This window comes from Carassius carassius, chromosome 11 (genome assembly GCF_963082965.1).
Source record: "Carassius carassius chromosome 11, fCarCar2.1, whole genome shotgun sequence".
In the NCBI taxonomy this organism is placed as follows: domain Eukaryota; kingdom Metazoa; phylum Chordata; class Actinopteri; order Cypriniformes; family Cyprinidae; genus Carassius; species Carassius carassius.
Window position 1 is genome coordinate 27,709,601 of NC_081765.1, and position 110,385 is coordinate 27,819,985.

The window sequence follows — 110,385 nt, forward strand, 5'->3', positions numbered from 1 at the left end:
ATTTTGACAGAATTAGGCTTGGCACTGGATCTGACAATTTCCTTTTTACTGTCATTTACATAAGTAATATAGTGTTGGATCAGCGTTTCAGCAATGACTTGACCTGTTCATAGCATTAATTGTCCATTAACTAAATTTGTCTTCTCAGAAAATGAAAAATTAATTACTAAACTTTACATGTCCCAATAAAAAAAAAAAAAACTGCTTCAGCTATTTCTAAAATCATCAACAATCTACTAAAGTATACAGGCTCATTAAAAACTAGTTGCTGAGTTTTATTATTTATTTACACATACAAGCTTAAATCGTCTTCAGAACACAATTTAAGATATTCTGGATAAAAACTGGGAGGCTTGTGACTGTCCAATTGACTGCCAAGTAACTTACACTGTCAAGTTCCAGAAAAGTATGAAAGATATTATCAGAAAAGTCCATCTGCCATCAGTGGTTCAACCCTGATGTTATGAAGCAACGAGAATACTTTTTATATTTGTATTTTTATTCAACTATTTTTCTACTCTGTGTCTCTCCACATCACCATAGCGCAAATTTGGAGAATATCTTTTGAACGCAAACTGTAAGTTTTCTACATCTATTTACGTTTTGATTTGAACGAAAACAGTGCATCCGTGCAGTGTGGCTGACACAGAAGTGTGTGCGCTGCTTGTGTTCAGTGGTTGTTCTCCCAAATGCCGCTACGGTGATGCAGAGAGACACAGAGACAAATTGTTGAATAAAGTTATTTTTTTGTTTTCTTTGCATACAAAAATATTTTCATTGCTTCATAACGTTATGGTTGAACCAGTGACGGCAGATGGACTATTCTGACGATGTCTTCCATACTTTTCTGGACCTTGAAAATGTAAGTTACTTGGCAGTCAATGGGACAGTCACAAGCCTCCCGGTTGTCATCCAAAATATCTTAAATTGTGTTTCAAAGATGAACAAAGCTTTTACAGGTTTGGAACGACATAGGGGTAAGTGATTAATGACAACATTTTTATTTTGGGGTGGAGTATCCCAGAATTTTCTTAGATGTTATGCCTTGTGTGAGAACAGCTCAAGCCAACTGTCTAGAGGTGAACGGTCTTTTAGCCATACTGCAACAGCCACCACAACACATAACTAACACAGCTGGTGCTGTATTTCAATGGGAAAGTGCTTTATATAGTATGCCCTAAATAAAGATCTGTGAGAGGGCATGTGTCAGGTATCACAAAACACACTACAGAGCATGCATGCACATACAACACAGGTCTCACACACTAACGGAAGACACACCCCATAGGGACCTCTCAGTCAAAATATCCTGCCTCTCTCACACTCCTTTTACCAAATGAAGGGACAAATTTATGTGTAAAATTAGTTTGTTTGTCATTAATTTTAATAAAGAAACATTTGCTCTGTATATTTAATTGATATCGTCCTCTGAAAATATTCTCTGTTGCATATAAAACAATCCAGACCATGTTAATTTAATGCGCCCTAATATGATATATATATATTATGTCTGGCTTTGATTTCAATCATGCTGTATGTTTGGCCTCTGAAAAGTACAGGGGAATGTTTATACACCAGGGCTAGTTTATCTGTTTTAGGATAGCAGAAAACAAATTGCCATAGTCCAGGGAATCTATATGATGCACAGCTAACTTTAGGATGATGATCTGGTGTCCACTTCAGAACCTTAAAATTCAGCTGGTTATTCATCATGCTACACATTGAGGTTTGTGCTATGCTACAAACAAGACACAAACACATGATATATGTAACACATAAACTATCTTATAAAAATCTCCCTAGAAGAGCTTTAAGCACACTTATTATATTACTGTATACTCTATATATCCAATGCATTGTGTACATATTTTTCAACAATAAAATCAACATTGAAGAACTCAAATCCAAAAGAAACGAACATAGATGATATTATATCTTATTATATCACCACTTGGGATCAATGTTAAATGTTTAAATGTATAACATCAACATCAACAGATTAGGAATTCCCCTTAGGACTTTAAAAGGAGATTAACCTCCTGTTTGTGCTCCTAATTTAATTAGACTGACCTTTGACCTCAGGGAAACTGCTCTTTGCTAACAAACATATCCTACCTCTCTTCAGTCCTTAGAGACAACTGTCAATATACATTCCAGGGCAACCAACTTCTCCTGCTTCACTGGCTCTCACTTCCAGTTGTAGATTTAAAAAAAATAAAATAAATAAATAAACAAAATAATCCTTTTCCACTTAGGTAAGTTTGTTGCGGTATGTCCTTCTCATTAACATCTAGTCAGTGTCACCTGCCCATTTTGCCAAAGCTTTTACATGCCCCTTTTAAGATGATTTTAGCTTTATCAGAAAGCTTTTCTTTGAATACTCCAGCAGTCCCTCAATCTCTGTGGCGTTTAGTCCTGAGACACCCCTAGTGTCATTGTTCGGAGAAGACCGTTAAATGCTTTTGCAGCTGCTGCTGTCCCCTAAAAATACTGGCAGCATTGATGACAGACGTGAAGTCAGGATCTCCATTCACTTGCTCACAGAGGCTAAAGATAGGCTGGATGGCTTGTCCTGAGCAGATTGCTTGATTTACTTGAGACCTTGCAATAAAACTTAAGGAGAAGGACAGTAGCCTTCTGGCCTACTGAAAAAGTTCAGGATTTAGTTGAATATTCAGAACCTTTTGTTCGTCGCATCAGCATCTGCGTAGCCATCCAAAGGCTTTCAGAGAAGAGGATTCCTGGTAATGGATATAATTTTATGGAATCAGTCATCAGCCTTAGTAGAGGTGTAGCCCTACAAATTACTAAGACAAGAATGTTGATCACACATACTCTGGGCCATTCAAAATCAACGACAACAACATTTGATGCAAATGGCGTAATGTGTCTGCTGTCAACTGGTGTGAAATAGCTGATGGTGTTATTTTTCGAAATGCATCATGCATTTCATTGTCAGGGAAGGTACAGTGGAGTGTCCTTAAATAAACTGGGCAACTGTGAAATGCCTCTGTGGAAATGTCTAAAAACGAAGCGTTCAAAGAACAGAACCAGAGGGGAGCTGCGTGCACGTTTTATTCGGCTTATGAATGTGTGAGGGTGAACACAGAGAGCAGTGACCCCTCAGCTGTTTAGAGGCTCACGTCTCACAGGCTCAATGCTGCCTCCTCTGATTTCAGCAATTGGAAGTAATCTGATCTTACCCTGAACCCTGAAACCAGCATCCTGGCAATGAAACGGTTTATACAAGCCACTTCGTGAAAACCTGCAGGGATTAGCGGTTCTCCTTTTGAAACTTCTAAGTTCCACCATCTGCTAAAGAAGACATTAGCAAGTGTGTTGTTTCTTTATGAGTTGCAACCTGTTGCAATATGGACTGTGCAAAAGGAATAATTGTTAAACTAACATTTAGAGTCTGTTAATAGCTATGCTTTGCTGATAAAGACCCGGTGAAATCCAAAGAAGAGTTGTCTTCCGTGTTGACATATTTTCTGTTAAAACTGGAAGTTTTGGTAAATGCTTTCATTATGTTGGATATAAATGTGAAATATAAATTTGCTTCTTGATACTACTTTAGATAGAGCTGTATGAAGGATCATCAATATATATGTATATGTATACTATACAGTGTATCTGCTTTTTGTAGAAAAAGAATGGAATTAAAAAACAAAGACATTTCTGAATTTAATTTTGTCAACATTTAGAACACCAGCGTAAGCTCATAGATGTAAACTCCAATTTTAATATTTAGTTTAACCCCCTTTTTTGTAGCTTATGTTTGAGATATGTTTAACTTTTTATGGTTGCAATATAATAAAATAATAATTTTATTTATAGTGTTTTGATGATGGCAAGAGAAAGTGCATCTCTAAACAGCCCTCTCCTTCCCTCTGGTGGCAGGATAACTGCTACAGCTGTCAATACTACCTTATGTTATTTTAAATAGATGACTTATTCTCATGCCCCCCATCCACATAACCCCCCCCCCCCCACCACACACACACACACAAATAATCATTCATTTATTTTCTATTTAGGCCTAAATATTGAAATTTGAAACTTAAAGTACACCCAAAATGTCTCAGGAGCTGAAATTGTTACAATGTTCTTTTGTATCCAGGTAGAAGTACTATCATTTTAAAATGTGTCATCGTTGTTGTATAAGTGACTTCCTTCTGACTGGCTCAGACACGTTGTCTAGAACTATCCAAATGTATCTATAGCTATTTGTGTACAAAGGTGGTCACTGGTCCGACAAGTGATAACTCCTTTTCTTAGAAAACATGGTTTATCTACGGAAACCAAGCATATGATAGATAGAGGCACAGACATGGAGATATGTTATGAAGTCAAAAAGTGTTAAATGCCTCTATCACAATATTTTTCAAATGGTTTATTTCTGAGCTCCCCACAAAATGATATGCAGATACAATGAAACATGGAGCAGATTTAATATCACTACATTCCAGAAATGGATACTGTTAATTTTCTGTCATTATGCATAAAATGTGAAATTATTATTTATCATATATAAGAGTAAATAATTTAGTCTTAGCAAGCCATTTTATTGCAAACAATAAATCAATAAATAATTTTGTATGTGCTGGAAATGTTATTGGCTTCTGTGAGGGTTTCTTTTCTAAATGTACCAAAGAAACAACTTATTGTTTGGCCATGTATCTAATGACCCAATTTAATATGCAATGGGCAGGTTTTCATGGGTGTAAATGATCAGATTAAAGACTCTTTTGACATTTCATTGGATAGAATAAGCTGATAAACTACCAAACTTAAAGCACATGTAGTTTCCCCAGGCTCCAAATACTTTCTCAGATTGGCTCCTGAAACATGAACGGACATGAATGATGAATGTGTACAGCAGCACTTCTTTAGCAAAAAGAATCCCATTCACTGCACTCTGTCGTAGGTGAGCACGTTTGACTTGACATCGTTCAAAGCACCGTGTGAAAGAATGTTCTTGGCGCGTGCTGAAATGAAGATATTTTCAGGCAATTGAAAAAATGTGCTCATTTTATTTTTGAAGATCTATTGATGTGATTGTTTCTCTTACTGTCACTTCAATAGGTTCATGCATTTCAGACACTGGAGAGTACCTCTGTATCACTAAGTCAGAGTGACATAAATCTGGCATGACCTCTCAGTTTCCATTGGTGCAAAGCCATCCATTTACACTGTTTTCCTACATCTACTTCACTGGCAGGTCTATTTATTTATGACATCGCTGATCTACAGCAGAGCCAAGGTGTCATTTACAGTTTTTCTCAGTCACTTTGGTACATTTCTCAGATCAGAATTGAAATTCTCAAAACTACCTGTTCAATTCTCACATCATTGTGTCTCTTGTGCACATCATAAAAGCAGTATCTCATTTCTTTGAACAAGTTGCAAATGCTTTGGTACATCCATGCAAATGATTATGTACAATTCTCTGTTGTTTCCTACATTATCAGTTGCTAATGTCATGTTGCTCAAAATTTATTATATAGTTTTCTGTGCAATAGTCTTACCCCCCAAAAACATCAGGTCTTTAGTTCATCGTTTAAGTCATTAAATGCAAAATGGTTAATCTAGTTGTCATAAACTGCCAAGCACACTTTTTTGTACACATTATTATTAGACTTTTTGTCAATTTGGCATGAATTGTGCAAGTGAATCTTTACTAATGAAGAGAATGTAGATGATAAACCAATGATAAACCATTTCTCTGAAATAGCTCAAAGGTTCATCTCATGAATCTTCAGTTGGAAAGCTTATAGACAGAGGACAACACAAGAGTTACACATTCTGAAAATGGACTTATTTTCATCTTTGTGCCCATATTTATTTTTCCATTTCTATATCACAGTGACAGTGTTTTTTTTTTATTATAATTTTTTGGGACAGACCACTAGTAAAAGTGTAACTGGGAGTTCTATCTAGTCTCTTTCAATCAATATCCCACATGTGTAAATTTCTACTTTTGAAATGATTACATGGGCATACATAAGCATATGGCATACTGTTCAATACAGTAACTGTCATCCAAAATGTTGCCATAGTTTACATCATAACATCCCCCTAGAGTACACTGTTATATTGACAACATGACTAAGCGATTTGACTGTCTTATCCGTAATCTATGACACAAGGACTTGTCATTCTGATCGCACTGACATGTTCATTGACACAGATATTTATTTTTGAGAGATGAACTAAGGATTTTGAGCAAGAGACTGGCTTTTGCAGGTAATCTGTTGTGTTTTGCTATTTGTACGAGTTGTTTTGAGAAATGCACTTACTGTTTTGCAAATTGTGAGTTTGTTTCGAGAAATGTACCAAAGCGACTGAGAAAAACTGTAATATTACTATGTCTGCAAATCACAAGATCACAAAAATGAATCCTCTTACGTAACAGGCAGTTGATGCATACATATCAGACAATTGCATTGTCCTGGCAATACGAATAAATTCGCACAAGGTCTAGAATGCTGCCTGGATATTAAAGGGCTGTAGTGCCCTGTCTCTACTTGTTTTAGATTTTTTTTGCCAGGAAACATTTAGACTGGAAGGTGTCTGACTGAGCCAAGTCATTACGAAGCGTCTGCTTATTTATTCATTTGTTTAAACATGTTCACATTTAAGTCTCTTTTAGTCTGAATAAAGATGAATGTTTTAATGCACTGTAGGTAAAGTAGGCCAGATTGTTTGCAAATGAATTGATAACCTTGCAGTCAATTTGGCAACTACTGTGTGGTGACAAAGAATCAGTAACGATGCATTAGTTGTCAGAATTGGTCAGTCCTTCCTTTGGTCAGTCTTTTAATGGTCTTGCTTCTATTCTTTTTTTTTCAATATGCAACTTTCATTATCTTATTTTATCTATCTATCTGTGTGATAAAAACACCAAAATGAATTCCCTATAAATTGTTTGTTGCAGATTGTATATTTAATAGTTAATTTGTCCATTTGTTTCCACAGTCTTCGTGCCAATGCCTTCCACGCTTACAGATGGAAGATGATCTGAATGGAAGGGGTCAGGAATTCTGACAGCCTTGACCTGGACAGCACTAACGACCTGCCTCCAGGCACAGAAGTTAAGGTGTAGGGTGGTAGCTGAAGGTATGCCGGTCTACATGTGTGAACAAGGCAGTCAGCAGGAGCACCTGGAACCAAATGATGCAGATTCCATTGAGTGTTCATGACCTTTTGTCCTGATTTCTGTTGAACGTTTTGTTTTGTTCAAATCTCAAAAATTCTGTATTTCTTCTTTGAGATCTAGTTTTGTTTCTCACAAACATTCCCTGACTCCGTTTTGGTGATGTTGCTTACTCAGAAAATTACAGTTTTTTTCAGTTGCTTTGGTACATTTCTCGAATCATCCTTGAGATTTGCAAAACAGTAAGTGCATTTCTCAAAACAACTCGTACAAATAGCAAAACATAATGGATTACCTGCAAAAGCCAGTCTCTTGCTCAAAATCCTTAGTTCGTCTCTCAAAAATAAATATCTGTGTCAATGAACATGTCAGTGCCATCAGAATGACAAGTCCTTGTAGTTTATGGATAAGACAGTCAGATTGCTTAGTCATGTTGTCTGTAGAAGTATGTACTCTGGAGGGATGTTCTGATGTAAACCATGGCAACATTTTGGATGACAGTTACTGTATTGAACAGTGTGCCATATACTTATATATCCATATATATCCATTTCAAATGTACACATTTAACATTACTGTATGTAGGATATTTATTGAAAGATACTGGATAGAATTCCCAGTTACACTTTTACTAGAGGTCTGACCCAAAAAATAACAATAAAAAAACCTTTACAATGTCATTGTGATATAGAAAAGGAAAAAGAAATATGGGCACAAAGATGAAAATGAGTCCATTTTTCAGAATTTGTAACTCTTGTGTTGTCCTCTGTCTGTACAGTATAAGCTTTCCAACTGAAGATTCATGAGATGAACCTTTGAGCTATTTCAGAGAAATGGTTTATCATTGGTTTATCATCTACATTCTCTTCATTAGTAAATATTCACTTGCACAAGTCATGCCAAATTGACAAAAAGTCTAATAATAATGTGCAAAAATAAAAATAAAAAGTGTGCTTGGCAGTTTATGACAACTAGATTAACCATTTTGCATTTAATGACTTATACGATGAACTAAAGACTAGATGTTTTGACCGGTAAGACTATTTCACAGAAAACTATAAAATACATTTTGAGCGACATGACATTAGCAACTGATAATGTAGGAAACCGCAGATAGATGTGCGTAATCAATTGCATGAATGTACAAAAGCAATCGCAACTTGTTCAAAAGAATGAGAAACTGGTTTTATGATGTGTATAAATGACTAGATGATGTGGAGGTTGTACAAGTAGTTTTGAGAATTTCATTTCTGATTTGAGAAATGTACCAAAGTGACTGAGAAAAACTGTAATCAGACATTGTTTGTGGTTCATGACGTAGAGCAAATTTTGATTTGATTTGTTTAAATATCCCAATGTATATGAAATATCAAATATGCTGGCTGTAGTCGGAGCCGATAGCCTGATGGGGTAAAGGGCTGATGTATAACGCTGTTGATCTTAGGGCATCCTGAGTTCGAATCCTGGCTTTTGGACCTTTTCTGGTCCCATCCCCCCCCCCCTCTCTCTCTCTCCAACTTCGCTTTCTGTCTAGCTACTGTCATATCATAGTAAAGGCAAAAACAAATCTTTTTAAAAAAGGACTATATACAGTACATTGTTCTCTTGGCAGTTCATTTTTTATGTTTTTGAAAGAAGTCTCTTATGCTCAACATGGCTGCATTTCTGAATTATTTTTATAAAAATACAGTAATAGTGTGAAATTGTATTACAATTTAAATGAACTGTTTTCTATTTAAATATATTTTAAAATGTAATTTATTCCTGTGATGGCAAAGCTGAATTTTCAGCAGCCATTGCTACAGTCTTTAGTGTGACATGATCCTCTGGAAATCATTCTAAAGTGCTGATTTGTTGCTCAAAAAACATTTCTTCTTATTATTATCAATGTTGAAAACAGCTGAACTGCTTATTTGTGTGGTAAACATTTTCAGGATTCTATGATAAATAGAACTTTCAAAAGAACAGCATTTATTTCAATGTTTGTAACATTTAAATTTAAATTAATTCAGTTTTAATTTTGTAAAATTTCAAAGTCTTTTCTCACTGACCTCTGAATTTTTTTAAACATTAGCGTGTTCCAATAACACGTTGATTTTCTGCAAATACTATGTGAATACACACATTGCTAAACAGAAAAAAATTAAAAAATAATAATAAATTAAGTGAATTGCCCTATTGTTCTGCATCCAGTCCCAACACCACCAATCCAAATCCCTTGAGAACAGCAGCATACATGATCAGTCATCAGCTCAAATGCCATATTAGTGGAATCTGTGTTACTATTCTAAAAGTAAAAATATGAAATCCACTCTTGACAGAAAAAAAATCCATAACTAGACCAGACACATTCATCTCAAAACAGAAGAGTCTTTGATGATTGACGTTCCCAAATAAAATGAACTCAAAGGGTTTATGTTTGAAACATAACTGCAGATTATTTCTGCACAACAGCGGCACAATACAAATCAAGTGAAAAATGATTGGAGCTTAGCTGGAGGACATGGATGAGCACAATGAAGCACGTTTTTTGAGCAAAAATCGACGGACAAGATGAGGATGTTCAATCAACGGATGTAAATGAACAACAATTTTTTGTTTGTTCTTTGATGCACAATATTAGAACACATTTATGTCCTATTTGAATAAAGAAAAAATAGCTTTAAACATATGTGGGCCTGTGTGTCTTGCAGCTCAATTAAGTCAAGATGGTTTGAACATGAACATTTTTGTTTTTCTCATCTCTAGATACAAGATTCTTCAGTAATAAACATATGAAAGTAGTTTGTAGTTTGGTCTGATTTTGAATTTTTTTCTATTGAGTTTAAAGTTATAGTGCTCACATTTTGACAAACATAAAAAAGGATGAATAAATGTTAAATGTAAAAAAAAAAACACTTATAATTGAATTTAGAGAATGTTAATGTCAGGGGATTTAACAACTTAACTTGATTTCCTAAGACATGCTTTTATTAACTCCAGGTGTATAACCAAGAAGTTTAGAACTTGTTATTTTTTTCTGTTCATGGTAGAGTTGTGGGTGTTTGACATTTATGTCACTTTGAGAACTTAACCTATGGTAAACTAAAAAATTTTTGTAAGATTTTCCCATGCAATTTGTCATTAATGCCCAGGCTGGGAAATAACTACTTTTCTTCTCAACTAGTGAATTGTGAAAAATTTCTGTCTTGGCTATAGGATCATTATGTGTTGTGTCTGGTGAAGGCTAATCTAGTTGTGTATTTGTTTAATTCTGAAGTTACTAGCTCTGTTGATTAGATTACCAGCCTTTTTCAAACACAGGCCTTCATTCTTTAAAGCACTGTTTACCTTGTTGGTTGCCAAGAATCTGGTACATATTCAGATTTTTTTCTAGGTCTAAAGTCCTTCCTGAAATAAAATTAGTCTACTAATCCGTTCCTGAGATCGTAAGCATCTTTCTAGTTTATAGAATACACACTGTGTGATCCAGATGGTCTTGCCTTTATCAAAAGAAAAAATCCAAGACTGTGGAACTCAAAGGCTGCTCTTTTTCCAGCATCTTAAGGGCAACATGATATGATTTGAGAGCTACAGTGTAAGTCATAGGTTTCAGTTAATGATGACATACATTTTGGTCTATTTGCCACACAAATCTATGGCTAATGTATGGGCTTCTTTTATTTTAATTCTCTTGTCATCTCTGGAATTTGACAGCAACCACCCCTTTTCACTTCCATTATATAAAAGAACATGTTCCACAGAGGAAATCAGTTGATAAGTGTTATCACATGAAAATATGGAAGCCTGTTTCAATTCTGACTTTTTTCAAATTTCGAGATATAAACTTTCTTTCTTGCAATTCTAAGTTTACATCTCGTAATTCTGTTTTTCCTCAGAATTCATAATTTCATTTTTTTTACAGAATAAAAAATAAAGGCAATTGCAACATTTTATCTTACAGTTCTGGCTTTTCTTTTAAAAAATGCTAGTTTATGCATCACAATTTTAATGTTAGTTTAAGTTTTAGAAAAGTTGTTGCATTTTTGTATGCGGGCAGCGTACACCCTGTCAGCCGCGACACAGGATGTGCTGTATTCTTTCAAATAAAAACATTTGTGGTAAATATTTTTAGAAAACGTATCTTTGTGGCGTGGCTGATACAGAATTGCGTAAGCAGATATTCTCCAAAATGGCTCTACAGTAATGCGTTGAGACACAGAGGAGACAAATTGTTGAATAAAGCCATTATTTTTGTTTTATTTGCGTACAAAAAGTATTCTGATCACTTAATAATGTCGCGGTTAAAAACTGATGGCAGATGGACTATTCTGACAATGATTTTCATACTTTTCTGGATCTTGACAGTGTATTTTACTTTGCTTTAAATTGTGTTCCGTAAACGGACAAAGCTTTTACGTGTTTGGAACGACATGGGAGTAAGTGATCAATGACAAAATTTTCATTTTGGGGTGGAGTAACCCTTTACGAAAGAAAAGAAAGTTAGGTTCTGGTGAAGAAAAAAAGAGATGATTAAGGTGATTGAAAACTGAATATTTAGCATTTTTCCTTTTTATAAACTCATATATTTCTCTACCATGTTCTTAATGTATTCTTTGCTTTTATAGGAATGCAAAGCTCATCAGGGCTGCGAACATGTTTCAACAGCAGCACACGTGCTGCTGATCACATCTTTAGCTCCAGAGGCAGTGACTGAACTCAACTATCATCAGACTCATCAGCGATCCTCCCCATCTCCTCCCTCTCCTCCTTAGTGAGACGTTACCCATGGTGCAGAGTACTTGTAATGAGAACATGCTGGAGATGCTTTGATGAGGTGGTGTTACTGCTGTATGCATGCATGTGCCAGTGGGAGTGTGTTGTGTCTGTTCCTCTTCCTCTCTGGATGACCTGCTGTTCCCAGTAACGCTGACCTGACTGGGAATACAAAAGATGCACTCTTATTGAGTTCACACTAGTGTATAAATCTACTTGGGCGACAGGTTCTTTTACCTTGCAGTTGTTGTAAAGAATGTGCGGTTTGGGTTCAACTTGAAAGAAACTGGAAATATTTTGTGATAACTCTTAAGAGGGACTTTGTTTAATCTCATACTGTGTCTAGATGTTTGTTTACCCAAAGTGGTCAATCGGTAAAAATTCAAAGAATTATAATGTCTTGTGCTCATTTAATGCATCTTATCTGGATTCTGATTTTATGAGTCCATTCTATATGACAGCATACCAGACAGTGACAGACATATTTGAGAAGTGATTAATTTTTATGTGTGAGAAACACTCTGCTCACAATAGACTTCACCTTATCCTTTGCATTGCACAAGCACACCACGTAACCCCAAGTTTCACTGCACTCTATGTCATGCCTCTGTCAAGAGCGCCAGTGACAAGTTCATCTGGAAGACAAATTAGGGCTGGAAGCATAGAAGTAACTCTGTACACATTCAAAATTGTTCCTATTCAGAGCAGGATCAGATTTGTTTCTTTTTTTGTTGACCCCTTTTCTTAATGGCAGTTCAAAACTTTCTCACTACAAAAAAAGTAGTTTAAGATTTTTTCATTTTTTTCCATGTTAAAATACAATTTGCTTTCCAAGTTTATCATACAGAGATGGTTTTGTTGTTTATCAAAACATTGCTCTGTTTCAGCCAACCTGTGACATTAACTCAACCAGTGGTCTGAGTTTACATCAGGTCTATCCACTTGACCAATGGGAAATGTTTAGAAAACCTTTTTGAATTTGTTGCCATTATTTTTGCGAATCAGTTTGGTGATGCCGATCCACTTTTGCACCACTAGTGTCAGCAAACACAATTCACAATTCTATTCAGCAGATGAAAGTGAGAATTGTATGTAAAAATTTGTAATTTTGTTTGGTGCCGCAGTGGCACAGATATTGAACACTTAACATTTAATAACAGTGATGCCAGTGGTTTACTGTTAATAATCTTATATGGTATTTGTTAACATTAGTTAATACGCCATGAACTAACATGAACAAACAATAAAAATAAAATTTGTATTAACTAACATTTATAATGATTATTTAATATATATATTGCTCATTGTTAGTTCATAGAAGCTAATGCATTTATTAATGTTACCAATGGGACCTTATTATAAAGTGTTACTAATCTAGTTCACCCCAAAATTAAAATTTTGTACATTATTTACTTGCCTATTCTAATGGCAAAAAACATAAACAATTTTTGAAGAATCTATATTTTTTACTGTTTATCTCTTTTTTGAGTCTTGTTTTCTTGAGATCATGACTTAAATGGGGTCATTGGATGGCCATTTTCCAGAAGATCATATGTTCTTTAAAATTTCTCAATGGTAGTGTAAAACAACATCTTTTTGTACCCTGTCAAAAACAGCTCTTTTTAGAGCAAGACGTTTTTTTAGATTTTTCCTTTAAATGTTAATGAACTCTGCTGACCCCACCCCCCTCTCTTCCAAGCCGCTCTCTGAGGGACTGTTTACTTCAGCCACATTCATAATGAAACTTGTTAATTAGCACATTATTAGGAAAGGCCGATTTGCAAAGATTCATAAAAAAAACGTATACTCACTTTTTCTGTAGGTTAAACTGGATCATGAATGTTTCACATGAATATAGACGCATTTAGGTAGATCGGAGGACCCATTCCCTTCAAATATTTTTGTGTCTTCAGCGGCTCAGATGTCGGGAGTAAATTATGACTGCTATGTTCATTAATACATCCAACAACAAAACACCTCAATCACTTAGGAGACTTTCTTGTCTACATCTGCTCCAGTGGTGAAAAAAATGGGGGACTGATGACAGCTTATATAGGGCGGGACAAAGGAGAGGTAAGAGAAAGGGGTAATGATTTTAATAGATTGAAAAAACCCACTGGGTGAATTTTTAGCATTATAGGGCGGTTGTGTACACACTGCCAATACACATTTCAGTTCAAACAACTTGTAAAAGGCATGTCACATCCGATGACCCCTTTTAAGGTTTTATGAGAAGCAAGAAGACACAACATTATTTTAATCAATTTGGTCATCCATATTAGAAATAGGTTTTGTACTTCTAGGAACTAAAGCATTTTGATATCTCAAGAAAAATTGTTATCAAAATAATAATAATAATAATAATAATAAAGTGTCAAGTTCTTAAGAAAACAAGTTGTTGAGGTCACAAGAAAACAGGAAAATAATGCAAATAATGCAAACAAACTTATTGGTTGAACTAGGTTAGTGACATTTTACAATAAAGTCCAATTTGTTAACATAAGTGAATGCATTAGCTAATATTATACGTTGTGGGAAGTCGTGGCCTAATGGTTAGAGAGTTGGACTCCCAATCGAAAGGTTGTGAGTTCGAGTCCTGGGCTGGCAGGAATTGTGGGTGGGGGGAGTGCATGTACAGTTCTCTCTCCACCTTCAATACCACGACTTAGGTGCCCTTGAGCAAGGCATCGAACCCCCAACTGCTCCCCGGGCGCCGCAGCATAAATGGCTGCCCACTGCTCCGGGTGTGTGCTCACAGTGTGTGTGTGTTCACTGCTCTGTGTGTGTGCATTTCGGATGGGTTAAATGCAGAGCACAAATTCTGAGTATGGGTCACCATACTTGGCTGAATGTCACTTCACTTCACTTAACTAGCAATGAGCAATATTGTAAAGCATTTGTTAGTTTACAGTGCATAAACTATTTTTTTAACAAATACATATTTCAATAATGTAAACGTTTAAATTAACACTGACTAATATTAATAAATGCTAAACAAGAAAAAAAAAATAGAAATGCATGATCTCTTAGGGCTTCCGTACTTGACACGGAGAGCGTGTGTCGTCACAGGGGCTCCGAGTGCAGGTAGGTGGGTTGTCCAGTCAGCCCTGAAAGGCTTTAGGACCCAGAGGATTTCTCCCGTCCTCCCGCTGCGTCTGCTTCATCAGTGCGGCTCCCGGCCCACTCTCATCAGCTGTGGCACCGGCGCGAGGACTCTTCTCACTCTAAAGCGGGGAACTTTCAGCCACCTTCCAACCAGGATCCCATGTAGCTATCGGAGAGGATCAGTTTTACAAACTGAAATGGCAAGAAGGTATTACTGCGAAATGCAGTTTAGAGAAAAAGCTTTTTGGAGACTAAATGTTTAGGAAGGGGAAGAAACAAAAACATGTGTGGTTCATGGTTGCAGGTGGGTCGCGTTTCTTGAGCTGTTCCTCTGCTGCGTGTTGATCTCTCTATCACCGGCTGCATCGCAGAGGAGAGGTGAGTACAGACCCACACGCGATGCGAGCTGGACCACTGGCACTTTTTGGAAAGTCGAGAGATACAGACTTTATTATCTGCTACAGTAACTGATCAAATATAGCAGAATGAACAGCATATCGCGTGAAGGCCGATTTTGTATTTTTTTATGTTCAGTTAACCTGTTGGGCATTAATGAGGCTTTTGAGTTTATCTATCCATCTGTCATCTTTTGATAGGTAAAGTAAGGAATTGTTTTTTTTGCTTGCACACTCGGGCCAGAAGAAGCCCCCCCCCCCCCCACCCCAAATAAATAATATATTTAAATATATATTCTATTAAATTAAATTCTACTTAAAATATTATTTCATTAAACCCATACTATACATACTATCTATCTATCTATCTATCTAGTTTTGTTTTCCTGACGTTATCAAAATATTTTGACAGGTTCAGAGTGTTTTTTATTTAAATTAGGTCTGTTTATTTTTCCTCTTTGCTATGTTATTAGACAAAGACCTTAGGGCAAAATTTGCTTACATATTGCTTTCCTCCATCCGGTGTCTTTCTCAGTGATTTTGTGAGCATTAGCCTAGTGGTTTGTGGGATCTGCCTAAACCATACAGTGGATTTGGAAGTGATGGAGTGTCTTCCGATGTGTACCGTTCCGCCATGACTTATGTTGCAGACCATTTAATTAAGAAAAGGTCAGTACAGCTGTCATGTGTGGCAGGCCTGAAACCGAGGAACTAAGAAACTGAGAACCTCTTTATAAATATTTGATTGACAGGGATCACTGTTGCTGTCGTTACATTAAAGAAGGATAATAGACAGACTTGCATCAAGGTTTGTGGGTGTGCCATCTGCATTTTTGATTGAGGCAGTAAAATGCTTTTCATCTCAAATAATAGATACCTGCGTCCAAACTGCTTTCTTGCCTCATAGTGGACTTTTCTTTTGTTACACCATCATTATGTCGCTCTTTGACTGATCGTGGCCTGAAGCTGAACAGCAGGCCGGAGGAGAACAGCTGTAAAAGGACACCCAACTGGGATAATTAATCGCTGAGTGAAATTGTGCATTAAAAATCACAGCAAACAAGGGTTCCCACCTGCCTAAGCAATAGGAGGCAGGAACGTCCTGTTGAGAGCTCTGTGGTTGTATGTAACAATACGCTTTTACCCAAAACAAAGCTTTCTCCGTGCTGTGATACTTGGAGATCAAATAACCTCCATGAACTGTTCTCTGTGCAGTGCTTTAATTAGACCAACTTTTTAAAGTTACAAACCTGATTTATTATTTGAAAATGGAATAATTTTATACAATAGTTCTATAAACATTTAATATTTAGTAACTTATTTTAATCTGGCAATAGGTAAAGGAACTTTAGTTTGTATTGTTTTGTGTGTTTTTATTATTTATTTGGACTTTGGTAATTCCTCTTTGATTGTTGAGTCTTCGCAATTTGTTAATTTATTACATAAATATCTCATCTGTTGGATTGATGATCTCATAGCATTTACATCCCCTCCACATTAGCTACAGAAAATAGCATCATCTTTGTTTTGCATTTCCATTACGGAATAATTTATTGTTGGAAATGTGTTGATGAGGTCAAAAAGGGTGGATTAAACATGATATGGCATGATGACTTTACATAAAAGTTCTGATGTTAAATTTATGCTACCTAAACATGTTTTACTGAGTCCTTTGAACACCCCACATGCACTAACATATGTGTTTAATCATATTTTAAAATGAATGCAGTGCCATTTTCATGACACAGATAAAACTTAAAAAAAGAAATTCTGGATCATGTCCAAAATTGACTGCAAATGTTACACCTTTTGCAACCCTACACAGTACAACTTAAAAGTTCTTGAGTCTATTTCTTTTTTACACATATGATCTGTGGTATGTTTGATGAAAGGGTGTGATCCATGTGTGAAGTGTGGCCAGAATTCTTGAAGGTGAATGGCAGTGCTTTTTTAAAGAAAGTTTAACCAGAAATAAATTAGGTTACACTGTTATTTTAAGGTGTCCTTGTTACAGTGTAATTATACATTTAAGTATTATATATATATATATATATATATATATATATATTAGTATAATAATAATTAACTACATGCACTTACTATATGGTTAGAATTAGGGTTTGGCTTAGGGTTACTTGTATGCGATTATGCATAATTAATTTTTACTATAATAGTAAGTACATTTACCATGTAACAAGGATACCTTAAAATAAAGTGTTTCGTCATTATTTTCAGATTTGCATGCTTTTAATGGTGCTTATTTTTCTTTTCTGAAACTTGACAGTAAAAATCAACATAGACTTTTTTGTGTGGACTGCAACTACATTTTTCCTTTTGCATTACCATTCTTTTAGAAGGAACTAAAAGTGCAGAGGGATGTTCTTCATTCTGTCCTGGTTCAGCAATCTCCTATGGTTTCCGAAATCCAGTTTTTCCAGTCGATAAACGGAATCACTTAAAGCTGAGTCTTTTAACCCACTCAGACTCTAGTGGGGGCCCATTTCTCTGGTTGAGAAGTGTTGATGCAGAGATGTGAATTGGATTTTTCTTTAGCCCACCTCTTCTTTTCAATGGGAACAGTGGAGACGGCATTATCCTGTGAGCTGAATGGGCTGTATTTAACCCACTTTGTGAGAATGGGAGCCCTTGGGACCAAGAAATGGCCAAAATGTGTGTGTGTGTGTGTGTGTGTGAGAGAGAGAGAGAGAGAGAGAGAGAGAGAGAGAGAGAGAGAGAGAATGTGTATCGGTGCACTTTTCATGTACCTCATCAGTACAAAGAGTCTGGATTTGTCATTAAACTGGAGGCATTGTGATCTGGTAACAGATTTACAAAGTTGTCAAATAGACTAATAGCTCTTAACCCCCCCCCCCCCCCCCCCACTCTTAAAATTTCAATGAAAGCATTCCAAACTTGTCTATCTTTAGCCATTGCATGTGTTTTGGATATGTAAATATACATAGTCCATACTCCATGTTATGTTCTCACAACATTAATAATAAATTAATAGTTCATTGGTTTCATGGTAGATATTAGCAATTTATTTGAATTCAGGTTTTCTTTAATACACATTAAGGATCTAAAATTTTATGAAAGGAAAACTCTTAAGATCGGTGGTTCTTAAATGGTTTTCCTTCAGGACCAAATTTTATAACATCAAGCAGTGACCCAACACAAAATTGTTTATCATCCAAAAGAAAACAAAAAATGTTCAGATATTTGGAATGCACAGAGAATATACTTCCTCTCCCACATCATCCAGCAATTTTGTTGCTATTTTTCATAGTAATGTGTTTAGCTAGACAAATTGACCCATGCAGTGACCTACATTATATGCAATGAGGCATATCTCGAACCTCCACATGAAAAATATATACCAAAGATTGAAAGTTCATGTAGAAAGTTTGCCTGCTGTGCTGCCTGTGGCTTTTGTCTCACTAAATTTGAAACCTATGTGGGCTACATATGCAACACAGACTGGGACTTTATTGTTTGGCAGAGTCCAGCAAAGTTATCTAACATTGTGGTGTTCTAGGCACTACATTTTATGGTGATCTAGGGTTTAGGTAAAGTATAGGTCAAAATGACTCTTTGTTTGTTAATTAGACAAGCAGTTATCGACCAATGAACTCAAAAATTGCCAAACAATGTCTTATCAATAGTCTTGCAGATTTGCTTTAACTAGATGCATGTTTTGGAGATGTGATACTCTAGTATGCCAGCTAAAAGGGTGGGGACCACACTGATGAATAGGAACTGACTGCGACACATCTGTGTTTTACAGCACAGTGTTGTAATCTATTTACAGTAATCCTGCAAGAACAGAGGGTACTGCTAACATTCAGTGACAGGAATGAGAACATATGTTTCTTCTTAATGCTTGGCATTTTTTACATTACCACACAATAGTTTAGAGGGGTTGAAGGGTGTGTATTATAATAGCATGATTAATGTCCGAGATCTAGGGCAGATGAGATCAGGAGTTTAGTATTTGTAGCAGGTATGCAAGTTAGTGTTTTGTTTAATACATTTAATTTAGAACCCAATTTGTTTATTATGCAGATCATTCCTAGAAAATAATCACAACGTTAAAGGAATAGTCCTCCTAAAAATGAAAATTTGATAAGTGTTTACTCACCATCATGACATCCATGATGTAGATGAGTTTGTATCTTCGTTGGAACAGATTTGGAGATTTTTCGCATTACATCACTTGCTCACCAATGGATCCTCTGTAGTGAATAGGTGCCGTCAGAATGAGAGTTTGGACAGCTGATAATAACATCATAATTTCTTACGATGAAGAAACAAACTTAAATACATCTAGGATGGCCTGAGGGTGAGTGGTGAACTATTGGTGAACTATTACTTTTAGCAACTTGTTGGTCATGGGTTTTTTTTTTTTTTGCTGGGTCACCATTTAAGCTGGTTTCTTTAACTTTATTGGGCTACAAAGTTAAATTTGCTCTTTGTTTGTTTGGTACAATGAACTATCATCTGTTCCACAAGTGCATTTGTGTCCTCTCAATAAAAGCATGTGTGGCGCTGTGGCCATTCATGAGGTCAAATCTGAAAGGTCTTTCATTTTTGTCCAGTGCCATAAATGCAGCTCTGTCTAAATAATATCTTCCTGAGACAATTAGGTCTATTCTAAGTGGTGATTTAGTGAGCTTTAAACCACAATCAAATTCTAGAAAATATTTGCAGACAGTTACTACTGATCATGTAGCATGTCTTCTTTCTTTTCAGGGTGAGGCTGTAAGCGCTAGCAGCTGTTGTTTGTATTTTTTTTTTGTGTAGCATCTGTCCTTGGTCTCTGAACCTCTTGCTCTCACACTGAGCTTCAGCAATTTAGTGCCAAAAACCAATAGGAAAACCATAATTACAGCTCTTGGGTCATGAAAGGACGATTTGTAATGCTCTTTATAGACTGCACCCTACTATCGTCATGGCTAATAGACCACTGAGAGGCACCTGAGTGCTCCTGAAGTCCTTCCTGCCCAGGTTGAAACCCTTACTTTTTTCACTTCCTTCACCTGTAATTGTGGCAAAAGTTTACCTCTATAGCATTATTTGACAAATGACAGGCCAAAGGGTTCGGTACACATCTCAAATTCCACCGAAAATGAACCTGTGGTTTAAAGGTGTTAAAGGTAAATAGGAAAAGTTGGCTTTTGGTGAAATTGCATTAATATAAATTGCACATACTGTGTAATAGATGATGGATTGACTTCCTATTTGGGTTTTACAGAGAGTATCTTGCTTTTGCAGTTGTTGTGGAAGAATTTTGTGTTGATAAGGAAGGGTAGATTGGTGAGGAGGATGTTGACTGATATCTTTATTACTGTCGGTTGTCATTGGTGTAAAGTTGCACTACAGTGGATCTAAAGCTGGTTGGAAAGATTTTTGGCCTGTCGCTTGTAAGCCAGGAGGAATGATGCTTAAGAAATTGGTACTGTTATTCAGTACGGATTTAATTAATTCTTAGATTTTCTTTAAAATTGTTTCAAAAATATTCTTTTGAACTTTCTATGCATCAGAGTATCCTAAAAAAATGGTGTCCACAAAAATATTAATCAAAATTATTATTATTATTATTATTATTTTTTTTTTTATTGGTAATTAACGAAGCCTATGGCCAATTGAAAAGAATAAGCAGTCATATTTTTCTTATATCTTCTAAATGACAGCTGGCACACGAGTACTGTTTTGAATAATATAACAGTTGTTATATGAATTGAATAAACTTTTAAGGTGATCATTTTGATAGTGATTCAGTGAGAATTTCATTGCATGCCGACGTGATTGTGTAAGTGTTTTCACATGTAAGTGAACGACTGCTGACACCAGGACTGTGGGATTATAGATTTAAAACAATTCTACATTTTTTCAGCCTTTTGATCAAAGAGAACATTGTCGCAAAGGACATTTAAAATGTTGAATTCAAAAAGAAAAATGTAAAGAAATAATCACATGAATTAACTAATTGTTTGACTTTTTGAAAAAGATGATTAATGAGCCATTTTAAGGAATCTTCAATAATATCTCTGTCCTAATTACCTTATCAATTTAGAAATGTAATAAAACTGCATTCAAATAATTAAAAAATTATAATATTGGTTAATTTTAAATATAAAATAAAATAACATCATAAATATTCAATATATCGCACAACCCTACCTAACACTTTTTTTCTGGCTCTGACTTTTTTTTTTCAATATGAGTTATATGAAATATTATTGTGCAGATAGTTATCTTGGCAGTAGGGGCTGCCAACAGGAAAATGGTTTCCATGCCTACCAAGTGTAGATTTGTCAGGCAAAAAGCGTTGTTTGGCCCTTGTGTGAGAAGTATGATCCCCTTACATGGCACTTTTCCCTCCCACCAGCTTAAGAAGTGTTTACATGTCCCAAGTAACAGTCTGCTGAACGCAGGGCTGCATGAAATCCAATACAATGTCCCACGAAATCCATACCACTGCCTTTATTCTCATGAATGAAAGAAGGATTTGAATGACCACCACTGTACACCACACAAGACTATTAGGGCAAAGGCCAGTGAACTGATACCTTTAGTTGCTCCGAGCATTTCAACATCTATTGCTGCTCCATATATGCTTGTGAATTTTCTTGATTATGTTTTTTTTTGTTGTAGATTTTCTGTTTATAAAATAGGTTTTTAATAGGTCACTGTCAAGTCTTCCTTGATGTAGCTTTTGAAAGATGATGTGTGGAATTCCCTCCTTTCATTAATTCTTTCACCAACTGCAGTCCACGAACAGTTCTCTTGTTTCACCCCACATACATCTTTCTCCCCAATGGTGTGAAAGACATCTGTCCCCTGGGCAGGGGTGATTATCATCGAGAGTAGTGGGCTTGAGAACAAAACACAGATTTGCGGAGGTCCTTTACCCAATTCTGTCTCTCCTGAGAGTTCTGGGAGTGGGGGTTGAGGTCAGATATGGGAGACCGTATCATTCATGTTCTTTAGTTGTCAGAGGAAGAATGCAATGAGACTTAACACTCTCGAAAAAGGCCCTCTCGAGGCAGGTGCAAAACCCTTTTTTCTATAGCAACAACTTTTTCTATAGGAGCTCACATGAAATGGCATTAAAGGATCCTCTCAGTTCTCACTGTGGCTCTCTTCTTTAAGTTGACAGCTAGAGGCGTGTTAAGGCATGTACAAATATAATGAACCAATAATGTGCTGTGAGCATTTTCTCCCCTTCTCTGATTTCAGGAGTGGTGAGTCAGGGGTGTGTGGGATTTGCTTGGCTGTATGTTTAGTTTGAAAGGAAGTTGATTTATATGAAGACTTGAGGGATGTGTTAAACGGATAGTTCACCAAAAATAAAAATGAATAATAATAATAATAATATAAAATATATAATTGTAAAAAATGGTAGTGTATATATTGTTTGACCTCACACGCCTTGAAATATAGTACATGAGTCATTTGGATTGCTTTCATATTGTTATTTTATGAAAGTTTCTGTCCTCAGTGTAAATACAAAGAGAAGAGTATGGAAAATAGTCTTCATGTTTTCATTTGTGTTCTGCAGAAAAAAAAAAGTCAAATGTGTTTATAAATGTAAATGTTCATTTTGGAGGTGAACGATCCCTTTAAGCATGTCCATAGATGCCGAATCTGTTTATTGAGATGCATAAGGATGCATCTAATTTGCTAATCCAAACAGACGGCAGTGGCTGGAAGCAAGTAGTAGTTTTTACTTTGGAGTTTTTTGTTAATTGCATGGGCTTGGATCAGCACAAAAGCCAAAGCATCACTTTGCTCTGCATGCTTGGCGAACGCAACTGTCCTGTCTCTGAGCTGGAACTGAAACAGTGTAGGAAGTCCTCCTATTCTTCTCTGTAATATAGGCCAGATGGCACATTGCCATTCACAAAAAAGGATGGGAATTAAGCCAATTGTGGAGTAGTTAGAACATTAGAGTAGTGAAAGATTTGGTGGTCCATTCCTTTAGAAAGCTATGGAGTTATCCACACAAGCAGCCATCATTTTGGACGAGTCAACAATTGACTCACTTTTTAGTTTTTTAGTTTTTTTGGCTGAAATTTCCCAAGCTGCTTTGCTGTACAGTAACTTGAAGTTCATTGAAGTGCTTCAGGTTTATAATGCCTTTATGCACCAGTTACCCTGGCTACATTCCTGCATGCTTGAAAATTACAGTTTAGATAACAGGTTGCATGATATTTGACGTTTTCTATTACCCCAAATACAGTGCTTTTAAGCCAAAGCCTCCAAATTTGGAGTGTTAGATATTTTTTTTTCTACGTCCCTTGTAGTTATAACAATCTTTTGCACTGCTTTTCCCTGTGTTCTGGAATTTTATGCAACTAATGTCTGTTTTGTCCTTGAGTTTTCTTTTATCCCTTTTATGGACTATAATTTGGTGTAAAGTAAGACCCTATTCAAGTTTCTTTGGATTTGCTGATTTATTTGTGCTGACTGTAGAGATGAACAGCTTTAAGTTACTGATGAAAAGATAGGGTTGAGAACTGAATCATTTTTAGGATGTTCGGATTTGTTAACATTTCTTGAACATCTGATTTTATCCACTGATGTTGATACAGTTGTATAACATTTCTACAGTATTTTCTGATTCTAGTGTTTCATATCAAAAGTTATTGTTCGGGTGAGCTGTGAGTTTGAATGAAATATTTAAATTTAAACAAAAATACGCATCTGGCTGTTGTTATTTTTGCAGATTCTTTTGCACACTAGGGCTGTAGCTATCGAATATTTTAGTAATCGAGTATTCTACCAAAAATTCTATTGATCTATTGAATCGAGTAATTGGATAAAATGTGTTTTTGCTTAATTAAAGTTCAATATTAATTTTGCAAGAGAAAATAAGACTCCTGGGTCTTGTGACGGTCACGGAGGGACCGCACGTTCAACATGGACGTTAATACGCACACATACCCACAAACACACACCGAGACTGTTTGGTGATACAAGAGTTTATTGTAATTATTGTGAATGAAATACCTGTAAACTATGTGTATTGTTCCCGTGTAGCGTTTGTCCCATGATTTTTAGAGTCCTGGTAAGAAACAATGGCAGGAATTATTGGTTCCGCTAGGGTGGGAATCTACCATGTATTAATTGAGCGTGGGGGTTTCAGGGCCAACGTGGCTGAGTTGCTGCTGTTATTTCCTGTTTAATGTGAACGAATTAATAACATCAAAGTAGATTTATTAAGTAGAACATCATGCCAATATGTTTCTTTCAGACTCTGTATATTTAAGGGAACATGTGTAAAGTGTTTTCTGTGAGTTTGTCCCTCCACATGTGGTAATGGTGCTGGCCACCCGTATTAATGTGAATGTCTTTGTAATGGAAGGTAGTCTGTTTGTTTCTGCAGTGAAGAGTGTGGCCTGAGGGTTGCAGGTATTGTATTCACTCTCTGATCAATAATTACAATAAACTCTTGTATCACCAAACAGTCTCGGTGTGTGTTTGTGCGTATTAACGTCCATGTTTTTTAAATGCATAGAATGCAATGCATACATCAAAAATAAACATTTAATTATTACCCATTGTTTCTCTGGCTGTACTTGTACTGTGAACAATGACAAGAAAGTTGACAGATCAATTAAGTGCATTTAAGTGCCATTCAGTTGGGATTTTAAATAAAGCATTTTCTGAGATTCACATTAAACACATAAAACATTAATTTAATTTCTTTTAATTATTGAAAATTAACTTTTTGGTAAACAAAGGGGATTTACTATTAAAAATAAAACATGGAAGAAATGTTGTGTGATTAAACCCTTAAAAAAAAAATGTTAAATTTTTTTTTAGTGGTAGGCTATTTACATTCTGCTGAACAATAGTCTTTAACCGGACTTGTATTTTGACGGGTTGACGTACCTTTACAGTTCTGTGTATGTGATGTGACGCTAGTTTTACTCCAATCAAACGGTCAAATGCTCATGAAGTGGCTGTCAGAGCAGTTCTGGAGATGTTGTTCATGTGTTCACGTCCTTATTTAGTGAGACAGCAGACGCTGACATCACCGGAGCGTCACGCGCACTTCTGTGTGTTCAATGAATGAAGACGTGCTTCTGCTCCATTCATTAACACAGACATGCAGAACATGCAGGATTCATATTTAAATAGACTGTTCCGGCTTAATATTTACAGAAATTAGTCCATATCGTAATTTGATGTAAGTGCAATTAACTATTTTTGATTAGTTCATTCAAAATTTGGCAAATTCCGTGCCATTCCGCGTTTAACTGTAAATTCTGTTTTTATGACTGGATTCCGCGATTCCCTCCGCGTTTTCTGCATCGCGGAAATTATAGGGCCCTAGTTGTGGTATGCCAGCTCTATCTTGCAAAGGACACACGCCACGACGTTCTCTTTACGTTTGCCCGCCCCCTTAAATCAAAACACTGCTGACTACTTGCAGTTTGCGATTTCGGACGCAGGCACGCAGCGCTTTGTCTCCTTCCGCTTTGTGGGTGACGTAAACGCGTTGTGCCACATTAAAAGAAACATTGCGAAAGAATCTGGCATGAGATTTAAAATAAATTAAAAGAGGCTACGAGGCAGAGGAATTTGCCTCGATCATTTTTTGTAATCGAGTTACTCGAGTTACTATTTTTGAACATTCTATTCATCAAAGAATCCTGAAAAAAAAAATTATCACTATTTCCACAAAATATTAAGCAGCAAAACACGTTTCTTAAGCACCAAATGATTTCTGAAGGATCATGTGACACTGAAGACTAAAGTAATGAGGTCAGTATGAGTTTAGGCTTGTAAGAATAGAGAGCAGCTGGGTCAGGTCCATGTTAGTACTTGGTGCTGACTGATCTTAAGATCTTAAGGATGTCAATTTATTGCCTATGAGTGTCTCCTGTTTTTGAGGTGCATTTGCTATGTCTGCAAAACAGACAGAGTTATTGCATGCTCCCCTGAGGCAAGTGTCACCACAATTCTCAGAGAGATTTTTCCTCCGATTATCATTCCTTTGCCCTTTTGTATCTTGAGTCGGGTGGCTAGAAATCTTAGACTCTCTTTGGAATCGTCTCATGGAAAAAAATACGACCGGCGGTCTCTTTTCAGTCTGCCTGCTGCTAATTGCTTCGGATGTTGCTTGAGGCAACACGTCGCCCCCTTAGATAACTTCATTTCACAGGATTACCATGTCAATTTAAGAAGGTTAGGTTATGGTTACATATGGGCATCTAGAGATATGTTCGCTTCGGAGTTCTGTTTTATCAGTGACTTAGACTTATCTTAATCATTCTTACAAACAAGCAAAAAGGTCACAGTCGGTCCGCTAATCCTTAAGTATTGGCTTTCTTTAACACTCAGTCACAGAACAAATGGGATTAATTTTGAAGCCAGGACCATTTTGTTCCCCATGCCGTGGAATTTCATGCCAGCTTTGAGTCATACTTTCAAAGAATTTGTTTGAAGTTGTACGGTTTGCATAATGTCTGGGGTTTTCCATAAAGCATAGGTGGCATTATGTCAATGTGTGTTTTGACATGACTGGGAATCTGTTTTGTGTGTTTCTATTTCATAGCACTACTCTTTTAGTTCACTCTTGTTTTGTATCAGTGAGTGAAGCTGTTTTGATCCTAAGATCATAAAGTTATTTTCATTAAAGCATGTGTATACCAGGCCCACATAGTATTGTTTTAACAGCTCCCTATTACAAAACGCTATCTACATCTCTGCTGGTGATTCATGAGCCTGGCAATGAACAGACAGCAGAATCAGAATGCAATGTTCTGACCACAACCGAATGTTGGAGGGTTTTTATTTCACCAATATACATAATTTATACAAATACCTGCTTCAACATGTGAAGCTGCTTTGAAACAATCTCTATTGTATAAAGTGTTATATAAATAAAGATGACTTCACATGTTGCATGTACACACATTATTCAAAAGTTATTTCATGTTTTGAAATAAGTCTTTCATGCTCACCAAGGCTGCATTAATTTGACCAAAAATACAGTAAAAAGAGTAATACTGTGAAATATTATAGTTTTAAATAATTGTTTTCTGTTTTAATTTATTTAATTGTTAATGTAATTTCATCATGTGTTAGCGAAGCTGAATTTTCAGCCGTCATTACTCCAGTCTTCAGTGTTATATGATCCTTCAGAAATCAATCTATGCTGATTTATACAGTGTATATATATATATATATATATATATATATATATATATATATATATATATATATATATATATATATATATATACACACATGAATGTTGGTCCATAACATTATATTAGGTGGTCCTTCACATCAAGAGGTTTGAAATCTGGAATAGACAAATAATTTGTACTTTATTAACATGAAAGTGACATTGACATAGTATGTGATTATGGTAATCAAGCATCCAGTGACTGTCTGACCACTTGTAAAGGGATCACAGGAGACTGATGTTAATACCAAGTATAAACAGGGCCAAAGTCGGTTTTCAAAAGAAATCAGTATCTAAACTGTGGGAGCTTTTCTAAATTGTTAATAAATAGGCTTGACCTTATATGAGGTTAAAAGGCTTTAACATGTCGCCCTGATTATTATTGGTAGTAAAAATTACAGACAGTGATCATTTAAAGACTAAACTTCTTCATCTTCCAAAAAAAAAAAAAAATATTGTGAGCTATGCCTCTAACTTAAAGCTTGCCATTACATGGAAGTTCTCGCACAAGTGGCTTTGCGACCTTCAAAGTAAGTAAGTTAAGAGTCAGATATTGCGCACACTGAAGGTGTGAAGATTAAATGACTGAGAATCATGATTATGGATCCTGTGTTTGCTTCACATCTTGGGAACCATCCTAAATAAGAGCAACTGCTTAGTTGAAAAATTCACCACCTTTTTTATAGTGAAGACACCATATTTATATTGTGTGAAAATTATGTGCAGCTTATTTTTATTCCTGTTTTGATTATAAATCAAAATGGAGGATTTGACATTTGACAGTGTCCCAAATCTGTGGTAATGCTATTGACTAAAACTATTAACTTTTCCAGACCACATTATTTAGATCACTTGTAGATGGAATAAACGATTTGTTATTCACCCTATATCACAAGTTATGTTAACATCACCATATGGAAAAATATCGTTACAATGTTGTGTGTGATAAGTCAAATCAGTTTTACTCACTGATTGACAGGGGAATGCCAAGAATGCTGAATGTCTGGTTCATGTATCAGTGGATGCCTACTGAAAAGTGAAGTTGTGGGCCCCTATTTCATTAGGTTGCTTGGGCTGAACACATGGCTACAAAGATCTAGTAATATAAAAGGAGTGAATTTCATTGACAACTTCAATCTTTTCTGGGGCCATAGACAATTGTTTAAACCGGATGGCCTCCACCCAAACAAACTTGGTGCTAGAGTGTTTAAGGACAATATCTACTTTTCCCTCTGTCATCCTTCAGCAGTGTGTGTCAATCAATTCAGCTCACACACCGGGTCCGAGTAATCATGTGGTTGACATATCCCACAAGGACACTGATAACACCACACAGCCAAAACAAGCATGGCTTATGGACAGTATCCCGGCTGAGCCCTGACCACAGACCTCCTCACAGACTGACTGTGATGTATCAAAACAGCTACAAGATTCAGCACCCAGGGATTACTTTCTGGAAAACAGCCAGGGAAGCCAGGACAACATATCACAGCCACCGGAAACACCAGAGACACAGCCCATCTCACTAGACACATTATCACTTTCTCCAGCATCTCCACTTCTGTGCTTCTCACAGAAAATGGAGGAATTGGTGTATGCTGGGACTAAACTCTCTCACTCATTTGCTGCAAGCCCGCAGATATCACAAAAAAAAACGGCAGGCCCCAAAACAACCAAAGCCTGTTGTCCCTGCTCCTGCGAGAGCTTTTCGACCACTGCCACAACGCCAGGGCCCAAACTCTCTATCTGCTGAAGGTGAACCAAAAACAACTGATAGCAGCTCTCAGTGATATGTGTCGGGTCCCCGCTATAATAGCAGCAACATTCACAAATGCCTACAGAACAAGCAGGAACCCAGTGTGCCTGTAGCTTTCTCCATTTCAGTTTTATCACGTGATAGAAAGTCTAAGGCCATCTCAAGCCGAAAGGCAAACTCATCTAATCTGCGGCCTATTATGCATCAAACTAAAATTGATGTAAAGACACACAGCACAGCCATCAAGTTAGCATCTTTAAACATTCGCTCACTAAAAAATAAATCATTTCTAATCAATGACTTTATAACCACAAACAATCTGGATTTTATGTTTCTAAACGAAACATGCCTTGAAGACAGCTGCAATACAACAGTCCTTAATGAAGCAGCCCCTCCTAACTTCACTTACATGAGTGTCTGCAGGACTGTTAGAAGAGATGGAGGTGTAGCTGCTATATTTAAAGATGTCTATCAATGCAAGCAAGTGTCATTTGGTCAGTACTTGTCTTTTGAATATCTAGGGATTGTGCTGAAAGGTGCTCCAAGTATTCTGTTTATTATTATTTACAGGCCTCCAAAATACTCTCCAGCCTTTGTTGAAGAGGTCACAGAAATGTTATCAATGATTTCCTCAGAGTTTGACTGTTTTGTTATTGCAGGGGATTTTAATATTCACATAGATAATTCAGAAAACAAAACTACAAAAGAAATGATAACGGTTCTAAACACTTTTGACTTGACTCAGTGCATGGACCCACACACAAAGGTGGACACACTCTAGACTTAATCATCAGTAGGGGTCTAAACATTTCATCCATTGTTATTAAGGACATGGCACTATCTGATCACTTCTGTATTTTCTTTGATATTTTGATGTCTGCTACAACTGAATCTAGATCTGTCTCTGTCAGAAGGAGATGCATTAACGAGAACACAAGTGTACTATTTATGGAGGCTATGTCTTTAACACCAAGCATTTCTGCAGACTCTGTTGATACTCTCCTTGATTCATTCAACTCAAAAGTTAAGAATGTTATTGATGATATTGCTCCGATAATAATCAGTAAGAAAACAAACAGACAGAAATCAGTTTGGAGAAGATCAACAGCAGTTCAGACTATGAAAAGACAATGCAGAAAAGCAGAGCGGATGTGGCGGAAGACAAAACTTGAAATTCACTATAGCATCTACAAAGACAGCCTTCATGCTTTTAATTTGAAACTAGCCACAGCTAGACAGAATTTCTTCTCAAACCTTATAAACAGTAACTTAAATAACACTTGTACTCTTTTTGCCACTGTTGAGAGACTGACAAACCCCCCAAGTCAGATTCCCAGTGAAATGCTCTCAGACAGCAAATGCAATGAGTTTGCATCCTTCTTTTCTGAGAAGATCATCAATATCAGGAAGGCGATTAGCACATCCTCAAGTAATGCAGAGGTCAGACAGATTAGGCCACAATATAAAAAAGATACTATGTCGATTTTTGAAGCAATTGATAGCAAAATTCTGGAAGACATAGTGCAGCACCTAAAATCGTCAACCTGCTATCTTGACACACTTCCCACATCTTTTTTCAAAAATGTGTTTAACTGCTTAGAAGCAGATCTTTTAGAAGTGATGAATGCCTCACTTCTTTCTGGGACATTTCCAAACTCCTTAAAAAATGCAGTTGTTAAGCCCCTCCTGAAAAAGAGCAATCTTGATAACACCATTTTGAGCAATTTTAGACCAATATCTAATCTTCCTTTTATAGGTAAAATTATAGAAAAGTACTTAAACTCAAATGGATACCTGGACAATTTTCAATCTGGTTTTCGACCGCATCACAGCACAGAGACAGCACTCATTAAGATAATAAATGATATTCGCTTAAATTGTGACTCTGGCAAAATATCGGTGCTGGTATTGCTAGATCTCAGTGCTGCGTTTGACACTGTCGATCATAACATACTACTAGAGAGACTAGAAAACTGGGTCGGGCTTTCTGGGATGGTACTCAAATGGTTCAGGTCATACTTAGAAGGGAGAGGTTATTATGTGAGTCTAGGAGACCATAAGTCTAAGTGGACGTCCATGACATGCGGAGTCCCACAAGGCTCAATTCTTGCACCGCTCTTGTTTAGCCTGTATATGCTTCCCCTAAGTCAAATAATGAGAACGAACCAAATTGCCTATCACAGCTATGCTGATGATACCCAGATTTACCTAGCCTTATCTCCAAATGACTACAGCCCAATTGACTCCCTCTGCCAATGTATTGATGAAATTAATAGTTGGATGTGCCAGAACTTTCTTCAGTTAAACAAGGAAAAAACTGAAGTCATTGCATTTGGAAACAAAGATGAAGTGTTCATGGTGAATGCATACCTTAACTCTAGGGGTCAAACAACTAAAAATCAAGTCAGGAATCTTGGTGTGATTCTGGAGACAGCCCTTAGTTTCAATAGTCATGTCAAAGCAGTAACTAAATCAGCATACTATCATTTAAAAAACATTGCAAGAATTAGATCTTTTGTTTCCAGCCAAGACTTGGAGAAACTTGTTCATGCCTTCATCACCAGCAGGGTGGACTATTGTAATGGGTTCCTCACCGGCCTTCCCAAAAAGACCATTAGACAGCTGCAGCTCATCCAGAACGCTGCTGCCAGGATTCTGACTAGAACCAGAAAATCTGAGCATATCACACCAGTCCTCAGGTCCTTACACTGGCTTCCAGTTACATTTAGGATTGATTTTAAAGTACTTTTACTCGTATATAAGGCACTAAATGACCTAGGACCGAAATATATTGCAGATATGTTCACTGAATATAAACCTAACAGATCCCTCAGATCATTAGGATCGAGTCAGTTACAAATACCAAGGGTTCACACAAAACAAGGGGAGTCCTCCTTTAGTTACTATGCCGCCCGCAGTTGGAATCAGCTTCCAGAAGAGATCAGATGTGCTAAAACACTGGTCACATTTAAATCTAGACTTAAAACTCATCTGTTTAGCTGTGCATTTATTGAATGAGCACTGTGCAATGTTCGAACTGATTGCAATATATATTTTCACTGTTTTTTTATTTAATTTTATGTAAAATCATTTTCTAACTGTTTTAAATTCATTTTAAATAAGTACAGTTTTAATAATTTTAAAAGTTTTAAAATTGCTTGTTTTATTCTTGTTATTATTTCTCTTCATTACTATTTTACTTTCTTTTATGTAAAGCACTTTGAATTACCATTGTGTACGAAATGTGCTATATAAATAAACTTGCCTTGCCTAGAAATGACTACTTACAGGAATTTGAACAGACACTAACAGACTTTAGAGATCTTAAAATGAAGCATCACCGAGAAGCAACAGATTCCATGTTTTACATGTTCACTTACACTTTACAGTTTTGAGATTTTTGCTTATGACAGTTTTGTGCAAAAAAAATAAATAAATAAAAATGCTAAAGTGATGTCTCATAAGCCTAAACCAATATAGTAACTGGTAAAAAAAAACAAAAAAAAAACAAAAAAAAAACATTCATTAGAAAGAACCAGTTCATAAGTCATAAATTTGCAATCACAGACCATGTGCTTCTAGAGAAGACACTGGTTTTGTGTTCAGGTACATTCATGTTAAAGACTTAAGCCCAGTTCAATTGAATTTACCTTCGAAGCCAAAGCTTAAAACCGGTCCGGTTCTTATCAGTAGAATTCTGGGGCAACATTGCTGTGTGGCCTTACCTTGTCAGGTGCCAGGGATTAGGTGTATTAAGTACAGTCCTCTGAAAGTGACAATAGCAGGTTTGTTTGCATCTCTTTAGAGGATCAGCTGAGCTCCACTTATCTATAATCTGTTCCAAACCAAACACACATTTTTCATTCGCATATAACAAATATGCATTTCCTTTTACAGTTTCTTGAAGAATGAACATTGCTGTGGATAATGTTTGTTAAATAGGTGTTGTACTGTTAGATGTTTATGGTGCCTTCTAAAATACCATTTTATGGGAAAAATCAAAGATGGCTTTGAATGTATCTGTCCTGGAGAATGCATTCCCACAATGCCTTGCAATAGGTTCAATTTAAGCTGTCTTTGTAGATCGAGGTTTGCAAGTCAATATATTCATAGAGCAGAGGGGGGAAAAGCATGTGACAGCCTTTGCTCAGTCTTGAAATTTTGCATCATTTGTACCATCAACTGCATTTATGTTAAGCATTCTCTGATCATGGTGCTCACACACACAAAAGGCATTAATTATTGTTTGTGCTTGAAGGATGCATGTAAATTTATACTTCTAAATTAAAACTCTAGGGCTGGATCAAAATCTTTGTTTATTCAAATATTTGTTCGGTGGGTTGGCATTTGATTTAAAATTTTGAGATTCAAATAATCTTTCTTTTTTTTTTTTAACACCTGTCATCCCCCGCGAAACGGTCATTATTCGAGCTTGAATATAGCCGCTTTTTATACTATCGGGCCGAAAGGTTCCAAGGACTGTCAGGTACGGTTACAGTTGCATTTCCACATGAGTCTGGTACTGCGCAGCAAAATTACAAACCGTTCTCGGCCTGAAATTCTCAGCATGGTTAGACAACCGTGCTTAGCCTTGCTGTTAGAGTGCGTGTGCGTGAAGTCGCCACTCTGTAGCCTAGCTAAGCAGAAGCGCTCTATTTGATCAAACAGCCAAGTAAACCGCTATGCTACGTTCAATATAAAAAAGAAAAAAATGTCTGAGACAGTTTGGTCTGTGGAGGAAACATTTGTGTTAATTGATATTATACCCGTCATCACCTTCTTTTTATTTAATTTTTCATGTCAAGAGTTGTCTTTTTTTCTGTTATTGAACAAATATCAGATAAAAAAGGAGTTCCAAAAACAGAGATATCTGATCATCATCCATATTGCTGTTTATATTACACCTGCATTACCAAGGCAATGACTGACGCATTTGTATTGCATTCCAAAGAGCTCCGTTATAAGCATCACAGTGGAAAATGAAACCATATCCTTGCTGACTGGCCTGGATTGGCACGGAATGGAACGGTTAAGCAAAGAGAACCATTCGGCCCAATAGTGGAAAAGCAGCTTATGAATCGCCCATGAGTGAAAGTCATGAATGTCATGATTCAGTTCATCTGGAAAAGAAGACAAAAATGCCGAAGACCTCAGCTTGTGTGGGAGCACTTTTGTTCTGTAGTTTATTAAAAGTTTATAAATTCTGAAAGTGTCATGTGTCCATATTGCACCAAAATGTGACACTGCACTTTCTTGGGTCTGCAGAAACACACCCACCACACGTGAAGTCACTGGATGAATTGTTCTCAACATAATATAAATGCAAACAGACAGACAGACATGCAGAGATTCCTGCCTTTATTAGAGAGAAGAATATGTTCAGCCCCCTCCCTCCGAAGCTTTGAATATTTAGTGTTGATTCCTACCAAAGCTTCGAAGCTCAAAAAATGGTATTCGGACCAGCCATAGTTAATTGATCTTACTCCATTAGCAAATAGTTTACAATTTTATAAAGTATACATTTACGGGAATTTTTTTCCAATCTATACACTACAATTTGGAAAATACAGCTTGCCTGTGGGGTTAAGAAATGCATTAATTCAAGACATATTTGCTAAAGGATGCCTTGCAGTGTTAAATCAGTATCAAATACTTATAAAAATGCATATGCTGTGGCATATGACTTTTCATCATTATGAAAGCATAAGCTTGGGAGCCTTTAAGACGCTTTAAGTATGGTGGAATAGTTGTGAACTCCGTAACCTCACTGAAAATCCATGGCGTGAGTACCTGTTTCTAGGACATTATGTAAAGGATTAATGCAAGTCCTGACCCTCAGACTGAATTAAGTTTGACATTAATTCATGGTTATGTGAAACCTCTTGTCAAGAGAAGGCAAATAATTTGAATGAACAAAGAAAGCTGCTCGAGACATTTTAAGTCTCAGTTTGGGCACTGCAATTGGCGTAAAAAAACATTGTTCACGTATTTGTTTAGTTACCAGAGTCTTGTCAGGATCTTTTATTAGATGGCAAATGTTAGGGAATACACTTCACATCTTCCAGCCAGAACTCTGTAAAATGTGTCTGGGCTGCCAGGAGCTACAGTATGAAAATCTCAATGGATGTGAATTGTGAACTAGACATGGTCTCATAAAAATATTTGCAGGAGTCTCATTTTTCATGATATCTTATTCAGATTTAAAATAGAAACTCATGAGACATGTGACTTTCAACCCATTACTTTTCTAGATTGCTCCAGGACTGATTTCATGTATTTTTATATCAAATAAAAAAATATTTAAGTGTGTTAAAAAAAAATTCAAGGCACTTCAGTGTCTATAACTTTCAATATGTTTGAGCATTATCAAATCTGGTTGATAAAAAGTAAAGCCCAAAGGGTCTTCTTTCCAAAGACACCAACATTATGTTTGTAACACACTGAAGTAAGAAACTGTTACAATTTTAAATTAGGTAGAGCACTTTCAGCTGTGAGTCCCATAATGGGATAGATATATCTTTCATGTCTCTTCGTTGAGTATTCACTGAGTTACAGTTCATTTTAATAAAGCATTTATAAATGAAGATCACCACAGTCCAAGGCTGCAGACAGCACACCTTGTTTGTTATCTTTATAAATGCTCAAAGTTTTGTTATGTCTGTATACAAAAAAAGTAGACCCTTTACAGATTCGATTGATGTATTGCTCTTATCTGTATGATCAAAACTGAAAGTGTAATTTAAGTTATATTCGGGGTTATTAGGAGAAAATGCCTCATAACGTGTATACGCGTTAACCTGACAGTGAAGGGAAACGCGAGACTCCTAAACTGTTATCCTGTCAGGTTTAGCTCCTCTCAGCCCAACAGCGGTATCTGCCCACATTCCTGCCATGCATTCTGTTCGCCAGTCTGCCTTCTCTTAAAGCAATATTCCATTACACAGCGTCATCCAATACATCTGATCTTTGCTAAACAGAATTTTGGACAGTTACTGAGGAACTTTAGTCGAATTCTCAACCACATACCAGCAGCCAGAATGTATCAATGGTCATGTTTTACACTATATAGAAGCAACTTTCTCCATTGGCTTGTGTTGTATATCTCATCACCAAGACTATTATCTTGTGATGGAAATAAATCTAATTGGATTTGGAGCTAACAGCTTTTCATGTTTCTGTCGCAGGATAGAACTTCAAAGTGAGCAGTGCTCTGTTTTTTTGGGATGCTTTTCAGACTGGGTTTATATTTTTCCACAGTTTTCAGGTTAATAATAAGTTACCCTCCAAAGCAGAAACAAACTTGAGCAAATGCAATTTGTGTGGGAAACATGCTTAGGTAGAAATCAGCTTTGTATATTTCTAGATTACACAAATCTCAGTGTTTCTGCATTCTGTGACCTTAGATCACATTGTTAAACAGTTTTTATATCATTTTACATTGGCTGCATGTATAAAACCAAAATTCTTTGAAAATCCACTTGAGCATTTTAATATGCTGCATATTTGTAAGTCTAGACCTGCAAGAATTTTAGATGTTTTATTTGTGTTTCTGCTTCAGTAAACTAACAACGACATTGGAATAATTTCAGTGAGTCAGATCAAAACTGATTGAACAGTGTTCACCGTTTTTTAGATGGCAATTTTCATTTAACAAATTAGCTATTTAGCAGTTATTTAAAGTAGGTTACTGTTCTTTATTGTTTGATAAATGATTCATATAAACAATTTTTTGCATTGTGCATTTTGAATTTCTACTTAGCAATAGGGGCTATTCTTTGACTGGAAAAAAAATAAGCCATTTCAGATAAAATATAAAACATACTGAGAGATTAAAAATCTTCAAATCACTTACACGCTTATACATTTCACATTGACCTTGGTTTGCCCTTTGTACACTGGTGTGTCTGTCATTATGGGTACAAAACAACCTATTCAGAAATATTTTGTTGCTGTAAATGTCTAAATGACTGTCCTGCCTGAACTGCGGTGAGAGTGTTTAAGCATTTTCCTGTTTCTTTGTGCTCTAATTAAATTATGGCTTCTAAAGTCCCTGTTACAAATTGTCTCTTGTGTACCCTGCGGTTGTTTCTTTTGTTTTATTTATTCCTTTTTGAAAGATGCATTGTTTGAAAAGAAGGACAAAGAGGGAGAGGTAGAGGTAGAGGTAGAGGGAGAGGTAGAGGGAGAGGTAGAGGGAGAGGTAGAGAGAGAGAGAGAGAGAGAGAGAGAGAGAGAGAGAGAGAGAGAGAGAGAGAGAGAGAGAGAGCGAGCAAGCTACCCTTTACCTTTGATAAATCCCCTATTCTGTGGGGGGCCTGAGTTCTGTCCATTCTGGTGTTGAACAAGTACCTTTATATTCCTGCTGATTCATCTCTACACACCAGCATGCTACCCTTTACCTTTGATAAATCCCCTATTCTGTAGGGGACCTGAGTTCTGTCCATTCTGGTGTTGAACAAGTACCTTTATATTCCTGCTGATTCATCTCTGCTCCCCACCACTGATCTGAAATGCTGGTGTGTAAAGTGGCTGAAGCTCCAGCATAGGTCAGCATGAGAGGCCACTGCCCACCCCAAAGGGTCTCCTTAGTAAAGCGCACACATCGCCAGGAATGTGGCGTTGGACAATGAGTCCCTCTCTTACCTCAGCACCAGACTGACTCTCTAAAGCATGCTCCTAGTCAGGATGCGAAATCAGGTTGAATCCCTGTTTTAACCTGTCCTGTCCTTGTTCTTTTTGTCTTTAAATCTTGTATCTATTTCTAAAAACCTATCATTCTCTCTGTCTGTTCCAACCCCTTACAATTCCTTAGCAACTTCACAAAAAAACCTTAGAAACCACTTAGCAACAGCAACCACCCAGTGCACCTAGCAACACATTAGAAATCACTCAGAACACCTAGCAGCACCCAAGCAACAACCTGGTTTTCAAACTTTCTCTCAACCACTTGCAATTCCCTCGCAACTTTTTAAAACACAATAGAAACAACCTAGCAACACCCTATCAACTTTGAAAATAGCATTTTGAAAACCTTAGCAACTCCCAAGCAACTACTTTAGCAACAGTTTAACAGTGCCCAAGCAACCACCCACAACACCCTAGCAACCGTCTTGCAACTTGAACCACCTTAGCAGCACCCTAACAACCACTCAGAACACCTAGCAATAATCTAGCAACCACCTGGCTTTCAAATATTCTCTGAATCACTTGCGACTTCCTAGAAACTTCTTGAAACACCATAGAAACAACTTAGCAACACCCTATCAACTTCTTAATAAAAACGTTGAAAACTTTAGCAATTACCTAGTTACCACCTATTCGCTGATTGGCAACTACTAGGAAAACATTTTAGCAATAGTTGAACAATTCCCTAGCAACCACCCACAATATCCTAACAACTGTCTAGGATGTGTTAATGGTTAGAATAATGGGTGTTCTTCAAAACTCTGTTTTTCCCCCCACTCTTGCTCTGATAAGTAAATAAATTAACCCTTTGATCTGAGAAAAAGCTCTCAAATGCCTTCACCAGGCCATTGTGAGCTTATAGAGCGCTGAAGTTCAGGGTCATGTGACCACAGGACAGGGCAGTGAGTTTGGCTAATCCATCTTTTATTTTATTTTTTAAATATTTTTTTTTAAGGACATCCTGTCAGTTTTTTGTTCTTTTAGATATGCGCAGCTGGATCTACTGTTACAGTGGAAATGACCAAGCCATGATTCTGTCTTAGACCTTTCAATGGGAAGTTAAGAACTATTAAAGTGAAAGTGCATAGAAAGCTGTACTCAAAAATATAAACATGGTGGACCTTACATGCAAAGTATTTGAGAGTTCATCATAGTTTTATAAACAAGTGTAGGAGTTTCCCATGAGTGAGTGAAGTGAAAAATCAGACATGATGATGCTGTGACTCATTTCTTTAAGTCCTGAGTCACTGACTTGTGTCTGTCATTAACCTTAATAACATGCACTTTAGGGAGTTAATTTTGACAGGAAATGGTGGCTTTTTCATTGTAATCGCTGGTAAAATCCTTACAATTTCTATAATAAACAGACAGGAATCTACCACTCAGCAATAGATTTCTACCTCTGCCAGTCTGTATTTTTAGGCGAAAACATATGTTGCTTGTTGTTGTTTTCATTCAGACAAAAATTAAGCTGGATTAAATACATGTACTTGTTTTGTTATTAATCAAAGGGGGAAAAATAAATCTGCTAAACTGATGAGTCAAACTTTAACTCTGGCCAATAATGGCGGTGTCAGCTTTTGTAAAGTCATGTCTTAACACATCAGTAGCTTCTCTTTTATTTCCTCGTGCAAAAAACATTCTTCCTGTCTTATGAAAGAAATGGTAAAAACCTTAAAACCTGTGGAATTTTAAGTAGTAAAAAAATCAAGGACGCAAAATATATATATTTTTTTTAGCAGAACTGTTAAATGAGACAAATTATGAGGGTAGACGTACAACAAAAGGACAAGATCATGTCAAACGAGATGCTATTAAACCAAATTTAGATGCATTTAAATAAGGGTTTGTTGAGTGACACAAAGGAAATGGTTTGACATGGAAGAGAAGACAGACATAATGTCCTTACTTCATGCTGTTAACTTTTAAAGTGAGGCTCTGGATAAAAAAGGTTACATTCTGTACTCTTGTGCAGACATGTGGGTCCTGTGGGACCAGCACAGGTGATGGAGCAATATTGACAAAGTGCTTGCTGTTGGGCCGCCTCATTTCCACTAGATTAAAAGCGTCTTGTACTCACTGCTAAAAAAGGAACTGATAGTTTGAGGTAAAGGAAATACTGGTATTGAAGGGAAACATCCTACATTTTACCATTTGGCTCATAATCAAAGGCATTTGGAACTGTCCGGGAGGTCATCTGTCATCCTTTTTTTTAATGTACACTACCGTTCAAAACTTTGGGGTCAGTCAGAATGTTTTTGAAATAAATTAATATATTTATTCAGCAAGGATTCATTAAATTGATCAAAAGTGACAGTAAAGACATTTCTAATGTTACAAAAGATTTCAATTTCAAATAAATGAAGGTTTTGTTCATGAAATAACTGTTGTTGTTTTTTGTTTTAACGTTGATAATATGAAATGTGTTTACATCACTAAATATTTCATGTTAAAATGATTATAAAGGATCATTCGACACTGAAGTAGTAATGGCCTCTAAAATTCAGCTTTGCTATATTAAAATGCAAAAGTTAAATTTTAATAATATCTCGCGTATTTCTGTTTTTACTAATTTATGATCAAATAAATGCAGCTTTGTGTGAATGTAAGTTACTTTTTTTTTACATTAAAATGTATTATCAGACCCAAACTTGTTTTTATAATTATTTTCTAAATATATAAATGATAATGCTCTTGTGGTGGTTGTGGGACTATTGGGGTCTTTTTCTTAAAAAAATAATGAAAAAAAAACCTTGACCTAAACATTTCCATATCCAAGATTTTAAAATCTGGCCCTGCGAGCCACTCTAGTGTTTTGGTGGGAGGGCAGGGAGGACCCAGCTATTCTCCCTCTGGCAGACAGCATTTTCCACCTTTTCGTCACCCTGATGCTGTCCTTTGAAGAAGCTTAGTTCCCGAACCCCAGGGATGTCTGGAGAATGCTGGGGCAATCCTCGCCCTTCTCCTGAGATGCTTTTCGAAGATAAATACCCTTTAATTCTTAAAGCCTTTACTTATCTGGAAGTCAACACAAAGACAACAGATGATTTTTAGATAAACACATCCATTCCATGAAATTCCCAGAAGAACAACACATCCTGTCAGTATTATGAGGCATCCAATAAATGCAGCGGATGTAGTGTTTTCCGTCAAAGAAAAGAGTAGTGTTCAGAATTAGAATGGTTGTGTAGGTTTCCTTCTGCTGAAGCGTGTGTGCAGATGTTGTTGGGTGACTCGTGTCCCATTATGGCCTCTTCTCCAGATGTTAATCCTTTCCTTTCGCCTGTGATCCACCTTATGGAGGAGGTGAGCATGACAGAGGGTTGACAGTACCAGTATGCATGAGTCTGTGTGCTGGGACCTCCATTACAGTAGTGCTTCTTGACCGTTTTTACTTCAAGATCAAAACTGTACATTATCCAACAAGTAGCAACCGAATGCAATGTTTTATTTTAAAAATATTTGTAATGTTTTGTAATGCTACTTAAAATTCATTTATTAAAAATGTATAGTGAAAACAGTATAATATTGTGAAATATTGCAACAATGTTATTTTGCTTTTTTTAATGTCACATTATTCTTCAGAGATGATTCTAATATGCTGATTTGGTGCTGAAGAAACACTTTTTATTGCTATGAATGTTAAAAACTGTTTCATTTCATTGTTTTATTTTTTTGGAAAATATATATTTTTTTCCAAGGTTCTTTTTTTACATGGAAAGTTCAAAATCTCAGCATTTATTTGAAACATTTTTTTTTTGTAACAATTGCAGCAATTTTTGTAATACTTGTGCTGTCACTTTTGAGCAATTTGGTGCATCCTTGCTGAATAAAAGTATTAATTTCTTTAAAAGAATTCACTCACTCCTAATTTTGTTACTATTTAAATTAAGCCCATGTTTATTCTTGTTGCACACTACCTTTATTTTAATTTATTCAAATGTAATAACATTTTATTTAGCCAGTTTTTTCATGGCTTTCATAACATGGCATATCATGCAACTGTGTTTGCATTTTTCAAATTTTATTTATTTCATTTATTTACTGTTATTTTTTTTTGCAGTTAACATTTTTTCTTTTTCCTCACTGTCCATGATGTGATTATGGCAGCTGTTGCCACAATTATACAGTGAGAAAATGTTTTTCTGGTTCTTTTTCTTCCTTCTGATAAGAATCACACTGACTGTTTATGTCCTTTTCGTGGTTTTGTCATAGTTCTCGCTGCATGAATGACCCTGTTTCCCCAGCAGACTGCTGAAATATGTTTAGTTATATAACTTGTTTGTTCCAAAACCTTTTTTTATTTGTTTGTAATTCTCTTTTTTCCATTATGTAAGGGTATTGTTTTAGTTAGTGGCCATTACTCATAAGCTTTGTAGGAAGTTACTACATACTAGTGTCTGTCTACTTCTGTTAGCTTCACAAATTCTGTTTTGCAGTCTTTTACCTCAAAAATCCAGAACTTTTAAAAACCTTGCCCAACAAACATCTGTTGTCTAAAAGCATCCCCCCCCCCCCCCCCCCCCCCCCCCCCCCCCCGGTGGCTTTCAATAGAGCTTTAGGACAGCAGAGGGCTCTCTTTTCAGGAAACAGATTGATGGGCATTTTAAAGACTGAGAGTTGTGGGTTTCTGTGTGGAGGTCAGTAAAACCATTGTTGTAAATGAATCGGGGCAGGACAGAGGCCACTGCTTGGTCACAAGAATAGTTTGAGTTTCACCTCATAACTTTTCTTTTCTTTTATGATATTAATAAACTCATATATTGGACAGGCAGATTCAGACATTAGTCAGACAGTATTTGGCCATTTTGAGATTATGGACATTGTACACTGTAAGGAATTATTTTTCAAAGTTGCAAGTAAAGATTTACTGGAATACATTTGACAAAAAAAAAAAAAAAAGAGTAATTCAGTCTTTCTGCCTCAAAATTCCGTAATTCAATTCGAGTGGCCTTTTATTGTGTTCAATAATCATGCTGTCTAATAAGCATCTTGATATGCCACACCTGTGAGGTGGATGGATTATCTCAGCAAAGGAGAAGTGCTCACTTACACAGATTTAGACAGATTTGTGAACAATATTTGAGAGAAATAGGCCTTTTGTGTACATAGAAAAAGCCTTAGATCTTTGAGTTCAGCTCATTAAAAATGAGGGCAAAAACAGAAGTGTTGCGATTTAGAATTTTGTTCAGTATATAATAATATTAATGGTAATGCATCTGTGAACAATTTTGATATTTTTAGAGGTAGGGCTAGCATACTCATTGTATTGTTTTTCTGTGCTAGGTTAATAAGAGTCATGATTTAAAAAAAGCATTCTGCATTTTGTTGCACTCTGTACAGCTGATTTTCAGTGCAAGAATGTGTTTTATGTAAACGCCCCCAAAATCTGATCAGGGTCAGGTGAACCCAGAACCAACTTAATGCTTGGCTTTCTTAGGGGTGAATTTGAAAATATGTAGTTTTGAATATCCTGATCCAAATTTGTGCCACTGTTGTTCACTTGTGTAGGCAAGTGCTGGCTTGAGCTCACTTAAGAATGATGAGTAGTCATCTGTGAGTTTCAGCTTCAACAAAGCCTTTCCTCAGGCATGTTTGCTTTATCTGAGCCTCACCCTTTGCTCTGAGTTAATATGACCCATCGGACGGGGATGGCCACACCTCGTCCTTGACTTGGCCATGTCAGAGGTCTGAAATCTCAGCACAGGTAAATAATTAGCCCAACCCGGCTGTCGACAAGACGGAGACGAGGCTCGTTCCTGCTAGATGGGTCCCATATCCAGCATGGCGGGCCGTCTGCACTCCCTGCACAAGCCATGTCACTCATGCACACACACGGCACTGAGCATAAGCCCTGCTAATGATAGTGCTTTGATTGAGGTGTCCTCTGTAGTGAAGTCAATGTTGGAAAGGCTGCACTCAGCACCCCCAAAAGGACCCCGGCACTAGACTCCGCAGCGCACCCTAATGGCACTTTAGAAAACTGTTTGTTTTTCGCATTTCAGCCAATACTGTTCTGGGAAATGAGGTTTATTGTTCCTATGCTAATTAAAATGGCAAAACTCTTTTAAAGATTGCAAACCTAACACATCCAATAACTGTAATAGAGAACATGTGATTGCATTTTGATGATTTTGAGTTTCAGGTCTACATTGTGAAAAAACCTGAGCGTGAGATTTGATCTCAGCTTTGTGTTTTCATGAGCTGTTTTCTTGAGATAAAGCTCTTCATGGTGATTTTGAGATCTAGCAAAACATCACCCAGATGCATGAACATTTAAAGTGGAAAATACCACAGTGCTGTTACTTATCTAGGGTAAAAACAGTGAAATTGTTGCCTCTGCTTCACCTGCCCACCCAGTATTTATGACTATCTGATGAATATTGCGGGATGAAATCTGATTGTCTGCTGTGAGTAAGAACACAAAAGTTTGTATCAGTCAATGAGAGAAGAAAAATAGTTTTTGAAAGTTTGTGGGTGTCCAACATTAACTTTTTTGTTGATAACTTAGTTTTTGCTTAATTATTTATATTGTATTTGAAAAAACAAACAAACTTAATTTTATGAAATATTGTTATTAATAATTGTAGTTAATATTGTAATTTATATTAATTACTTGATTTGGTGTTCAAGAAACATTTCTTGTTCTTATTCTTTTTTTAGTATTCTTTGATTGAATATAATGATGAATTCAATAGAAATCTTTGATACATTTAATGCATCCTCGCTGAAAAAGATGTTAAAAAAAAATATATATATATATATATATATATATATATATCGTTGTAACGATAAAAGACTTCCTAGTCATCGGGAAGAAGGAGGCGGGAACCGGCGGACAATCAAACAAACACTGTCGTCGCTCCAGTTTTATATCCTTCCATCTCCTACGTGGGACTCGAGACCGGCGGTGGGCCGCAGGTGCCACTGATTTGCCCAATCACTGCTGGCCTCACTCGTGTTCCCACGTCCCTCGGCCCCGCCCCACTCGCCACAATCGTTTTTTTTTATATCTCAATGTTATAAAATATTTACCGTATATGATATTTATGAGGCTTTTGTGGTACACACTCCTCTAAACAGCTAGTATGGGCCAAACATGCTAAAAATGTTAAGTCTGCCTACGTGAGACTAACAAACCTGATACAGTCAGTAAAGTGTGTGCAATCAGCACATTATTGTAAGCTTATGTTATATGGGTCCCATGTGTGTTGATATACACAAGTTAAAAGGCATTAATGTCAACACTCCTTCACTTTAAGTAGTGGATGCGGGACTCCCCTCTGTGTTTGCCTTTTTTTCCGGTCCTCTCCCTTGTGTATGAACTGTGTGAACTGCAGTGTGTTATGAAAGCACAGCATCAGATGCTGACAAGTCTTATTAACAGCCAAGCGTGTGTGTATGCCTGCGTGTTTGAACAGGTGCGTTTTGGCTGTAGGGGGTTTTTATGCTTTTGCTACACATGCTCAATCTCTCCTCAAGCTTGATCAGTATAAGATAAAACCCAATAAAGCTTTATCAGGCTGTGTTAGTGCATCGAGTGTATGTTGTCACCATGTAAATGCGTAAAACAGTTATAATCTGTCAAACAAAAGGATTTTCCACTTCACAGTAAAGGTGCATGTAACTGATTTTTTTAAATGAAACAATTGTTTGCATAAAGTCTTTAAAAAAAGTGCTTTTATTACTTTTTGCCTTTCTTATTTTAAACATTATTCATTCCACATATTTAAAACTTTAGCTGTATATACAGGGAGTTTGTTGTTCCCTCTTGTAGAGAAAGATTTTTTTTATTAATAATTTATTAAATCCAAAAATTATGAATTAAAGTAAGGGTGTGTCCCAATCTACTCCCTAGCTCCCAAGCTCATGAATCCGTATATCGTGCACACGAATCCAGTACCCTGGCTCACTGCACATTAGGACTGTGATTGCTCAATTTCCAGACACAAGACTATGTACAGCGTCAACACAGAGCTTGGCCACTTGGTAGAACTATAAGAGAGAGAGAAAAAACCCATAAAAATGGCTATAAACTCCCATTTGTCCAATCAACATGAAAATTGTTATGCAGCGTCTTGGTCCAAAGTGGCACATTGTTTCTTTGCAAATGCAAATTCACAAATGCCCTAAAAGTCTGTAAGAAATTACAGAAATCAGCAACTGGGGGCGATATCACATTTTTCAAGGGCGTAAACGGTTGTATATTGTGCGGTTTTCACACACTGCTGTCAATCAAATCATTTGTTAAATAATTGATAATATGTATGAAAACTTGCTTTTGCAAACCAGTCCTAGGTGTATTTTTTGCTCAATCTCCAAAAAAACACTGCTGTACAATTCTCTGGACTCTAGGTCAGTAATTATCAAAAAAAAAAAATGTTGTCCTTTACCCTTTGGGTAGCTATAACGGGGTGGTTTAGAAAAGGGGGCCTTTCCAAATATACCCAAAAGCCTATAAAGCAGGGGTCAGCAACCTACTGCATGCGTGCCAACAGTGGCACGCAGAGAGATAATCGCTGGCACACGAGCAATAAGGAAAACTGCATACTGACGTACATTTTTTGGTAATAACTTCTCATAGTCCAACAGCCTGTTAGGAGCTATAAATACTATTAAAGTGTGAGAATTAACTTGCACTAGTCTACGGATGTGCGCGCGAACAGTCTACCAGCGCTCGTCAATGTCAAAATGGCTGAGACGGCCAATCAAATCAAAGTAGGCGGGGTTTACTGTTCACAGAAGCAGAGCGCGAAGCATCAGTTTAACGTTAAAGAGAGTGAGGTAAGATGAATTGCATAATAAATGGAAACATTTAATTTAAAAGTCCGTAAAAGTGACTTTGTGCTTCTTTGGGATGGCACAATCAAGCGACATTGACTTGCATGCAAATGTTTTATGGAGGTCGAGCCACAGGTGGTGCTATAACTGTCATAAATGTTAGAAAAATGCTTTTTATAAATCCTTAATTTATGTGGTTACAGGCTTGCTAAACAATACGTGATGTGCTTAAATGCCTTAATGCACTTGAACCCCGATAATCGCTGTTTGCTCTTTATATAGGCTACATTTTTGTCACATGTCCTTACAATATTTCAGACGAATATTAATTATAAATGTTAACAATATATTCACTACATGTCTAGCGATGTGTGTTTGCTTAAATGTGAGTTGGCTCATGTAATTTGTTTTGCATATCAGAAATGTTAAGGGAGTATAGTGAGCATCGATGCTCCCTAGTTTTTGCAGTGCATTGTGGGATTTCTCAGGGAGCGAACGTTTTAGTGCACTGGATTTCGCGTTTGAGACTGCATTTAAAATGGCAAAATCCCTGATCAGTGCCCTGACTACTGAACTAGGGAGCTAATTGAGACTTCCCCAAAAATGTAAGCGATTTGTTCCTGTGCAATAGTCACGTCATGATGCTGGATATTTGCTATTCAGTTGCTAAGGTGTTCTGGAAAGTAGTTCAGTGGATGCTTACTTTATCATTTCGGTTACACTTTATTTTAAGGTGTCCTTGTTACAGTGTAATTATACTTATATGTACTGAGTAATATTAAAAACATGTACTTATTATATGGTTAGGATTTGGGTTTGGCTTAGGGGTACTTGCATGTAATTATGCATAATTAATCATTAATAAGTACATGTAACAGACACCTTAAAATTAAGTGTTACCCACATTTCTAAGGTCTCTAACTTAACGTTTAAAATTTTGCTGAAAAAAATCTGTTGAGCACAGATTGATAGTTTACACTTTTTAGAAAATAAAATACGTTTTAGGGACATATTTAATTGTGAAAATGTGAAATGTTTAATGGTTTTCATAAAGGACGAGAATTACTTTTGTTGTTATTAATATTTTAAGAAATTTGTTTTACTTTTTGCACATTTTTTCTCAGTTTAAACCTCTGAATAAAATTAAACTGAGGTGTTTTTTCTGTTTGAGTATGAGCACCTTATTCTTGTATATTATATTGTATGAGCCGTAAAGCTTGATGCAACAGAGCATATTTTATTATAAGATTTGATAAAATGTTAAATTGATATTTTTCTGACTATCATTTAGTATGTCACACTTTACAGGGTTAAAAGATTTGGTTTGGATCCCATCCTTCATGTAAGTCATTGAGAAATTATTTCTTATGTTTTTTTTTTTTTTTTTTAATATCTACCAGAACAGAATTAAAGAAAACCTAAAACTCAGAAAAGAATAATAATAATAATAATAATAAAAAAAAAAAAAAAAAAAATATATATATATATATATATATATTTTATATATATATATATATATATATATATATATATATATATAAGAGTAGGTGATTGATTGTCTCATTCTCATTTATACAACAGCTTATGCTGTGTAAAGCTCTCGTTTTACAGCAGGGGGAGCCACTCATGCTAAAACTGCGTAAGGTTCATTGAAGTTTGTCCTTAAGGCAGTTGGAAAGCATTCTCAGAAATCTTTCAAATTGTATTATTATGCAACTATAAAAAAGTGTATGCTAGTATGTTTACAATGCCCATACGTAGCAATATGATCATTTAATGACGCTCTGTTTTGTATCAGTTTGTGATATCTAGAAAAGTTGAAAGTCTTTCCCTAATTAGGCTACATGTTGCATCAGGATTTGGTCTGTTCTTATGTAGACTGCAGTATGTGTTATGAAGGATCACCAGGGGATGCTACGTTTTGATAATTTGTTAATATGAATGAGAGCGACTGCAGCACGTGTCTGAGCAGGATGAAGACCCTCTGGGCTGCTCCCTTCATGCGCTTTTCTCTGTTGCATCTGTTTATCCAGAGCGCAGGTCTTGAATGAAATCTGAAAGATACTTGTCAAGTGGAGGCCCTCCTTATCTGCAGTGCTGAGCTGTGACACGTCCCTGACAGAGTCCTGAGAGATATTTTCCATTTTAGACATCAAACCTAACCCACTCCTTCCTGTCTAGTTTCTCAGTGCTAGACTTTTCTGCCGCTCAGAACCGAGAAACAACTGTCTCTCACACTTGTTTCTGCCCAGACACGCTCCTGCAGTCTCCTGCAGGCCGTAATAGACTGTTGATGGGCTGAGCTCATTCTGCAAACCTTTAAGCGCCTATATAGGAAGTCTGTTCTCATGGAATCCTTGACACTTGTTTTTTTTTGCATGAACTTCTGGCCTAGAGGTCAGTGTTGTAATTATATTCCTTTATTTCCCATGGTGGAGCTGTAAGGATTTGGTTTCAGCAAGTCCATAGATAATGTTATAAAAGTAAAGGGAATTGTCCATCTCTCCAAGCTGTTTTTTTTTTCTTTTTTTCTTTTTTCTGATCTCGTATCACCTCGCTGGGCCCCTTTCTCTGTCACCTCCAAAGATTTACAAGAAAGCAGTCAATGCTGTGCAGTTTTGGAGAATTAAATAACAAGCAAAACATATATCTATCCATCTATCCATGTATCCATCTATCTATCTATCTATCTATCTATCTATCTATCTATCTATCTATCTATCTATCTATCTATCTATCTATCTATCGAAATAAATATTTCTCATCATATAGTGTTGAAGCATTTTGACCCTCAAGCCATATTTAAAAGCAATGTTTTCAGGCAAAAAATTTCACAGAAAAAAATTGCCTTATATAGTAAAAGAATATATTTAGTTTACGGGTGCTAAAAAGAACTATTTTGTGTATGTGATTTAATGAAATGTTTATGAAGTTTAAGATAAAAAAAACATAATTTTCCACATACTGTACATTATTGTTTCTCCTCTATGCCCCGCAATTCTGAAACGCATAGCTCACTGTTCTGAAAAGCGAGGTGTGCTCTGATTGGCCAGCTATCCAGTGCGTCGTAATTGGCCGGGTGACTAAAGTGTGTGACGGAAATGTTACGCCCCTCACCATACTGTGATGCATGTCCCAGTCAAAACAATGGCGTGTCAAGACAAAACCAATTAAACCCATTATAAACAAGGTGTTTGTTGCATCCAGTGGGGACATAATTATGGATTATAATGACTTATACTGTCTTTTTACATGTTGCGTTGCATCATGCTGCATAAACATAAAACCATGTATGCATTTGTGATCGGAGATACAACAAACAACAAGTGCTAACCTACATTGCTTAAAACTCGTGTTTGAATCATCAGTGGCAAATCCTTTAAATATGAAAATGTACTTACAGGCTGTGAGTCAGAACAGCCGGCATTGTAATATGTGACCATTGTAATATGTGTAATATGTGTAATATGTGTCAATATTTTTAGATTTATATGTTATCTTAAAGCTGAATAAATAACCTTTCCATTAATTTATGCTTATTAGGATCGGGCAATATTTGGCCTAGTTACAACTATTTGAAAATCTGTAATCTGAGGGTGTATGGAATTACATTTGCTTCAATAAAAATGAACGAAACTTTATAAAACTAAATGTAACTTTTTCAGAAACTATCAAAAATATGCCATTACAAAAGAAGAAAAACAATGAAAATGAAAAAATGAACTCAGTTGCACAAATTTAACAGGCTCTTCAAATATGCTTCATTCTTTGTTAATGTTTTTCAAAGATTCGGTTTAGCTAATCGTGGATTCTGAATGCATTGCCACAGATTTCGCTTTTTATAGCTTTCTTATTAGTAGATACTGAGATCAAATAGTTTTCCATTTCTTTTAGGAAAACAGAGAAGACAGGTTTACAGTTGGAGAATTTGCATTTGTGAATGTGAAATTTGTTTAGGAAAAATGTTAAACTAATAACAAAACTGATATTTTCGTTTTTGGGGTCAGTCATAATACCCAAATATAATGTTTTTCATATGTACTGAGAAGCCTGGCAACATCTTACACTTGACAAACACACCAATATCATCTCAAAGTTTCTGAGTGTAGTGACATGACCAAAATAAGTGTACAGTTTCTTCAGAACTCAAACAAAAAGAGCTTGTAAGATCAATGTCTGATTGAAATCTTTGTATAAACTTCTTTACAGGGTAGAACCTGTGTATAAGCTTAAAATATATTTCTTTCGCTTTGTCTGTGAAAAAGAATTTTCGCGAGACCAGATTTAATCACCCCGAGAGCTTTCCAATATGCGTGCCACTGAGAGACGTTTGTACTTCCCGGTCAGACAGCACCTGTCCATCAAAAGCTCACTATCCAATCAGAGTAGATCACTGTTAAGCCCACCCCCAGGAGAGGTTTGTGTCAAAACACCAAACGAAAAACTACGAAGCATAAGCAAAATCTGTGGCAATGCATTCAGAATCCACGATGAGCGAAAACGAATCTTTGAAAAACATTAACAAAGAATGAAGCATATTTGAAGAGCCTGTTAAATTTGTGAAACTGAGTTCATTTTTTTTATCCTAATGATCCATAAAATAAATATTATCCATGAAAGAAAAATCAATAATTTTTTTTTGGCTATTGCTAAAAATATACCCCAGCGACATAAGTTTTGTGATCCAGAGTATATAATAATAATAATAATAACAATAATAATAATATTAAATATATAAAAAAACTAAAATAATTGTTAATTTATTATATAATTTTATAATATGATTGTTTATCATTAATAAATGTCAAAGTAATTTCTTTTTCTATATTTTTGTAGCTATGACAATTTAGTGTAGAGAATAAACTGTAGATGCCTTCAGAATCAATTTTGGAATATTTGCGTGTGCATTCACACACAACCCGTAAAGGTCCTGTGAAGACACGTGACATCAGGATGTGACGTGTAATGTGCTAGTCGAAAATGCTAGGCACGTTAACTTTCACTTAAGCTGGCGAACGATCTCAGCGCGGAAAGTGAGGAACTAACACATCTCTGCTTCATTACAGTTTGCACATATTTTTTCGTCATGAACATTGATCTGCCTTCAAAAAAACCAGCTAAAAGAGTTGCGCGATAACGTGCGTCATCACTATGACACACCCTTTAAGGCATTAGTTCTGGCTTTTGTTCACACAGAGCTGGTTCCAGGACTGAACCCGGCAATGTTACTAGGTCCCCAACTCGGGATCAATCTCGGAATCAATCCCGGGGCATTTTTGTGTTCACACAGAAGACAATGTTCTGGCAATTTTATGGGTCCAACATGTGGTGTGAAAGGGGCTTAGGAGTGATTAGGAGTGACTCTTGGAGCCACTGGAGATCAGTTGTAGTCAGGACCACCCTCCTCTCAGGAGATTCCTCTTTAACTAACTCGTTACTTTTTGAAACAGCCCCCCCATTGGTAAACTCAGTCCATTGCGCCCTCCGTGAGGAAGCAGTGTTTAGCATGTAAATGCCCTCTGTGGCTCGCCTGCTGATTTTCTCTACTCACAGAGAGCCAGAGAGGTCCAGACAAAGGCCTGCTGGTGAAAGCATGAAGGCATGCCATGCATTCCAGGTCATTGTCACTGAGTCTTTGAAGTCTGAGATGGGGTATCCTTCTGTACCCCCCAAATGAATGTCTTTTTTTGTCCTATTAAGATAATGTTTCTGTACAGTACATGCACACAAAACACAAAGCAAGAAAGGTGCATCAAGGTACATGTTGTTGGACTGTTGGGAAATTCTATGAAAGCAAGATTATTGATTATAGCACATTTGATACACAATGGCAATTCAAAGTGCTTTACACAAAAAACCCCCCAAAAAGATGCATAATAAATAACAAAAATAAAACAAATCAGATTTTAAATGTATTTCAAACAATTTCAAACAATTTCTTGTGTTCCAAGAAAGAAGCCATGCAGGTTTGGAATAATAGGATAAAGAGTTATCTTTTTAAAGCTTTTCTTAACATAGACCTATTCAAATGCATCTAAAGAAAAAATTGTGTAAATTTGGTCTGTCGAGTCAAACTCTTTCACAAAGGACTTGTTGAAATGTCGACTGCTTTTGTGAGCCTATAAGTACATATCAGATAATAATAATTTGTCTGTATAACATTAGATATATGGTTCGGGGAAGTCGTGGCCTAATGGTTAGAGAGTCGGACTCCCAATCGAAAGGTTGTGAGTTCGAGTCCTGGGCCGGCAGGAATTGTGGGTGGGGGGAGTGCATGTACAGTTCTCTCTCCACCTTCAATACCACGACTTGGGTGCCCTTGAGCAAGGCATTGAACCCCCAACTGCTCCCCGGGCGCCGCAGCATAAATGGCTGCCCACTGCTCCGGGTGTGTGCTCACAGTGTGTGTGTGTGTGTGTTCACTGCTCTGTGTGTGTGCACTTCGGATGGGTTAAATGCAGAGCACAAATTCTGAATATGGGTCACCATACTTGGCTGAATGTCACTTCACTTTCACTTTCACTTTCTCTGAAACAATGTATATATGGGAGAACTGACAGAAGAAGAGACAATTCATACAAAGTTCACTGGACACTTTTGAGGATCGTTTGAATTATGACTTTTTTTAGGGGTCTGATTTAGGGCTGAAACGATTATAATACAAATAAATAAATATAAAACTAATATTTTTGTTGTCGAGTAGTCGTTTGATTTAATTTGACCTAATTTATAGCCTGCAATAAATCTGTTTGACCAGTGTGGCGCTGTAGCGCAAGACTGTAATTCAGCCCTCCTCGATGCAATTCAAGAGAAGAAGAGATACAGCACTCAGCACTGCTTCCAAGCGTGCCGCACAAGCCCTGAAAAGTGAAGCCAAAACGTCTCGATCGCCCCCTGGTGAGTGGTCCTAGTATAGGTCATAAACCCCGCCTCCCCATGTTATTCAATGGGACGCGAGACCAACTAAACAATTAAATTACCCTTCAAATATCTTTTTTCCGAAGCTGTTTTTTGTCATTTACTGTAGTTTGTATCACGCTAATATAAATTCAAGTGTTCGTTTTTAAAATAAGTTGTTTTTTAGATAGTTATTTAATGCTTTAAAAACGGTGGTGTGACGTCGTGATTGACACGTTTTTCCCCACGGCGAATGTAGCTGTCCCCAATAATGTATATTTTGGGACCTGTTTATTGAAAAATAAAAAGAAAACAACATTACCTTTTAAAAAATGGATCTGGAGTAATATTAAATGTAACTTAAATTATATTTATTATTTAATATTTTATCAAATATACAGTAATTATTTTATTTAAATTATTTTAACTGGATTTAAATTACTGCTTATTTAGATCATTCTCATAATACAAATCTCATGGTGAAATCACAATACAATATTTTTATTTATAGATATTTCCGCTTAAGTTTTACTTACTCTTGGCCTCTGTGGAGATTAATGATTGTGAGGATGTTGTGTCTCTTAATGCCATTTTTGTCTAAAATGTGGATACCAAAAAAAATTTTTAAGAAAATGACTAACAATACAATAAAATATTGCTTCTGTATGAAAAAGCAGAAGTGAGTTGCATTAATAAACTAGTTGCTAACATATTGCATGCATGTTAACAATAAATTATAGGATGCTAACCTGGCTAAAACAGACTTCATGAGCTAAATATGAAGTTGATTTAGCTGTCCGCTAGATTGAGATTAATTGTTTATAATAGTTTAATTGTAGTAATACGAGTACTCGTGTTTTTACAGTTTATTCATGTTTTACTTTTTTTAAATATGACCTATTTAAATGTCTGGTTAGTAGGGTACTTGTATTTACCTTATTTTAATGAGATTGGAGTGGAACGGAGCAGACAGAGTTCACAGGAGCAGGACTCCACTTCCAAAACAGTGCAGATTACGGTATGTGCATTCTGCGAGGGAGAGTGAGGGCGGGGCACAGGGGCGGGGCCGTTGATTTCGCGGCTTTAAGGCTTTACTTCCTGCTTGCTACTGCGCATAGCTACTGCGCAGAACTGGTCCCTAGATCGCTATCTGCGCAGGCGCAAGTCCAAGATGTCAGCGCCATATTGGGACACTGGCGGCTTCAGTTTTGACCAATGGAAGAGAGCGAAGGCGAGTCGTCCATCTTTTTTTACAGTCTATGACTGCTTCAGAGAAACGCTCCCGAGCCAAACCGAATGGCGTTTGGATATGAAAATATATGATGCGCGCTTTCCTCTCAATAATGAAATGACAACAACAAAAAATCACAGCAGTGTGAAAGCAGCAGTTAAAAATGCATCTTATTAAACCGATGTGGATGTTTGCACGAGCTCAGTAAAGCATTCACGTCACGTCTTTAGTATTTTATGCAATACCTTAAATCAAGCAGCTTTAAAGTATTAAACATTATTATTAAATATTTGATTAAAGTGATAGTTTGGTTTGCAGAGATCAAAGCTTAATCTAGCTCAGGACTGTTTTGATTATCATAACTCAGTAAGGTATTTTAAGAGAGATTATCAGTCAAAAGTTTTTGAATGGTAACGTTAAGATTTGTAATTTTTTTTTTTTTTTTTTAAAGAAGTCTCTTCTGCTCACCAAGCCTGCATTTATTTGATCAAAAATACAGCTAAAGGAGTAATATTGTGAAATATTTGTATGATTTAAAATAACTGCTTTCTATTTGAATATATTTTAAAATGTCATGTATTCTTGTGATCAAATTCAAAATTTTCTCCACTCTTCAGTGTAACATTTTCCTTCAGAAATCATTCTAATATGCTAATTTGCTGCTCAAGAAACTTTTAATTGTATAATAATTGTAATTACATAATATTATTTCCCAAAGCTGAAGTGATTAGACTATCTTTTATTTATGTATAACAGTATTTTAACTAATTGCAAGAGCTGAATAATCAATCAAACTCTGTTGATTAATCAGTGAAATAATCAACGATTAGTTGATTAATCGTTTTAATAATTGTTAGATTAATTGATTATCAAAATAATCGTTTGTTGCAGCCCTAGTCTGATTACACACTCAATTATTCTCCTATTGACTGCTGTTCTTTTCTGACTAACTAGGCATGCACAAGTCATTTGAATATAACAGAACAAGAAATATGTATTGGTTTGAACATTTTGTGTAATTCGTTTTTTAAGGTTGTGTATCTGAACCTGTGTAGGTTTTAATAGACCTATAAAGTGACATTTGATGAAATGTTGGACTAGCATATGACCCTTTTAAATTCCCCAGTGAATAGTCTAATATGGTGTCCGTTTAGGACTGGCTTCGCAATTACAAGTAGTCAGTCACATGAGCACAGTTGGGCTTCTAGACCACATGGATTCAGTCTGAGAGTGAAATGATTTAACACAGTGGATGAAAGACTGGCGTTTCTCTAAACAGCAGTATGTAATAAAAAGGGTTTCCCCTTTAGATGGTGTTAAAAGCTCAAATTAATCTAATCTGTATTTTGTCTTTCATTTTTAATCTGATCTAAGCCTGTATTTTTCTATATTACATGGTTTCCGTTATTAAGAACTAGCTGTTGTTCCTTATCAGTCAAACACACTAAAATAAGATCATACTGAGAGTGTTTACTTTGTAGGTTCCTTTCCATAAAACTTTTTAAACATTCAACTGTGTGAAAATGGTATTCATTAGGACCTTTCTTAGTCATGTTTTTGAATAAAACATTTTAGAACAAACTGTTCAGAATTTTGAATGGCCTTAAGTTGACCTTAAAAAGCCTGTAGGTAAGTCTGCATCAGTGCTGTTTGACTAAAGTAATGCCAAATCTAAGTGGGAAAACCCGAAGAATATATTTAATCAGGTTTTGTTATTCTGTCTACTCTTGTTTACTGATGCATTAAACCTGTGTCACATCTGTTTCTGTGTTATTATGGATCAAAGACAGCTTGTTTGCACACATCTCATAACTTCTGCTTTTGGCTTGTCAGCCTGAGTTAGAGGTTCAGACTCTCTCTGCATTTAAAAAGAAATCCTGTGAACAGCGGAAACAGGATGAGATGCTGTTATTATCCCTGTGCTCAAGTTAATTACAAGCACTCAGCAAATTCCCTGTCACCTGTAAATACAGAAAGCTTTTGTAATTTTTTTTTATAGTTAGACAAATATATATAAAATGTATAAAGAAAAAAAGATGCTCACTATTTTTTTATATATATTTTTTGATTAAAGAAATCCAGTAAAAATAGTAATATTGTGAAAAATGACAACTTAAGATAACTGTTTTCTATTTGAATATATATATTTAATGTGTGTAATTTATTCCTGTTATGCAAATCTGAATTTTCAGCATCATTACTCCAGTCTTCAGTGTACATGATCCTTCAGAAATCATTCTGATATGCTGATTTGGTGCTCAAGAAACATTTCTTGTTATTTTTAATGTAGAAAACATCATCTTAATATTTTTAGTGGAAACTTTGATGTATATGTTTATGATTCTTGGGTGAATATTAAGTTCAAAAGTAATAAAATGAAAGTCTTTGTAAAATTATACATGCCTTTATTGCTAGTTTTAATTTGCTGTGACCTTGCCGAATAAAAACATTAACTTAAAAAACAAAACGCAAAAAATATAATTTTGATGAAAACCATGCAAAAAAGAAAAAACTAATATTTTTATTCATACACACCCAAGGACACTACATGTCCAGGATTTCTCATCAGTAAGGTGCAGGAAATGTCAGGAAAGCTCAGTTTCCTCAGAGGAGTTTGCAGAGGAGTGTGACTGAAAGCATACCGCTCTGGGTGTTGTTTTTGGCCACCCATCCTTTCTGGCCGCTCATCTTGCATATCCCAAGCACCTCAAACTCCTCAGACTAACATGTGACTCCTATTTTGGTGGTGTTGATGCATGATTGATAATTTTTTTGCTCAAAACAAAGCTCAGATGGCAAACTTTCCAAATCATTACAGTCCCTTGGCACCCAAGAATATCTCCGTTCAGTCATTAAAAATCAGGGATGCCCCAAAAGAAAAACAGCACAAGCACCTTTTTATTTCTTTACTGGCAAAGAGTAAAAGCCGCCATATCTTTTACAATTAATGCTAAATAACATCCTGATAAGTGTAGCTTTCATCAACCAAATAAAAAAAAATCTGTTTTGCTGATGGCAGAGAGCACATTGGCCCTGAACTGCACTGAGAAAGGTCACGACTGTGAGGGAGTAGCCGTGGAGAATTGTAAACTAAGATTCCCACCCATGTAGGACCTGAATGATGAGGTTTAGCATTAACCCTTATGTAAAAGCTAACCGCAGGACTTCAGCCAGTTATTGAATTGTTAGCTGCTTTGGTGATATATGTGATGTTTTGACTCGGGGTAATAAGAAGCATGTGTCGATGTCATGTTCTCATAGATGCTCGTGTTTCAGTGTCCTTGTGGGTAAAGGAAAAGCTGTGTTTGCAGATCATTAACCTTTACTTCCTGTGTAAAGAGACAGGAGAAAAAAAAGACATACTTCCTTTAAACCTGCTTTGAGTGATGGAGTCCAATCATCCTTACTGTATTTGTTTCCTGCATGTAGGTCATTTTTCTTTTCTTTTTTGTTTATTGGCTGAACAGTTGGATAATGAATAATTTTGGCTAATTAATATGTAATGTTTTTTTTGTTCATTGGAACATTTCCTTCTCCAATCATGAGATCTGCACTAAAAACTTTTGCCTAGGCGAAAAATAGGCGGACGATCATAAAACAGTTGGCGGAAAAGTACCTGGATGACTTGGTACTTCTTGCGAGATTCTGAAGTGTGCATCTGATGGACAATTTACTATCCCTTGAGGCCATGAGGTGGAATTGTGAGTGACAGTGAAGGGACGCAACTGATGTTGTAGGTCACATGACAAACCTGGATGTAGTACATCCAGAATTCATTCATACTACACACATTTATACTATATATAGAACATACTTTTTAATTGTATTTGCAATTCAAGCATGAGGGCCCATTGCAGTCACATTTACCATTATTCTGCTATTTTTTTGTGAATGACAATTAATTGGGAATCAGGATTCAGCATGATTAGGATATTCACGCGATTTTCAACTTTTTCCACACATTAATTTAGGATCAGAATCAACAGAAAGCTGCAAGGTTTAAAAGTGATTTATATTTGGGCTGCGCTACATACATTGCTACACTATTGACTATGGATAATGTACATTTATGGATAATGGAAATTTCATTAATGTAACCTTTAGAAGTAGTTGTCTACATAGGCAATAGACAACAAGGCAGCTCCCACTAGGTCTTGGCACAGAGCCACTGGGAATTCTTCCAGCAGTGTCCACTTAAAATCTCAATGCTATGTTGAGTCCATGCTAGGAGATTCACTGTGTTGTTGGCTGGGTTTTAAGAGCTGTCCAACCTACTGCTGCTCAGCATTTGTTAATGTAATTCCCACACTCACTGTGGGCAGCCACAGTCATTTTGTGTCTTCTGATGAATTGTTCTGAGGGGTTGACTTCTCCATTGTGCCTTAAGGGTTTTGGCAGACGTTGTAGGATTCTGGAATATCTGCATGGCTCATTGTGTCCTTTCACTCTTTAAGAGGAGAGCTCTAGAGTCTTCATTGAACCAAATCCCCTGCTTCAGCTTTTTATCCAGTTTACATCAAAACTCCTAGAGAGTAATTATCTGTTCTCAACTCATCTTAAATCCAGTGCTCAGTCTGTTCTATCCACAACATCACACAAGGCTTCATTGTATCTTTTGACTTATACTGTAGCTCTAAAGTGAGGTGTGTGCACTGTCAAAATGTTCAGAAAAACCTAAGATTTTAGACATTTTGAGTTTGTTTTTAATAACTTTTCTGAACTTTTAACAAATGTAATTTACACTACTAAAAGTAGGTCTTTTAAATCAGTGGTTCCCAACCTCGTTCCTTGAGGCCCCACAACACTGCACATTTTGCATCTCTCTCCTTTTGTCTGACACACCAATTTCAGGTCTTGGAGTCTACTAATGAGCTGATGATTGAATGTTTGATTAAGGAGACATGGAAAACATGCCGTGTTGGGGGTCCTCCAGGAACGTGGTTGGGAACCACCGTTTTAAATTATGTAAATATAATGTCAAATTAGTAGTAGTAATTTTTTCTAACTAGAGTGCCATTTAATTGTACTTGAAATGATTGCATTTATTCATTTAAACATATCAGAGATATTAAAGATTATATATAATAATCTTATACATGCAAAATGCAGCAATTGCAAACCGTCTTTGTTGTGTGTCATAGAATTGGAATCTTCTTAAAATTACCATGTGCTTACAGTTTCAAGTAATGGTAATGTGCAATGAAACGTGTGCATGTTTTGAAATTTGTATTTTGAAAATTTCTTCAGAAGAAATATTAATAGTTTGACAGTCCTCATAGAGTTTCCGTTAGCATGTAGTGGGTCTCTGTCACCAGCTCTCGTAGGCTTGTCTGAACAAGTGCACAAGCTCTAGATGATTCTGTAACTGTGTCCTGGTTGATGTGTAGAGCAAGGGGTGGGCTCAGCTCAGGTAAAACTAATGGTGAGTTTTTAGACGGCTTGTTCCAGTTCAAAGCTGGAGACTACACTGACATAGTTATGAAGTTATTTATGACACCTGTGTCCTAAAAAAGGAATACATTTTGTACTTTATCATCAGAAGGATCTTAAGGAAGTTGTTCTAACTAGTTAGCGCAGTTTGGGTTTTGTAGGATCTGTTAACTCTAGAATAATAATTACAGTGATTTGCATAATGGACTGAATTTGCTCAGACTTTCTGATTATTAATATTTACAAACCTCAAACTTTTAAATGGGCATGTGTGTGGTATTGATTGTTACTGTTACAGTAATACTGGAGAAATGTATCTAATGCAGCATCTCATTGCTATTTTTTCATACCTTGCAAGCAATGGTATTTCCTTCAGAAAATGCAAATCTAGTATTGTTTTTTTCAACTAGAATTTAAATCAGAGCTTCAGCAAATGACAAACCAATTTAAAGCATACATTTCTGCATTTAAGAGGTGTTTTTGACTATTTAAGCAGCTTGTTATTGTGTAGCGTGGTCTGTGGAATTTCTCTCCCCCTTTAAAAGCTGTTAAAGTAAGTTGAAACGACTCTTAATTCCATCAGTGAGGGCATTTAGAAGCGTACACAAAAGGACGCCTTGCAGCCATTTTTGGTAAGAATATCTATCATCAGAGACACTCTTTCACAAGGACAAAGGGAGATGGAGCTACGGGGGAGGAAAAGGTCCCAAGCTTGGCCAATGACGGACCAGCCTCCCGCTCTCTTGTTACTCCTCCTCTAAACTTTTCCTGCTTGGCTTGTGGGCTGATTGTGGTGACTTTACGGTGAGCCAGGGACGAGTCTGTGTGTGGATTACTATTGAGGGCATATCAGGATCCTGTTTGAATTGCTGAATGATTGAAAGTGAACGTGATGTCTAAACTCAGGTTTTGGCTTTGCCTCTTTATTCTGGTGTGTTTGATGATATGCCACACACACGGCTGGTTCTGGTTTGATGACTTGAAAGAAAATGTGAAGGGCGCACAGACACCGGCCTACCTGACAACCATAAGGCCCACATCACCACCGAGGACAGAACAGCCCAGAACAACAGGTACAGGTGCTTCCGTAACTGAGGTCCCGAAAGAGGTCAGTTATGATGGAGATCATTTTGAGGGGAAATCAGAGTCTAGGTCTAGGTTGGGGATTGAGTCAGAATCTATAACTGGGTCATGGTCTGAATTTGCTTCTGGGTCCGGATCTTCTCAATTTGAAAGACAGGATGGCTATATTACAACAACCAACGTTTTGGGAATTGCTACTGAAAATGCAAGTTTGCATATAAGAAATCTCACATTGGAGACCAAAGAGGACCAGTTGGATGGACTTCAGAGCATCAACGACACAACAGACAGTCGATTTAATAAAAGCATGAATGTTTCTTATAAAAATGTTAGCACTTATAATGATTCAAATGGGAATAAATCTACAGAGCATGATTATGATAACATGTCATTGTATTCCTCTGAATACTCTGTCTCAGATAATCTACTAACCATTGAAAGGGAGTTTTTAGTAGCTAGCATGCCAAAAGTCATTGAATCCCCGCGCTGCTTGCCAGTCGATTCTGATTTGCCGTTTTGCACTAAAATGGGAGTGGAGAGTTTCGCAGTGCCAAATTTTCTCAATCAAAGCAGTGTGGAGGAAGTTCAGGCAATTTTGACCCAGTGGGCATGGCTTTTGCGGTCAAACTGCCATCATAGCTTGGAATGGTTTTTCTGCCTGCTGTTGACCCCGCGGTGTGGCCCACCTGGACTACCGCCCCCGCTGCCCTGTCACAGTTTCTGCGAGGTCCTGCGTGACAGTTGTTGGACACTCCTGGATGAGGGCCGCCTCCCCGTGGAGTGCCACTCTCTGCCTGAAGAGAAGCATGATGGGTATCGGTGCTTGTCAGTTAGTAACCAGAAAGGTAACGCCCGGTTAGAATGCCATCTCTTTTGCTATTAAAAAAGAGAAATGCATTTTCAACCGGTACCACCTGTCTGTCTGTTTGTCGTTCACCAGTCCTCATAAGGGTTTTTGTTTGTCTGTAAATGTTGTGTGGTCTTCAACATTTATAAGCACACAGAGTCTCTGGGGAGATGTGTTTTAATACATTCACTTTGCACGCTTGTCAAAACCGCATGGAATAGTGAAGGATGACTGCATGGCACTACTAAATCAAGTCTTTGCATGTTTGTGTTTCAAATCACGGTCTTGGAATGTTGTGGTTTATTATGTTATAATTAAATATATAATCAATTATTTTAAATATAAGATAATTTAAGATAAATATAAGATTAATATAAAATAATTTATAGCTGGGTAAGTTACCTAGCTTTTTTTGTTTGCTAAAATATTTGTCTTTTGTGAAGGTGATCTGTTGAGTGAAATGAGATTTAAATTATTATCTAATAATTCAAGAATCGGCTGGAAATGTCCTGTAAATTTATTTTGGACAAAGTAGCTTAACTTTATTTCGCAGTTTGAGGAATGGGGGAGGTATGATTTAAACTGGTACTCGTCTTGGTGTTAATGATTGGATTGTAGTTGCACGGATAGTCATCATTTCAAAGATGTGGTTCGACTTGGTGAGAGACATAAGAGAATACATCTGTAAGATTGTCAAACAATTTACCATAAAAATGCACCACGTAATTTCTTAACCTACACTGAAGTTGGGTATCTTTGAACTGTGTTTGTCAAGTATAGATAAATACAGAGAATCACATTTGATCTTCTCTATTGCATAGTGTTTCTTGCCAGAGTATGCAGTTATTGCAGTCAAATTGTTAATCTGTACACTTAATGTGTTACATTCATCCATGCATGCATGTACTGTATGTTATAAGAGAGGAAAGTCCCTTTCTCTGATTTATTAATAAATACTAATGCAGGTTAAACAGAATCAATTCTGGTGTGGTTAGTAGGCACGCTGAAAATGCCATAAATAGTTTTGCTTATGAGGGAATCTGGTTTTATTAAATAAAGATGGTCCAAAATGAGTCTTCTGTACTTTGCCCTCAACTACAGTAAGTGTTTTTCGTATTGAAAAATTAGCTCTTTTCATTGAATATAGGCTTGGGAGGCAAACACTTTGATCTTGAGTTGTTTTTGATAGTGAATTCCGTTCATATGACTTTCCCCCCTCATTCCAGAGTTTGTTCTTGACTGTGGACGACAGATAAATGTTCATCGTCTCAGTGGCTGGAGGACAGAATATTCTGTCTTCTAATTAGTATGTCTTAACAGTAAATGACGGTAAATGCAGCTTTCAGGTTAACATTTTTGGTAGGAGTGATTTAACACAGAATTGTTAGTCCATATGTTCAGGCTGAATTTATGATTGCAAACCTCTGCCATGTAAATCCTGAGAGCATACCGTTGGTATTTGTGTAGTTTTGTGATAAACATCTATAAAACATGGTTACACAATAAACTGTCATGTGAATTGTGAAGCAAATGAACATATATAAAAATACACAATGAGCAAATAGAGTCATGATGAATAGCTAGAACTGCAGATGGTTTTGTATGATTTAAAAAAGCCAAGTGCCCTTTATCTTAAAAGTTAGTCTAAAAAAGGCATTATCTCTCAGACAGCTTGTTATATTGACATCTTTGAGTGGACATCATGTTTTAGGAGACCATCCAAGGACACAGTGGAATAAAATCAAACATTTTGTATTATTATTAGATAATACAAATATACAAATAATGCAATTTGGTGCAAAATAGTGCTGGGCGGTTTGACCAAAAATCTGTATCACTTTTTTTTCTTCAGGATTGTGGCAGTTTGAGTTTTTCACCCCCCCCCCCCCCCCAACTGGGCCATTATATGACTCAGAATGCATAAAACTATTGCAGAACCACTGCATTTTTATCACTATACAAAGATGTTTGTTTTTTATTTAAATGAGATCTTACAATTTCATGATTTTTAAGTAAAAAACAGAATGGTTTGACTTTAGCTTTGTGAAACTATACTACATAAAACGTCTGCATGAAAAAAAATATTTCATTCAATATTTTGCGGAAGAGTAAACGCAGTCAGACAGCGCTGAAAGCAATAATGCTCTTTAGATCTCGTAAAACCATGGAAAATGAATAGCAATTATGATTCTGCTTGAATAAATACATCAATGTTTATCCAAGTATGCACACTTTTGTACTATAGCCCCAATGGATGCTGTTCAGTACAGCTAAGTGAACACAAATAAACCACAGCAGACATGACTGAATATGAACACGTGTGTTTGTTAAAAATGTCATACATTAACAATTGATTATTTGGCACTGCTAACATAAATTAAAAAATTTGAGTCACTGCAATTGAGTTTTATCAAAACATTGGTCAAGGTTATGTTAACTATACAGTTCTCATGTTATCTCCAGTACATGTGAGGGATTCAACATTTGTTTCATCGCAGACTAAAAAGTGAATTCCAGGTGTGCTGCTTGTGTTGGAAAGTGAAATTGTCAGGTGCAATAGATCATTAAGTGCAACAGCGTCTTGCCATTGTTAGTTTTTGTGAGGCTCTGGGGGCTTGTATAAAGGACGGACTAATATGCAACAGACCGTAGTCTTCCTTTAACTACAATTGATTGTTCTTCTTGTTAATTAGTCTGTTATTTTGAGGTATTTGCATTCCTCATCAGAATTCCTTTCTGCTGGGGGAAGCTTTTGAAACTCGTTAACTACATTAAAAGCTTCTTAGGGGGCAGCAAAATACAAAAACAGTCTAAATTAGCATGAACATATTAAATTTAAATTAGCATTATATTACCTTGCAAGGATTATGGCCAAGTGATTTGAAGTGAAGTTTTTTTTTTTTTTGATTCAATAAAATGAATTCGACTTATTAAAGAACAGTGATGTACTGCTTTCATGTACATTGCAATTTAAACTATATTAAAATACAAAACTATCTTACTTTTGAACAGCATTTTATTTCTGTGATAACAAAGCTGAAGTTTAAGCAGGCATTTCTGTAGCCTTCAGTCACACAACCATTCTAACATCCTTCTAATATGCTGATTTGGTGTTAAACAAAAACATTTCTTTTTAGAATAAATATTGGCAACAGTTTTATTGCTTCATATTTTTGTGGAAACCATGACACATTTTATTTAGGATTCTTTAATGAATAGAAAGTTTAAAAGACGCAACAGCATTTATTTGGAACAAAAATCTTTTGTAAGATATTAAAGGCATGTACTGTCACATTTTGATAAATTTAATGGAAATAAATGAATAAAAGAAAAGTACTAATTTCAAAAGTAAAAAAAACATCATAATCACCCTTAAGTTTTGAACAGTAGTTTAGCTTGGACTACTCTAACATTACTTTTAAAGCAGTCGAGTTACTGTCATAGTACAAAAAATATATTCTTTTAATAATGTCACTACTTTTAGTTAGTTACTTCCTCTCACTGCTGCGCACACACTTTCTTCTCCTGTACGGTCTCGACTCCTATCCTTCCATGACTGTTTTGAAAGCTTTTCAAATAGTGTCACAGATCATAATGGGGTTATGTAGTGTCTGGGCTCCACTGAAGCTTGTAGATGGAGCTATTAGATTTGGGGAAAAATAGCTTCATTGGGAAAAATGAAGTTATTGTGCTAGATTTCTCATTGGATCAGAGACCCTTTATAAACCTTTTCCACAACAGTGAAGTCTCTGAGTGCCAATAGACAGTGTGCTCAATTCATTCTGTAATGGATCAACTGAGAGGGCAATTCCTGCAATTGCCAAGATCACTTGACTCTCAGAAAAAAAATTAAAATGTGGAATTGTTGTTGAGAATCTAAGCAGAGATGTTCTTTGTGTCTTTATGGCGCCTCCAAGGTTAAACTGGTTTGCTGGGGTAAATTGGCAGTGTTGATGTCATATTGAATCATACAGCATTTCTGTCTTCCATTGTATTGGCAACAGAAATTAAGTGTTCCTATTGCACTAAAATGTATTACTGTCCAATCTCTTACTGCTCTTTAGTGCCCCATAAAAGGTGCAAGTTGGTAGACCTCTAATGCAGCCCTGTTTGGTAGAATAAGGTATTCTGAGACATTTGATTGCAGATGTTTGACTTGAAATGTTGAACTGCAAGTTTCATGTTCATGCTTCAAAGTGCAAAATTGGTGAACGATGTTGATGATTTAGTTTTTCTCTCTCAGGATTTAGAGGGGATGCACAGTAAGTGGCTCATAAAGCTTTAGGATAAACTGATTACAGCTCACAACTTATTTAAAGTGCTTGATTAGAAATTGCATTCTGTGGCAGCAACAGATTGAAGTGCCAAACTTATGAAAATTAAGCCAAAACTCATAACAAGGAAATCTGAAAAATAGGGAGCTTTTTTGTATTCATGGCCTTAAAACAGAGGGTTAACACTTACTTCAGTTTAAGTTCAGTTTGATTCATGTTGCAATTTTCACTCTTTTTTTATCTTTTTTACTGTTTTATAGGCCCATTCATAATTTAAATATGCCCTGTATACTCTCTTGTCAGCTATAATCAGGGCCCAAGCCTTTTTCATTAGCCCCTGAAGTCATATTTTGATGCATGACTTTAAATGTGTAAAGTTTTAAGTAATAAATATTATTTCACCTACAATAGTTTTCGTGTTTGCCACTTTAATTGAAATTATTTTTTTAACTGTAACTTGGTGGCCCTTTGAGATCTTTACCAGATTACAATGAGGTAGTAAAACATTGATGCATATTGATGTCAGGGTTGGCTTGTTTGGTGAACATATAGAGGCTACAGGTCATCAGCAGTGTGACATGGAAAGAAGTTAATGGAAAACCAGACATGTAAAACTATAGTCTGTTTATTGTTCAATTCAATTCAAGTTTATTTGTATAGCACTTTTTACGCTAAAAATTATTACAAAGCAACTTTACAGAAAATTACGTTTCTACAATATTTAGTAGTAGCTTATAAGTGGTGACTGTTAGTTTGTGCCCATATGACAGGATTTTTCAGAAAAAAATTATACAAGAAGTAGTCAACCAGACGATGAACATTATTAACAGCAATTACCGTATTTTCCGCACTATAAGGCGCACCAGATTATAAGGCGCACCTTCAATGAATGGTCTATTTTAGAACTGTTTTCATATATAGGGCGCACCGGATTATAAGGCGCATATAATAGAAGATACTGCAGTCAAACATTTGACTGGGTTTGCGTTATGCATCCACTAGATGGAGCTGTGCTAAAGGGAATGTCAACATTTTGACAGAACACCTTGATCCATATATAAGGTGCTCCGGATTATTCGCACTGTCGTATTTTAAGAAAATTAAAGGCTTTTAAGTGTGACTTATAGTGCAGAAAATACAGTATTATATGATGCAATCACACTTGTAGCAATATTTGTTAGTTCTGTTTGTTGGGTTCGCATCATTTGGGGTCCTCTGAGGGTCAGCATCATCTCTTCTCAGGTGTTCTGGATCCAGACTGGAGCGTGTGTATATCCTACATCCCGTGGTAAAACAGAGAGACAAATAGAGACATAATTAGCGTAGCTGCTGTTCCAGTAAAATTAAAATTAATTAGTTTAACCCAAGCTAAAGAATAAGAATGCGCATTTGATCAGATGCAACTGCAGTCACAATTTATGAGATACATAATTCGAATGCTTGGCGAAAGAGAAGCGTTTTTAATCTAGATTTAAACAGAGAGAGTGTGTCTGAACCCTGAACATTATCAGGAAGGCTATTCCAGAGTTTGGGAGCCAAATGTGAAAAAGCTCTACCTCCTTTAGTGGACTTTGCTATCCTAGGAACTACCAAAAAGCGTTTCGTGACCTTGGGGAGCATGATGGATTGTAATGTGGTAGAAGACTAGTTAGGTACGCAGGAGCTAAACCATTTAGGGCCTTATAGGTAAGTAATGATACTTTGTAACTGATACGGAACTTAATAGGTTGCCAGTGCAGAGACTGTAAAATTGGGGTAATATGATCATATTTTCTTGACCTGGTAAGGACTCTAGCCGCTGCATTTTGGACTACCTGTAGCTTGTTTATTAAAGATGCATTGTTGAAGATTGTCTTGTACAAGATCCGATCAACTAACTGACATAGAATGCTAAATGTTTTTGCCAAAAGATTTTCTTTTCAGTAAATAAGACCTATTTATGCATCTATAGCTGCTATGTATTGTGTGTTTGTTTAATCTTTCTTTAATATTTGTATATTTCTGTTACATTTATATTACAATATACAATAAAAATCCAATGAAATCCCAATAAATAAAATCAAATACAGATATTTACCTTCTCCTTGTATACCCCGTTTTATTCCAGTTGTATCCATTGACTTAATAATTCTGCTATTGATTCTGTCTTTCCTGGCACTACCTAGTCTTGATCTGGCTTGACTAAGTAATGATGATGCTGTCAGAAATAGAAGCACTTTTCAGTTGCAAAAATCTCAAAGTCTTATGATAGTCATTAGTCTCAATTGTCTCGGTTGTTGTATTCATGTACAAGAGCAGACACACACGGCCTCAGGGGCTTCTGTAAGTCTCATTCTATCCGGACACATCTGGATTCTGGAATTAGAATTTATTGCCTGCTGTCAGAAAAACAAAAGTCAAGGATGCTAGTTTCCCTGGAATCATGTTCACAAGCCCAACATGTCTCTGAAAACTTTAGTTTCGCATTGAAGTGGCCAATAGCCATTGAACACTGGTTAAGCATGTCTACTGTTTACACAACAGCACCTGAACATGTGCAGGAATGCAAGGTTATCATTATCTTGTCATGATCTAAAGACCGTTTACACTTTGAATAGTGAAACTCGGAAAAGTGGTTCTCTGTCTAGGTAAATCAACCCTAAGATTAGGTTCACAAGCTGAAAATTTACATCACACTAAAACCATAAGTAAGGTGTGTTTTCTTTTCTAATCCTTTCATGTGCAACAAAGGCAAGAAGAGTTTTGTTTCAACTCATAACAAAAGCACCATCTGAAGAACGTAATGCTGAATATGCAAGCCCCTAAAGGACTTTGATCTTTGTTTGATAAATAAGACCATGTGCTCATGAGCTGTACTTGGTAGTCTTTTTAAAAAGTCATGTTCCAAAAGACCCTTTAATGTTTCTATTAACATTTTCAAAACCCACATTTATACGTGAGTTTAATGAACACTTGTTATGTTATTTAGTGTTGTGTGTTTTTAATTTGTTCTGGATTTCGTTTCATGCTGTTTTGTCTAACAAAACAAAATGATCTTCAATATGATAGAAAAGGAGGCACTTTTTTGGGGCAACAAACTCCCTGTTCTAACTTTTCTATATTTATAAAAGCAGAAACGAAGTGTTGTGTTTGTGCGCGTGTGTGTGTGTGTGTGTGTGTGTGTGTGTGTGTGTGTGCGCGTGTGTGCGTGTGTGTGTGTGTGTGTGTGTAGGAAGGAAGGGTCTTAAGCTGTCCAGCTGTAACCTCACACCTTTCCCTCCTCCTCATGACATGTCAGCACATGGAGCCTGTGATGTTTCCATGTCTAGCTTATTTTCAAAACTAGCTAAATATGTCTATGCTGGGTGATGTTGAGCATGTGAGTCTCCTGATCTCACCCAGCAGTCGAAGTTTGATTTTTTTATATATATAAATTTGTAAAGGTTGGCAGGCATTCACCTGTATCAGGCAAAAATAAGTTTGATATCCCCTCTAGTCAAGGAGTAAGGTTTTTTTTTTTTTTTTTTTTTTTTTTTTTTTTTTTTTTTTTTTTTTTTACTTGCTGTTTTGTGAGTCTTATACAATATATTTTATATTGTTCTCATATTATTTATAACATTTAAAAGATGTCAGTGTATTACATACATAGTACATTTCATTTCTCAAGAATATCAACTGGGAACAAATAACCAAAAGGGTTACTTTCTATTAAAATTGGGATATTTTATTGGCTGATGAATGTTAACATTCTTGTTAAATCAAGTGTTGTACCTGTACATTGTTTGAGGATATCAAAAAGTCCCAAACATGATTTACATGAAATTGTCTAGAAATCTGTCTTTTTTTTTATTCAGAAATTTTCCTCCTTGAAAAAGATGAAATTACCTTTAGCTCACTAAAGATACAGCCAAAGTGGTGCTTTCTCATAATATTTCACGACTAAAGTCAAGATTCACCCCTTGATTTCCCATCACAGCTGTCAGTGTTGAGCACTTCCTCTACAATACATGTTTGAGCAGACTAATAATGTGCTTTTTAACCTAGTCCCAGCCTGCTGCCCATTCCTGACCATTCACTTTTGTATAGCGCTTTGTAAAGTCCATTCATATTCTTTTCCTTTCTTTCAACAGAGGAAAGTGGAGTGTCATTGTTGCAGTTAATTGGTGATCCTCCACCTGATGGCGTCTCCAAAGTCTTTGACCATGATAACAGCCCCGGCTATGTGTTTGACCAAAGCTCCAATGTGGGTCAGTCAGCTGCGGCCCACCTGCCCAACCCTTTCTTCCGTGACTTCTCCCTTATCTTCAACATTAAACCCACGTCCTCCAAGCCTGGTGTCATCTTCTCAATCACTGACCCAACCCAGAACTACATGTATGTTGGTGTGAAGCTGTCAGCGGTGGAGAAGGGCAAGCAGTATATCAACCTCTACTACACTGAGCCAGACTCTGAGAGCTCATATGAGGCGGCTAGATTTTCCGTGCCTTCCATGGTGAACACCTGGACCCGGTTTTCCATCAGTGTTTTGAATGAGCGTGTTTCCCTCTACTTCAACTGTGACTCAGATCCTCAGGTCATGAGATTTGAGCGTTCTCCAGATGATATGGACCTGGATGCCGGGGCTGGAGTGTTTGTTGGTCATGCAAGTGGAGCAGACCCTGATAAGTTTTTGGTATGTACACAGTCCATTATTTCAAATCATGATATTCCAATGAAAACAAGTAAAACCAAGACTCTTGCATGCTTTAATTGTTCTAATTGGCCTGTTTAAAACACAACAAACATTTTGTTGTCGTAAAATAATGTACACGTATTTTCCTTGTTGGAGTAGAGTAGTTAATTGTTTTAAAAAACCACAAGGGAGCAGTGGACCCCCCATCTGAGATAAATGAAAACCGGCCGCTGCCCTATTCTTCCCCCAAATTCAGACAGATGAGATCTAACAGCATGTTTTCTTTTTATTTTATTTTATTTTGGGTTTTTTTGTTTTGTTTTGTTTTTTGTTTTTTATTTTATTATATTTTTTTGTTTTGTATTTATTTTATGATATATTAATAAATATATGGATTCATATATTTTATGTACCATGCATGTTTGTTTATTTTAGAATCATTTAATTTGTTAAATTACATTTATTGAATGGCGCTCACACACACGCGCACACACACATTTAATGTCATTTATATATCACAAAATAATTATATTATATATATTATATATACACACAAAAAAAATAAAATAAGAACAGCCTTTATAGGCCAACAGATTTTTCACCAGCTGCTGTGCTACTAAAGCCTCCTAACTGATCTGTGAAGTGATGTGATTGAATGCACTGCCTTGTGTCCTAGTTATGCTAGTGCTTTCAAGCATGTTGTTCAATAACCATAGTGAGGCAACTGAGGCAGCAGAAATGCCTCACATTTCCCAGAGCTCATAATGGCCACTCAGAACCAGATGGATCTTGTTCAGTTCAGTATGGCTCCTTGTTTCATGTAGCTTCCATTTCCTGTGGGAACTCCATCATGAGGAGATGGCCATCATAATTACAGACCTGATTAAGCAAGATATGATTGTCATTTCATCCCTCTCATTAAGACCATGTGCATAACTGTGGGGCAATCAGGTCTGTAAATCTGACCCCTTGTTAGAAATGTAAGAGGGTCTCAGCAGTTCACAGCGTGAAATATAAGGGCAATTAAGACATCATAAAGCTTCCTTCACTACATTCTGTTCCTAAACCTTTGACCTTAGCCCTTGAGACATGAGAAGGGAAGTCATGTCAGATCTTACCAGCAACTTACCTACATTTCTATAATCAGTTACTCAACCTCATATTGCTCCAAAAGGGTTTGATTTTCTTTTGTTGCTTTGTAGGCCACAAAAGGAGCTATTTGGATGTTCATGCTGTTCCTAATAATAAAGAATGATTATCTGTTGTCATGAACTGTTCACCCTAGCAGTAGTCAATACAGTGTATTGCACACATTAATAGCTTTGTGTGAGAAACTGTCATTATTCTCTGAATAATGTCAGTCATTATTCCATTTTCTTTCAATTCTCATTCATGTAATTGTAAAGTTGTGCATACAGAATGTGCCACCTTATTAGTAAATGATAGCTTAAATCAACTCCTCAGAGTTATCATGTGGCTTCAGAAGAGCAGAGCAGAAATAGTCGTATGGACTACTTTTATTGTACTTTTATCCTTCCGGAGCTTGATGTCTCTTGGGCCTCAATAATTTTTATTGTGTGGAAAAGAGCAACATCAACATTCTACTTAACAAAATATTTTGTGTTCCACAGAAGAAAATAAGTCACAGCTTTGGAACAACATGAGAATATTTAAGTGATTGGCTGAATGTTTTGCTTGGTGGATCGTATTGAATGTTATCTACATCTGTGCTGTAAACCATGAAAGGGAAATCCCACCTGGAGACAGATAGCCATGTGTTTGAAAAGTAAGATATCAGGCACACATTGTTATCTGACAGCATTTTTGCCGTGAAAGGCTATGGAATGATAATGCACAGTGGATTCAGTTTCTAGTGAGCAGCTGCTCTACAGCATGGACTGTTCAATTCAATTCAATTCAAGTTTATTTGTATAGCGCTTTTTACAATACAAATCGTTACAAAGCAACTTTACAGAAAATTATGTTTCTACAATATTTAGTAGTAGCTAGTAGTTTGTGCACGTTTGACAGGATTTTATAAAAAATAAAAAATAATAATAATAATACAAGACGTAGTCAGCTAGACGATGAACTATCAATATTATTAATTAATAGTTATCATATGATGCAGTCACACATGTAGCAATAATTATTTAGTTCTGTTGTTGATTCAAGGTTAGGATCATCTGGGGTCCTCTGAGGGTCAGCATCATCTCTTCTCAGGGGTTCTGGATCCAGACTGGAGCTTGTGTAAATCCTAGTTACCACGGGATGTAAATCCCGTGGCAAAACATAGAAACAAAATAGAGACATCATTAGAATAGCTGATGTTCTAACAAAGTAAAATTAGTTTAACACAAGCTAAAGAATAAAAATGCACATTTGATCAGATGCAACTACACTCACAATTTAAAAGATACATTTTTCATATGCTTGGCGAAAGAGATGTGTTTTTAATCTAGATTTAAACCGAGAGAGTGTGTCTGAACCCCGAACATTATCAGGAAGGCTATTCCAGAGTTTGGGAGCCAAATGTGAGAAAGCTCTACCTCCTTTAGTGGACTTTGCTATCCTAGGAACTACCAAAAGTCCAGCGTTTTGTGACCTTAGGGTGCGTGATGGGTTGTAACGTGGTAGAAGGCTAGTTAGGTACGCAGGAGCTAGACCATTTAGGGCCTTATAGGTAGGCCTAAGTAATGATAATTTGTAACTGATTCGGAACTTAATAGGTAGCCAGTGCAGAGACTGTAAAATTGGGGTAATATGATCATATTTTCTTGACCTCGTAAGGACTCTAGCTGCTGCATTTTGGACTACCTGTAGCTTGTTTATTGAAGATGCAGGACAACCACCTAGAAGTGCATTACAATAGTCCAGTCTAGAGGTCATGAATGCATGAACTAGCTTTTCTGCATCAGAAACAGATAACATGTTTCGTAGCTTGGCAATGTTTCTAAGATGGAAGAATGCAGTTTTTGTAACATTGGAAATATGATTTTCAAAAGACAAATTGCTGTCTAATATAACACCCAGATTTCTGACTGTAGAGGAAGTAACAGTACATCCGTCTAGTTGCAGATTGTAATCTACAAGATTCTGTGTAGTGTTTTTTGGTCCAATAATTAATATCTCGGTCTTATCCGAATTTAATTGGAGAAAATTATTTGTCATCCAATCTTTTACATTTTTAACACACTCTGTTAGCTTAGATAATTGGGAAGTTTAATCTGGTCTCGTTGAGATATATAGCTGAGTATCATCAGCATAACAGTGGAAGCTAATTCCGTATTTTCTAATAATATTACCAAGGGGCAACATGTATATTGAAAATAGAAGGGGACCTAGGACGGATCCTTGTGGCACTCCATATTTTACTGATGATAAATGAGATGACACCCCATTTAAGTAAACAAAATGGTAGCGATCGGACAGGTAGGATCTAAACCATCTTAGAGCCTGCCCTTGAATACCTGTATAGTTTTGTAATCGATCTAGGAGTATGTCATGATCTATGGTGTCGAACGCAGCACTAAGATCAAGTAAGACTAGAACTTGATCTGACTAGAACTTGATCTGACTGCATGTCACCACACCTCTTATGGCCATCAAAATAAGCTCACTAACCTGTGTGTGTGATTGTTCTAGGGTGTTATCGGCGATGTAAGGGTGTTGAAAGACCCTGGGGCGGCTGAACGGCACTGTGAAGAAGATGAGGATGACTTCGATGCGGTAAGACTTAAAGCACATAAGCTTTCAAATAAGAGTATCTAAGGGCCGTTCTGAGCATTGGAGGCCTTTTGGTTCATTTTGGACCCTGCAATCATTGTTGGGCCTTAGAGTTTGTTGATAATGATAATTAGATATTTTACTGAGTGTGTTTTTGTGCTGGTACAATGGCTGGTTTAGGCCTCCTGAACTTTTCATATTTTTTAATATTCTGTGCAGTGGTTCTCAGCAGTGACAGAAATTAAATGAACTGATACTTTAAATAGGAAACTAAAATCAGCAGTAGGTGGTGGTAAGTCTTTATGATTTCATTCATTTAAATGATTAATTTAAATGGTAGATTAATCATTCATTAAACTGATTCAGTAGCGAAGCAATACTATGGGCCCTATTTTAACAATCTAATTGCAAAGTGTAAAGCGCACGGCGCAGGTACACTCAGGGCGTGTCCAAATCCACTTTTGCTATTTTAACCACGGAAAACAGTTCGTGCGCGGTCCGTGTATCTTTTGGTCATTTGATTTTCCATTTTAAAAGAAATAAAGATAAATGAGAGTTTGATTTTCGTTTTTTCGTTGTGTTTAAAGGTGCCATGTGCAAAAATTGAGCTAAAAATATTTAAAAAAATGACCTACACGCATCGAAAGTATGAGGAGAAATAAGGGCGATGATGTCATTAAAAAAATTTCAAGTTATAGTGCTGCAGAGATATCAACCTTAATTAGCAGTAGCATTACTAGCCCCGGCCCGACAGGTGTCTTAATACCAGTTTCGGCCATAGGAGGCAGTATGCGGGCAACATAACCACCAGCCAACCTGCAATACACGAATAACTCACACGGCTTGTGGGCGTAATCTAACCTGATGTCAATCATGTGGAAAGTACAGCCCACTACTTCATGTGACTTAAGCCCTTTGCAAGAGACCACCGCCCGCTACAGGGAAACAATCGCGCTCGGAATCACAAATCAAATCCGATAAGAAAAGGAACCGAACCAGAGTAAACAAAAGAGTAAACCAACTGATGGACCTGAAAGAAATGAGGTCCGACACTGAACTTGCAACATTTCTTTTGGATTGGTAAGTTAGATGCTGTTAGTATTTCGCTAGAAGTTTGTTTTATATGTTTGTGTATTTTTTTTTTCGGGAAGTTATAACATAGAAATGTATCGAAAGCTGTTCTATAAGCGTGCTAATGTTAGCGATGGCTAACCGTAGCTGCGTTTGATAATTAGCTAGCTATAACTTACCCATTTGTTTATATCATAAGTAACCTGCTCTGTCTAGTCTGTTGGTCTCCGTGTCCTCTTTGCTTCGTGGTTTTTCTGCACGTGAGAAAATTGATGTGTGGCTTGAAAGCGTGTGAAAAGAGTCAATTGCGTGTGTCTCACGGTGAATGCTTGTGAGAGTTGGCAGCTCTGGTTACGTTGGTTGGCGCTAGCTTGGTCAACATCAGCTGTCTGATGTTGACAGAATGCTGTCTGTCAAATTAATTTAATTCCAATAATGTGTATTTACAACTCAATGTAATATGAACAAAATGAATATGAACATATTCACTGGTAAAGGTGAAGGGGAGTAGCTTGAAGATGTCATGTTTCAAAATCACTTGACATCACCCAATGTTCCTCTGGAGGCAAAACGTCCTCTTATAGCAGCGGTTTTCAATTCCAGTCCTCGCGCCCCACTGCTCTGCATATTTTGCATGTTTCTCTTTGTTAACACACCTGATTCAGATAATCAGCTCGTTAGAAATTAACTCTGTGCATGAACTGTTTTTCAAATGTTCATTGCTCCCTACTCTCTGAGCAGGGGAAATCTGTTGAAGTTTACCTCACATCGAAACATTCATTCACTGATTTGTGCTGTGCAGCGTCTTTAAACATGGACAACTGTGACATCATATACCTCTGTAAATCGATACAATTTAAATTCACGTCTTGCACACTTCAATGCACTTTGATTGGAGCATATAGCTACGTTCACTTCGAACTGGAATCATGGCTGAATATCCTGTGATGTCCACTTCGCAGGGCACTTATGTTCGAATAGAACAAATGTCTGAAGTTCTAAGAGAAACATTCAAAATGTGCAGAGCAGTGGGGCGCGAGGACTGAAATTGAGAACCGCTGTCTTATAGGCTTCAGCTATGCTCTAGGGTTGTTGTGAAGGTAGGGGCGGAGCATAGAGACTATGCCGTTTCTCGTTTGTTACTCTAGAGTAGACCAATTCACTTTATTGAGGCATACTGCCCCCATCTGGTATGGAATGTGGAGTATGACTTGATTTTTTTTGCCAGATATGACAGATGGCACCTTTAAGAAACAATATTTTGCTGGATTTTTCGTATTTTTATTTATGGTCAAAAATGAGATTATACTTTAATATTTGTTTGAATGTGTGGGCGGCGCTGAAACGCCCCTTTCATCCTTCTGTTCTACACCGACAAGCAGCAACGAGAGCTCAGTTCATCTTCAACAGGAGAGAAGCGGCAGACAGCAGAGCTTATTAATCCTGCCGATTCTTTGCTAGTGGTGCTTGCATATATATATATATATATATATATAATTTTTTTTTTTTTTTTTTTTGACAAAACAGAAATTACTTTATTCTATGACATTTGAATTTTACTGTAGGCCTATATGATCTACAACGACATGAAATATGCTGATTTTAAGTCAACTAATTTTATTCTATGCCTATTTAAGAAAAAACCTCACAGGTAGCCTAACATGTTTTCATTCACTATTACATACAGCAACTGAAGCTTTATCTTGTAAAATGTAGCCGCTGCACTTCTTCACACTCTCCATCCCGATAACAGAGGAAAGAGCTTCAGCTCCGTCAGTTTTGGTCATAAGACACCCTAGATAACATGAAAACCTTAGCTACAAAACTCAACACGATGTGATTTCTGAAACGTCAGAAATTAACCATGTTTATGCATCAGACGAACCATGTCTAGCTGGACATGTCTACTTTTAAAATAAGCCATTTAAATAGAAAAGTAATAATAATAATTTTATGTTTAGGCCTATGTAATTCATATGAAACCAAGAGAGGTGCAGTGTTTCCCGTCTGAACTCATTATTATTATTATTATTATTTTATCTTGCAAGCACCACTAGCAAAGAATTGGCAGGATTAATAAACTCTGCTGTCTGCCGCTTCTCTGCTGTTGAAGATGAACTGAGCTCGCAGAAAACAGAAGAGTTGAAAAGGGCGTTTCAGCGCCGCCCACACATTCAAACAAATATTAAAGCATAATCTCATTTTATACCCATAAACAAAATACGAAAAATCCAGCTACATTTTCATTTTCCGTTTTTTAAACAAAACAGAAAAATGAAAATCAATCCGTTTCTCATTTATCTTTTATTTCTTTTTAATCAGGCGCGGATTTACGGGTGGGCCTTGACTGGTGGCCCACCCAATCAGATTAATAAAAACAATTGATTTTTTTAATTTTAATAATAACGATAAATAATTTAGAGTATAATTAAATTAAATGCATTTATGGTGAGATTAATACATTTTATTTAAACGCATTTGTGGTGAGATTATTATATTTTCATGTCAATCTGTGTTCATTTTGACCACGAACCATGCACTGTCAGCCTGTCACTTTAATTCAGCGCGTGCAGCACATCAGAAATAGACTCGGTGCGGAAACGATCTCTGCACTGCACCGCACATGGAACGGATCGCCGGACCGCATCCGCCCGCAGTGTGAAAGCTCTATAATACGGAGCCCGGGAATCAGGTGTATAAGATTAAAGAACCCGAGGCCCCTCCGTATATTCACCAGGCCCACCTATTAATGACGTTCTGTATCCGACACTGTTTTTAAGTGTGTTTTTGGAATGGGTTGTCTCTATTCTCTTAATGAGTAATAGGGGTAACGTTCAATAAACCAATCAGAGTGTCATCTCCCATTCCCTTTAAGAGCGAGATGCGCTCGCTCAGGGCAGATCGTTATTTACATGGCGGAATTTGTTGGTGGAAAAGCTGAACGCTTCTCAAGCGAAGAAACCGATCATCTATGGGACAAGCAGGCATCCACCAAAGCTCCGCGCGATGAGTCAGTTAATATATACGTGTGTGTGTTGGCACGATTGTTCAATAGCCATTACATTCATCATTATAAGTAGTAATAGGCTGAATTGCAAATAGGTAGCCTAATTCTAATACACGCAATGATTATCCATCATTACATTTTTATATTTATGTGGCCTAATATTATTTTACACTGTATTCCTTTTGTTTTTAATATTTGGCATGTTTGTGTGATGCACATCCCTGTGTGTAATAAGCAAAGTCAACGTGCACTGTGGACCCGCTCAGAGGCGAATTTTTTACCAACGCGCTCTTTTAAATAACAAAAAAATATTTCGCCATTGTCTTTAGACTTTAGACCAGGTTTGAGTTGGTCTATGGCGCAGTCTTTTTTCAGCTCCTTAAAATAGCAATGCGCCAGCAATGCTCCTGAACACACCTCTTTTTTTAGACCAGCAAGCCCATGTGCGCACAAATGGGCCAAATGCATTTGCTAATTAAATGACGTGGCGCTGGATGGAAAAATGCGAATGGCGCCGGACAGAAACTAGCAAACACATTTGCGCCTTGCTTCGCATTGCAACGGGTGTATGATAGGGCCCTATGGGTTACTCAGAGAGTCTAAGCAGTTCTTCTGTGATTTCATTTAGAAATTGGCATTGACAAAGAAAAAACTGAAATAAACAATGACATTTGTGATGATATTCGGGAAAAGCTGCACTCTTCCTTTTTGTGATATTGCTTACCTATATAATTTGAAATGCTCAAACCGAACCAAGAGGAAAATGTAAGATTGTAACAGTGTAAGTCCCTTATTCAGAACTATCGACAGGACTAAAAACATATGCCTTTATTATGCCTCAGCTTTGTGGGAGATGAGAAATCGGCACATAAATGGTTCACATTACAGCTCCACACACAATTACAAGTTAAGCATTTCTAAAATGGGTGATTAATCCAAATATTGGCTAATGCAGCGAGGTGAAAAACCGTGAAATTATACTCTGGGAGATCCGCTGCATAAAACAAGATCTAGCTGCATTCTCAAACAAGTCTTTAAAGCTTTCCTTTGTAAAAAACTAAGGTGCATGTGTTTTATCGTGTGTTTTATCGCCAGTTATCGTGTAGTCTTTTAGAAATGAGACCAGTGTGAAAGGGATAGCTTGCATTGTGCAAGTGTTCAGATTTAGACTATCTTCCCCCAGTGACTCATCTCAGAATTGCTGCCGCATCACTTTACATTTGTATTTATGTATTTGGCAGAAACTGGTATCTAAGCAACTCGCAGTGCATTTTAAGGTATATATTTTTAGCAGTTCTTTGTTTCCTGGGAACTGAACCAATGTCCAACCAACGGAGCTACATTTACATTAAATCTGAACCTTAAAGCAATAATTCACCCCAAAATTTAATTGTTGTCATCATTTACTCATCCATGTGTTTCCAGCCCAGTATAATTTTTTCCCCTTCCTTGAAACACGAAATGTGTGCAGACTGAATGTCTGAGATCTTTTCCACACAACGGAAGTGTATTTAAAGTTCCAAAAAGAACAAAAAATTGCATAAAAGCATTACAAAAATATAGATGAATTGAACTGTTGCATAATTGTAGATCTTCACACAGATACTGAATTAAATTGAAACAACACTGAACTAAACTGAGCTGAATAAAAAACACTGTGTTAAAACTTAGATGGAGTTGGTTGATGAATTTTAAAACATTAACAATGTTATTTTCTTGTATTATTAACGTGAAGCTGCCTTGAAATAAACTGCATTGTGTAAAGCACTATAAAGATTAATGTGACTTGTATTTCATGTAAGAATGAAAATAACATCAGTTTGGAACGACATAAGGATGAGTAACGTTTAGGGAGTAACTGGAGTATCTGTCGACTGATTGTTATCCATCTATATATGGCTGATAGTGCTTGGAATTTATTTCCATTCATTTCTAGAAAAAGGTGTTGCCTCCAGTTAGGTTTTCCACAGAATAAAGCTTTAATGCCCACCAGTATGACACATGATGTATTACATGCCCTCCAGCCAACTAGATAACAGTGTGATGAAATTTATGTAGTTTTCCATTCTCCTTCAAAAATCTACAGGGATCAGGTGATTACGGAGCAAGTGGAGATGGAGAAGGACGACCATCAATCCAGGTATTACTATAATTTTCCTCAGAAAATGTGCAAAATTGTTGTGATTCATGTAGTGTCCACATTCAAAACATCTGATAATGATCCCGAGATTCCCAGCTGTTTCCAGAACAGCAGTGTGTGATTTCTGGCAGGTCTGTCACTATACACTTGTTCATCTTCTGGGAGAAAGTCCCAGATGAGCGCTATTATCTCCAGATCGATCCCAGATGTTAAAGCCCACCTTCCCATCTCTTGTGTTGCTAATCCAGAAATAGTCCATGTGGAAATTGAAATGAACCCTTTGCTACTGATTTGCGAGGCCCGTGTCTGAGCTTGCCAGAGCTAATTACAATAGAAGGAAACCAGGTGGCTGTTTTCTGTTGACTCCAAGGATCTTCTTCCATAAGTGTCTACTTTTTTGACTATTTTATTTATCACTGCTGAAGTTTAGTGTAATTTTAAGAATGTTTCAGCTACTTTTTGAGTTTTTTTACTTTTCTGAGTATATTGTACTTGTGTGATGGTTGCTGCTTCTTAGAAGCATCTTTTACTTTCACTTGCAAGTATTTATTGCCATTATATTTGTTTTAACATCTTTAAAATGCAGCTGCCAAGCATGCAGCTATTAATTTAATTCTAACCTAGTAATTTTAAATTACAGTTTTTTTTTTGTTTGTTTTTTTGCTTTTGCAGTACACAATGTGTTTTAACATGCTTTGACAGAGAGAAAGATGGCATTCTGAAGTGCTGTAAAGTAAACTTTCTTTTGTCTTACCATGGAATCCATTTTGATGGATGCTACATTCGCCCCGGGACATTTTCCGTGCTTGTTTCACAGTCAATCCAGCTCTCCTTGGATGTTGGAAAGTGCATGTGAGGAGAGGGCACCTGGTGGGCATGATTTTTTGCAAACTAGGTTGCATGACTGCCTCATGTGTAGCCTTCTTTGTGTATCTAATTTTAATCTAATTTTATGAGATTTCATGATTATATCTCGAGGGAGAGTAGTCTTGTGACAAAACACAAGTTTGACTTCATTACAATTATCTGTGGAAAAAAAATATTTCAGTGCTCAAGCATTATTAGTATTTTTTATTTTTCTCTACACTTACAGTCATTAAGCATATGTATACATATATACATGCTTGTATATGTGGGATTTATCCTGTAAATTGCATTTAAATTGGTATTTTACTTGTATTCTGTATTATTTTACATTCTCATATATATATATATATATAATGTGTGAAATATTATTAATAAATAATACAAATGTAGTAATTTTGACACCGAAAAAAAAAAATGAAATGATTTCTTGCTATTACACATTTACAACATTTTGCACAGTATCTGTGGATCTGTACCAGCCCTAAAAGTACCTAAAGGAGCCAGTATTTTCCAAGTGATGATCCAATTTGCTCTGATGAAAGACCATGATGCAAAAAACATGTGGCGGCTATGAATGGCCCCTTGTTTCCGTGCCTAATGATCTCCTCCATGTCCTAAACTCCTCTTGCATATCCCAGTGTAATGTTTTCAAGGTCAAAGTAGCTGCAGAGATTCTTCTATCTCTACAGCAGTGACCGTGATGGCAGATGTTTAGCAGCCACTCCTTGTCTAGCCTGACAGCCACCCCTGACCTCTATCTTTAGACCCTGGGACCCGTGGCCTGTCAGTATACTCTCACACTGGCCATCAGAGCACTTCATGTCCTCTCACCAAAGACTCCTTTTTCTAAATCTCGGCATGAAATCTGAGGATCAGAGTTGTTCTAGAACCTGATGCCTGGTATTTCAGCAGTGCATGTTTTGTAAAGTGCAAGGTCAGGCCCTCTTTGTGTGTGTGTGTGCTTCAATCATCCTGCCCTGGCAGCTTTTCTTCAAGGAGCTTTGTTAACTGTTATTTATATGTCTGAATCTCTCTTCCAGTTGGCTGTATTGGGTGTGTGAGTATACAAATATCTGTGCAATCAGCATCACGGTTCTTTGATTTCCCATATCATATGTTGTCTAGTATTTAAGATGGTAATGGTAATAATTGAGGTCAGAAAGGTCTAAATTGTTTGTACACAAGCAGTGAAATTAATTTAAACTGTGTCTGAACAAGTACTAAAGGCATAAGAAGTGATACACAGTGCTTTGTTTGTTTTTTAAGCTATGCTGCAAAAAATAAAAAGGAGATATTGTATCTTTTTCTGACTTTTAGTACACGTTTCGCTTTAAAGCATAATATTCCAGAGTACCGAACTTTGAAAAGTATACATTTTAAAATGTTATAACAAGATAAATTTACTTAAGAAGTAAAATTGCAGGACATATCAAGAATTTTGGGGGTCTTTTTGAAAGCAATTACTCCTTTCTATTCAGCAAAGATGCATTAAATTGTACAGAATTGAAAGTAAATTGTAAATACATTGTTACAAAATATTTCTGTTTCATATATAAAAAAATGCTGTTTTGCTCTTTTGAACTTTTTTTTATTCATGAAAGAATCCAGAAAAAGTGTATCATGGTTTCTACAAAAAATAAATTTATTCTTGTGCACCAAATTAGCATATTCGGATGAATTTAAATTTTAACATCACAGGAAAACATTATTATTATTATTATTATTATTATTATTATTATATATAAAATAGATATATTAATATATTATATTCATGGAAAAATACACTTTTTCAAACTAAATGATCTGAAAACAAGGCATAATATCTAATAATGTTTAAACCGTTTTGTAAATTTGTCTTGTTTTAAGGATGCTTAGATATTTTTACTGCTAAATAAAATAAGGCACTCATTAAAAATATGATTTTATCAGTGTACATGCTGTTATGTACATTGTACTAAAATCCTGATTAGTATATTAATGATATATATCATCTGCAGCCGACACCTCCCTCCTCTCGGCCGATCCAGCAGCCGCCGGTGACCAGCAGACCTCTCGTTGAGAAGCAGCTGACAGGTGAGCTTTCTCTCTGATCAGTGTCTGTATCACGTCTGTACTGATCTGACTGCAAAACATCAGCTAGTCTGACAGCACATCTCATCATTAGCATTTGCTACTCACTTAAGTGGCTCTTTTTCTTCTTGTAAACTTGGGAGTAGTTAATTTGGGGGGGTTTCTTGTTTCATTTACAACTTTTTGATTCTGTCATTTTGTTCATGAAAGAAAATGAGTTGCATGCCTAGATTACACTTCTGCAAAGAACAGCATGAATGGTCACCAGCATGTGTTCATTATTCAACCACCTTACTCAGAAAGTGTACTAATGAGGGTTGACCACTTTCAACTATGTTTTGCTGTTGAACTACACAGCTGTACTGGTCAACCAGTTCATGCAGGTCTAATCTAGTGTTTTAGGCAGAGAGATTTAAAATGTAATCTGAGGTTTACTAACGTAGATATAAATTCTGAAATAATTTAGAAGATTGCAAACATGTCTTTGATGTGATAGACTAGACTGATTTGATAAAAACAGTGTGTTTATAGAAGCAGCCACTGTGGTATTTGGCGCCCTCTACTGGTTTAAAGCAAATTTAACAGTGTCTTTGTACACTTGCATTAGTACAACCCAAAAAAGTTGAGTTATTCAGATTTTGTTATTGATAGATGGATTGTGGTGCATGCCGGTTTTGCCATTGCCTGAGGCATTATTGCAATTTTAAAGGTATACACATCAATATTGCCTTTTTTTAAAATGTAATTATGATGCAGTGTATTATAATTTAATTATTTGAATATAATTTGTATATATTTTAAAAATCACAGTTGCTACTTATTATATTTGTTATTTTTTATATTATTTTATGTTTATATTGTGAATATCTCACAATTAAGATACAGGTTTAATATCATAATTACAGAACATAAAGTCACTGATAATAATAATGATTTTAAAACCAACTTTATTATTATTATTATTATTATATTTTAAAATAAGGTGTCAGACTTTTTTGGGGCTTTTTTTACTACCTCACATCAATACATTCATTTACATATTTTTGTCAATGGTTTACTGAAATGTGATCTTTCTTCAGAATAAGCTGAATTGGTAAGTTTTGTTAAACATTAGGCTCAGTCGATTCCTCTCGGTCCTACGGTGATTCTCAACAAACATCTGGCGCATATGGCGGTTCTCAAAAAACATCTGGTCCTTATGGGGATTCCCGAAAAACCTCTGTCTCCTACGGTGATTCCCGGCAAACTTCTGGCTCATATGGTCACTCTCCACAAACGCTTGACATAATTGATGTTAGCAGGCAAACTTCAGGGTTGTATGATGATTCTAGACAAGCTTCAAACTCTCTAAGTACATCAGGCTCAGCTGGTGATGGCATACTGTATTCTGTGGAGTCCAGGCTCGGTTCTGCAGGGCCAACAGGTGGGTCGCTAATGAGAGAAAATCTCTCTGGACATGGACATGGAATTTGGACATGGAATTTTTGCATAGAAATTCTCAGCAGAATTTCTACATCATGCTTTGCATGAAAAGCTGGCAAAACGCTGTGGATGTGTAGAGATGCCCAAGAAGGACTGCAGCAGACTGGGAGGATGCAATAGTGTTGCTGCATATGTATGACATTTATTGCTATAATTGTTATATTGTATTTGTATTGTTTTGTTAAAACAATACTTCTTGACCTGCTTATAGAAGCTTCTGCTGGTAGGCATATTCTTAAATGAATATGTGGAGTGCTGCCTTGGTATTTTTATTTATTTATATAGTTTTATTGTATTGTAGGCTGAATGTCACAAAAACATGTCCAGGTCACATTTCACCACTAAAAATATAAAAATAATTAAGACATAAGCATTTTTAGGGCCATTCAGATCTTCTGTATTCTGTCATTACTTTCATAAAAAATAAGCACATTTTGCAGTAGAATTCTAAGTTTCATGTGTTAGATTCCATTATTTTTACAGTATTTTTTTTTATTCCATAATAATAAATATATGTTAATAATAATAAATGCTGTTCACCAAATGCTAGTTTAAATACAATGCCCCTTTTTTGCATTACAGTAACTTTAATCAAAATTATTTAGCATTTCAGTATTTTGACAAATATTTTAAATAGTGTCACTGTGTAAAAAAAAATCTTCTGTAAATTTTTTTTTTATTATTTTCATATTCTAATTTCTTATTTTGTTATTTTGATTTTGAGGTGAAATATGAGCTAAATATGTTTTCGAAAATGTAAAGCATATAAGAGGAAAGGTTATTTTTAAATCAATCAGACATTTTCAAATTTACAGGTGCAAAAGGAGAGAAAGGAGACAGAGGAGAGAAGGGTGCTATAGGTGAGAGGGGTCTTGCGGGGCCGAAGGGTGATTCAGGATCTGGATCTGGTGGCAGTGCAAAAGGAGAGAAGGTGTGTTGAGTACTGTGAACATCTCTGAGTGTTTCTGTACATCTCTACAGCTCGGTTGCAAAAGTAATAAGCCATGAGAACCTGTCCATTACAATAATTTATCTATTGCTGCGTTTCCACCGAAATTACCCGGAACATTTGTACCAGGAACTTTTTTTCCCAGGAACTTTCCCCCCCCCAGACCTGTTGCTTTCTTCGTTTCCACCGCGGTGTAAAGTACCGGGAAGATTAGGCAAATAGACTGGTGACGTAGGTCTGCGCGCGTTTCTCAATACAGTGCGCTGATTTTGGACGTGCATTCTCGGTAGTGCGGACTTTGTGCATTCGTCTCGGGAGTGTGATGTCCGCGACGAAGCAAGTCCAGTAAATCTGCAAACAGCAGCATATACTTGATAACAGTGCTCGAACTGAGTCAAGTCTTATGGGGGGTCCCCAAGTTTTTTTGGGCGGGGGGTTGGTTAGTCTCGCAATATACACTTTATACAAAATATACAATATATTTGATCATAATATGCATAAATATATACTATTTATTAAAAACGCTTAAATTCACACATATATATATATATATATAATATATATATATATATATATATATATATATATATATATATATATATATATATATATATATATATATATATATATATATATATATAATCTTCTTTTAAATTACTTACTTGAGTAATATGGATTTAGAGGGTGACAAAGCAGCAGACTCAAAAGGGCAGCTATGGGAAATATACCAGGGCACTACATTTAAGGCACTTGAACACCCGTAAAAGCAAGAGACTTCAAAATACATTGAAATGTCTCAAAAACAGTAGAAAATAATCAGATGGCTTCCAGTCTCACTGGATGGTATGACTGTCAGATTTAACAGTGGCACAGGGATAATTATTTCATAATGTCTCCGAAAGCAGTGAAAAGAGAGCAGTCAGTCATTTTATTTTTCAGGATTTTTTGATGAATAGAAAGTTCAAAAGAACAGCATTTATTTGAAACAGAATCTTCTGTTACATTATACTTGTCTTTACTGTCACTTTTGATCAATTAAATGCAACCGTACTGAATAAAAGTATTAATTTCTTTCCCAACATTTTTTTTATAAATTCTAACCACAAGCTTTTGAATGGTAGTGTATAATGCTACAAAAGTTTATATTTCAGATAAACTTTCTATTCATCAAACTAAATTTTTTTAAAATACTGTAAATAACGGTTTTCAACATTGATATTAATCATAAATGTTTGTTGAGCATCAAATCATCATATTAGAAGGATTTCTGAAGGATCATGTGATGAACACTTGGAGTAACAATGGTGAAAATTCAGCTTTGATCACAGAAATAAATTATATTTTATTGTATTATTATTTTACATTGTAATAATATTTCATAATATTACTGTTTTTACTGTATTTTGGATCAAATCAATGCAGGCTTAGTGAACAGAAGAGACTCTTGAACTTTTGAATAGTGTACATCCAACAGAATGATTCTAGCTTTATTTACCAATGTAGTATTTACCCTAAAAACAACTGGATGATTGATGTGACAATGTGATAATGTTTGTTCCAAAAGACTTGATTAAATGCATGAAACTTGTTTATTATAAATTGTGGCAAAACATGCTGTCAGCCTGTGTGTTGGTTGGGATTTATCAACTATTTCAGCACATACGATTTTTAAATAGTTACGTCCAGTAGGTGGCGATAAAGCACTGTCATAAGTGAGTGAGTCAGCAGACGATTCAACCATTTCAGTGAAAAAGGCTGCTTTATTCATAAACAAACAATACTATGGCAATCAAAATAAATCATTGCTATTTCAAGAGTGAATCCCGAATAAATGCGTATGTAATTCCCAAAACTTTGCCGTGTTTATACAGCCTTTGGTCCTAGCAGCATGAAAAACAAGTCATATACAAATAAATACAAATTCTGAATGGATATTAGAAAGCATAGAAAGCGCACAACGAGCGCTCCCTTTATAATTACTAAAAATCTGTTATCCATCTTCATCGAGATCTCTAGCACTAGCACTCCTGTAGAACCAGGACTGTTAATTATGAAAAAAATAGTAACGTAAGCCTAAATGTTTCCAATATATGCTAGGAATATAAAAGCCCCGACATGGAGTGGATAACTGTTAAAGTAGAAAGATATATAGCGAGAGACAATTACCCCTCAAAAAAGTCAGTAAGAAGCTTTCTATTCCCGACTGTGAGTGGAGGTTTATTTTTCTCCATATTTTAAAAGCTAAAATTAGCTTCACCGGAGCGGAGCCAAACAAAAAGTCCTGTCGACGATGTCATGCACGCGCACAGCGCTCTTTAGGCGGGACGTTTACATTTTAAAGAGACATGACAACTAGCCTATAAACACACTTAAAATAAATTATTGTAAATAATCAATTCACGATATTTACTGTATCCTTTGCATGCATTTATTTTGATTTGTCATTATTATTTTTACTAAAATAAAAATATCCGAGGGACCCCCCTAATTCTATTTTTTACTTCTTATGGGGGGTCCCTAATACCTTATGGGGGGTCCCGGATCCCCCCAGCCCCCCCTCAATTCGAGCACTGCTTGATAACTTCAGTCATCTGACCATGGCTACTGCTATTATCCTCTCTGTATATTTACAATAAAACGAAATAGGATATCAAATACCACTGCCTCCTTTCGTTTTCATTTAAGCATAATAACAGCTGCAGAAATGTACTTAGTTCAGGGATATGTGTATATATACAGCCATTACAATGAAACGAAATATTATATAGATTTGCCTTTTTATTTTCATTTTAACATATAGATAAATTGAATACAGACCAAAGATAACCTGTTAGATTTACCCAAAACGAATTATATTTTATGTTTAACCACTAAAGAGACATCAGAGCCAGCGGCACACATCAGAAGGTCTAGCCGAGGAGAGGCTGCTTCTCGGCGGATACATGAGGACTGATCTCCCGCTGATTGCGTGGAGTTCACCGTCTCTGAGATCGGCGAAACACATTTTTAAATAGGCGCTGTCTTTACAAATAAACCACAGATTGGAGTTTTAAACAACTACATTCTCGCCTGAAATACTTTAAAAATTACATTTCATGACACAATAAAACAGTAATATTTTGAACATGATCCGAATAAATGGTGGTTGAACTCAATCAATGCGGCGTGAACTCAGCTCGCTTTGGCTTCTGCAATTTTCCTCTCAGTAGATTTACAATAAAACGAAATAGGATATCAAATACCACTGCCTCCTTTCGTTTTCATTTAAACATAATAACAGCTGCATAAATGTACTTAGTTCAGGGATATACAGCCATTACAATGAAACGAAATATTATATAGATGTGCCTTTTTATTTTCATTTTAACATATAGATAAATTGAATACAGACCAAAGAAAACCTGTTAGATTTACCCCGCAGCTGAATTATATTTTATGTTTAACCACTAAAGAGACATCAGAGCCCGCGGCACATATCAGAAGGTCTAGCCGAGGAGAGGCTGCTTCTCGGCGGATACATGAGGACTGAGCTCTCGCTGGTTGCGTTGAGCTCACCGTCTCCGAGATCGGCGAAACACATTTTTAAATAGACGCTGTCTTTACAAATAAACCACAGATTTGAGTTTTAAACAACTACATTCTCGAAATACTTTTAAAATTACATTTCATGACACAATAACAGTAATATTTAGAAAATGTTGATCCAAATAAATGGTGGTTGAACTCAACCAATGCTGCGTGAACTCAACCAATCAGTATGTTTAGCGGCCAAGTCCCGCCCCCAAAAGTTCAGGAACTTTGAAAAAGTACCACCTCGCCAGCGGGGACTTTCTAAGGGGCATTTTTTTACCCGGAACTTTATTTAGTTCCTGGTTCCTGCGGTGGAAACACACCGAGTACCAGGCCAAAGTCCCTAGTTCCTGGGTAAAGTTCCTGCGGTGGAAACGGAGCATATGGTACGTGATGTTATTGTCATTGTTATAAAGTACACCAATAATAATATAGCTCATTTAACTATAGGCTTTTTATGTTGTCAAGCAACATTAATCTAAAGTTCAACTGATATACAATCTTAGGTTTGTGTGTATTTTGGTAAATGGTTTTGAATGTTGGCTCATCCAAGCAGAATTAAGAGACAGAGCTATTCTTTTTAAAGAAGCAGCTACATTTAAGCTATATAACAACTTTTACAAAACAATAGTGTTAATTGCTAGAAGATCACTTTCATTTATTTAAAAGAGGAAAAGGAGATACAAGGCCCTTTTCTTTTGTCATATTGTTACATTGAAGTTTTATGTCCTTCAAATCCACAGTAATGCTTGAAGTCAATGATGGGGAGCTTGAATGTTCAGCCATCTGTTAGAGTGCTGAGAGTGGCAGACAGGTCAATCATTTTTTTCTGTTTTCACAGGGTGACGCAGGAGAGAAAGGATTGAAGGTTTGTTCTGATGCTTCTACCTTGCCACAACTGTGACAACATACAGTATTTTGCACCAGTTAAATGTGAATTAAAGGAATAGTTCATGCCAAAATTAAAATGTGATATTAAAATAATTTACCCTCTTATCATTATTTATTTTCTTGTAAAATGCAAATTATATTATATATGTCTCCTTTAGTGTTTACTCATTTTTGGTGAACTCTCCCTTTAAAAGTAAATATTATTTTCCTCTTTTTAAGCATATTGGTTTATTGACTTTAATGAAGTTTTTTCTCAGGCCTATTCGCAACAAGAACAATAACTAGAACAATGACTATATTAGTGTCCACACTAAAACAAGACAACTTTCTGTTTATAATAAACACATGCTGAAGTTCTGTCATCTGCCACTTTAAATTGCTTGAGGTCTTTAGAGGTCTCATATCTCTCCTGCGTTTTGGTTTCAGGGTAGTTCTGGTTTTGGTTATCCTGGATCAAAGGGTGACCGTGGCCCTCCTGGCCCTCCAGGGCCTCCTGGGCCCCCAGGGCCCAGTGCAGAGGTAGAAGTAAGGGGAGATGGGTCAGTTATGCAGAAGGTGATAGGACCAAGAGGACCACCTGGACAACCAGGACCCCCTGGCCCTGCTGGAGCTGAAGGGGAGCCGGTGAGTAGATCACAGTGAAAGGAATGGTTCAATTACTGGCTCTATTTTCTGTTAGCGAATGCATTTCCATTTAAAAGAAACTGCATCATACCATAACTGTATGTGTCATAAGTGGTCTTGCATTTGACATGACGCTGACATATTAGAACAGTAATAGATCCCTATGGTGTTCCCCATCACAAGCAGAGAGTATGGTGTTAATACAGGTTTATGTGTTAGATATGCATCCTTGCAAACCCAAAGGCACATTGTGTTCCTGCCCTTGAGACTATGCATAATGCATTGGTCATATCTGAACAGAGCTAATATTTTATCCTCTCCTTTATAGGGGGACCCTGGTGAAGATGGAAAAGCTGTAAGTAATGCATTTCATAAAACTGTATAAAATAGACCTGGGTCAAGTACATTTTCAGTATTTTTCCTTTTTCAATCTGAAATTCTACCTGCTTGTGTATTTGGGGGGAACAGTTTGATTTTACTAAACAAAATGGGAAGAAAAGTCTGGATGTAGTTTTAATTTCGTGCGTTTGTGTTTGCATCCATATGTTTCATGTGCAAATGCTTAAGAGTCTGTTTTTGTAAAAGGGCCAAGTTGGACCTCCAGGTTTTCCAGGAACTCCTGGGAGTCCTGGACTCAAAGGAGAGAAAGTAAGTATTGTTGATGTCCATTATCATAGCTTATTATAACTGTGCACCATTTAGAAATAAATTGTGAATGCCTTTTATAGTATGCCAGTTCAACTTTTTATACTTATGTTTTAATTTTAGGGAGAGCGAGGTGAAAGTCAGCCAGGACCTCGAGGTCCTCCAGGGCTTCCAGGCCCACCGGGACCCCCATCTCGCTCTGATAGGCCTGTGAGTTCATTATTAATCAACTGTTTTTGTGACTGCTTTCCTTTTTAAAAAACTGTTCCATAATCTTTCCTCTGTATTCATTTTAAAGACATTTGTGGACATGGAGGGTTCTGGATTTGATCTGGACAGTGTGCGGGTATGTCCTGTGTGCACTATATTAACTTCCAGGATTAATTCGGATCTAGTGCTCAACAGCTAGAAATCTCCATTTTTGGAATGATACATGTCATTCATTGCTGATAATCTTCAATTTACTTCATATACACTAATGTTTAAAAGTTTGGGATTGGTAAGATTTTTTGATGCCTATGATGCTCACTAAGGCTGCATTTATTTGATTAAAAATACGGTAAAAACTGAAATATTGTGAAATATTATTACAAATTAAAATAACTGTTTCCAATTTTTCATATATTTTAAAATTCCTATAATTACTTCTAGCAGACACTGAATGAAGCAAAATGTGGTAGTTTTGTTTACATTTTATTTCGAATTCTTAAATTTCCTGTTTATTAAAGCTTGCATTTCTTTACTTAGTAACTTTTTATTTGTTTATAGGCAATGCCTGGCCTACCCGGTCCTCCTGGTCCCCCTGGCCTCCCTGGTCCCCCTGGCCCTGGGTCTTCAGGCTCTGGTGGTTTTGGGCCTCCAGGTCCTCCTGGGCAAAATGGAGCTCCAGGTCAACCAGTAAGTCTAAGGAGACATGGTCCATGTGTATAAAATTCGTTTGGTAATGTTGTGTTGGAATAAAGCGTTATTAATCAGAAACGTGGCCATGTGGGTTTGTGTGTGTGCATTGTTTCTCCCTGTCATTTTGAGTCTTGTTAAAGTCATAAAAATTAAAAAATAAATAAATACATTTTAAAAAGGATGTTATTTTTAAATAGGGACTTCCAGGTTCAATAGGGGCTGATGGAAAACCAGGCTTAACAGGCCCTAAAGGTGAGAAGGTAAGAAGTCCAGTCTCTTCTAATAAAACCTGTTGTGATTTATAAACCTGGAAAAACCTTAAAAAGTTATTCTAAAAATTTAATTATCTAAATTTAGCTTTTTGTGAATGCTTGTGGAGAGTAAACATGCTTGCAAGCCAGCGTGATGACATTTTTTTGTCTTTGAAAATTAAGCATACATTTGAAATCCAATATTTCACTTGACATCAGGGCTTCCTTTAGTGGGAACCTCTCGTCACAGTCTGGCATACAAATATAAATCCAGTCTGGCAGTCTCTATAAAATGATTTCTAAAACATTCTTATGCTGTAATCACAAACGACTGAAAGGGTCATGGAAAAGTCATGGCAATCCATTGGCAAAAAAAGTGTAGGGGCACGGTCCATACATACAGTAGATAGCTATGCTGGTCCTTTAATGGCTATGGACTTTCATAATTCAGCTCTGTTGAGATCCTTGTAATAGTAGCTATCTTTAGACACTGGACTAATTTTGTGCTCCACAGGGTGATGCCGGTGAGCTGGGCCTTCCTGGACCTGTGGGAGAGAAGGTCAGTATGTGTAATGTGTGCACCTTATGAGAAACCTCTGAAACACTTCTTATACACATGTTCATCTGCATAAGACATATTTGAATGTCAAGTATAATTTTTTCTGGACAGCTCAGTGATCTGCAATGCAATGTATGCTTTAAGAATTCAGTAAAAATGTCCTATCCAGGTGTGGCGTAGTAAGATCTAGTAAGAATTAAATTGTCTGTCTGTACAATAATGATCACTAAACATGTTTGATGTAACACATATTTTACTGTCAGTGTCAGAAATACAAACTTGTAAAATTAAAAAAAAAAAAATTGTCCTAGCTGTTTTACCTAGACTTGAAAAACTATCATTAAAATGAAAATTAAAAATTACTTTAAAAATATGATTGAATCAATAAACCATTTTTAATAAAAATTATTTAGATATATACTTTTCCAACTATTCTTGAAAGTTAGTGTACTTGTTTATAAAGCAGATGGAATTACCTTAGTGTAAAATTTATGTTTTAGTTAAGATATATTATTTTATAATAGACTTATTTTCCAATAAAGCTGTCATTTTTTTTCAAATGATACAAAAAAAAAAAAAAAATGCTGTTAATGATACATTGAAAGGAGTCATTTCAATCCAAGTCTCTTTAAAATGTCATTTCCATCACTGGCATTTCCAGCACAGAATGCTTTCAAACATGTTGCACACTTTGAGATGTAGTGGAAATGACAGTTGTTCATTATTAAAAGGGCCCATTGTTGAAGAAAAAAGGAAGAATCATGTTGATGTATTGTGTCACATCTAGTTAGGACACAGTGTGGAATTCTGCTTCAGAAAACAGCTTTTTCTGAAACAGTCAAACCCACTCAGGGTTCTTTTATGTTTCTGTCTCTGTAGCATAACTCCTACTTTCCCAGCTATCTTTATGATCTTCTCTCCTACTCTGCCTCATCCTTCTCCTCTAAAGCTGCAGGGTGGCAGGTAGCAGGTCTTGAGTGTGCAATCGATTTTCTTCACAAACATTTCAACTTTATACTCTACAGTTCTAATACCTGAAATGTAACATTATATTATTTCACTGATGGTAGTTTGGACACTTTGTGACATTGCTTTGTAGATGCATTGCCTGAATGTGCAAACTAATGTTTTGCTCTTGGAATCTTGAAAACCTTGTTCAATTATTTATCTTTCTCCTCATCTTTTAAAGGGTGCCAAAGGTTCTTCTGGTTCCCCCGGCCTTCCTGGAGAGGGTGGACTTGCTGGTCTTCCAGGACCAATGGGACCTGTTGGACCACCAGGGCCACCTGGTCCTCCTGGCCCAAAATATCATGTTGGTTTTGTAAGTTTTAATCAATTATACTTAATATCTCACTGTCTTATAGGGAAAAATGCAGAAGTATTGAGTTCTTTGTATGTGTTCAGGATGATATGGAGGGTTCTGGTGTTCACTTCAGTTCAGTCCCTGGAGTAAGAGGACCAGTAGGAATCCAGGTTTGTTTGTTTTCTGCTCTGCTTTAATTTACTCTTGTTGATCTTTGGAAGTTAATTTACTGCAATCCTATTTAATTTCAGGGACCACCTGGTGTCCCAGGACCACAAGTAAGACTTCATTTATTTGTTCAAATGAAATTTCTATCCCAAATATATAATTTTCATATCAAACCCAGAGGACTTTTTATATTTTATTTATATCTTGTTTCTCAGGGTACGCCTGGTTTCCCAGGATTTCCTGGTGAGAAAGGAAGTGAGGGACCTCAGGGAAATGATGGCCAACCTGGTTTGGATGGCTTTCCTGGACCGCAGGTGCGTTTCATTTTAATAAAACTCTTAGGTGCAAATTTACTAAACAGCCCCTCCTATGTGAAGTACTTCAGGCTGAGATCAGTGTTTTGCATTTTCCCACAGGGACCAAAGGGCAACAAGGGAGACAGAGGTGACCGGGTGAGTTGACTTTTGGTTTTGAAGTGGTTTTGTGGAATACCTGGGACTTTGAAATCGCTAATGACCTATTTAATCATTGTTAAATGTGATCATCTTTTTAGGGTGAACCTGGTCGAGATGGAGCTGGACTTCTAGGTCCACCCGGCCCCCCTGGACCACCTGGACAAATTATTTATCGTTATTATGAAAATGTCAGTCTTCATATTTATATAGCTTTTTTGCTTATATTGGTCCATATTCTTAAGTTGTTTGTCATTTTTCTATACAGAATGATGAAACTGGAGGAGCAGGGCCTCAGGTATGAAAATTCTACTTCCGATAGTCTTTTGTTAGTATGGCAGAGGGCATTAGGAGACCAGAAAATGTCTTGAAGGCACTGAAATACAGACCTTTGTTTTTTGTTTTTTTTTGTTGTAAAAGTAATATATCATTTGTGTGATTTTCAGGGTGGGGCTGGTCTTCCTGGTCAAGCAGGATTCCCAGTTAGTACTGCATAACTTAATTTGTTAGCCCAACCAACTTTTTTTATTAAAACAACCTTAGATATTTATACTGTGTATTCTAGAAGTAATTACTAATGCCACAAGGCAGGAGAGACTGTGATTTTTCCGCTTTCATGACTCCGCAGTGACACTGCTGACGTATGTCACTGCAGTAGTGATGGGAAGTTCGGTTCTTTTCCACGAACAGGTTCTTTTGGACAATTCGATTCAATAAACCGGTTGAAAAAAGCGGTTCACCAGTTCTTTTGCACTCTACGTAATGACGTCATTGGTGATGCTTGCCCTTCATTCAAGCCTTAGGTTTACAGTACCTGGGCTCATAACATTAGCACAGAATCAGTTCGGAATCAATCACCAAAATAATTAGTTCGGTTCAAACGTGCTGTGTGTAAGTCTGCTTCACGCTGAATCACACATGCGCAGTATCATCAGCTCCTCGGTTCTCGAATCGGACACGTCTGACAGAAACGGTTCTCGGTTCAGTGTACTGGTGATCCAAAAATCGATGCAACTTGTTCTTGACTCGAGAACGAGTCAGTCTTTCGTTCGTTATCTGGCTCTGATCGGTGTTCATATTCAGTTCTCTCTTCACAGCAGTTCAGTCAGTGTACTATTTGAGTAAATTAATTACTCCGGGATATTGGTTTATTTTAATTTGGAGGGAGTGTCAGCCACATTAAAGTTAACAGCTTAAGTCATTTGTGGATTAATGCTTATTGGAGACACGAACCGTTTCAAATGATTCAGTTCAATTTGTGGAACTGGTTCAACCGGTTCACTAAGAACAACCGGTTAAATCAAATGATTCGTTCGCGAACCGGACATCACTACACTGCAGTGTTGTGAACGTGCTCACAACAGACCCGGAAGAGAAGACAATGCTGAATAAAGTCGTAATTTTTGTTATTTTTGGACCAAAATGTATTTTCGATGCTTCAACAAATTCTACTGTTTTTTACTGTTCTAATGTTTTATTACCTTTCTGGACATGGACAGTATACTGTACATACATTTTCAATGGAGGGACAGAAAGCTCTCAGACTAAATCTAAAATATCTTAAACCATGTTCGGAAGATGAACAGAGGTCTTACGGGTTTGGAACAACATAAGGGCGTGTCATTAATGACATAATTTAAATTTTTGGGTGAACTAACCCTTTAAACATGTAATGTTCGGTTAATAGTTACATTTGAAATTAAAATAATTATACATTACATATACATATATATTTACAATTATACATTAATTAATCTAAACTTTATAGTTGGAATTATGTTTTATAATCCATCTTAAACTCCATCTACTTATCCAATCAGGGCCCAGTAGGACCAAAGGGTGACCGAGGAGAACCTGGATCACCAGGCTACGGCATTAAGGTTTGTAAGCCAAAACCAACAGACAAAGCTTGATATGAAGTGTTTAAAAAACTCAAATTCACTGCTGTAACATGATTTCATTTGCAGGGTGACAAAGGAGAACCTGGACTTATTCTTGGACCTGATGGAAACCCATTTTACCTTGATGGACAGACAGGCCAAAAGGTATTGTGTTAATTTGTTTTATATAATAAATTTTTTATGCATTTTATTTCATTTTATTTTTGGATGGAATGCTAATTGGATATTGAAGTGTTCAGAAAAAAGAAAGTTCAGAAAGTTTCGTTCAATATGACTTAAGGACAATATTAGTCAATAATTTCCATATTTTGTGTTTCTTCATATTTTTAATGACTTAACTAACATTCAGAAACGAGGAAAATACTAAAGATTGAATAGGTGTACAATTTTTTTAGTACCATATATCAAAATTAATTAGCTTTTTTCTCTCTGTAGGGTGAGAGTGGGCTTCCTGGACCAGTCGGACCTCCTGTATGTTTGTATTAGTTAAATCCTATTTTTAAGTTAAAGGGAACAAAAACTGTCATGCCTCTATTTGGAACATTCTCAGCAACATCTAAGTCATATCTCATTTTATTCAGGGTCCAGCTGGACATCCTGGTTTGAAAGGTGAATTTGGAATGCCAGGCAGACCTGTAAGTCTCAAAATTAAACTTTCATCAACAAAAAATATTCCTTGACAGACAACAGCATATTTTACTGACTGTGACCTTCATTTCATTTTATGACTATAGGGTCGGCCAGGTGTAAATGGATACAAAGGAGAGAAGGGAGAGTCTGGGTCAGGCTCTGGATATGGCTACCCAGTAAGTACACCACAAGCTTTTGAATTTGAAAATAAATGAAGTTTGTTCCATCAGATATGGATTGCTTGGACTCATAAGTTATTTTTGTGTCTTTTCAAGGGTCCCCCTGGTCCCCCAGGACCCCCTGGTCCCCCTGGACCTGCTGTGCCTTTGGACAGATTCGGTGTAAGTGCTTTATGTGTCAGATAACCTATAATCTATTCATGAATCATTGCGGAATGAGCTCCATGTGTTGACTATGTTGAACTGAAGTGATCATGATTGCAACAGCAATAATTTGTAATCTCCTTTTTCCATTTCAGAGATATGAAGATTATTCGAGACAGTATCCAGGTAGGTTATTGCAGTCATTCCTGTCACAGCAGATAATCAAAAGATATTTTGTCACAAGGTCCTTAAAGTCAACGTGAAATCAAAATGTACTCTGTTTACATGTTAAAGTACTTTCGTGATCTTACTGTACATGATTTAACTGCGCATGTTTTAAAAAAAAGACAAAAAAAATCACTTTAACATGGTGTTTGCATATAAATGTGTCTTAGAAGTGTGTGGTCACAACTGCCCTGCAGTGATAAAAAATTATTTTTTGATCCTCAACAAACCTAAACAGTCTCAATTATCAAGCTGTTAATTTTCGCCCCACCCACAACAGGACTATATTAGCATATTCCCGCCCTGAGCCAGTTGTATGCTGTCTGCCATTTTATCCGTGCTCGAGCAGCTGTAACGACATGTCTTGTGAGCACTGCAGGTGTTTTATAGTTGGATGTAAAAGTGAACATGAGTCTTTATTTTCTCCTGACATCAGAGCCAGTGAGGACACATTGGAATAGTTTTGTTTTTGATGTAATGTGCCACCGAATACACAAATAATTGAACAGAGCAGTGGGGTGAGCAGTAGCTCATTATCATTTAAAAAAACATTGACTGAAACGGGTCGCTGTGAACAGAGCTGTTTTTGACAAGGTAAAAAGGGTGTTTTTTTATGTGACCATTGAGAAATTTTAACCAAAGTGTGTTGCAGACATTTCATGAGTACCGTAAAGAATCATACCAACTTGTGGAAAATGGGCATCCAGTGTCCCCTTTAAACAGTTTTTCTTTAGTGCTGATTTAACAAACTTCACTTTGGTCCAGCTACTTCCCAATGGAAAAAAAAAAGTCCCAACCTATATTTTATTTTCCTGTTAATGACTTGTTTTGCTCAAAACAATTAACATTACAGAAATGGATCAAAAACTGCATTTCATGTGGATTTTAATATGTAGAATGTGTTCACATGTCAACAAATTTTTACAACTTTGAACAATGCATTGTCTTGTTTTCTTAAGCTATGAAAGGAGAGAAAGGAGACCAGGGTTCTCCTGGAGTTCCAGGGTCGCCAGGTAAAATTTACCACTGTTGCTGTTTCTAGACACTTGGGCTGATAGCAGGAGGCAATAACAGGGTTGTCCTGGTCTCTGTAAATTTAGTGGCTGAAGTACCTTGACTTAGTAGCTTGACATAATTATTAACTCATTGTAAAGGGTATTGTGGTATTTAATGTATTAATGCAGTATTTTTTCCACAGGTTTTTCCTCTAACATTGATATCTATGCCCTCAAGGTATGTGATTCACTAAATATGTAAATTTAAAGTCTTTGATGAAACAATTTGATTATAATTTCAACAACACAAAACATGGCTCCCATTTCCTTAGAATGAGATGAAGGGGGAGCAGGGGGAGCCCGGTCTTAAAGGAGAGAAAGGAGAGCCAGGAGGAGGATTTTATGACCCTCATTTTGGAGCTGTACAGGGACCACCAGGAAACCCTGGACCTCCTGTAAGAATTATTGGCAATTTCTGGACATAACCCGAATTGAGTTGTTGACTACATATAGATGGTCTCATATAAGATATCTTTCCTAGGGACCTAAAGGAGACTCAATCAGAGGTCCTCCTGGACCACAGGGCCCACCAGGATCACCTGGTGTTGGTTATGATGGTCGTCCAGGAAACCAAGGACCTCCTGGACCCCCTGGACCTCCAGGGTCACCGTCATTGCCAGGAGCCTACAGACCACGTAAGAAAAAAATAAGTACAATTCTTAACACACTTACTGTAGAATATTTTTGAGGAACTTCTATAACAGACAGTGTTGTATGATTTGTGTTTGTTTCAGAACTCAGTATTCCCGGACCTCCAGGTCCCCCGGGCCCTCCTGGAGTTCCTGGCACTGGATCTGGAGTGAGTGGGACGTTCATGGTGTGTATATGATTACATACCTGACACTTTCTACTTTAATCGTGCCCATATTTTTTAATGTTTAAGCAGGTGACTTTCCTGAGGTCTTATGACATAATGATGGCTACGGCACGCAGACAGTCTGAAGGTGCTTTGATTTACATTTTGGACAGAAACGATCTCTACCTCAGAGTTCGGGATGGTGTCAGACAAGTGATGGTATGGTGCTTAAACACTCATTTTTGTTTACAACTTTTCATTTGTTGTAAAATAGTATAAAAAATGCATTTCATACATAAAATTACTTTAATAACAATTTTTATAATGTTTACATTTAAAAAAAAAAAAAGTCTGCCAAATCAAAGTTAGTGTTGTATAACCAACAAACAAGTTTTTGTTGTTATGTGACAAGTAAACCATTAAAACAGGAAATGATTATCATAAATATAATGACTGTCGATTTAGTAAGTTCATTAAAAATATAATTATATAATTGACATTTTTATGGCATGGCAGGATTTGTTCTGTTTGTCATGATATGACCAAAATAAATAAATAAATAAATAAATAAAATCGAATAAAATAAATAAATAATAAAATAAAAAAAATTTTTTTGGTCACACCACTTGCCATAGAGCGGTTAAATTATTAAGGGGAAGTCGTGGCCTAATGGTTAGAGAGTCAGACTCCCAATCGAAAGGTTGTGAGTTCGAGTCCTGGGCCGGCAGGAATCCATGACTTAGGTGCCCTTGAGCAAGGCATCGAACCCCCAACTGCTCCCCGGGCGCCGCAGCATAAATGGCTGCCCACTGCTCCGGGTGTGTGCTCACAGTGTGTGTGTGTGTGTGTGTTCACTGCTCTGTGTGTGTGCATTTCGGATGGGTTAAATGCAGAGCACAAATTCTGAGTATGGGTCACCATACTTGGCTGAATGTCACGTCACTTTCACTTTCGTTAAATCAAAATTATGCCTATATTAACATAGGTTTTTCCAGACATAGAAAATCAACATGAATGCATATTTCTAGGAACATGGTGGATGTGATTTAAACTAGATTTTTATTTTATTTTATAATTTTATGAATTTTTATTTGTCATTGACTCATTTTAAGGAGAACATTACAATATAAGGTTTTTTTTTTCTTTTGTTTGCAGCTTGGAGATTATAAACCCTTCTATGGAGAGCTGGTAAGCAGTGCGAATAAAGCTTTTTTTTATGCTTTAAATAGTGGATGTGCATATCAATTCCTGAAGGTATGACTAGCTCGTTGGCTCTTCCTCCAGGACAATGAAGTGGCAGCGGTCCAGCCGCCCCCTGTTGTTCACTATTCCCAAGACCACACAGCTGACAATGGAGCAGAGCAGATTTCTCCACCGCACCAGCCGATCGAGTTTCCAAGGAGGGAGCCAGAGAATAGAAACCCCAATCCACCTGACTCCCGTTACCCAGATCCACGATACCCACCCTACACCGATCCCATACAACCACATAGACACCCCGTTCAACCTGAGAGGAACCCCAGCACTCCAGCCCGCCGCCCTAGCCCTCCTGTCAATCAACCAGAGGGCCACACCCACACTTCTGGACCAGGGGTTAGTTCAGTCAACTTTATCACAACATTTGCATAGAACCTCTGTGTTAATTTACTTTTTTGACACCATTTTAATTTTCTGTACAGTTGCATCTTATCGCCCTGAATTCTCCACAAGTGGGCAACATGAGAGGCATTCGTGGAGCAGACTTCCTGTGCTTCCAGCAGGCGCGGGCCGTGGGCCTGAAGGGAACGTTCAGAGCCTTCCTATCTTCCAAACTTCAAGATCTCTATAGTATCGTCCGCAGATCTGACAGAGAGGCGTTACCGATTGTTAACTTCAAGGTGTGTAGCAGTGTTTTGTTTTTTTTGCTTTTGTATCGAGATACTATTGTAGTTTTTGTTAATATTTTGAATTGTATATATTTTTTATGTTGTTCATTTTAGTTAGTTTTAGCAATTTGTGTGTTTGTTTTTAACTTTTTTACATTTAGTTTTTTTATATTTCTATATAGTTTTTTTTCAGTTTTAATTAAAAAATTTTTTTTTGTGAAACTGAATCAAAATAAGAAATATTGCCTTGGAAACTAGCTGAAATGAGTGTAAGTTTTATATATTGCGTTTTATTTCAGTTACCATTTATTTTATTTTATTTTATTTTATTAATCATTTTTTTTTAAAACAAATATTTCTGGGGAACTTCCCATCCCATTTATTTATAAATTTTTTTCATATTCATTCACTCTTGTCAAATGATCTATGTTGGTAGATGAGTATTCATTTGATCTTTTGGATCATTTTGACAATTCCTCAACATTTTCTCCTCAAGACTAAACTTACCCAGTGTACTCACTTGGTTGTTTCTTGTCTTTTCATGGCATTAATATTCTCCTCTGCAGGATCAAGTGCTTTTCAGAAGCTGGGAGTCTCTCTTCAGTGACTCAGAGAGCAGGATGAAGGACAATGCTCCTATCTACTCATTTGATGGCAGAGATGTCCTGCGGGACAGTGCCTGGTGAGTGCCAGTGGCTTTGGCTGATCCTGTGAACCCTTCAAACAGAGGCCTCAGCACAACGTCCTATCACTTTTCATTTTCATAAAAAAAAAAACCGCTCAGAGTACTTGAGCTAGAGATGAATCTATGTAATTGTAGCTGTCTAGTACCTTGTAAACAAAATGTAGTTTCCCTGTGAATGGATTAAAATGCTGTGCAACCTGATTCCACAGTCAGGCAATGCAATTTGACTTTGCAATTTTGGAAAAGTCTTCCAGGTTTTGAATGCAGTCTGAGCCTGATCTTAAATCTAAAATGACACTTTTTCCCTCTATCCTTTAGGCCAGAGAAGATGATCTGGCATGGTTCCGATGGCAGGGGTCACAGGCAGACGGATAACTACTGTGAGACGTGGAGGGCCGGAGACCGTGCGGTGACAGGCTTGGCCTCGTCTCTGCAGGCTGGCCAACTCCTCCAGCAGACCTCCAGCAGCTGCTCCAGTTCCTACATCGTGCTGTGTATCGAGAACAGCTACATGACACAATCCAAGAAATAAAGCCGTGCTAAAGAACACTCAACACAACCGTTTATACAGGCCCAGTATCGCTTCAGCAGATGCCTGTATCTAACGAAAAAAAAAGAAAATTATAAAAATATTAAAAAAGAACTGAGTCTGCCTTAAGGAGAAGTTGCGAGTCATCTGTTCCGTCACTGTAATGCCAAAGAGGCAGGTTGAACATGGAGGTGTTTGCTCTCTCTCAGGGCATTGGCACATATTTTTCAGGGGGTTAAACCAGAAAAGTGAGGCCTTCCAAGGCAGTGTTTTGAAATTTATCCATATAAAATTTTGTATATGAATTGTTTGTCTGTTTTTTTTTTTGAAGATGTGTTAATTGGTATATTTAACCAATTTTAGCTATTTTTTTTGTGTGTAACTTTTTTCCACTTATTTGTCTGTACCGTTTCCATTTTCATTCAAGGTTTGTTAAATACAGAGGCGCAAACCTGACATCTAAGTTTTAGGATTCGAAAAGAGAAAATATTTATTTAGCAATAAAGAGAGCTAAAATATGATTTGAAACTGCAAACCATACTTTTTTTCTATTTTAGTGAGCACTTTTACATACTTCCCCAGTTAAAAGTGCAAGACTGGAATAGAAATAACTGTAGCTAAAAATGGTCACGGTCTCAAAAAACACAGTTGGTAAAAATATGATTTAAATAATTCAATACTTATCCCTTGAAAGAGTTTTTGTAAAAAAACAAAATTATTTTAAATACTTCTGTTGCATCTATGGAATCACTGTGTGTTTCTATTGTGATTAATGTGAAATTTCATATGGCCATTCTTCTTAGTGTCATTGTTTTACACTTCTGGTTGATTCCAGAAGTTTTGATAAAGCAAAGTGACTGATTTAAGCTAGCAGTTACATGTCCTTTAATTCATTGGACATTTCAGAGGCTTTGGTTGCATTTGGTGCTTTTCATTGATGAAACAGCTGCTGACAGTGTTGTTTGGGAGAGACAGATGTGTTTTGATTTGATCTTTTGATCTTATATCCATATGGAATTTCAGACAATTAATCCACTGTAGTGCCACTGATGAATTCAGTACAACCCTGTGGGCTTGTCTTTTTTCTTTTTTTTTCTTTTAACCAGTATGTGCTGTACCATGTCTTAGAGGCACTGAATAAATGATTTTGTTTTTGTTTGCCACAATAATTCTGGCACTAGTTCTTGTGTATCAAAATCAATTTTCTTAAAACCTGATCTGTCTATACTCTGTCCATTAATGCACAATATTAAAATATCAGATACCATGCACAAGCCATTTCATATCATGAATGTGTTTACTGTTCACTGCCTGATTACTTAAAAAAAAATAATAAAGATTTTAAAATTTTTTCCTTCCAAGTACAATATGTATATTTTACTTTAAAATCATAAAGCCTTTAACCCATTGTTTTCATTTGTGAGAATAATTTTTCTACACCATAATTTTATGTTTAAAACCCCTTAATTGTTATTTGTCATTATTTACTGAAGTGATGTATACATAACATTTCGAAGAACTCATTGTCAGGTTGAGATTAAGTGACTTTTGGTATACAGAAAATCCTTACTTCTAGTTCACATAAAAGCCACCTTTGATCAGCATAAGTGCCCTTCCTTCTCAATGGTTGGAAGTGTAAACTATGCGATTCTGCTAAATGCTGTTTAAGCACTGACATACTCTCAGGCAAATGTCTTCTGTGTATGGCAAAGGGCCCCAAGGTCATGATTCATGCATGTCTCTAAATTGCACAGTATGCCCCTTTGATGACATTGCAATCCCTCCTCAGTGCCTATTGCACTGATTCTCTGTCCGCCTGAAGGGTTTTACAGCCTGTACAATAGGATTTAGCGATGTGGCCTTGAGAGGGCCTCAAGGCACAAATCAGAGACTGCTGACAGCGAGCTGGTGAAGCGGTCCTTCTGTATCTCAGGACTAAAAGGTCCTCTGCAAGCATTTCAAAGCAGGTGGACCAAGCCTGTAATATAGCCCATGGGCATTTTAGAAAGTTGATTAATTGAAAATTAAGCAAAATGGTGTGTCAAAAAATAAGTAAAATGCTATGGCTGTTAAGAGTCCTGTTTAAAACGGTTTCAGATGGAGTATGGATCATCACAGTGCAGGATGACAGCAGGAACTCTGCAGGAGTTCAACGAGATGACTGTCTTTATGATTAACTGTTGTTGTTTTTGTTGTGATCTGCACTGAAACAAAAGAAAACAAAGTTTTTATTCTTAAGTAAAAGTCCTTACTTTGGGATAGTTCGCCCAAAAATGAAAATTGCGTAATAAAGGCCTCCTGAAGACAATCAATGCGTTTTGTAAGAAAAATATCCATACGTCCTACGTCATCTGCTGGAACATGACTCTCTCGTGTACATGTGTAAGAAGCTAGAGATTAAGGTTTATAAAGTTTAAAATCTTGACATTTTTCTGACAAAATATATAGATTCGCTTCAGGAGGCCTTTATAATCCTCGGTTTAACACGCATTTCGATTTGAATGGCAAAAAAAAAAAAACTCTGTAAGTGTGATTTATTGATGTTGACTCGAACCATTTGGACAGATTAATTTTGAAAAGTAAACAAATAATTCAAACCAATTTGATGCAAACCTGTCAAAAAATTTAAAAGATTTGATTCAAAAGAGCAATTCGTTCACGAATCACGCCTGTTTCAAACATCGCTGTCGGGGGTTAAATATGATGTTGATGATGGATACTGTTTTACTTTTTCTCGCTCCCTTCAGTCTTTACATTGCCTTTAATATACATTAACAATACAGTAGATCGCCCCCCCCCCCCCCTATTAATCTATTCTATTAATGTTTTATCTATTATTATGTGTTATTCCGTTTTGGTATTATTTGTATTAATTAATATGTGACCCTGAACCTCAAAACCGGTCTTAAGTGTCAATTTTTTGAAATTGAGATTTATACATCATATAAATTTTTGGCCAAGATACAACTATTTGAAAATCTGGAATCTGAGGGTGCAAAAAAAATCTAAATAAAATTGCCTTTGAAGTTGTCCAAATGAATTCTTAGCAATGCGTATTACCAATCAAAAATTAAGTTTTTATATATTTACGGTAGGAAATGTACAAAATATCCTCATGGAACCTGATCTTTACTTAATATCCTAATGATTTTTGGCATGAAAGAAAAATCGATAATTTTGGCTATTGCTAAAATTTGCGATATTGCGATAATTTTGGCTATTGCTAAAAATATACCCCAGTGACTTAAGACTTATGGTTTTGTGGTCCAGGGTCACATATATGGTTACCTGATCATTAGTGATGAAGCAGCTGGTTCCTCTCTCTGTTGTCACGGTGGTTAAATTTCAGGATCTTTAAGATTTAAATGTCCAAGTGTGTTGTTTTCAAATACGTAATTCCAAACTTGTATGTACTATATGTATGTATGCATAAGTGTTTACGGGCATTGTGTAATTGCATTTTCTTCAGTATCCTTTCCTAAGGTATAGAACTATACAGAAAGTGAAAGGTAAACACTTGATTAGAAAGTGAAAACTAGTTTCCACAGTTAAAAAAACAAAAAAAAACAAACAAACAAACAATTAACTAAATTAATTGACTCTACTATTGTTCTAAAATGTGCAAAATTGCTTAGCAAATAAAATAATAATAGCCTATAAAAATGCATATGCTTTTACTTATAGTACAATTAATACAGTACTCCTAAATGTATGCCTTCATTTTCTATTTTTTGTAATCAGCTTTTTATACTGACCCCACAAAAAAGGGGTGACAGATCCAATAAAGCTTGTTGCACCCCTGTCGAGTGATATAGTATCCACATAAGTCTTTGTGACTGCAAACAAGGGGAACAATATGCAGCTGACTGCAATCTCTAGCACTGGCACAGGAAGTCTATATTTAGCAGCAAGTAAGTAATAACAAAGCGCATCCAAATGGTGTACAGACGGTAATGATACGAGAGCGGGACAAGATGCTGGCTTTAATTACATTGGTAGCGGAGGCAAAGCCATGTCTGTTAGACGTGCTGTGTTTATGCTGTCTTTGTGAGTCACTGAAATGAAGATGCTGTGCCGCTGAGCGCTGTTGGTTTTATGGAGGTGGTTTATGCTGGTGCTTCATTTACTATCTTGCACTCTCGTCTTTGCATATGAAGCTGCCAAAACTGTCAATGATATGCAGCTTAAGGTGAGACACTGCAGGCAAAAACATTTTTTTTTCAAGCACCTGTCAATTTTGAGATTTTGGGCTTTTTGGTTTTTCATAAAGTGCTTTTTCAAACTAGTGGAAGGAAAACATCCAAAATACACTGTTAAGTGTTTCTTTTATAGCACTTTATCTGTTTGTGTCAATAGATTTCAATTACAATACATATTTTTAAAGGCCGTTTTCTCAAAATGAGTTTTTTCTTCAACACTGAGCCATAAATCTCCACTTCAGTAGCACTTACACACACCAAACTTGACATTTTTATTCCTGTCTATATTCTGAAGTTTTTTACAGAGGGATTTGTTCATATATATTTTCCTTGATTATATACAACATTTTATTCCCCCCAAAATTGTGAAAATATATTGTTTTCTGGCTGTTCAAAGTATTTTCTGAATTATGGAGTGACAAAACAAGATAACCAGAATTCCCTCTGTAAAAACATTTGACTCTAATATGTCAAAAAAATTAAACAAAAAATTTGAAACTGACTTCATCTAGTGTTCAGATTTTTGTACTAGACATTTATGCAAATTAGCACATATTTCATTAAATAATGCCTCATTTGCATATTTAAACATAACATTTTTGAAAACTTGTAATACAAAAAATGTTTGCAATAATCAATGTAATCAATCAACTGGGTAAGTAAGGTGATATCTATTAGTTATTTTTTTTGCCCTATTCACCTGCAGTGTCTCGCCTTAAATGAGACGTCACAAGAATGGCTCTGGAAATATGATAGCCCTTATTACTCAAAATTGTATTGAGCAAAATATTTGCTTATTTGTTACACTAACAATGAAATCCCATTCACTGCAATCTTCTGACTTTCAAGGTTACTAAACCTATGAGCAGGGTCCAAAATATGCCACACTCATGCACCAGTGGGTGATAAGTGAGACAATTTACGATCCATAAATATTTTACTGACCATGAAAATGTATTTTAGATAAAGCATTAAAGTAGTCATATAATTAGGAATGACATTTGTAGGAATCATCTTTTGAGATAAGAGTTGATTGTGCTATAGAAACATACTGTAACATATGTGTGTTTATCTAATGTTTGCTTTTGTCAAAACGTCTCTAGGTTACGCATTTAACAATGTTTCCTCGAGGGAACAACACACTGCGTCGAAAACGCTATGGGGAACGCGTGTAGCGTGAGCGACTCTGAATATCATTTTTAATCTGTCTCATGGAAGAGCATGACGTCACGGGCGGGGTGACGTAAGCGACCAGGAAGCTATAAAAGCACATGCCGCACAGCTGGCATCAGCCTTGAGTACCAGCGAGAGCCGGCAGGGGTGCCGGGGTATGCCATCGAGACGCAACGTCACGTTCAATTGAGGAACCATTATTACATGTGTAACCTAGAGACGTTCCTCTTCAGGAACTCAAGCTGCATCGAAAACCTTGCGAATGTGGAGGGCATGGACCACCCCACAGCGTTGCAGATGTCCAGCATGGACGCACCTGCTAAGAAGGCTTTGGAGGCCACCATATCCCATATAGACTGAGCCTTGGCTCCCAACAGTGGGGGAACACCAGAGGACTCATAGGTGGCATTGATAGCCTTGACTATCCAACAGCTTAGAATCTGCTTAGATGCAGGAAAGCCCCTTTTGGGGGGACCGTAGCACACTAGCAATTGGTCCGATTTTCTCCACAGGGCAGCTCTGTGGAAGTATGTGTCCAGCGCTCCAGCTGGATGCATACAATTAGCTTCTTCTGGTCGGACTCCCGGAAGGGAGGAGGGCAGAAGGCCTGCAGTACTATCAGTTGTGGTGTGACAGAGGAAACTTTAGGAACACAACCCGCTCGAGGGTATAGAAGTGCTCTGGCCATGCCGGGCGCAAAGTCGAGATAAGTAGTGGCCACTGAGAGGTCCAACTCTCCTTAGAGAAGTGATAGCCAACAGAAGTGTCAGATGTCTGTCTGATATATCTTGTATTGGCTCAAATGGAGCTTTACAAAGAGCCTCTAACACCACAACCAAGTCCCATGGGGGGAATACGGGACTGTACTGGAGGCCTCAGCCTCAGTGCACGTGGAGGAAATGTGTAACTAGGGGGTGAATTACTAGGGGGTTTCTCCCAAGGTTTTTTTTCTCCATTCTGTCACCGATGGAGTTTCGGTTCCTTGCCGCTGTCGCCTCTGGCTTGCTTAGTCGGGGTCACTTCATCTACAGCGATATCGTTGACTTGATTGCAAATAAATGCACAGACACTATTTAACTGA

At 36.6% G+C, this 110,385-nt stretch overlaps 1 protein-coding gene across 5 annotated transcripts; it reads left to right on the forward strand.

Annotated features, from left to right (window-relative positions):
• The first annotated feature begins 15,062 nt into the window (after nucleotides 1-15,062).
• LOC132153135 (collagen alpha-1(XVIII) chain-like) lies at nucleotides 15,063-104,545 on the forward strand. 5 transcript variants are annotated; one of them, XM_059562416.1, is made up of 43 exons: nucleotides 15,063-15,224; nucleotides 15,321-15,394; nucleotides 70,707-71,248; nucleotides 74,894-74,977; nucleotides 81,139-81,192; nucleotides 84,057-84,132; nucleotides 85,244-85,390; nucleotides 86,427-86,542; nucleotides 90,972-90,998; nucleotides 91,448-91,645; nucleotides 91,974-92,000; nucleotides 92,231-92,293; nucleotides 92,414-92,500; nucleotides 92,589-92,645; nucleotides 93,059-93,187; nucleotides 93,388-93,450; nucleotides 93,956-94,000; nucleotides 95,190-95,321; nucleotides 95,405-95,473; nucleotides 95,555-95,581; nucleotides 95,687-95,785; nucleotides 95,888-95,923; nucleotides 96,025-96,114; nucleotides 96,192-96,221; nucleotides 96,370-96,405; nucleotides 97,744-97,803; nucleotides 97,891-97,968; nucleotides 98,260-98,295; nucleotides 98,406-98,459; nucleotides 98,559-98,630; nucleotides 98,730-98,795; nucleotides 98,933-98,963; nucleotides 99,962-100,015; nucleotides 100,201-100,235; nucleotides 100,330-100,452; nucleotides 100,539-100,692; nucleotides 100,792-100,856; nucleotides 100,944-101,072; nucleotides 102,009-102,041; nucleotides 102,138-102,446; nucleotides 102,533-102,730; nucleotides 103,285-103,400; nucleotides 103,722-104,544. In XM_059562416.1, exons 1-43 carry the CDS (start codon nucleotides 15,214-15,216, stop codon nucleotides 103,933-103,935), a joined length of 4,146 nt encoding a protein of 1,381 aa, XP_059418399.1. In that variant the 5' UTR covers nucleotides 15,063-15,213; the 3' UTR covers nucleotides 103,936-104,544. The 5 variants fall into 5 exon arrangements, with proteins under 5 accessions (XP_059418399.1, XP_059418396.1, XP_059418397.1 ...); XM_059562413.1 differs by lacking the exons at nucleotides 15,063-15,224; nucleotides 15,321-15,394 and adding an exon at nucleotides 61,181-62,321 and having other exon boundaries at nucleotides 103,722-104,545; XM_059562417.1 differs by lacking the exons at nucleotides 15,063-15,224; nucleotides 15,321-15,394 and adding an exon at nucleotides 61,184-61,466 and having other exon boundaries at nucleotides 103,722-104,545.
• The last annotated feature ends 5,840 nt before the right edge of the window (nucleotides 104,546-110,385 follow it).

Excerpts from the sequence above, each read along its gene's own strand:
- LOC132153135 (XM_059562413.1), top strand. The coding sequence starts at position 61,286 with ATGTCTAAACTCAGGTTTTGGCTTTGCCTCTTTATTCTGGTGTGTTTG. Across the intron at positions 62,322-70,706 it reads GTCAGTTAGTAACCAGAAAG|AGGAAAGTGGAGTGTCATTG; the intron begins GTAACGCCCGGT and ends TTCTTTCAACAG. Across the intron at positions 92,001-92,230 it reads CTGGTGAAGATGGAAAAGCT|GGCCAAGTTGGACCTCCAGG; the intron begins GTAAGTAATGCA and ends TTTTTGTAAAAG.